Genomic DNA, 144,179 nt, shown 5'->3' on the forward strand with positions numbered 1-144,179 from the left:
CCCTAGGCAAATTTCTCACTTAGTATATCTCCTAATGCTATACCGAGACCATTTATAAATAGCCATTACAATCTCACTTTTACTAATGCTGGATTTCATGATTGGTTTGCCAAGCACCTCTCCAAGGCCTGATTCCATATGTATCATTATCGACAACCGACCTTTTCTTCAATTACACACTATTCATACTACCAAGAAGTGTACCGGTATTCCTCTTGATCATATTGTGGTCTACATATCATACCACATAGAATTAATTCCAATAGTGACGTTCAATTCCTAGCGCATTTTTGGGAAATCCCTTGCAATCTTCTCTTGTCACCAAACTGATCCAAAGTTCAGCTTATCACACTGGAACCGACGGCCAAACTGAAAAGTGGACCAAATCTTAAAAGACATGCTAAGATCTTACATCATTCATTATGACAACCATGAAGACAAATGCCCGTTTTTAGCAGAGTTCTCACCCGGCTATCAAGCAAGCTTGAAAATGACACTATGTAAAGTATCGTATGATCAAAGGTGTCAAACTCCACTGAGTTTGTCACAAACCGAAGACCACTAAACATATTGGACCAGACTTGGTAATCAAGGCAGAGTAAACAATATGGATAATACAAGCAAATCTTTGAGCCACACACTTTAACCAAAAGAGTTATATTGATAAAAAGAGAAAACCCTTGGAACTCGAAGTTGGTGATCATGTGTACCTTCTGGTTTCACCACCCCAAAGATACACACACTTGCCACACTTAGATTATTCACCTGAATCTTGGGACGAGATTCTTTTTAAGGGGGGTAGGCTGTGACACCTCTGGTGTCAGTTTAACCAAAGCCAGGAAATTAGCATAACTTCACACACAAATGAGCTAAGAAAACTTAAATAAGAACCCTATATCTAGTTTTTGCAAACTTGTGTGTAAATGTATGTGTGCATGTGTTTGAGTGCAATGTGTTTAAAAAACAATAATTGGTACCCTTTTAAACTTGATTGGTCATGTGTGGTGAATAAGGCAATAAAATACACCTTTCATAATGAGCTATAAACTTTCTATGCAAATCAAATTTAAACTGGAAAACCATCAGTTGAAATGATTAATGTAACCATTCTTTGATTTGTGAAGATCTGCTAGTTCAAACAAAATAATAAAATGAGGCCACAAATATTCAACGCATAAGTAGTTTGAAATCTTGAAATTTCTTTAAGGAAAAGAAGACATAAAACATACTTACTTCGGAGGTCTAGTAAGAAAATATTTAGTCCTTCCTTAAATAACAAATTGAAGTTGTGAACAAACTAAAATTTTGAACAAGGGACCATAAACATTCCTTTAGCACATAATAATAATAAATATTTATAGGAAACAAGAATGCATCCTTGTATATGAGTATGTGTGGATATAAAACTTGTTCCTTTAATATTCTTGAACTTTCATGCTCAACTGGTCACAAAAATGTAGAATAAATACACACTCGTATTTTTGTGACACATAGATTAATTTAAAAGGCTTTTTGGCAAATTCAATATTTAACCATTCAAATAATCAGGAGTTCAATTTCTAGTAATAAGGAAGTTAAAAATAACTTTCAAACCATTGCACTGATGCATAGGAAAATGAATATACATATTCACCATGTTATGTTAAACAAAAACCTAGTTGAAGCCTAGGAGTAAAAGTGCCAAAATTCACATGAAATGATAAGTTCTTTAAATGGTAGTTTTTGAAATAATTAAATAACTATCAAACCATTTCTTGAATGAAAAAGTGCATAACACGAAAGTTGTAGATCTCGAAAAACTGAGAAAAAGTGGTATTCAACACTTTTTCATTTGAGGCCAAGATGAGGGAGAAAATTTGAAATTACAGAACTGATTTTTGAACTTTGATTTATTTACGAAATTGCCCTGCCTTCATCTCCTACCTCTAGCTTCCCTGCACCGTGCCCACGGCGACGCCGTACGCTGCCGGCGCCACCTGTCCCGGCCACTTGGCTGCACCCCAGCTCCAAACTGCTCCCGCGCCCCTGTTTTGCATGGCACCACTCCCTGCTGGCGACACCCGAGCTCGCCAAGTGCCCTGCCTGCGCCATCGCTCGCCACGGTGACTGCCATGGCCGGCCGAGCTGCCACGGCCATGCGCGCCTCCCCCAGCACCGTCCTCCCCAGCAAAACTCACCCCCAGCTCGACCTCCCCCTCCTCCCTTGCCTATAAAAGGCACAGCTCACCCCTTCGCACGTGAGCCCGCCCGGTGGCCTGCCATTAGCGCTGCTACCCAAGCTCCACTGTGGAGCCATCGCCTCGCGACCCCATTGTCCAATCCGAGCAAACCCCGACCTTCCTCACCTCACACTGGACCTCTCCAGCGCATACTCAAGTGCCCAGAGCCACCAGACTCGCCTAGGAGCGCTGCCGCCGCCCATTATCGCCGGCGAGATCCGCCCAACGATGAACCCCCATCTTCGGCCTTCCTCCACACGAACCAACCCCCAGAACGGAAGCTCCTCGGCCTCCTGAAGCTCTCCGACCCGTCCGCTCCCTCCTTCCCCCACTGGAACATCGCCGCCGGCGACCAGAGTCACCGCCGGCCGCCCCTCTCTGCGGACCCGCCTCCTCTGACCCTCTCCCGACGAGCCACGGCCACCCAAAGGTAGCTCTCGAGCTCCTCTCCCTTTTCCCCCACTTGCCTCTCGCCGCCGGCGACTCTCCTCGCCGGAATCCGGCCGCCTTTACCCTCCCCTGTTCAGTACTTCTACCAGGGACCTCGAGTTAAAAGAAATAGAAATTCAGGGTCCTAAGTGAAAAATATACATGAACTATAGAATTCAAAACAGCAAACTTCAAAAATGCCTAGAAAATCGTATACAAATCAGAAAAATGCAAACTAAAATGTTTTGGAATCCTTGAGACAAGATCTGCAAGTTTTGTTACATGCACATGTTCAGATTCTGTTCACATTTTAATCTAGGAAAAAGATTAAATAAATGGCACATAAATGTTCTAAGAGTTTGGTTCAGTAACTATGCTTGATTTTTGGATATGTTAATCTTAGTACTGTTAGAAGAGCCTAGTAAAAATGAGCTCTGTTAGAAATTGTTTGCTTGCTCAAATGATCAAGATTCCTAAATCTACTAATATTGCTCATGTATTAATGATGGTATAAATAATGAGGTTCTGTGTATGAAACTTTTTCCTTGTATGCATGTCACTGAATCCTTGCTGTTGTACAAGTTTGGGAAATTTTAGATCTAGTTTGCTATATATTATATTTATTGCTTCTTTTATGAACTTAATCCATGATATATAGTAACTTTGCTTAGAAAAATCTAGATTTATTTATGAAGCTTTGTTTTAGTCTTTTAACCATTTCTGCAAAGTTGGAGCACCATTTACTGAATATTCTTACAGTTATAATCCATGCTTGAGATATCATGTTTAGTTTTGCTATTTTTGTTCTGGAAGAAATCTGTCATATATGGTCTTCATCTTTGGATTAGTTACTATTTAGAATGATAAATATCTATGGTAAAAGTTTTACATGCAGTACTAGTCATATTAAAGTCCAAATGAATATGCATGTTCATATGTAGTTTAATGAATGAGTTATCCATCTTCTAGAAATAATGCCTGAAATTTTTACTGAAGCATGTGTAGTCCATGTTTAGGCTCTGGTCAAATGTTGAGACACATATCCTGTGTAGAACTCCCTGTGGAATTTATTCTTAATGCTAGCATGTTACTTTTGTTAATTTTATAACTCCATTTATATGAGTAGATAACATCTGGAAAAATTTTACTACTGAGTAGATGCTATGTAGATGCTCCCGTAAAATTTGTAGCACCAGAACCCATGTCAAACGTTCTGTGCAAAAAGGTGAAGCATGCTCTACTTACATGATTTGTTATGGTTAATTGCTTTATGTTTAGTTGCTGAAAACTATACCTTAGATGCTAGAGTATCTGATCTGTGTTATCTTAATTTTTCATCACTAGCTCTTGAGTAATTTTTGTGTTTATGAATTAGTGAAAGCATGCTATGTTTTAATATTGAAAATGAAAACCAAACCCCACACCCATTCATGAAGAAACATAGTTGTGATTACTACTCTATAAACGATTACCCAAGAATATGTGAATAAGAAACTTTTTAACAAAAAATTGTGTTTTATTGGATTACAACCTTACAGTGAAATATCTAAAGTTAATGGACTCTAAACACAACTCATGAACATACATTTGCATATAGATGTGGGTATTCTCATCAATGGAACGAATGAATTGCTGCCGGAGTCCGAGAAGGATTGCTCTGAAACTCAAGCCAATCTAATTGTTTTGCTAACTGAACTTGCTGAAGACTCGAACCAATATTCAGAAGAGCCCAAGGCTACTTTTGAACAGTGCCCAAGAAGGCAAGCCCGGAGCATAATCCCATTATTTTACGTATTATATTCATCTTACTATTTTGTATATGTTGTAATATTTTTATTGTCCATTTATGTTTTCTAGGAGTTGATCGAAAACCTTAGGTGCATGATCCCTAGGTACCTATGTTTGATACCCGGATCTTTTTATCGACTAGCTGCCATGCTAATTAAGTACGGTAGAAGTCGAGGGGTTTCCTACATCTCGCGAGCAAATATGAATTTTACTAACTTTAATTCCTGCTGAAATATAAGGACAACGGGCGGGGTTGTGTAGTTGTGATACCCCAGTGGTGTAGTCAAAAATAGCTAAGGCCGCGGTGTGTGGCTCATTTCGTTAAGCGTTTGAAAGTACTAGCCACATACCGAGAAATATGGTAATCGGTAAGCTTAAGTACCTGATTGGACCAGCGAGTGGAACGATCTCGCACCCTCTTGGTAGATGTAGGTTTTATTTTTGTCCGGATGTACGGGTGCAGAGACGTCGGGCTCTGTAGTCGGGGAGGGTGACCCGGATCCATGGACTGAAAAGAAAGGGGAAATGTTGTGTGGGTGACTTGGTTCCCATACGTGTGGTCTAGGTTCCCCTAGTCCGGTTGAAATTCGATTCAGAATCGTCTGCCACTCACGGCATGAGATTGCTTAATGTTTTCGGTCACACAGAGTAACAAGTGGAACATGATGATGATAATACTGCTGGTTGATTAAATGGTTGCTCTACCATGTTTGTGTAGAGTTAGTTGCAAATTTAGAATGGTTAATCCAACTAGAATATGGCTAAGTAAAACCTGAAAGTAAGGATCAACACTTTGCGGCATTTTTTTTGGCAAAACAAACCCCACCAACTAAAAAGCCTTGCATGTCTAGTTATCGGACTATGATATATCCGGAGACGGGTCAGTCTTGCGGAGTATTAGTATACTCAGCCTTGCTTGTGGCACTGTTTTTCAGGTACTAACTTCGAAGATCTGTTTGCAAGTCTTACTTGGCCGTGTACCTTGCCTCCGGGCTGGTCTGTTGAGTGGGATGGTCCTTCAGCCGGTGCTGACCACCCTCCTGCTGAGTGACGCTTTCGTACGGGCTTTATTGATGCATCACATTGTTTCGATAGTTATCTTTTAATGCTTCCGCTGGACAATGAGACTTGAATAATTTGAGTAGATAGATCTCTATAGTACTTTACTATTCTGAACCTGGTTTGTAATAAATTTTTTTTCCGCTGCAATCACTCTGAGATGTATGAAATGTTCTATGTTGTAATCTCTGGGCTCACCTTCGTGTGAGTGTTGTCTGCTGATCCTGGAATAGCATGGCTTTAATCGAGGCTTCACTCGAGGAACTACCGGTGCGTGCCGATTTGGGTCAGAGTTGCCTAGCAACGAAGATCAGTGCACCCGGGCCTAGTTAGTTTGGGTGGTTCCACCACAGAGCTCTACTCCGCCGTGGACCCGCCGCTCCAGGCCATCACCGGCCACCCTGATCCCTTTGCCAGCTTTGCCCTGCTCCACTGAAGCTTCCACGCCACTCAATCCCACCGTACCTCCGCCACCACACCTTGTTCCACCGCCGACGTGCCTCCTCCGGCCACCTCCAACCAAGCCGCCGGTACCCAGAGGTTCGCCTCGATCCACTCTTTCTCCCCAGCCCTTTTCCCCTTACCGAAGGCGACCAGTCTCACCGGAATCCACCAGACAGCCTCCTCCTCCCCTTCAACCCCGGCCAATGACCCGATTGCAAAGCTTTCAAAACTTTCCAGGGCCTTCTTTGCAAAAGTTCAAATCCCTTTCTTTTTCTTTTGCAGTGAACTTCAAAAAATATTAGAAAAATGTTGAAAAATCAGAAAAATGTCGAATTAATTTTGTTATTTTTCTTGTAATTAGCTCTACAAGTTTGATGTTGTGAAGTTTTGCTGAAACTCTATGTATTTAATTCTAAAAATAGAATTAATTTATGGCCTTTTTAATTTGTATCTTTGTTCTAGACCAATGCTAATGGTGAGCCTTGAGCCATGTGTTCTTTGAAGCATGTCAAGCTTTCCAAAAAATTTTCTAAAACCATGAGTGAACTATGACATATACTTTAAAAATTTTCTTCCTATATTATAATTTGTGTCTATAAGAAATTATTTTCATAATTTCTTGTGGATTATTTATTGAAATAAAACCCCTTTCTCATGTTATGAAGTTTTACCATATTTACTTTTACTCTATAAACATTTGCCCAGTAAAGTAAAACTTTTAAGATTAATCTTAAATGTTTACTTTATTGGTTTCCAACTCTTTAGTGAAGGAAAGCTATACTCAAGCACTTCACTAATTTTCAAATATTGCATTTCATATAGAAGTCACCCCGATAGCAGACGGAACATACGAGATCACCCAGGAACTAGACGGGGTTTTCTCTGAAGCTCAGGCCAATGTTGTTGAACAAATGGAAGCTCCGAACTCTGATTCTGAAGACCCAAAGTCCACTGACTCCATAGACATCTCTGAAGGCAAGCCCCGGTGCATAATCCCAGTATTTTAAATTATGCAACTTATTACTATATACTTGTGCATTTAAATTATTAGAGTTGAATGAAAACCTTAGATGCATAATTCTAGGTTCCTATTGATTGAACACTAGATCTGAATTCGATTAGATGCTATGCTAATAGGACCGGTAAAAGTCGAGTGATTGCCTGTCACTCGCGAGCTTTATAGGAGTTGATTGTTTACTTTATGCAATAACTATAAGGACCATGGACAGATTTGGTTACAAGCTTCATATTGAAATCCATCTGTGTTGATAAACCTGATAAGGTCGCAGTGTGTGGTAGCGGTGGTTAAGCGTTTGAAAGTACTAGCCACATGTCGTAAATATGGTATGTGGCAAGCCTAGTAACTGATCGGCCCGGCAAGTGGACTTTACCCCACTCTCTCGTAGAGATAGGAAGTTAAAAATAATTGAAAGTCATGTTGCAACAACCATGGGTGCAGAGAAGGTCAGGTTCTCTATAGTCAGGGAGAGTGGCCCTGATCCATGAACCGAAATGAAAGGCAAAAAGTTTCTTGGGAGTGATTCATTAGTGCTCCAAGCATGTGTGTTAGGTTTACCCTTGCAAGGTTGGAAATTCGATTCAGAATCGTCCATTCTCACGGATATTGAGACTGCATGATCCCTTTGCGACATATAGTAAGAAGTGAAATTTTATGATATTTAATCTTGTTGGATGCAAATATTTCTTCTACCATGTTTGTATAGATAGGTGCTTATCTAGCATGATTAATCCAACTAGAATCTGAAAGCTAAAAATTGAAAGTAAGGATCTACTCTTTGTCGCTTTTCAGCTAAAGAAACCCCAGAGCCTTCAAAAGCTTTGCATGTCTAGCTAAAGGGCTATGATATACCCTTAGACGGGTTAGTCTTGCTGAGTATTAGTATACTCAGACTTGCTTGTAACCTTGTTTTCAGGAATGAACTCGGAAGACCCCAACACTAGTATGACTTGGCCTAGTGCTTTACCTACTCGCTGGTCGATGGAATGGGAACCATCCACCGGCTATGGTTCGGATGAATGATGTCATGTTCCGGCTTAACATGACATCTACCCTATGACGGCTGTACATAGTCGTGTTTTACTTTCCGCTGCAGGATTTCTTTTTTTTAGTTTATTTCTGTGAAACCTCTTTAGTTTCCTTTGGAATAAAACTGTAAAAGCTAGAGCTTCGGCTTGCTAGCTTCAAGGCTTGATGTAAATTATACTCCTTATCCAAGTAATGTAAAATATTGTGGAATGGTTGTATCTCTGACTCGCCTTCGTGCGGGATGTATACTTGTGTTACAATTCGATATCAAGTGGTTTCATCGGGATTTTACCCGACAGACCAATGATTATACCGGTTGAATGTTTAGTGCATCCGAACTGGTATATTTCAAATTGGTTCTGCCACAGCTAGTATCAGAGCAGGCAAGTATACTTTGAATGGTACAATAAACCTTAGAAAGGTTTTGAACGTCAACGACCCTCCGGCTTGGTGTGGAGTGGCGTCGACAACATTGTGCGGGGGACGGAGACCCCTCCTTTGTGGGCAAGCTCTCTTAGTGAAGATCGGGATCAAGGTGACCGTGATTGTGTTCACGGAAGAGACTTGATTGCCAGGAAGCAATACTCTTTGTGAGTGCTTCAACAACATGGATGTAGGGGCGCCTTTGTGGCAATCCGAACCATGGGATAAATTCTAGCGTCGAGCGTTTGCTACCTCTCATCCCTCCTTTAAGCTTCTGCATTTTATATTGCAATCTTTGTGCCTTTACTTTCATAGAGTAGTATCTTGTTAGGATTGGCTATAGGTTGCTAAACTCTTTTGGATGAGGGTTTCACACTAAGGTGAACCGTAGATGCACATCTAGATAGCTTGTTTTAGTTTAAGTTTTGTGCAAACTAGTTGGAGCCATATGTTAAGGTTTTAAGAGTGCCTAATTCACCCCCTCCCCCTCTTAGGCTAGAGCACCCGATCACTTTCAATTGGTATCAGAGCCGGGACTCACTTCTCTCACAAATAAAGCCAATTCCATTGGCAAATTTGTGTTTACTGGCTCATTAGATCTGTAGGCTTCACCGCCTAGTGAGTTAGCTCTTAGGGGGAAAGGATGGATCCTTTTAGACTCGCTCCACGGTTCGATGGCACGGGCTTCCAACGATGGAAGATTTTGATGCAAGCCCATCTCCAAGCAACGGGCCTAAACGTTTGGAGAGTTGTGAGTGAGGGCATAAAAAATAATGACCACCAAGAGAAGCAACATGATGACACCGCAAAATGCATAATCTTGTCTTCTCTTAGTGATAATGTGTTCAATCGTGTTTATTCTTGTGAAAATACTAAGGAGCTATGGAAGACTATTATTGAGAACCATGAGGGAATGGAGGATATTGCCAACAAAAGATATCATGTTCTCATTGATAAGCTTAATAGCTTTAAGCAACTTGATGATGAGAATGCCGAATCTATGTACTCACGATTGAATACTCTTGTGAATTGAGATTAATTCCCTAGGTGTGAAGCAAATTGAAAATGTGGAACTCACTCGCAAGATCCTTCACTCACTCCGAAGACCGGACTATGATTTGGTGACCACAATTCTATATGAGAAAGATCTCCCACCATGACACCAAATCAAGTCCTCAACAAGGTGATCGCCCATGAGCTACGCAATGATATCAAGGCAAAGGCGCCATCTTCTTCACCAATGCATAGCGCACTTGCATGCAAACAACTCAAGAAGTTGAAGAAGATGGTAATCAAAGGTAGCTCAAGCGATGAGGAAGAAGAGGATATAAGAAGCTCCTCAAATGATGAAAAAGAGCCAATGAACCCCAACCTCTACAAGCAAGTGAAGAAGATGAACAAATGCTTGAAGGAAATCAACTCAATGGGGTATATGGTCTTCCTCAAAGATGGGCCTCACCATTAACTCATGAAGGTTGAGAAGAAGTTCAAGAAGAACAAGAAAAAGGAGAAGAAGCCCAAGCATGAATCATTTGCCACATTTGGTGAATGGGTAAGCGGTGGTGAAGAATCAAGCACAAGTTCAAGTGATGAATCAAACAAGCAATTCACCACCCACATGGGATCATCATCCAACACTTGTTTTATGGCCAAAGGTATGGATAGCGATGTAAATGATGATGACTCTGACTCTCCTTCAATTGATGAACTTCTTGACCTTGTTCATGAGCACCAAAAATTCATTAAGAAGCAATCAAAAGAAATTAAAAATCTTAATGCTCTCAATGATCTAAATGCTTCTCTTGCTACAAATTTTGAAGATTTGATGTGCAAATTCAAATTGCTTAACAAGGAACATGAAGAGCTCAAATTAAAATTTGAGAGCATTAATGATACTAATAACTCTTTGGAAATGAAGCAAGCTATCCCTTGTACAATTCCTATCTCTAGGGTAGATGCTTCAACTTCATGCATTGATTTAATTGATGAATCTTGCTCTAACCCTTGCAATGAGAAATGCTTTGAGAATGTTGTTGTAGAATCATGTGATGACCTCATTGCCAAGGAAAATAATGAGCTCAAGCAAGAAGTGGAAAGGCTCATGAAGGACTTGTATAGATTGAAGGGCAAAGGCATAGAAAGCAATGTCCAACCTTCTCACGATAACCGTGAAGACATGGTGAAGAAGCTTGAGAAGGGGTCCACCGTGACTTGCTCCAAGTGGCACAAAGAAGGCCATAAGTCCAACAAGTGTCCTCAACCAAGGAAGAACCTTCCGGATGAGCAGAATAAGAAGAAACTCACAATCAAGAGTTCTCTCATCTACACCAAGCCCAACCGGAGGAACAAAAGTAATAGCACCTCCTATGTGATCAAAAAGAAGACAAATAGCAAGGTGGTCGCTCATAAGGTTGGAAAGAAGGAAATGAGCTGGAACCACTCCATTTGGGTGCCCAAGGACATCATCACCAACATGAAGGGGCCTCAAATGTTGTGGGTTCCAAAGGAGACTTGAAGCCCAACAACGGATTCGGGGGATTTGGAGTCTTAGCTTACAAGTTGAAGTGAAGGTTCAAGCCAAAGAAGCTAAGCTCACAACTTGGACATTTGTTGCCCAAAGTCTCCCATAAGGTAATGGTAGCTAGATTTCAATTCAAGCATCATGTAGCTCCATTGCTCTTGCTAGGATGTTTGCATGCTTTGCATCTCCTAATGTTATATATGGTAGGTTGCTTGTGTCATAATTCTAACCCATGAGCTACCTACATGGTTTGATAAGTGTGTAGAAAGCTACAAAAGATTACCCTTCATGGTACATGGACTTCATGAGGTATGTATTTCATATGTGTACCATGAACACAAACTATAGGGTAAACTTCCCATTGTTGTCAAAAATGATGTGCATACATTTGCTTGGTGATTCAAACACTAAATGCACACATTTAGGGGAGTTCATCCTATGGTTTATGATTTTGAGACTAACATGTTTGCAAGTCTATTTTTTGTAGTCTCACGGTGGATTTAACACTCTAAGAGAATGTTATTCACGTTCAATGTGAACGAACAACTCTATAAGAGTGATTAGATAAATTGTGCTTTCATGCGTATTGAGCCATGATCTATTGAACTTAAATGCTTATATCTAAGTTCGTAGGCTATGTGCTTATACATTTGCCTAACTTTGGTGTACCAAGTGCTCATTGTTTAAAAACTTTCAATTGCTTGCAATTCACTTTCAATTGGTACATGCAAGGTAAACAAAAGTCCCCCGGAGGTATGCAAGGTTCTAAACTCAATCAATTGGTATCATTATCAATTCCTTATTATTTTAAGAGCTACCTCCGAGCATGAAATGATCTAAGCTTTCTTGTTGAAACACCTAGTTGTACACTTGATTTTCACATTATCATTTTGTGTACACACTTGTGGAAAGTTTAGCTCATGTCATGCTAGTTTTGTGATTTTGTGATCCACCGTAGTAAATTTTCAATTGGTATCTTCATTGATATCATACAATTAGATCATGAATCACGGAACTAACTCCCTAGGCTACTAACCTTTCCTTGAGCTATATTATTTTGCAAGACCTTTTAGGTGATTTGATTCCAAAGGGGGAGAAATGTGGATCAAAGCAAGGCATGTTCCCAAGAAGGAAAAGTAAATTTCAAAGGCGATGGAAGGTCAAGTGAGTCAAGTCAACTTATGAGGAAGGAGTAGCAAGATAGGGGGAGGAACAAAGGGGGAATCATAGTTTTAGAGGGAGGCCTTGACATTGGATGGTGGTAAGCATCCAAGCAAGTGTGAGTGGTTCAACTGTCAATTTTTGCAAATTTTATGCTTGCTTTGATTGTGTTGTCATCAATCACGAAAAAGGGGGAGATTGTAACGAACATGGCACCATTTATGCCATTTCGAGTGATTTTGGTGATCATATGACAACACAATCAATGGGACTAATGGTTTTATTGAGTGAACATTTCTAGATCCCAGGGCTGAAGTAAAAAGGCCATACAAAGCAAAACACAAAGAAAGAACTCAAAGAAACGCTGAATTGGATGAGTTCTACTGAAATCAGTAGCACCAGTTTAACTGATGCCTAAGCATCGGTGCATCCAATAGTTGTCGGAAGATCCGACGCCCTGGTATTTGGTGCAAGTTTGAGCGCCTCTGGAGATCAAGTGAAGAGCAAGTGAAGCACCGGTTGAACCGACTGGTGTCAAGACAGGCATCGGTGCAATCGATGTACTATGTTCCAGAGACGTTGTCAAACGTGCGGCAGGCGAGCCTTCAGCACCGGAAGAACCGATGGTCACCGGAGCAACGCGTCGGTGCAATGATGTCAGCAAGGTGCAATGGCTATTTGAAGATCAAGTGTCACCGGAAGTCCCGACGCCACAGCATCGGTTCATCTGATGGTCCCGGAAGTTGCTGCAGTGTGTCAGAGAGGCCAACGGCTACTTCAGAGCGCAGAGTGACCGGAAGAACAGATGCAATGTGCACCGGAAGTTCCGATGCCTACGCAGAAACTGGCTAACGGCTAGTAATGGCTCTCTTGTGTTGTGGCCTATATATACGCCTTACCCCGTCCATTTTGAGTTTGCTGGAGTTGCTGGACATCCCACACACACACCCAAGAACACCTCCAAGCCATCCAAGAGCATAGTGATCATATCCTTAGGTTTTAGCACTAGCTTTGTGAGTGTAAAGTGCTAGATTAGCTCTTGAGTGAGTGAACAAGCAAGGTAGAGATCCTTGTGGCTGGTTCTAGAGTGAACCAAACTTGTATTTCGGTGCGCCGGACTCCTTGGAGCATCGGTGGCTCACCGGCACGTCAACGACCCTCCGGCTTGGTGTGGAGTTGCGTCGACAACATTGTGCGGGGGACGGAGACCCCTCCTTTGTGGAAAAACTCACTTAGTGAAGATCGGGATCAAGGTGACCATGATTGTGTTCACAGAAGAGACTTGATTGCCGGGAAGCAATACTCTTTGTGAGTGCTTCAACAACGTGGATGTAGGGGCGCCTTTGTGGCAATCCGAACCACGAGATAAATCCTCGCGTCGAGAGTTTGCTTCCTCTCATCCCTCCTTTAAGCTTCTGCATTTCATATTGCAATCTTTATGCCTTTACTTTCATAGAGTAGTATCTTGTTAGGATTGGCTATAGGTTGCTAAACTCTTTTGGGATGAGGGTTGCACACTAAGATGAACCATAGTTGCACATCTAGATAGCTTGTTTTAGTTTAAGTTTTGTGCAAACTAGTTGGAGCCATAGGTTAAGGTTTTAAGAGTGCCTAATTCACCCCCTCCCCCTCTTTGGCTAGAGCACCCGATTGCTTTCACATTGTTTGAAACTTAAATGTTTTGCTTCTTAAGTATCTTGTTAAGGACTTTTAGAATGTTTGTTTTGATGAAATGGTTAGTAGGAATGGCGAGAGCCTTATTCAAAAACCTAGTTAACCCTAGGAGAGGTAAACTACTTGAGTTTAGATCGAGTTTGGACCCTTGATCTTTTGCTCAAGGAATATTCTAAGTGATCAACTAGCCTTGTTTATAGTTGGATCATTCTTGATCCTTTTGAAACTTTACGTTTCAATGAATCATTTCCTACAGTTTTTGTGTCCCTTTTTGGCGACATCTTACCATTTGAATTTCTGTTTCATATGGCTGGTGTTCCGGGCACTATTTTGGATCGTGCGGGTCATGCCCACACCAATGGACTCCACTGGGAGGGTTTTCCTCGTCTTCTGTGGGAATCTCTCCAGCTCTTATGCTACACAGAGCCGCCATAGTACGACTGCTTCACATACACGGCAGAAGGAGTTACCCGTTGCACCGTGAAGATGATTATACCATAGCATCCTTTCTGAGCTCATTGGCAGCCTATAGATATTGAGGCTTTTGAGTACCGCTTCGCCGATACTATCAAAGCAGCCGCTTTAGAAGCCATCACTACCTTATGCGAGTAGCATCCCAATCAAGTGGCAGAGTACCCTATCGGCCTTTTCCCTGCTGCAGACTACCATGACCCCGAGTGGACTTTTAGAGTGGAGCACTGTGCACACTTACTTGGAGATTCAGCAAGAGATACGGTGCGTATGATGGTCAGGTTTATGAATGCCCAACTTCGTCACCAAGAGCTACAGCACCGCGGCATTATCCACTTGGCTAGTGAGGCACAAGTCACTCATAGCAAGCTGGATAGGCACATTGCTCAAGTAGAAGAGCTTTAGTCAACAGTTACTGCCCGAGACAAGGTGATAGCTCAGCACGAGGAAACAATAAGCCACCGAGAGGACCAAATCACTGAGAATGATGCCCTTCTCAGCTAGCAGAACATAGTGATAGAGTATCTTCAGGAACAGGTTCAGGACCTTACTTTGAAGCTAGATGATGCTAATGCCTACATCGAGTTTCTCCAAGAGCCGCTAGTACCACCTGAAATCCCGAAACCACCCGCGAGAAATGAAGAAGAGGATCCCGAGGAAGTTGAAGGAGTTTCTGACCTTGACTCTGAGCATGAAGGTCTAGAGCCCGAAGCTCATAACAGTGACCCTTCTCTCGGCAGCGAGTCTTCAGTCGGCAATCTTGATGATTTCTAGATCGTCAACGCTTTTAGACTTGACTTCTCTTAGAAATAGAAGCATGTACATAGAGAGTGATGTAAGATAGCCTGGAGGGCAGCCAACTTGTTGTAGCATACCCATCGCCATGACTGTAACATGAAGTTTAGAATAAATGGCTATGTTTTTTGTGAAAACTTTGCCATTCCTTGCATTTTGAGCTAAACTAGTTAGATAGAATGTGAGACGTGCATGTTGTTACAATCAACATCATTCTATTTACAACTATCCTTGTATTCCTTTGATATGCTTTGCATTGTGCCATTTGATAATGGAAGTAAAGGTAAATTATAATCTAATGGATATCTTCCATGATTCAGATGGTGGGCTCAACACATGGTACCCCGGAGGGATTTAGCCATGGCCAGGCTAGTGGATCTCAGCAACCGCCACCACCACCTCCAAGTTTCCCAGAAGTCATGGCTTTGCAAACTGAGCTGATACGACAACTAGTACAGGGGCAACAAAATCAGCCACGCTCTCAGTAGCGAGGGCGTGAAGATCATATTCCCCAAGCAGCTGGATACCATGAATTCTTTGGTACCTAGCCCCCACTGTTTTACAAGACAGATGAGCCCCTGGACGCAGATGCATGGCTTCAGACCGTTGAATCAAAGTTGGCCTTATTACCAGTACCATGCTCCGAAGCAAACAAGACCCTCTTCGCTGCCCAGTAGTTACGTGGCACCGCCCGTATCTGGTGGGACAATTATCGCGCCACGCTACCTGCTGACCATGTAGTACTCTGGGACGAATTCATGACCGCTTTCAGGGCGCATCATATTCCTGAAGGACTCATGGACCGGAAGATTAATGAGTTCTTGGCACTGACTCAAGGAACCCGCACGGTGCTGCAATACGCACAGGTCTTCAATCACCTGTGCCAATACGCGGGCTATCATGCTGATAGTGATGCTAAGAAGTGGGATCATTTCCACCGCGGTCTCAACACCAAGCTCTGGGAGCGTCACAATCTTGTCCGCCCCGACAGCTTCAATGAGTTGGTGAATCTAGCTATCACTAAGGACGATTGCATAGCAGCACATCGTGCTGAGAAGAAGAGGAAGGCACTGACTGGACCCTCAGGTGCGCAGCCACCGAGGTATCGTTTGGTGCAGAATACTATTCCTAGGGCCCCACAAATGAATTCGCCATTAGGTAGATGGGTTTTCAGGCCACCCCAGCAGCAAGGAGCAGTCAGACCTTCGGCGCCTCAACAGCAATAACCTGGGCCAAGGCTAAATACTCAACAGCCCAATTGTCCAGATGGTAACAACCGTTGCTATACTTGCGGAAGTCCTGCACACTTCGCCAGGGCTTGTTCCCGAAACCAGAAGCCTGCCCAAGGCCAGAATACTAATCAGAACAACCAAGGCAAGGGCAAGAAGCAAGTCATGCAAGTTAGGCAAGGGAAGATCAACTTTACTACTCTTGCTGAACTTCCAGAGGGCGCACCAATCATGACGGGTACATTCTCTATTCATCATAAGCCTACAGTTATACTGTTTGATTCTGGTACAACCCATAGCTTTATTAGTGATAAATTTGGGGGCAAGATTAGGATTGGATTCTAATTCTACTAAGGCATCATATCTAATCACCACACCTGGTGGTAAAATAGCTTCCAATCAAATCCTTAGATGTGTGCCAATCCAGTTGGGTAGCAAGTTGATTAAAACCGACTTGATCTCTTTAAGTCTAGAAGGTATGGATGTTATCTTGGGTATGGACTGGATGACCCAATATAACGTACTGTTAGATATCTCTTCTCGATCCGTTGAGATCAATTCACCATACCAAGGAACCACTACTCTTTAGCTTCCACCACAAGAGTACACCACTCCTTGTACTTTTGCCATGAAAGATATCAAAATTGAAGACATTCCGGTAGTATGCGAGTATGCAGATGTATTTTTGGATGACTTGCCCGGACTACCTCCTGATAGAGATATTGAGTTTGTGATTAAGCTACAACCAGGCACAGCTCCTATCTCTAAACGACCCTACCGAATGCCACCAAAGGAGTTAGCAGAATTGAAGATTCAGCTTCAAGATCTTCTGGATAAGGGATTTATCCGACCAAGTGCTTTGCCATGGGGTTGCCCAGCCCTATTCGTGAAGAAAAAGGATGACAGCTTAAGGCTATGTGTGAACTGTAGACCTCTCAATGCGGTGACAATCAAGAACAAGTATCCCCTTCCACGTATTGATATCCTGTTGGATCAGTTAGCCGGAGCCAAAGTCTTCCCTAAGATTGATCTTCGTTTCGGTTACCATCAAATCAAAATCAGGCCCTGTGATATTCCGAAGATGGCATTCTCTACCAGATATGGACTGTATGAATATCTGGTTATGTCTTTTGGCCTTACTAATGCACCGGCTTATTTCATGTATCTCATGAATTCATTGTTTATGCCAGAATTAGACAAGTTTGTCGTTGTTTTCATTGACGACATTCTGATCTACTCCAAGACTAAAGAGGATCATGCTGATCACTTACGAGTTGTTCTTCAAGGGCTACGGGATCATTGCCTATATGCTAAATTCTCGAAGTTTGAATTCTGGTTGGATAGTGTGAAATTTCTGGGACATACTATCTTCAGTGAAGGCATATCCGTTGGTCCGAGCAAAGTTCAAGAAGTAATGGATTGGAAACCCCCTACTTTAGTCCATCAGATCAGAAGTTTCCTTGGTCTGGCCAGATACTATCGCCTTTTCATCTCGGGCTTCTCCAGAATAGCCAAACCAACGACGGAGTTATTAAAGAAAGGAGTCAAGTTTGTTTGGGATAAAAAGTGTGAAGAAGCATTCCACACTCTTCTAGCACAATTAACCACTGCCCCAGTATTGGCTCAACCTGATAACACCAAGCCATTTGATGTCTATTGTGATGCTTCTGGTGCTGGACTCAGATGCGCACTTATGCAAGATAACCGGGTAATTGCTTATGCATCACGAGCACTTTGAACTCATGAGAAGAACTATCCTACCCATGATCTTGAGTTAGCAGCAGTTATTCATGCTCTCAAGATATGGAGGCATCATCTTATGAGAGCTCATTGCAATATCTACAATGACCACAAGATTCTAAAGTACATCTTCATAAAAGCTGATCTAAACATGAGGCAAAGATGATGGCTAGAGCTCATTAAAGACTGTGATATTGAAGTACATTATCATCCTGGCAAAGCAAATGTGGTTGTGGATGCACTCAGCCGTAAGTCACATTGTCATTGTTTAGAAGCAGAATCATATAACGAGACTTTATGCAATGAAATGAGAAAATTGAACCTAGAAATGGTTCCACAAGGAAGCTTGAATCACATAGCCATAGAGCCCACACTTCAAGATAATGTCATCCTGGCACAACTACATGATGAAGGTATCAAGATTATCAAGCAAAAACTAGCTCAAGGCGAAGAAAAGTACAAGTGCTTTCATATAGATCACAAAGGAGTTTTATGGTTCAACAATCGCATTGTTGTTCATAAAGACCATCAACATCAAAGGCAAATCCTGGATGAAGCGCACCTCTCAAAATTTTCCATTCATCCCGGCAGCACCAAGATGTACCAAGATCTTAGACAGCATTATTGGTGGACTAGAATGAAGAGGGAGATAGCTAAGTATGTCTCTGAGTGTGATATTTGCCAGAGAATTAAAGCTAGTCATCTCAAGGTAGCAGGCACACTTCAACCACTGTCAATTCCATCCTGGAAATGGGAAGACATTAGTATGGACTTCATCATTGGCTTACCTAACACCTCCCAGAAACATGATTCAATATGGGTGATCATTGATAGATTGTCAAAGACTGCCCATTTTCTCCCTGTGCATACTACTTATTCTATTAAAAAGTATGCAGAAATCTATCTTGATCAAATAATTCATCCCCATGGTGTACCCAAGACAATCACATTTGATCGAGGAACACAATTTGTTGCGCGTTTCTGGGAGCAATTGCAGGCTTCTCTTGGAACCAAGTTGATTCGTAGCTCTACTTATCATCCTCAAACAGATGGACAAACCGAACGGGTAAATAAAATACTTGAGGATATGCTCAGAGCATGTGTCATCCAGTATGACAAGAACTTGGACAAATGTCTGGCTCTAGCAGAATTCTCATACAATAACAGCTATCAGTTTAGTTTGAAGATGGCACCATTTGAAGCATTATATGGTTGAAGATGTCGAACCCCATTGAGTTGGTCACAAACCGGAGAGCGCAAAATTTTTGGATCCGACTTAGTAACTGAGGCAGAGAACAAGGTAAAGGTTATCCAAGCAAATCTTAAGGCAGCTCAATCCCGACAGAAAAGCTATGCAGATAAAAGAAGAAAGCCGTTGCAATTTGAAGTTGGGGATCACGTATATTTACGAGTATCTCCAACGAAAGGTGTTCAACGATTCGGCTTAAAAGGAAAGTTAACACCTCGCTACATTGGACCCTTTGAGATCCTTGAAATATGTAGACCAGTGGCTTACCAAATACGACTTCCTTCTCGGTTAGCAGCTATCCATGGTATTTTCCACATCTCTCAGCTCAAGAAATGTGTTAGAGTTCCTAAGGAAATTGTTGAACAACAAGACTTTGGGAAACAAAACTCTATCTTCAACAAAACTTTCCCGACTTCCTTAGAACGAATCCAGGTGCCTAACATCCTAGTCCATTTCTAATCTGGAATCTCGGGACCAGATTCTTTTTAGGGGGGAAGGTTGTGACACTTTAGGTGTCTGGCCATTGAAACATAGGATAATATGTGCATTTTATGGATTTATCCTTGTTTGATGGTCAAAAAATTTCAGTGCAAATTAAGGGCATATTTGTAATTAAGTAAAATTATTAGCCCTTTTTTTGCAAAAAGTCTTAATTTAGGGAGTATTTTCAAATTTGTGAAGGGCTTTCTTGCAAATATGCTAGTAATCATTACTTGGAAGCTTTATTGCAGTTTAGTCCAAAATTGTGATGAAATTGCTACCAAAAAGTATTTTTCCTTATTTAAATCAAGTTCATTTGGAAGTTTGAAAATATTTCAAAATCCCTTGATCTAGTGAAAATTTGCACAACATGAAAGTTATAGATCATAAAAAACTGCACAACTCTCATTTTGGGCACTTTTTCATTAGAGCCCTAGATCAGTGGGAAATTTTAGTTTTCAATACAGCCCCTGAACTTTTCTGATTTTGCAAACTAGTCCTTTACTTCATCTTCAACCTCCAACTTCGCCGGACCTGCACAGGTCCGCCGCCGTTGAGGTTTCCCCGCACGCGGCTTTCCCCTTGCCGCCTCTGGCCTGCCACCTGCCCTCCCCAGCATCTCCCTGACCCCACCCTCCCCTCTGCTGGCCTCGCAAGAGCCTGCCACGCCGCGCCGCCGAGCTGCCGCCACTGGATTCTACTCCGGCAAGCTCGCCGCCACTGCTTTCGCCCCTGGGATGGCCGCACTGCCTCGGGGTATCGCCACGCCACCACCACGCGCCACGCATAGGATCCCGCAGCCACCAATGCCACCCCTGCTGGCCTTCCACATGCGTGCCACGCCACCGCGCCGCCTCTAGACCATCTCCGGCCGCCCTGATCCCTTTGTCAGCTTTGCCCTGCTCCACTGAAGCTTCCACGCCACTCAATCCAATCGTACCTCCACCGGAACACCTGCGCCGCCACTCACCTCTTCCGCCACACCCTGTTTCCACCGCCGACGTGCCTCCTCTGACCACCTCCAACCAAGCCGCCGGTACCCAGAGGTTCGCCTCGATCCACTCTTTCTCCCCAGCCCTTTTCCCCACGCCGACGGCGACTAGTCTCGCTGGAATCGACCGGACAGCCTCCTCCTCCCCTTCAACCCCGGCCAAGGACCCGATTGCAAAGCTTTCAAAACTTTCCAGGGCCTTCTTTGCAAAAGTTCAAATCCCTTTCTTTTTCTTTTTGCAGTGAACTTCAAAAATTCCTAGAAAAATGTAGAAAAATCAAAAAAATGTCAAATTAATTTTGTTATTTTTCTTGTAATTAGCTCTACAAGTTTGATGTTGTGAAGTTTTGCTGAAACTCTGTGTATTTAATTCTAAAACTAGGATTAGTTTATGGCCTTTCTAATTTGTATCTCTTGTTCTAGACCAATGCTAATGGTGAGCCTTGAACCATGTGTTCTTTGAAGCATGTCAAGCTTTCCAACATTTTTCTAAAACCATGAGTGAACTATAACATATACTTTCAAAATTTTCTTCCTATATTATAATTTGTGTCTATAAGAAATTATTTTCATAATTTCTTGTGGATTATTTATTGAAATAAAACCCATTTTCATGTAATGAAGTTTTACCATATTTACTTTTACTCTATAAACATTTGCCCAGTAAAGTAAAACTTCTAAGATTAATCTTAAATGTTACTTTATTGGTTTCCAACTCTTTAGTTAAGGAAAGCTATACTCAAGCACTTCACTAATTTTCAAATATTGCATTTCATATAGAAGTCACCCCGATAGCAGACGGAACAAACGAGATCACCCAGGAACCAGATGGGGTTTTCTCTGAAGCTCAGGCCAACATTGTTGATCTAACGGAAGCTCCGAACTCTGATTCGGAAGACCCAAAGTCCACTGACTCCATAGACATCTCTGAGGGTAAGCCCCGGTGCATAATCCCATTATTTTAAATTATGAAACTTATTACTATTTAATTGTGCATTTAAGTTATTGGAGTTGAATGAAAACCTTAGATGCATAATTCTATGTTCCTATTGATTGAACACTAGATCTGAGTCCGATTAGATGCTAAGCTAATAGGACCGGTAAAAGTCGAGTGATTGCCTGTCTCTCGCGAGCTTTATAGGAGTTGATTGTTTACATTATGCAATCACTATAAGGACCATGGACAGATTTGGTTACAAGCTTCATATTGAAATCCGTCTGTGTTGATAAACCTGATAAGGTCGCAGTGTGTGGTAGCGGTGGTTAAGCGTTTGAAAGTACTAGCCACATGCCGTAAATATGGTATGCGGCAAGCCTAGTAACTGATCGGCCAGGCAAGTGGACTTTACCCCCCACTCTCTCGTAGAGATAGGAAGTTAAAAATAATTGAAAGTCATGTTGCAACAACCACGGGTGCAGAGAAGGTCGGGTTCTCTGTAGTCGGGGAGAGTGGCCTTAATCCACGAACCGGAATGAAAGGCAAAAGGTTGCTTTGGAGTGACTCATTAGTGCTCCAAGCATGTGTGTTAGGTTTACCCTTGCAAGGTTGGAAATTCGATTCAGAATCGTCCGTTTCTCGCGGATATTGAGACTGCTTGATCCCTTTGCCACATAGAGTAAGAAGTGAAATTTTATGATATTTAATCTTGTTGGATGCAAATATTTCTTCTACCATGTTTGTATAGATAGGTGCTTATCTAGCATGATTAATCCAACTAGAATCTGAAAGCTGAAAATTGAAAGTAAGGATCTACTCTTTGTTGCTTTTCAGCAAAAGAAACCCTAGAGCCTTCAAAAGCTTTGCATGTCTAGCTAAAGGGCTATGATATACCCATAGACGGGTCAATCTTGCTGAGTATTAGTATACTCAAACTTGCTTGTAACCTTGTTTTCAGGAATGAACTCGGAATACCCCAACACTAGTATGACTTGGCCTAGTGCTTTACCTGCTGGCTGGTCGATGGAATGGGAACCATCCACCAACTATGGTTCAGATGAATGATGTCATGTTCAGGCCTAACATGACATCTACCCTACGACGGCTATACATAGTCGTGTTTTACTTTTCACTGTAGGATTTCTTTCTTATAGTTTGTTTCTGTGAAACCTCTTTAGTTTCCTTTGGAATAAAATTGTAAAAGCTAGAGCTTCGGCTTGCTAGCTTCAAGGCTTGATGTAAATTATACTCCTTATCCAAGTAATGTAAAATATTGTGGAATGGTCGTATCTCTGACTCGCCTTCGTGCGGGATGTATACTTGTGTTATGATCCGATATCAAGTGGTTTCATCGGGATTTTACCCGACAGACCAATGATTATACCGGTTGAATGTTTAGTGCATCCGAACTGGTATATTTCAAACTGGTTCTGCCACAGCTGGTATCAGAGCAGGCAAGTATACTTCGGATGGTACAACAAACCTTAGAAATGTATTGAATAAAAAATATGCTCAACAAAAAGTTTATAAAACTGCGTTGGACTCATTAAGGATTGTGCTTAGATCATAAAGCCCTAGGGTGATGTTTTATGGGTATTATAAGGTGGTTATATAAGTCAGGTGTTCTGCAGGTACACTAACCACAGTTCGATAGGCTAAGAACAGTTAGGATCTATCGACTATATGTTATAAACATTGAGCATATGAGAGATTCTATGGAGAAGTAATGCTATGGTTGGTCTTTGCAAAAATGTTTTCAAACCCCCAGTCATATAGCAGGAAATACTATTCCACTTTTCAACTTCCCAAACATTATGGTAGACACATTAAAATTCACAGGTAAATGTATGGAAAAGAATAATCTGTATGTAGGTGTCATATCATATAGAAGCCAGGTCCACCTTAGTTCTAGCCTTTACTCGAGGACAAGTAAAGAACTAAATGCGAGGGATCTTGTTGACTGTCTATTTTGACCCATTTTGACCATAAAATATCATGCAAGATGTGAGCATCGAAAGGAATAAATGTTAGCATAAGATGAATTATTGAGAAATTCCACATATGCTGGTCTGAATATGTGTGCAGGTGAATTTGAGCAAAAAATGTCAGAAACTAGTAAATATTATCCAAAGCATAAATTCCCGGCCAAGCACAAGCGAGCCCAAGGGCCAAAAGGGCCCATTTGGCAGCTGCACATGAAAAGGAGACGCGGCCCATGAGCAATGACACATCAGCAATATGAGGCAATCTCTTCTCGACCAATCAGGCGCATGCGCGAGGATCTATGGGCCCACATGCGGTAGTAAACCGACTTAAGACAGGGACTGTCAGCTGGTATGACACGTGGGACTTCAAGACAACCCAACCTGTCGATGTTTAACCGCCAAACCTACCACGGGTACTACTGGGGGTAGTTGATTATAGGAAGGGACTCGCCGAGATTAGAAATGCAATGGTGTAAGGAACATAGAGATTTAGACATGTTTGGGCCACCGGGAGCGTAATACTCTACATACTGTGTGGTTGTTTGTATTGCCTGAGGGTTGATCAATGATCGTGTGTTTCGGAGGAGTCCCTGCCCACCCTTATATAGTTTAGGGGGACAGGGTTACGTGGAAAGTCCTAGTTGAGTAACACAAACCACCCAAAAATACATAGGGTATGCTAATCGCGGCCCGAACATGTCAAAACCTTGTGTCGGTGTTTAACCTCCAAGCCTACCATGGGTACCCTCAGGGTAGTTGATTGTAGGCAGGGACTCGTCGAGATCAGGAATGCGATGGTGCAAGGAACACCAAGATTTAGATAGGTTCGGGCTGCCGAGAGCGTAATAGGATTGATCAATGATTATGTTTTGGAGGGGTCCCTGCCCACCCTTATATAGTCTGGGGGACAGAGTTACATGGAAACTCCTAGTCGAATACTATCAGAGTACTTCCCAATGTGTATAGGGTAGTTTCCTTGTATCGACTAGTCCTACTTCTGTATAAGTAGTTACAATATGGTAAAGCCTATCCAATGCAATACTCTTTACTCTAGAATATTCTATGCCTATATGCCGTCCCGCTACCCCCAGATCTGACAAGCCCCCGAGAGTCCTACAAACGTCGAGTACTTCTAAAGGCGTCTTCAAGTGCTTCGACTACTTATGAACCCCATTACGCCATCCTGAAGTCCACCGAGTGCTTTGAGCGGTCTTGCGAGTACTTCCTTGGTTGCATCAAGGCTAGGTGCTCTAGCCCCGAATCATCTTTCTTTATATGGTGCGCGATGAACTCGCTCTCCATATGGAGTTGCCCGAGCCTTAGTCTGAATCGAAGAATCAGGCTGAGGGTCAAATCTATCTTTTCTTTTTATAATTCCAAAAATATTTAGCCATTAATAAAACATATCCCGCAGCCCCCGAGCCTTGAATAAAAAATCACAAGATTTGGATTTACAGACCAAGAATCCGTGGCATCAAATTCATCTTGATGGTATTAATGAAAAGTTCTTATTTTGTTGAAACCCCCTCTTTTGGGAAAACATCCCTAAAAAAGACTGATGAAACAGAAAAAACAAAAAATTCCTAAACTACCGCTCAGTAAATGTATGAGGTGTCGCTTGAGCATTTGTATATTTACCAGAATGCCACCACCACTAGTTACTTAACCGTGTGGTGACTCTTTAGGTTTTCTCCACTGCTTCCAGTTTGCTGCAACATTTCTAGCTTCAGCTGCCGCTGAGAGTAGATTTATTCTCGAGCCCTCTCCTCCTTTCACCATTCATCCTTGGAATCTCCAGAGCCCAGGACATCCGCTTCCACCACAAACCCGGAGCCCTCGAGTGTATGCGTGCGAAGCGATCTGTAAATTTCCACGTGGCGCCCAAGAAATCCACGGGAAGGGGAAGGAGAAGAGTGCAGCGAGTAGTGGTCCATCGTTGGATGATGGGTGGTTGGCGAGTAAGTTCACTAAATCTGATATTCAGTCTCTTGTTAATGAATGTATTCTGCAATTGCGAGAGACCATCAAGTGGCGCTCTATGTTAGGGCAAACTCATCCATTTGAAGAAACGAATGAGATAGTTCAAGCGACACACCCTGAATAATTTTGCCATGAATTCTTGATCGTTAATTCCAAAATCTTGGGATTGTTGATTCAAGGCGCGGGCTGCGGGATATGTGTCATTGATGGCTAAATTTTTTCGGAATTATAAAAGAAAAGACAGATTTGACCCTCAGTCTGATTCTTCGATTCAAACTAAAGCTCGGGGGGCCACTCCATATTAAGTGCGAGTTCATCGAGCACCATAAAAAGAAAGATGATTCGGGGCTAGAGCACCAAGGAAGTACTCGGAAGACTACTCAAAGCACTCGATGGACTTCAGGATGGCCTAACGGCTCCAGAAGCAGTCAAAGCACTCGAAGTCGCCTTCAGAAGTACTCGACGCTTATAGGACTTGACTACGAAGAGCTCGGGGGCTTGTCAAATCCGGGGTAGCGGGTCTGCATATAGGCATAGAATACTTTAGAGTAAAGAGTATCGCATGGGATAAGCTTTACCATATTGCAACTACTTGTACATAAGTAGGACTAGTCGATATAAGGAAACTACCCTATATGCATTGGGAAGTACTCTGATAGTATTCGACTAGGAGTTTCCATGTAACTCTGTCCCCCAGACTATATAAGGGCGGGCAGGGACCCCTCCAAAACATAATCATTGATCAATCCTATTACGCTCTCGGCAGCCCGAACCTGTCTAAATCTTGGTGTTCCTTGCACCATCGCGTTCCTCAACTCGACGAGTCCCTGCCTACAATCAACTACCCTGAGGGTACCCATGGTAGGCTTGGAGGTTAAACACTGACACAAGGTTTTGACATGTTCGGGCCGCGATTAGCATATCCTACGTCTTTTTGGGTAGTTTGTATTGCCTAAGGGTTGTGTATGGTGGTGTATGTTTCGAAGGGGTCCCTGTCCACCCTTAATAGCCCGGGGATAGGGTTACATAAAACTCTAGATCGATATGAGCTTAGGAGTCCTTTTCGAGTACCGCTCAAGTAGTTTCTTTCTATACAGACTAGTCCTAATTATATATGAGTACTTTACATGACGTATGAGTACGGTACTGTACATGCCCCATCTCATATCTCGTATAGATTTGTACCACGTCAGACATATCCCGTGGCCTCGGGTCTGGCAGTATATTGATTGTCCATGTACTCCAAGCCAGCTTTGCCGATGTTGCTGATGTGTTTGCCAGACTACATGATTGCAAAATCTTTATTACTGAACCAAATCGCTTGATTCTTCCATCTCATACTCCTGCTGTTCATATGGATAGAAAATTTACTCCCTCCATTTCAAATAATAATTCATTTGACATTTTTGACCCTAAATTTGACCACTCGTCTTACTCAAAATTTGTGCAAAATATCACTTATTTTGTTGTGGCTTGCTTTTTTAATACAATTTACATCTTCAAGATTGATCTAAATTTGACTATGGTTACACAATTTTTTTGAATAAGAAGAGTAATCAAGTGTGAGGTTTAAAAAGTCAAACAGTTTATAATTTGGAACGGAGGAAGTATAAAAACGTGATTTCCTTAGCCTTTTATCTGTTAGGGACGTCGAAAGCAGCATGTGGCTTTCTGTATTGTTGGACAAGTATCACTGTTTCATTTGCAATAAGCACTAAGAAGATTTATCGATTATGACAATTGACAACAGATCACTGAAGCAACCGGATCAAGCACATGGTGGATAAAGATAATGGTTGTGCCGTGGTTGCCTTGCGGCTTCTGGAAGAAATATACATGTATGAGTGCATTCGGGCGTGTATGTGCACGTGGGCTCACACTGCCGGTGTCCTTGGGAGTGCGATCCTAACAGGGCACGAATAAAAAGAATGACACTGATGATGGATGTGAACGATGGATATAATGAGATCCCACTACGTACAAGGACTATATGATTGTGCTTTAAATCGTCCTGGCTTCTTTTTGCAGGTTCAGAAGCTTTTCTGAGTGAAAGTCTCGAATTATTTTCTCGACTTTCTGCTATAAGATAGGAGATTTTTGTAATAATTTAGTCCATCTTTTAAAAGTTTATTTTTACATTTGGATCCTAGCGGAAAGATTTGTAGAAATGGACATCAGCACGGCACCAAAGGTATAGCTTTTGGCGCTACTGAGGATTCATTTCTGCAAATCTTTCCGTCGAGGTCCAAATGTAAAAAACTTAAGAAAAAATACTAAATTGAAAAAAAAAATAGTGAGAAAGGTTGATAAGAATCTGTGAGGTGAACTCTGCGTGTCAAAGGTATGCGTGATCTCAGGTAGAATACGAGCAAGACGATCATCGTAAGCATGCATGCTGAAGCGGTGTTCTTTAGTGAAGGGGGAAATTCTATTATTACAGCTTCATCTAGCGGGGAAGTGCAGAGACTCGCCGGCACCAAAGTCCAGACAGAGCAAATGGCAGGACCAGCATATGGCCTGGCACTAGATGGTAGCGGACACTGACGCGTTGACTAAGGTGAAACATCTAGCACGTGGGTCGTGATGCCTGGAATAATCGATCTTCCCGTGGAATGAAATGTCCTTGGTTTGCTTGAGTCTCAAGTGCTGTAACCTAGGGCCAGAGCGTCAATCCAGTTGCGCAAAAAGAGGGGGCGTCGTTTCCGGCGGTGATTCCGCTGGTCTCCTTCAGCTCCAACGGCCGTTATGGCATCGGAGAGGGAGGGCGACCGCAGGATCGCCGTGCGGATGTATATAGGGTAGGTAGTAATCTATATAGATCTAGGTGCTGCTCGCCGGCGCTCGTCGCCGGTGGAGCTAGGGATTGCCAAGGGGTGTTCCTGTGCAGCGTGCTGTTCCTGGTGGCGTCGGCGAGGTGAAGGAGACAGGGACGCTGGGGAATACCTTCTAACGTCTTCTTCCTCACCTCGGTGGTGTTTTCCTCCCGTGCCAACAGCGAGGCTAGGGAGACCTGTACTAGAGTCCGCTGCCGGTTCGTCTTCTCCTCTGTTGGGCAGGGGTGCTAGTGGCCTTCTTCTCCAAGGACGCAGAGTTGGCTATGGGTCATGTGGTTGCTTGGCGGCTGGATCTGGCTCGGCCTTCCTTAGGCGACAGCAGTCGTCGACGGCGAGCTAAGATCTAGGAGCTGGAGGAGTTGGGGCGCGGCCCTGGTCGATGGGCAAACGCCGATGGCTCTTTCTACTGAGACTCCGACCAAAGCCAAGTTGCAATGGAGCTTCTCCAGTTCATAGTGGTGTTTGTCTTCTTCGGCGGCGGTGGTGGCGAGGAGATCGAGCTCTTGTGGATCGCGAAGGATCAAGGGACATGGATGTAATTTTTTCTTTATTAGGATCTTACGTGAAGTTTGGCTGGAACAGTTGTGTTTGTATCCTTTGCGTACGTGTCTGTATTCGTACGCCTTCGTGTGTGTTGTCCTTACCTAGAAATACATATACGTATTATAAAAAAAGTGCTGTAACCTACCCTTCTACAGAAAGTATCTTCAGGACTGGTTTTAAATGGATTTGCAAGGACAGACATCCAAACCGCTTCTGATTTTTACATGTAAGTCGCAATATTTGGAAGGGGTGGGTGAAGCCATGAACAACCCCTGAAATCAAATCTGCAGGAGCAGTTCATCATAGCCGCTCCTCCAAATGCCATTTGGAGGGGCTATCAATGCCATTTAGATTTTGTGGGTATGGGTATACCTTAAAGTTTCGGGTATTTACTCTATCAGCATCTTATATACCCAAACCCGCTGCCATCCCTAATGGCAGGAGCCGCTCTTGGAAATTCTTTTGCAGGGGCGGCTCTAGCCATCGTCCACCCTCATTCCATGGGCAGCTTCTGATATCACCAGCTAGCACCAATAAATTGCCCCACCAAATTATAGAAATAATATCTCCCGCCAAATTTGAATAAGTGTTTTCCTTTGAGTTTTAAAAGTTCTAATCCCAAAAATTTCTCCAATATCAATGTACTCTTCCGTCAAATATATATAAGAGAAATCTTATCAGCATTTAATACTTAGATTAGACATAAATTAAGAATTGATTTATGCAAACTACTAGATAAAAAGAAAAAGAAGAATAAAGTTCATCGCCGATTCTTAAACTTATATGGTTGTGTCACTTAGTTCCCTATACTTTGCCTCAAGTGTTGTATAGGTGCTTGTACTCCTAAAATGAAAATCTTACCCTTAGGTTCGTGTGTCAGGTGTATATACTCTCAAAATATGGTGCCATCCAACCAATAAAGTATGATAAGATCAAATTGTTATGCATTCCAGCAAGCCATTACTTGATTGTCTTCTTTTTTTTTTGACACATTTTGTTACCATGGCGTGTTCCTAAGCCTTTGATTCTGGTTTGCAAAGTGCAGCTACAACTTATTAATTTTTTGCACAATGTTCCAAGAATGGAGCAGGATTATCAAGTATACCTAGCAAGACATGAATTGTGTCAGAAGTGAAAAATCATCAAGCTTTGTTTATTGATACTCATTAAAATTATATATACATGCGAAGCAAAAAAATTAATTTATTTGAGCACACTTAAATTATATTTATAAACAATAAGTTTTGCAATATAGTTAGAATGATGTTGTATTTCTAGATTATATGGACCTAGATGACAACCGAAGCCAAGTTTAAGGGTCCATATATGTTTTTTGAAAGTATAGGGACTTAGATGTCACATGAAATCAAGTTTAAGGGGCCAAATCTGCAATTTGAGAGTATAGGGACCTAAGAGCAACTCCAGTCCAAGCCCCTGCTTGAGCCCCTACTCTAAATTTTGAGAGTTTAGAGAGAAAACAAACTCCAGAAGACACCTTAAATGAACTCCTATTTTAGATGGGCTCTCAAATTAGCAGCCCAAGCCCCTAGTAATAGGAGCCTCCCATCTCTGCCCCCCATGCGCCAGCCCGCCCCCAACGAGCCGCCGTGCCTCCTTGTCGCCTGCACCTCCACCTCCGCCCAGCGCTCCCTCCCCCGTCGGCGAGCTGACTCCTCCGTGGGCGAGCTGCGCCGCGAGCCGCCCCCGCCCCCCAAAACACCGACGAGCCTCCATGGCGCAGGCGAGGCGCCGGGCCGGCCGTCCTTCCCCGTCACCTGCGCGCGCGGCCGGCCTCCTCCCTCAACCCCTGCTCGTGCGGCCTGGCGGCCGCCCGCTGCGGGTCCATGGCACGCCGGCCGCGGCGGAGCTCCAGCAAGGGGGGCGCGATGGAGGCCCGCAAGGGGGCGAGGCGGCCAGCTCCGACGGCCTCCTCGGGCGTCCCTGGCTGTGCCTCCCTGCCGCGCCCGGCCACGCTTCCTCGCGGCGTCCCCGGCCTCCGTGTCACAGCGTCTCTGTCTGTGGCCGCTCGGGGAGCCCCTCCGCGCCGACGGCAGTAGCAGCGCGTCATCGCTCCGCGTCTCGCCCCGTGGCAGGCCGGCCAGCAGGGTGGCCGTCGTTCGGGCGTCATCTGCGCAGAGCCCGTCCACGGAGTGGGCGACCGCGGCGGCGCTAGTGCTGCCGGAGGTCGCGGAGGCCGCGCAGCCAGGGATCTCGCCCTCTCTCAAGAACTTCCTCCTCAGCATCGTCTCCAGCGGGGTCGTGCTCGTCGCCATCCTTAGCGCCGCCGTCGTCGTCTCCAACTTCAACCCCGTGAGGCGGGGCTGAGCTCCACCACAAGTAGGAACGGCAGCGGCACCCGGCCGCCGTGCCGCGCAGCCACAGCGTTGCCGCCATGGCCATGGCCAAGCCATAGCCTTGGTAGCACACTAAAAAAACACTTTTTGATCCAAACAAATCGGCACTAAATGTTCTTGATTTCTCTTGTTCTACCCACAGCTGCAGAGTTCATCAATCAGGTGCTGGGAAGAGGAGACGAAGGCGGTGCCACCACCGTCACCGCCGCAGACCGGCAGCTCCTCCCCTGCTCCAGCATGCCGCCGCCGCCACAGACTGGGCCAGTAGCACCGCTCCTGCTCTGGCGTGCCGCCGCTGCGGGCCGAGGCTGCCGAGGGCAGAGACTAGGCGAGGGAGCACTTGGGCTCACCCACGCTCACGCCATGCTGCGGGCCTCCGTGCTATAGAGAGCACCTCAGCTCGGCCATGGAGCCTCGGCCTCGCCCAAGCAGCGCGTGCGAGCTCGATCATGGAGCCCCGCAGGCCTATCCCAAGGGCCACCTGAGCTCGCCCAAGGAGACTCCGGGGCCTCGCCCAGGCAGCGCGTCGAGCTCGGGCATGGAGCCAAGAGAGAGGAATCGAGGGGAGAGGGAGAGAGATGGAGAGAAAAATTGAGATCCTGCTGTGTAGACCGAGAGAGATGCGAGAAGGAGAGGGATGCATCGGGAGGAAAAGAAATGGAGATGTGCAGTAGCAAGATGGGCGGGCAAGGCGGTCGGGGGCGGGCCGCTTCCGCAGAGGGTGGGCGACAGCGACGAGCGGGCGCGCGACGGCGGCGGTCGAGCGTGGCCGCGCGTGGGATATGGGAGGGGCGAACTGACAGGTGAGTCCCACGTGAATAGGGGCTGGAGTTGCAGGCCCGGCTGGAGTTGGGCCTCAAATTGAGCCCCTATTTGTTGCAGGCTGGCTTGCAAAATGGAATTTGAGGACTCAATTTTGCAGGCCCGGCTGGAGATGCTCTAAGTGATACATACAAATCAGTTTATGGACCAGTCATGCACTTTACTAACTCATGATGAAAGTGTTAGAGACACACAGTGCAATGTTCATGTATACTTGTGGTAAGGGAAGTTGAAAGAGATCGGGTGCTCTAGCCTAAGAGGGGAGGGGGTGAATTAGGCACTAATAAAAACTTTGACCTATGGCTCCACCTAATTTGCACAAAACGTAAACTAAAACCTGCTATCTAGATGTGCGACTAGGTTGTTCTAGTGTGAATACCCTATCCCAAAAGAGTTTAGTAACCTATAGCCTTTCCTATCAAGAAACTATTCTATGAAAGTAAAGCCACACAAATTGCTAGTATGAAATGAGGAAGCTTAAAGAGCGGGATACGAGATAGCAAACTCTTGACGCGGGTGTTTATCCCGTGGTTCGGTTAGCCACAAAGTCACACCTACATCCACGTTGTTGTAGCACTCACTAAGAGTATTGCTACTCGGCCACCAAGTCTCTTCCGTGAACACAATCACGGTCACCTTGGCCCCGGGTTCCACTAAGGAGTTTCTCCACAAAGGATGGGGGTCTCCACGTCCCCCACACAAAGATGTCGTCGCCGCTCCACACTATGCCGGCGAGCTTCACGCTCCAAGGTGCCGGCGCACCAAGCTCTTGTTTTGGTTCACTAGAGAACCACAGCACAAAGGCTTCAAGCCTTGCAATCTCACTCTCTAAGAGCTAATCCTTTACACAACACTCTCAAAGTGTGCTAAGGGTTAAGGATATGATCTTGATGCTTTTGTATGGCTTGGAGATGTTCTTGGGTGTGTGTGGGATGTCCAGCAACTCCAGCTAACTTCAAATGGCCGAGGTGAGGCATGTATATAGGCCACCAAGTCTTGTAGCCGTTGCTCCAACGGTCAGCTGAAAATCTGTGTATCACCGAAAGAACTGATGCCTCTGGCAGGGGTAGCATCGGTTCTTCCGGTCACTCATAAGCCGAAGTAGCCGTTGAAGTCCTGACAGCTGACGCAGTGACCACCGGTTGAACCGATGCTTTGTTCCGATGCATCACCGGTTCATCCAGTGCTTAAGGATCTTTTCCTGGGCGCTGACATCATTGCACCGATGGTATACTCCGATGCTCCGTCGGTTGAACCGGTGCCGAAGAAACTTCTCCTGGGCCTTGACATCGTCTCTGGAACATAGGACGCCCAATGCACCGATGCCCCCTTTTTGACCCGTCGGTTCAACCGGTGCCTATAGGTTGACTTGGCTTCGATTCCCTTTTGCACCAAACTTCATAGCGTCGGTTCTTCCGATAAGTGTCGGATGCACCGATGCTTAGGCATTAGTTCTTCCGGTGCTCCTGATTCGAAGAGCTTTCAGGGCGCTGCCCTGAGACCCGCAAGGGGCGGCTCCCCCTCGACCCCCGTCCGCTAACCGGGTAGTGGAACCCCCGTAGGGGCGGCGTTTGGCGGCCCTTCAGGCCTTGCTACGCCTATCTTCTCTTTCTCTTTGTCATCACTTGAACCTAAAAGCCTGAGAATGATCATCTTAACAATCATGTTAGTCCAAGTGTTGTGTTGTCATTCGATCACCAAAATCACTCAAAATTGCCTAAATGGTGCCATGTTCGTTACAGAAGTGTGCATGTCCAGTCATCTTTTTCTTTTGTGCCGGATCATGTAGCCTATGTTTGTCAACATGGTACCTATAACCACTGTTTCAATGTCACGTGACTGAGAACTTAGTATATATCTAATCATTTTTTCAACGTATATGTACATATATGATAAGGAATTCTCTTCTACAATATATGAGGGTACTGAGCCATCGGCTGCACAGCCGATGCTGGTGCTTGAGGGCCATAGCCTGATGCTGAGACAGTGGCGACTGAGTGTGTATGACCAAGGGTTGTGTTCCTTGAGGCGTGTTGACGGCCATTATATGCCCATTTTGGCCGCCATCCATTGACATTAATGAGAGAACTTGAAGTAGTTTTGATATAAACTTTTATTTAAACTAATGACTTCCACGAGTTTTGTGTCCAAACATGTTTTGCAAGGAATACAGGTAATATGGTGCACAAATACTATTTTTTGGTGAAGTAGCAGTTGAGGCCGTACAAATGAAGGTTCACTCAAATGTATCGGCACAAATGACACTTGGACATGGTGCAAAGGTTACTCAAATCACATATTTGACAGCACCATGTTGAAGAGCTCTTCGAGATGATCAAAATGGACACTTGGATCACCCAATTTGGAGTCCGAACGAAAAAAGTTATGCCTCCAGGAAGATCACCAACGTGGCCATGCCACCTTCCTCAAATCACTGTCCACTCAGTATCATGGCCTTGGGGACTCACCAATGGACCCCTAAACACATAGGAGACAAGCCAAAAGTGAAACTAAGACCGAAAGGCCTCATATGTCCCTACAATGGGCTCCCGAAGTGGCCACTTGAAGTTTGGGCTGATCATCCAAGGTTGGACCTGCACCTACATGCAAAGAAATACAAAGAGAATCAATGCCAACCATTGGATGAAAGTTAACACAAGTGGAGGGATGGATGAGCTTGTCACATGGTTAAAAGGACCCACCTTGATGAGGACATCACTCCTTTGGATACACACATTGATCCTCCACTGGACATTCAAGGCCCAATCACAAGAGCTCGCGCGCGACAACTAAATCTAGAGGTGAGCTCGTTCCTAAGCACTCCTTTATATGATTTCGAGAATATGATGCTACCTAATGATTATATTGTGATTAGGAACCATCGAGAGGAGGAGATGCTTAGAGAGGGACTTGGAGGCGTGGAGGACCAGAAAGGGCGACTGGAACAAGGTGGCGGCCCAAACCAATTCGACTTCAAGTCCGTTTCGGAGTCCAAGAGTAGCCAGCACTAAAATGGATGCCCAGGTCGCATACGGGCTCAGATTTGGACGTTCAAGATATGTACGGAAATCTAACAAGAAGAACTTTCTAATGAATCTGGTTTGAGGCCCAAATTCACCCTGAGTCAACGGCAATCGTCCGAACAATTTGACGTATAGAATCTGTCCCGGCGTTGCGACGCTGTCTTTTGGTCTTTGGGCCTTGTATCATGTTGGGGTCCATTAAGGACGTGTCCAGTGGTCCTTGGCTGACCCTCGATCTTTATAAACTTTAGTTTTCATGCACACCAGGGTTTGGGTTTTGCCTAGATTAATCTGTCAAGAACAGTTTCACCGTCATCGGTTTGTGAGACCCCAACTCCGTGAGTTTAATCATACGTCTGCAATTTGGTTAAGTTCTTTCTCGTTCTTGCTTTGTGTTCTTCGATCCACAGGCAAGGATTAGCCTTCGTGGTGAGATCAACTAGGCAGCGCATGGTTGATAACCAAGAGATGATGTGGTGCTTCGATTGCGGGCTCAGGTCTTGTTGATCGGAAGCCGAATCGCTTGTGTCGTGTTGTCGACCAATCAATAGTTATCCTCCTAATGGAAGATTGAGCACCCCCTTGTTCACATCAAGTGGTAATCAAAGACTCAGGTATACCGTCAGGTTTGCACTTCAACCATCCTTGTTTTCACCTTGGTCCCACAGTCTACCATCAGCCCTAGTTTCGCCTTCGACTTCGCCACTATTTTTAATTTCTCTGTCCTAGAACCCTCGCCTTTAGCCGTTGCACCTTTTAATTTCAGAGTCTGTAGTGTTGAGTTTGTGTCCTAGGTTGAGTTTGGTTGTTGGCTTAGTGTGTTTCATGCACCAGTTCATCGATCCATCCATCCGCTGCCGTTCCATCGCGAAAACCCTAGCCACAACCCCTCTTCAAAACCCTGATTCAGAGGGCCTCACTTCAAACGGCCATAACTTTTGCACATGAACTTGAAATAGGGTGTTCTTTTTTTTTGAAATTGGGCAGAATTAAATTTCGCATCCAACCGTGACCCGGTGCAACTAGTTGGGCCAAAATTAGAATCCCGAAATTCCCTTTGGAATATAGAGATCTCGAACCCGAAGTTGAATTTTTCTTCCACATTTTCTTGAGACCAGAGCTTGCATCTGATTGTGGTGAAATTTTGTGAGCTTCCTTTTTGTGTGCTCCTGGACAGCAAAAAAATATTAGAAAAATAAAAAAAGAAAAAAAAGGTGTGAAGAAATGAGCAAAAAAACAGAGAAAAGAGCAGCAGGACCACATAGAAGAGGAACCACTTTGGGCGCTGGTCTTTGCTTGATTTTGTGCTGAGTTACTTCCTTGCAACGATCTGGTTTTATTCTGGGAACACGTTTAGGCCAGCAACTAGACTAGTGCTTTGGATACTTATTCAGCATTACCATCTGCTCTAAATTGTGTTCCAGATATACTTATATTGTTGCCCTCCCAAGCTCCACGTACCTATCTGGTTTCTGTAAGAAATTGAGCTTTGCAATCATTGTACCACTCTCTCAAGGTAAGAACCATCCACCGGTTGTCCATCTTGTGCTTTGCGATGGTAAGAACCTTGTAAGAGCTTGGTAAGACGTTTCCTTTTGCTGACTTGAGAGGCACCACTACACCTGCGTAGTTGTTGATAGGGATAACATTCATTGTTTGTTCCTATTCTCTTTTGTCCACAATGGCAGGTGCTGCTGGAGATGGCGATGGAACCCCCAAGGATTTCAACGAATGTGTCAGCCAAGAGCAACTGCAAGCTGCTGTTGAGAAAGCACAGCAAGGGATGAATGAGGCAATCACGAAAGCAGTCACTGATGCGCTCAATGGACTCAACATTGGCGCCACCATGGTGAGGTTCGATAGGCGGATATCAATGCTAGCAGATGAGGCTACCGAGTGGGACAACCACATGGCAACCAATGATGATGCACCTGAAGAATCGGTGTATGATGCCAATGGTAACATAGATCAAGCAGCTATACGTCAAGCACAACTACGCCGACGTCTTCGTAATAACACTCAAGGTATGGGTGCCCATCAGCAAGGTAATAATAATCGTGTGCATGATGATCCTGATGCTAAGATTAAGTTTTCCATAGCATCTTTTTTGGGTCATTATGATGCTGAGGGATACCTTGATTGGGAGATGACGGTAGAGCAAAAGTTTAGTTCCCACCTTGTTCCTGAGCAACATAGAGTTCGACAAACTACTAGTGAGTTTAAGGACTTTGCTATTATTTGGTGGAATGGGTTAGCTTCACAGGATGGTTTATCTGGTACATGGGAACAACTTAAGGTAACTATGCGTGATCATTTTGTTCCTCCTTCATATCATAGAGATTTACATAAGAAACTGCAGCGCCTAGAACAAGGAGATAAATCTATACAAGATTACTATGGTGAACTTCAAAAGGGTTTGATGCGTTGTGGTATTGTAGAGGACACTGAGGATTCCATTTGTCGCTTTTATTCGGGTTTGAATCATCAAATTCAGGACATTGTTGATTATAAAGAGTTTCACACTGTCAACCAGTTGTTCCAGTTTGCTATACTTGCAGAAAAAGAATTGCAGGGACGCACGCTTTGGAAGAACATGAGCAATTTCAGCATCTCTTTCACACCATGATCGACGACAATGACAGGGTCGACCAAGACGTCATCGAGCAGGACTACACCACCAACAGCAACCACACATTCTCAACCATCCACTACTGCACTAGCTACACTAGCGACGCCTTAATTAATAGCTGCAAAGGAAGGTAAAAATGTGGTACAGGCACCTTCAAATAGTTCATCTTCAGGAGCTTCCATGGGTCGCGGCACACTTCAGTGTCACAAGTTCCAAGAGTGGGGACATGTGCAGCACAACTGTCCCAACCAGTGAGCATACATTGCGATGGCAGATGGCGGCTATATGAGCACATTTGATGTAGAAGATGATGATGAGCACGATGGCGATGCAGACGACGCCGAGGTCGGCGAGGCTTGTGGCTTGGCGGACACAGCCACCTACAGGAGCATCATCGTCAAGCGAGTTCTTAGCACACAAGTGGAGAAGCTAGACAAGCAGCAGTGCCACAAAAATTGTTTCACACCTACTTTGTCATCAACAACCGGCGTGCACGTGTCATCATCGACAGCGGGAGTTCCAACAATTTGGTGAGTTCCGATTTGGTCAAGAAGCTTGGCTTGACCACACGCAAGCTTCCACAGCCATACCATGTTGAGTGACTCAATGATTCCGGAAAAGTGAAGGTAAACACAAGCAGTAAGGACCCACTTTTCCATTGGTTCATATTTTGATTCTACTGATTGTGACGTTGTAACTATGCAAGCATGCTCTCTTTTATTGAGTCGCCCATGGGAATATGATACTGATGCACTTCATCATGGTAGAAGTAATAAGTACACTCTTATGCATAAGGGAAACAAAATTATTTTACTACCAATGACACCTGCTGAAATTCTAAATGATGATAAAGGAAGAGCTAAACTTGATAAAGAAGAACTTAATGTTAAATCTGAAATTTAGCAAGGCATTAAATTGAAGGGTTCGCTTTTACTTGCAACAAAATCTGACCTTGCTGAAATTGAAACTGGTGTGTGCTATGCTTTGATTTGCAAGAATGCTTTAATTTCCATTGATTATATAGCTAGCACTTTGCCTCCTGCTATCACTAACCTTTTGCAGGAGTATAGTGATGTTTTTTTCCCAAAGAGATACCCCCGGGGCTGCCACCATTGAGGGGAATTGAGCATAAAATTGATTTGATTCTAGGAGCAAGTTTGCCACACCGCGCTGCATACTGGACAAACCTGGAAGAGACTAAGGAATTTCGGCGACAAGTCCAAGATCTTTTGGACCGCGGGTATGTACGAGACAGCCTTAGTCCTTGCACTGTTCCTGTTCTATTGGTTCCTAAGAAAGATGGTACATGGCGTATGTGCGTTGATTGTCATGCTATTAATAACATAACCATATGTTATCGTCACCCCATTCCGCGATTAGATGATATGCTTGATGAATTGAGTGGTGCTATTATTTTTACAAAGATTGATTTGCGTAGTTGGCTACCAACAAATAAGAATGAAATTGGGTGATGAATGGAAAACTACTTTTAAGACTAAGTTCGGGTTGAATGATTGGTTAGTCATGCATGCCTTTTGGTTTGACTAATGCACCTGGCACTTTCATGAGAATAATGAACGAGGTCCTACATGCTTTCATTGGCAAATTTGTGGTGGTTTACTTTGATGATATCTTGATTTATAGCAAGTCACACGCTGCACATATGGATCACCTACATGCTGTTTTTGATGCCTAGAGAGCAGCACGCTTGTTTGCTAACCTTGACAAGTGCACCTATTGCACCGATCGAGTTGGTTTTCTTGGATACATTGTTACTCCACAGGGAATTGAGATGGACGAAGCAAAAATTGAAGCCATCAAGAGTTGGCCGACCCCCCAATCTGTTTCGCAGGTGCGCAGTTTTCATGGTCTTGCAGGTTTCTATCGGTGTTTTGTGCGAGATTTTGGCACTATTGCTGCACCACTAAACGAGTTGACCAAGAAGGGAGTCACCTTTCATTGGGGGACAGCACAAGAACAAGCTTTTGAGATGTTAAAAGAGAAGCTTACACATGCACTACTACTCCAGCTTCCTAATTTTGGTAAGACATTTGAGCTGGAGTGCGATGCAAGTGGCATTGGGATTGGAGGAGTGCTTCTACAAGGAGGTAAACATGTTGCATATCTTAGTGAGAAATTGAATGGTCCCTTGCTGAATTATTCTACTTATGACAAAGAGTTATATGCTTTGGTGCGAGTTTTGGAAACATGGCAACATTACCTTTGGCCTAAAGAATTTATTATACATTCTGATCATGAATCTTTGAAACATATTCGTAGCCAAGCTAAACTGAACAAACGTCATGCTAAGTGGGATGAATTTATTGAATCTTTTCCTTACATCATCAAACATAAGAAAACGAAAGATAATATAATTGCAGATGCTTTGTCTAGACGCTATACCATGCTGTCTCAACTTGATTGTCACATTTTTGGGCTTGAATCGATTAAGGGACAATATGAACTTGATGCTGAATTTAAAGATGTGTTTGCGAATTGTAAAGAGGGCCGTTCATGGAATAAATTTGTGCCGAATGATGGGTACATGTTTAGAGCTAACCACCTATGCATTCCAGTTGGTACCATTCATCTTTTGTTGTTACAGGAGGCGCATGGAGGCGGTTTGATGGGACACTTTGATGTCAAGAAGATGGAGGAAGTTTTGGCCACACACTTCTTTTGGCCCAAGATGAGGCGAGATGTAGAGCGGTTCGTGACTCACTACATAACATGTCAAAAAGCTAAGTCTCGTTTGAATCCATATAGTTTATACATGCCTCTTCTTGTTCCTTCCATTCCTTGGGCAGATATTTCTATGGATTTTGTGTTGGGATTGCCTAGGACTAAGAGGGGGAGGGATAGCATCTTTGTTGTGGTGGATTGTTAAGGTTTTATTGAACACATGCAGACATACATAGAGGTGTACCATAAAGAAGAAAACATACAAATAAGACATAATAATTGGTAACTAAACTATATTGTAACCGGGTAAAGACAAATATAGTAATTGGTAATTACTATTGTGTTAAATTGTGGGTACCGGTGAGAGCAAAGAGTTGTGCCCGTCGTGCATCGCACGGGCAGTGGTGGAGGGTGATATGAAATAAAGTGGGGCCCAATAGAAGAACCTACAGAGTTTAATCTAAAAAATAGTGCTAAACAAATCAGATTTGCTCCTTGTCAACCAGTTGATATTTCTCTTATCTCTCAGTCGACATTGTGGCTCGTTGGATCGCCGATCAACGGACTGGGACAACTATGTGTTAAATAGATCAATCGGGTCTCTGTTGTTTCTTCATTCCAATCTCGACCTGTCGCCAGGGTATCCAAATCCGACCGGTCCGGTCAAACCGCCACCCTCCGGTAGCGGTTTACCGGACCGGTTTGACCGGAAACCGGTTGAATTCAAATTCAAATTCAAAATCGCATGTGCAACCAGTTCCGATCGGTTCACCGGTCGGTTTGACCGGTTTACCGGCCGGTATGACCGGTTTGAAATTTTTTTATTTTTTTGAATTTAAATTTGAATTTTGAATTGGGGCCGGTAGACCGATTTGGAAATTTTTATTTTTTTAAATTTAAATTTGAATTTTGAATGGAAGCCGGTTTGATACGGACCCAAACCGTGCCACCGGTTTCGTTAACCCTTCCTGTCGCCCACCGCTTCCCAATGTTCCCATCCCTACCAGGCTGCTACTACCTTCCCCATCCATTGCCCTTTCTCTTCTCTTCTCATTTCCCGTGAACGAGGTTCCGGTGTGCTTCACCAGCGAGTGAGCGCGGAAGCCCGGCGCGCGCGTGGCTCCTCGCTCGGGGCGTGCGGCTCCTGCACCCTTCCACTGTGGCCGTCCCGGCGCTGATTCCTCTGCTCCAACGGATCCACCCCGTCTCCACTCCACCTCCCTGACGGTGATCACGGATCTGCGTGATGGCTTGGATGTAAGTCGTATGTCTTCTACGGTTAGATTAGGTGTTCATGATGGTCCAATATTTTCCCAATCACAGTGATGTCTGCTCGAGCGCCGGTGCGACGTATGCGGGGGATGTAGATTAGGTCTAGGCACATGTGTGTACAGGCGCTCCCCCAACTGATTTGTGTCATATTTGCTCAATTTTCGTGTGATTTTGGTTCATTTGTGGGTTGGTCGGATTCAATCTGTGAGTCCCATTTGTGCAACTATATAGTGAGCTATCGAAGGCCTGCTGTTCTCAAGTTAGTATTGGGTACCGATGTGCTAATTTGTTTGTGGTGATGTTGCAGGCAACGAGGAGATTGAGAACGGTATGCTTTGGGAGGTCGATGGCAAGCTTTGTTTGTTCGATTGATTCATTCTGCAGTTTGTGGGAAGAGCAAATTCAACAACAACAACAACATAGCATTTTTTCCCAAGTAAGTTGGGTAGGCTAGAGATGAAATCTGAAAGAAATAAGTTCAAGGTTCAGGCACCGTGGGTTTCAAATCCATTAGAGTGGCTATTTTTTAATGCTGGTTTGCCAAAACCTAACGCAACCCTCCTTCTTTACCCGGGGTTGGGACCGGTTATGCTAAGACGACTCAGGAGAGAGAGTCTTTCAGTCAGCAAATTCGACATGCATAATTCATTTGTTGAGCTATATGATCTGTTAGTCTGAAACTCTAAATTATTCGATGCTGAAGTGGGTTAGTGTGCGTGGACATCAAAATGGTCTTGTAGATTTATTGTTGTGCTGTGTGCTGTGCTCCTTTTAGGGTCTTGTGGGGAGAGATAATCCATCAAACAGAATGAATGTTCTATTCAATATGTCTGCAACTCTTCAGACTTAGTTTACTTTAGCTTGTTTGAATTAGCCTATATCCTTTGGTTGTGTATTCAAATCTGGACAGCTTTGCAGCACGGTAGTTGCTTGCTGTGGTACACAATGCCGGCAGACAATGGCCTTCTTGACTAGGGACGTGTAGTGTGTGTGAGTGAGATTATGTTTCTGCTTGCTTTAGCATAGTGGCCAACAAAAACATGCATTTGTTCTGTCTCATAATGTCATGGGCAGTCGGAGGTCTTATGGGCCAGCTGGGCAGGCCCATTAGGGTTAGGTTTAGAGATTAGGTCTTACTTAGGGGTCCAGGAACCCTCTCTATATAAAGAGAGGGGATGTGTCATTCAAGGCAGGCAAGAATTATGAGAAATCACTCTAGTCCCAATCCTCAATTCATCTCCCCAATCTAGATCCAATCCCAACCTAACCAGCCGTCGCCATCCGGCTATCTTCCCGGCGGATGTTTACCCCGTTATGAACTAGATTCGTAACAACTGGTATCAGATTGCTCGGGTTCCGCTTCCATGGCCACCATGGAATCCATGCAGAAGGCGATTGAAGACATGAACACCATGATGACCAAGATGAACTCCACCCTGGAGACCCTGGCGCCGCCAGCCCCAAGCGCTGGTGACCTAGCGGCCCTGTCGGGCAATGTCGTAGATCTGCTGAAGACGATGAATGACGCCGGCAACCATATTCAATCTGTTGGCGTCGCTGTTCGGCGTCTAGAAGCAGGAGAAAGCTCCTCTGGGTCCAGTGTGCAGCCGCCGCCGCTGCAGACGTCCTTTCGCGTCCGCGTGGGGCGACTACACCTCTGCTTCGTCAGACAGAAGGCACTGTCATCTAGGCGCCTGTGGCCACAAACCGGCCGCCCATGCCGCCCACGCTGCCGGCCGCAGCAAGGTCATCTCCACGGTCCGTTGCCTGCAAGCGCACGAGGCTGGTCGATGCGTGGCCGCCGTCGCCGATGGCCGCTGCGGGGTCGCCTCTGCTGGCAGCCATGGAGGTCTTCTTCGAGTCACTGCGTGCCGCCGCCCTTCTGCTCAGACTTGCAGGTTTCCACTACATCTCCTCGGCCGCAGATTGCGGCAATGAACGGGGTGACGGAGCGTGCCTTCCCCGTGGGGAGAGACACGGAGCTGGGATTGTGGTGGGCCACAAAAGCTGCTGTTTGGCTGGTGGGCTGCTGCATAATTCATGACACAGCAGTTCACGGGCAGCCCACAAGTCTGCAGTTTCCATAGGAGCAAGGAGTTGCTGTGTTTGCTGCATGTGAGTGCTTCCTGGGGGGATCTGTTGCTGCATGCACACCTAATTATGGGGGAAGCTACTTTGGATTTCTCTCTCTTCGTACATCAAGATGGGGTTCTCCAAAATTAGTTTGTGTCGTAGTCAAAAATAAGAAAATAAGCCGAGATGTAAAGGCTTATTTTTTAGCTGTTTAGTTGCTAAGGAGTTGTGTCGTCTTTATAAACAGGGTGCGTAGCAGCTCGAGGACGAGCTGCTAAAAAAGAGGGGAGTATTGTCATGGGAAGTCGGAGGTCTCATGGGCCGGCTGGGCAAGCCCATTAGGGTTAGGTTTAGGGATCAGATTAGGTCTTACTTAGGGGTCAAGGAACCCTCTCTATATAAAGAGAGGGGATGTGTCATTCAAGGCAGGCAAGAATTATGAGAAATCACTCTAGTTCCGATCCTCAATTCATCTCACCAATCTAGATCCAATCCCAACCTAATCAGCTGTCGCCGTCCGGCTATCTTCCCGGCGGATGTTTACTCCGTTATGAACTAGATTCGTAACACACAAGTCTAATCATCTTTAGCTCCATTTTTCTAGTAGTGATCACCAATTATTTCTTTGTTGCTTACCATTTTTATCGTGCATGTGGAGTACCATTTTGGAACAATGCAAGCTTCCTAATATATGCATGTTTGTACTTCAAACTGGAATATCAAAGTAGTTTCCCCAAAAGTGCACAATTGTGTATGGACCTTGATTAGTTAAAAAATTCCATTAAATATACATAGTGAAGATCAGTTACATGAAAACCCACTACATTTTCTGCATGCATTGCAGTATAATTTTTTTAGAATAAACTGTAACATTCAGAATTTTTTGTGAGGACTTCATACCTGTAGAAATGAATTCCCTTTTCTAGTCTACAATTCTACATGTACTTATTTTTCTCACATAATTAAAATAATATTGTATCTTTCTTGCTGTTAAGTGTAGTTTTCCAAATCTTCACTTATGTAACTACGACAATTTATAAATTTTTGGAGGAATTTTTATGCATTTCAGTGACAAGATTTCCATCATCAGCCGCAATGCATTTCTTTTCACCTTGATAATTTGATCAAGTAGGACAAATGTACAACACGCTTTTCTTGTTATTTCTGCAGAGCATGTGCTTTTCTTTTTCTATATTCTCAATTTTTCTGCAAAAGCAATATATGATATGTACTACTATTTTCATGGTGTCTTGGGGCTCCACCTCCAAGGCTCGATAAGTTCTGAATGTTGTAGTCTGCGAGGTTTGTGCCACCCTCCAGCTGCTTAATGTGTTTTTCTTTGTTTTTTGTCAATATGAGTGCAAAATCTTTTATGCCGCATTTTTAGTAGGTAGTAGTGTAGATATTTGTTATCTCATAGTATTTTTTGTAAATTGGTACACAACTTGACCAATCATTTTTTCTTATTCCAATCAGCTCTATTCTTTAATATCATCGCTGTGATTTTGTGGGTGCATTCACTGATTCATCCATAATAAAATATGTAACCTTTAAGTATATGAGCTTCAAATATAAAATCAGACATCCAACATCAAATATGCGACTTCTTTTATTTGGCTTAGCCTTTAAATTTGGATTAGCATTCTGTATATTTTCTTAACTAACCTGCAAACTTTTAAACTTTGATTATGATTGAAGTTATACATAATTATGGGAACTTTTTTCAATGTTACATTGTTATATAACTTTTTCTAACACCCTTTCTATACTTCATTAATAGTTTAAATTAAAAGTTTTCTTTTTTGATAGTTTAATATTTTGTTCCTCGTCGTAATTTTTAATTTTTTTTTTGAGATGAGATCATATCACCATGTTTTTTACTTTATGAAGTAGTAAATATTAATGTTGTATGGGCAATTACTATGCATTTTCTGAGATGAGATCATAGAGCCATGTTATTTTTTTATAACATAGTATGGATGTGAATATATGGGCAATAAGGCCATTAGCTAGTTTGTAAAATTTTGGCACCGTCAATCAGTGTATGTGCCATTCTGGATGTTTTGTGGCTTATTTTTGGAATCTTTTTACTTATTAATCACGTGGTGGGAGGTGCTAGTTCAGAAGGATAAAGAATGGTGGCTTTGGACATGGTTACAGTTTTTTTTATTTTTGAAATGGGAACAGGGGAATGTAAGAAAATCTTACATGTAACTTTTTAATTGTTACATGTAACGTTTTGTTTCCAAATTGTAACTTGAGTTTCAGCAAAAAAAATCTTGCATATAATTTTGTTTTTAGAATTTCAAGTTCAAGTGCAAATTGTTACTATTTGTAGGTATGTGGAACAACTAGTTGCAAGTGAAGAAAGGCTGCAGTTGCAGAAGTTATTAAAAGAGGAGTAAGCGTTTTCTATCACTTTGTACATATAAATGATAGGGGTTATTGCGTTCTTACCCCTGCTTTGGTCGCGAATTGTGATTTTACTCCCACTTTACGCAACTTTGTGATTTTACCCCTGGTTTTTTAAAACGAAGATAGACTTTACCCCTACTATGTTAACAGGACGTAACGGTGTTAAATGGACAGGTAAAATACAACTATACCCTTGCATTTTTGCCCCTATTGTTATGAACAGTTTGTGATTTTACCCCCATTTTGACATAAACCATATAGCTGTAAAATTTGACTCCATGGACAACATTATATCCAGACACCACAATAATTTTCCCATAATTTTATCAACATAAATCAACAAGATTAAAACTGAGCAATAATTTTGACAGCATCATAACATAACTTGCATTTATAAAGTCTGGATCACATGCATAGATAAATAAGATCCATCATAGGTGCAGCAAAAGCAACATCATAGCTTCAGTAAAAGCAACATCATAGGTGCAGAAGTACAACACCAGATGGCATCCACGTGCATATGCACCAAAAGCATCAAGGGACCCAAGCATCAACTACTAGAGAGGTATTACATGCCCATGGAGAATAAATTTATGCATCTATCCCTAACAATGCAGCCAAGCTTCTGGATCTCCCTCTTCCTATTGTTCCACCTCTTCCAGCATCTCTTGTTCCTGTTTCACTTGTATTGGCCCTTCCCCTGCCTTTTCCTCTTCCTCTTCCCCCTCCCCTTCCGGATCTAACATCTTCTGTTTCTGTTTCACCAGCACTTGCACTTGCACTTCCCCTTCCCCTTCCTGATTCAACAACTTCTGTCCCTGCTGCACTTGCACTTACACTTGTACTTCCCCTTCCCCTTTCACTCACACTTTACAAGAAAAAAAGGAAAAAATGGTTCAGTCAACAAGTACAGTAACTATGTATGCCCAAATAAGTAAGTAATTGCATGACTCACGTTGATACTTGTGAAGATAATTCAGTTTGTGAAGATAAGAGCTTTCTCTTTTGACTAGCTATGAGGCCTCCTTGGCAATGCTTAGCTGTGTGGCCTAGTTCATTACATTCAGAACAAGGCCTCTTTTTCTTACTTGTGCTTGCTTCATCATAGGACTTGATTCTAGAGTTTCTTGGCCTCCCTGGTTTCCTTCTCAGTATAGCCTTATGGATTTTGTAGTCTAAGTTGACACGTGTCCATCTATCCTTGGATGTCATTGGGTTGAATGTGCATTCATATGTCTTTTTTGAGCCTATCCACAGAGAAGTACTCATGGACAAAGTCATCCATTTGTACCTGCCTACTTAGCTTAGCAATGAAAGCTAAAGCATGGGTGCAAGGCTTTACAGTCACTTGCCAAGCCCTACAAGTACATGTATGATGCTCCAAGTTAACTGCATGTCTAAATCTGTTCACAGTCACTTCAGCACATCCAGCACAACATATTAGTACCTCATGGTCCTTTATACTCTTAACTTTAGCATTTAGGGCTGCTATGATAGATGGGATGATTGTTCCTGTCATGTTACTAGCAATCTTGGCTCTCAAAACAAATTTTCCAATGATCATCTGTCTTATCTTATCATGCATATCCACAATTTAAAAATCCTTTGTTTTTGACACCCAGCTATTGAAGGACTCAGAGATGTTGTTGTTGATGTAATCTACCTTGCAATTTTCAAAGAATTTGCTTCTACTCCACACATATGGATGATTGTCATCCAATCAAAATGTTGAATTTACCTTGCAGCCAAGGTACTTCTTGCTCGTAGATGCAAAAAACTTCCAATTACAACCTTCTTTGGCCCTCTTGCATATGGCTCTAAACCTTCGTCTATCCTTTTTCACAATCTGATTTTGGTGGTGGATGTCACTCTCTCATTTTGGGATCTCTCATTGGTCTGTGACTCACTAGTGTCTCTCTTATTTGCATGTACTTTATTTCTAAGAGAAGGGTGACACCTACGTTTGGTTGGTGAAAATTGCAGTGGTCCTACAATCTCATTTACCTGGGCATTGATTTGGGCTACTCCCTTGTTAAGATTGCACTCAAACCACTCAAGCATATCCTCATCTGATTTTATCTCAATAGAATCGGTCTCCAACTCACGCAAAAAAGTTATGTACTGCTTTGATCCCCACATGTAATGCCCGGCAATGAAATCATCTAATTGTTGCAGACCATAGGCATGTATGTCAACAATTTGAGTTGGCAATGTTTTGCCCTGCATCCATGACTTTGGACCACCATCAGGCAAACTAAAAAACGACCGTACTCTAACAACAAGATTTATCTCTGTATGATTTGACCTACAAATCACAGTGGTGAATACACAGTTAGCTAAATCATCCTAGATGTCGAGGTTAATTCGTCCTACAAATCTACAAATCGATTTGCCCCAAAATCTAACATCAGTACCACAGCCACAGGAACAAGAGAAATTACCTAGGTTTTTCTCCAAGATTGGACAAATCCATCGCTCCGGCCACCGTGAGCCCCAGGCCGGGTCGTGAGCTTGGCGGGTGCGCTAGCCCCACGCCCGCGCCGGTGCTCGCTAGGCCAGCGCGCAACCCCGAGGCCACCGCGTGCCCTAGGCTGGGTCGCGAGCTCCGCGGGGGCGCTAGCCGTGCTGCGCGCCCGCGCCCACGCTCACCAGGCCTGCGCGCCCCTGGATCCGCTGAGCCGCCGCCTTCTCCGCCTGATCCGCTGAGCCGCCACCTTCTCCGCCTCAATCCGTTGGACCTGCGTCCGCTGGAGCTGCCCGAGCCCCCTCCGCCTGGATCCGCAACCACCTGGACCCGCCTGAGCTGCCAACGCCGCCGCCTGGACCCACCGTCGCCGCTGCCTGGACCGACCTTCAGCCGCTGCCGCCACCACGAGACTGGGAGAGAGGGCTCGAGATATTTGTGACTCGGGAGAGGCTCTAGTGGAGCACGTAAACAACATAAAGGGTACCAATGTCTTTCCACCTTATTTCCAAGGGTTTTTCTTTTTCTTTTAATTTGTTTATTCGAGATCCCACTAACGGAGTTGAAAGAAGGGGCAGACGGACGCTTCATTTTGGTAAAACAAGGGCAAAATCACAAAGTTGTGAAAAGGGAGGGTAAAATCACAATTAGCTTGTAGAGTTGGGGTAGAAACACCAATTCCCCTAAATGATATTCTTGCATTTTACATAATGAGTTTGTAGCGGTTACAACATCTAGTTGTTTGTGAATTTTGTGGTTCACTTTGTAAAGTTTATTTGTACGTGGAGTATTTCTATTATGCAAATGCACTTAAAATGTTCCATCCTGCCCAATGTCTTCACAACTCTATTTTATTTTAAAGTAAAGAGCTGAAGTTTTAGTGTTTATGTGGGTGCCCCTGTGTGTCCCTCGTGTGGGTGGTGGGGAGAGGGGGTGGGGGGTGTGCTTATGTTTTACTTCTTAGAAGCATTATTGTTAATTTTCTTTAGCTCATGATTCAATTGGGTGGAACTTACCGTTAGTGTACATGATTATTACAATGCTTCATGTTCTGCAATTTTAGTATACATGCACTATAATTTATTATTTTTTGCATAATTGACCTACATTATCATTTCAATTGATACATTTTATTTGTTTCGCTAACTCAGTATATTCTAGAATTGATATCTTTTATTTTGATTCTATTTTTTGTTGATGTTTGTTTGTGTTTTTTAAGTTTAGTAGGTACTAGATAACTCAACATGTGATCTACTGTACTGTACTTGGACTATTGTCCTCTCCTATTTTCTCAAAAGAAAACCTGTCTGTTGACGCAAAAATCAACACATTAGAATCTGAGGGCAAGTGTTTGCCAAGCTCCGAAAAGTCAATCAAGTGTGCCAGTCAATTTGACCTGAAATTGACAAGGGAGAAAACAAAGTCAAATTCGAGAGCGTATCGGCTGGGATTCCGAATATCTCTCGCACAGGCGTATCGGCAAGCTCTGCCGATACAATAGACGATAAAAAGATATTAAATGCGACCGTGTAATAAACGAGCGTGTTGGCAGGATCAGCCGATGCACTAAACGACAAAACTAGCTTTGAGTAGCCGATCGCGCGTGTATAACAAAATCTAAGCTATTAATGTGTAATTTAGATGATGTAAACTAAAAACAAATCTCAACCGGCTCTTGAGATAACAAGAGTGTTACTGCAAAACCTAAAGCCGATCAAATATGTTTTTAGTGGATAGATCTGATAATGGCCAAAAAGCATAGGAAAATCTACAAATCTAGCCGATACAAATGATTTGTGAATAAATCTAGACGAGACGACAGCGATGCGCCCAGAAGTCAAAGCCTAGATGAACTCGATAACTTTTGAATAGATTTAAACAAAGCCACAGCGATGCGCCTGGTAGATAAAGTTCAAATATACTCGGTAAAACGAAAACTCACCAGCAAACCAAATTGCTCGAATGTGAGGCGTCTTTGATCAACTTGAAAGAACTCGTCGAAAAAAAAGAAAAGGCGAAGTCGCCGAAAAAAGTGCAAAGGAATTGTAAATTGTGTTGTATTGGATGTGTATCAAGTTTTTCCTTACAACTCATATTTATAGCCTAGTGCTACGGAGTCCTAGCCGATTACGGCAAACATTACTTGACTCTAAAGTAAAGACCTACTGAAGATAAACTACTTTAAATATTACAACCGAATTGTCAAGATTCTCGTAGAGTCCGGGTCCTCTTCTCCTTCCTCGACTTCATCGGCAACTCTCCATTGGCCGAGCACCAGAGCTAGCGGATCAGCATCTTCGAAGCATATTCCCTTGGTCCATCGGATGGACTCCATCGACCGATTCCAACCCTGTGCATCTTTTGTTTTCTTCCAAATCGGCCACCTTCCCTTCACAAATATCACATTCCTTGACATGTGTCAAAAAATGGTTTCAACACATGCCCCCCCCAGTTTCGGAGTAATTTATTTTGCTCCGAAATTAACTCCAATCATAATTTCCAACATTTAAACAGATCTCTGTCTTCTAAACAAACAATGCACTAAATTCCCACTCTGCCCTTGGGCGAAGGTTATAAATATCTCCGTTTCCTCCTCTGCTGGCACCTTTCCTATAGCATCTCTGCTCTCTCTTGCTCAAGAACACATCTGCTCTGCCGCCGCCATCGCAGCCAAAATACTCCCCTAGGGTTTTAGGGTTTCAAGGATTTCGACCATCAAGAACCATCCTCCCGACAATGGCATCCATCTCCGAGATCCCAGAGGTACTTTTTCTTTCCCATCTACATCTCCGCTCTCTACCCTCCTCCCGATTTCTTTAGTCGCATCTTACTTCCACCTTTATTTTTAGAATCTTAGGGGCAACATAATCATTCTGCTAGAAAACCAATCCAGCATGGTCTGCTTAGGTCCGATGGGTAATCCAGATCCCTCTAGCATCATCAATCTAGAAACTAGCAGAATACCCCTCAAATCATCCAACGTGAACCTAGATTGGTCTCAAGCTTTCAAATCTTGGCCAAGTGTCACTCCTGGATGGAGGAACTTGTTCCGTAGAATAGCTAATGTTCAGAGAACCAACTGGAAAGAATACGACATCAGTCAATGCTTGAATCTGTCTTTATCGGATATGATTAGAAATGAGCCGATGCTTATATCAGCTTCTTACTTCTGGTCTGATGCCATTAATGCATTCATGTTTAACCATGGGCCAATGACACCGACTCTGATGGATGTCGTGATGCTTACTGGTCTAAACATCCATGCTCCTGATAGATCTTTCCATCTGCTAGAAAAAGCCTCTTTTAAGATTGAATCGAAGTGCATCGGCGGATGGAAAGGGTACATCGGCAAGAACATGAAAACCGGATCTGTATCTGTCAGAGAGCACACCGCTTTCCTCAATATGTGGCTCGAGAAATTTATTTTCTGTGGCAAAGCAGTCGGTCCAACAAGCAACAATCTCAAGCTGGCAGAAACCCTGGCCACTGGCAATTCTGTCCCCCTCAGCAAACATCTCTTGAGATCAGTTTATCATTTGCTCCATCAAGTATTATCCAGACTTAGAAAGAACCAGCCGATCACCAATTTGGGAGGCACTTGGTGGTTCATTCAGTTGTGGCTGCATATGTATATGCACAAAACCATGGTGATTGAGCTATCGGATATGGAATTCCCATCAGAGAATTTTTCTGAAGAAGAAGAAGAAACATTCACTCGCCGATGTACATCATTCGGCGAAGCAGCCATTATGATTGCCAATGACCCCAAGACCCTTGGCATTACTGACTTCTTCAAGTGCTTCTACAATGGCTTTCTAGAAGCCTCCACCATATGGATTGCATATCAAGATGAGAAGGTTATTTATGAAAATCTCTTCAAATTGTAGCTTGACTCTTGGAAAACTAATGAAGAAGCCACCAAGATCATGAAAGAGATAATCTTCCCAAGAATTCTGCCCATCAACTTCACAGCTGGCAAAGATGTTCCCAGTTATGAATTTTATATTCCATCAGTGGAAGCCAGACAGTTGGGATTTGGCCAAGTGCCGCCCTTCCCTTTTATTGTCGGCAAAGTTCAATTCAGAGGAGTTCTCAACGGTGCCCTCTCTTATGGTCAGCTGAAAAACTTGGAGCCTGATGTAGACATGACTCTTCTGGCCGATTGGCAGATTACCCTGTTTATCACCACCCCTTCATCCAATGGTGGTCTGAATGGCAAGAGCATATATTCTGCAGAGCTGCCAATCTCTACTGCCTCACACTGAATGAAAATTATCAGGCTACCAATGACGAGGTACAAAATCAAACCTATTTCTTTTACTGCATTATAATGTCTTTCATTCATCTCTGACAATTATCTGATCAAGGTGATGGCACCGACCCTCCAACAATCAGCAGAAGTGGCCAACCAATCAATTATGCTCTATCGGCCGATAAGCCAAATATCGGCCATGATGCCCCATCTCTTACAGACGTGGCTACCGGGAGAAAGCGTAAGTTACCTATCACCAAGGTAACAAGTCGTAAAAAGAGGAAATCTCCAAACCAGTCTGCAGCAGCAGTGTTGACGCTCCTTAGCGCCCCCGATTTGTATACCGCAAGCGCACAGTTCGTGTAGCTTTTCCCTTAGAGTATTCCCCTAAGGATTATCAATCCGTGGATCGACAAAGAACTACCTAAGGTTTTCCATCTAATCTAACGGATCTATCCTAACATGAAGCATTGATTGCATATAAAGGGTAAACCTTTGACAGATATGAGTGATGTGTAAAGGTTGATCTCATCCATGAACATAGGCTTAATCATAGCAAAACCAAAGACATGACTAGGCCTATCGTCATCTAGTTGTAGTTCAAGCTAACGAGCAAATAAATCATGCATCTCAATCAAAAGCATCTTTAAACTCAAAATCTCCAATCCGATCCCTCGATACTCCGCCTACTTAGTGGGAACGGCCTATCACGACGCCCCCCCCTTTGAACGAAATACCCTGAAGCAAGTCAAACCCCCTTTGGTAGTTCCGCCGTGAACCTCTAGCCACCATGACTACAAGATCATGCTAAGTGATCTATCTCGATAATAGATCTAAGATGAAGCAAACCCAAAGAAAAGAACGAAATCGAAAGTGAGAACATGGTCGCTAAAAGATTCGGAAGACATGATTATCATTACTCACATAATAGATTCGTTTGGATCGTCACCACCGAGTACATACCATCGACGACTCCAACTAGCTCATGAACTCCATGACACAACCACGCAGGGAGGCCATGGCGGCTAGGGGCGGCATAAGCCATCTCCTAGACAACTTCGAAGACTTGCGGCGGCCGTTGTCTCCCTCCGGTCTTGGCCCTAGGTTTTCGTCGAGTTCTGGGTGGATGGATGCTCCGAGTTGAATAAGGTGCGAGCTATTTATAAGCCGAGGAAACCACCAGTCGAAGGGGAGGCCGAACCGCCTCAGAAATGGGCTAGGCCGGCCGGCCTACCCCCTTTCGGGCTCGCCTCGGTCTCATCTTTCGCGTGTAGACTCCTCGCATCTTCTAGAGTTTCTGTCCTTCACGATTGCACCCTTTTGGACGTCGTTATCTTGGAGATATCTTCGAGGAAAGGATAGGATAGGGAATCCTTCCTTAAATCTTCATTTGCTTTGCTTAATCCCGAAGTATCTTGATCTCATCTTTGTGGGCTTGGTCCTTTGGGCTCTCTTGGAGGATGGATGTGCATGAATGGGCTTCGAATCAACATGGGCTTTGGTCCTTCCTTTGGGCTTTGGCCTTCGTCTTTCTCCGTGTTAGCGCTCGATCACGGGCCTCGTCATTTCATGCTCCAAAATAGGCCAAAAACCTACAAAAACAAAGTTCCTCCAAAATATATGTGCAAGTGTGAAAATGACCAATAATTAGGCTGGGGTTAGGATGGTTAGTGATTTTGATATTAAATTCATGCCAATATCAAGGATAAACAAGGGATAAAAGGGGTACTTAAGGAGCGCCAACAAGCAGCAACACTCCAAATGGGTGACCTAGTCAATCTCCCTTCCTCTTCTTCAGAAGGTAATTTCCTGAACTTTTCCACATGCCTGCGTTTATCTTGATACTAACCATGCCACACATCTCGATCAACAAGACATACCCAAAGACCAATCTGAAGGGGGAGAAGAAAATCCTCCAAGCACACCCCCTCCTTCATCATCCACCATTCAGGTATTATTCTGCTTACTCAGCAAGCATTCGAATCCTCCCATGATTCTGAATTTGGCATCACTTTCTGTTGATTTCATCAAACACAGCATTCACCTTCGGCTCCCAGAAAACCCAGAGCAGACTCTCTGTTGATACAGATATGATTTCAGATCTTGTTCACAAATATACCCTGCATACTTCTGACAATCACCCTTCAGCTTGCCGACCATGCGTTGTCGGAATTATCTGGCCAGCCAAACATAGCAATCCCAAGCTCTTCATCACAACCCTTCGTTCCCGCTGGCTCCAACCTTGATGAAATATGCCAGAAGCAAGTAAGCACTTCTTTTTTGGCCGATCCCATCATTCTTTTGTTTTCATCGGCCATCTTAATTTTATCTTCCTTTCAGGCACAGGAATCCCTAGACAATAGTCTGTTTTCTTTTCAAATCAGAGCCACCTCCCAGGAAGAAGGAGAAGAAGCAACGTCGGCCGATTCCATTGCACTGTCGGATGAAATCAAGGCCAAACTTCAAGAATTTCTCCAATTCCTGAATCAAGACATCGGCCAATTAATCAAGAATGCTCAGCAGATCCGTACCATTCTGAAAGAACTGGTGTAACACCCCAGTGTTAATCGTGGTGATAATCACGTGCTTAGTCACTAACCATGGCTAAGCAATTTCATTAGCTTTTTAATGATAGTTGTTAGAACTAAACCCTAGCCAAACTTTGATCATGTTTGTCTCCCTGATCCAAGTCTCAAATCAACTTTCGCCCAAAACAAAAGTTGTAGATCTTCTCTTCCTCTACAACTTCTATTTTGGCCAAATTTCAAGTTGCCATATGAAATTTTGAGTTCCAACCGGTCAAAGTCGAGTCAAAAATCGGTCAAATGGGTTTACTGTGCTCCCCTGCTCTCCACTATGCTCGGTGCCCATACCGCGACCGACCGCCAGCGACCTCCACGCGTCGCGCGTGCCGGTGAACCTCGCCCTCCGCGCTCCTTCTTATCCGCTCGCGAGGCCTTATCAACTTTCCCCGTCCCCTTCTTCTTCCTCGCGTTCACGCCGAGCCGAGCTCGAGCAGAGCTCATCGCCGGCACCTCTCCAGCCGAACCCCGCCGTCCCGCCTCGATTCCGCACACCCAGAGCCGTGCAACCTTGCCCTCCACCTCCACCGCCCCTCCCTGAGCCCGTTCGTGCCATTCCTCGGCCGAATCGGCCCAGTGCCGGCCGGCCGCCATTGAAACTCATGCCGGAGCTCCGCCCCCTCCGTCGATCTCACCCTTCCGGCCCTCCTCCATCCAAATCGATTGCACGGTGAGCATCCCCGCGGCCTACCCATGCTCCCCTTCCTTTTTCACCTTCGATTACGCTGCCGCCGCCGCCGCCGGAACAACGCCGTGCCGCCGCTGTCGCTGTGTCGCCGCCGCACGTACGCCGCGGGCCGACCTTGTGCGGCCTCGCGCAACACTGCCGCGCGCCCCGGTCTCGTCGGGCTGCCCTGGCCGCATGAGCGCCCCGCCCCTCCACCGGCCGGCCACGCCGCCGGCGGGTGCGTAGCACCACCGCGCGTGTCCCTGCGCCGCCCGCGTGCGCCCCTGCGCTGCCTGCGTGCGCCCCTGCTCAGCCCTGCGCGTGCGCCCCTGCTTCGCCGACCGCCCTGGCCGCGGTCTGGCCAAGCCGCGCCGCCGCCGCCGAGCCTGGCCGTGGCCACGGCCATGGCGCGCGTGCGGGCGCAAAACAGAGGAGGGGTTGGGCTGGGCTCCCTGACATGTGGGGCCCAACTGTCAGCCCCTGGTTTAGGGTTTAGGGTTTTATTTATTTTGTTTAAATGGCTAAATTTTTTGATAATTTGTAGAAAAATGTAGAAAAAAGCAAACTAAATTTTGTTGGGTTGCTTAAACCAAGATCTTCGGAGGAAAAATACTCATGTATGTAAAATGTCAATTTTTCCCCTGCTAAAATCTTTATTTTTTCTTAAGCTAATTTATTTTGTATCGGTTGTTCTGTGTGTCTAAAAATCCTGAAAATTTTGTGGTAGCCTACTCTTTGCATGTGCATTTCACTGAAAAATTTTCAGGTGCATAGCCTATGTGCATATTTGTGGATCTATTATTGTTTGATTTCCATCTTAGGGCCAAAATAAATTTTTTCGGTCACCGATAAATGTTGATAAATTTTTGTTACACTCCTTACCAATATCTTATCATGCCAGTTAATTTTTGTTACTAAAACATGGCTGCAAGTTATGTTTTTGTATTTGTTTAGTTCTCAGCTATAGCTTTCACTTTCCAAAAGCATTGCTAAGCAATTCCTTTCTACATGTTTCAATCCATCAAGTTATGTCATTTCTGGGTGAATCATATTAACTCTTGTTGACTAGACAGGTTTGGCTAATTCTTAATTGGTGAGTGCTTGCAATGATTTGATTTAAGTTAACTTGTATGTCATGTTGGGGTTAATTTAATTACTTCCTGTTATCAATAAATGCTCGAAAGTCATGGTTGCTTGTTAAATTCTACAATTTGTGTTAGTCATGTATAAATTATGTTAACCTCTTGAGAACTAGTTCATGGATTGCTTTTATTTATTTTACTTTTGTGACTTGCTGGTTAAATAAATTGTCCTAATTATTCTTTCTTGCTTTATATCTTTGCTTAGCCTTTTCTAAGCAAGCTAGTAATGCTTTTTAGTAGGAAACACTTCAGGCTAAAATACTTGAATGAACTTTCGTGTTGTAGCACCAACCCGTTTTTGCTTTTTGAGCTTCTTTGTGGTGCTTACTCGATAAATGATTGCCCAGTCATGTTTTTCTTGTTAATCGTATGGCCTTGCATTACATCATAAGCACTCATGCATCAGGATTGTTTTCCTGAAGTTCAGGTACTTGCATTGTTGCCTATCATTTAGATATGGTAGACGTACAACGTGTGGACGTGGAGCATGTGCTGACGGAACCGAACCACAAGATGGTATTGGGTGGACGCGTCCTGAAGAGTGAAGGACCCGGAGCAACCGAAGACCTGGCTCAAAGTCGGAAGGGCCCAAGGCCTTGTTAGTACTAACACTAGCTTAGTGTTACTCCCAGGCGAGCCCCGGAGCATAACCCCTAATTTTAGTATTCAATTTTTATTTATGTATTTGTGCATTTACGTTTTTAGGAGTTGTATGGAACCCTAGTATGCATGCTTCTCCCTAGGTAGTTATGAGTTTATACTAGTATACAGGTGTCGATAGATATGCTTTGCTAAGTAGGAACTCGGTAGAAGTCGAGTGATTCCTGTCAGTCGCGAGATATAAGATCTTGATACTTATGGCAAAGTGGTTTGAGAATGAATCTGTGAGAAAAGTAAAATGGAGACCGGGCGGAGAGGAATTGGATTATGGATATGGAATGTATGGAAAGTGGACCTCCGCCTGTGTCGATTGAGGACCGTACCGTTGTTGGTTGTGCTGATCAAGTTTGAACAGTACTAACCACATGCCGGAAGTAGGAGGTAGTCGAAACCGGTAAGCTGTAGACCTGATTTTACAACGATGGCTTGAACTACGACCTGCTACTCTGGGAGTGGGATGATGCGGGTGTTGGAGTGTATGTCACCTCCTGGTCCTCTAGGAGTTCACCGAGAGGGGCCCTTCACCCGGATTTTGGCAATCGTGGTTTAGGTGTCGTGGTAATGACGAGAACAGTTGATGCGTGTGGCCCGGCGTGGTTTGCATGTGTCGTGTGAGTTAGGTCCACCTTGCAAGGTTAAATCGGATAGATTCGCCGTCTCTCTCAGTCAAGAGAACCTTGGTCACTTCGTCACATCGTAGTAAGGAAATGGTAATGAGAATGGAATGAAAATGTTTTGATTGTGATATTACCAGAGGATTTCTCTGTTCTACCATGTGTGCTCTAGAAATTCAGGCAAACCTAGTTGGTACGGTTTATACTAAACCTAAGCTTTGAAAGTAAGGATCTATTGTTAGTATCCTTTTCAGCAAAATAAACTCCAGAACCAAAAAGCTGTGCATGTCTAGATAATGGGCTAAGTATACCCATAGTCTGGTAAGTCTTGTGAGTATTAGTATACTCAGGGCTTGTTGTTACCCTATTTTCAGGTATTTGCTGCAGGTTGAAGCTAACCAGGATTCACACCGGTGGGCTCGATGTGACATCCTCACGCCTTCGTACGTAGTTATTGTTGTTTTCAAACTAAACTTCTATTTGACTTCTGTTGCATGTTGAACTCTGATAATTTGTTTAAAACTCATTTTGTAAAGCTCTGCTATAAATTAAATTTGAGAATTTTTGTCTGCTTGTAATCATCTGTGCTCGTCTTCGTGCGAGACTTCCAGTGTTTTTCGATCCTTAACCCGACAGATGACCGGATTATACCGTTTTAAGTACGGAATAACTTGATTAACCATTAAGATGATAGTTAGCGCACTTAAGCTGGTTTAATTTGGTCGGTTCTGCCACAACTGGAGGGTAAACTCCCTGGAGCAGTTGAAGATGCACTGACTCCTGCAGCCTTCATCGAGAGTCATTGTGCACAATTCCACAAGGCTCAAAAGCAACTCACCGATCGCCTTCAACAGGAGGAAGTCATCAAGCAAAGGGATAACTTCAAAACTTTAGCAGAATCGGCCGTTGGGGAGATCAAATATTTGAACGACACCCAGGCCAGCATTCTAAGAAACAAGGCTGCATTGGAGGCTAAATGTGATCGTCTTCCGCAGGAGTTCAGTCAAGTAAATCAAGCAATAGACACTACAGATCACAATCTCTCCAAGATCCCACCGGCCATCGTCAAACTCGAAGAGGATAAGCAGAAATATGCTCGTCAAGCATATCAACTTCATAAGAGCCTGCGGCCGATCTCTGATTCATCGGCAGACAATAATCAAGTAATTGAAAACATTGATCAGATTCGCCTGTGTGCGATAAAAGTAATCTGGGAAGCTTTAGGATTACTGTAAAAACACTCAATGTATTGCAATCTCCAGGAATTGCATACAGTTAACTCTAGAAACTCAGCTTCTTTGTGTCTTATTGCTATAAGGGCGACTCGTATCGTGTCGGCCATGTTACAACCGAAGCATCCGATTCGCAAATCAGATTTTACATATTTTTTGCACTAAAGGCAATACTTCCTAGTATTGGCTATGACTTAAAAACCCGGCCGATGTCACAATCAACCATATCTTCCCCGATCAAGATTCATCTGAAGAATCTCCAGCTTTTGTTGACATGACTTCATAATCCACCATCCAAAAGAAATCTTTTTCCCATGCTTGACCAGAAAGACAGTTCATCTGATCATAACTCACTATATGAGCTTCGGCCGATGCCACGCTAAATGATGAACCGGCCGATACTATTTCAACACTATCGTCAACCCACTGAATCAAACATTGATGCATAGTAGATGGAATGCAATAATTGGCATGTATCCAATCCTGACCTTGCAGCAAATTGTATGAACCTTTGCCATTAATAACGAAAAGGTAGTAGGAAGGGTCTTACTGCCAATTGTGAGATCGATGCATAATGCCCCCAAAGCAGGAGACATGACTCCTTCGAAATTCTTGAGCATCATATCAGTCTTCGTCAAATCGTCCTGACTATTCCCAAGCTTGCGTAGCATAACATAGGGCATTATGTTCACAGCTGCACCTCAATCAACCAACATCTTTGTAACAGGCTTGCCATCAACAAATCCTTTCAGGAACAGTGCCTTAAGATGCTACCTCTTGTCATCTTCTGGCTTTTCAAACGTTGCAGGTAACGGTTCCAAATTCAACTATGCCATAGCTTCCTCTAATTCTGGTTCATGATCTTCACCACATGGCGCCATAAACTCCTTTGGCATTATGAAAACCATGTTAATCGGCACAGCCGATGATACAGAATCTTGATCACCATCGGCTTTGGGCTTAGCACGCCAAACTTGTGATTTGACTCCCTTCTTTCTCAGAGTTTGTTATTATTCTTCTTCTATGATCTCCAGCTGGTGTAGCCTTTGAACACGTCGCTTCTGAGACCTAGTCAAACCTCCTGGACACCATTGGGATTGATCTGTACGATCAGGTTCACGTTCTGGATCTCTCCGCATCGGCTGATCATCTTGCACTCTGTCATCGGCCATCTGTTCTAGCCGATCGTGTGCAAGTACTCTTCTCCCAGCAGGATCACATAGCATGGTCCTGCCTCCAGTTGATCATGCACCGATATCCTTTTTCCTAGCCGATCATGCACAGGAGTGCGCTCACGTCGATAGGGTTCGTGACGTAGCCTTTCATATGATCGACTGCCTTGACCATTGCATTCGGGACAATCATATGCCGATGGCAATGTCAACCTTTCTTCCCAATAGTAGACAAAGAAAGGACACTCCAATGATCTTTCTCACGTCGTTCTTCCTCTTCTCTGCAATGCCGCCTTTCGCGATCACGCTAAAACTTGTTCAACAGCATTTGAGATGTGACACGTCTACGTGGCGCCGATGAACGTCCAGCATCCTCTTGTGAACCCTTCCCTTTGACCTCATCGGCCGCTATCTGCGCTCTAGGGTCAACAGCCCCAGATTTCTTGGCCAATGATGACGTCAACACCTTGGCTTGAGAAGGACCTTTGTCTTTGGCCACATCAACCATGTTCGTGGCGAAAGGATGTCCGTCGATCTTCATCGTCTTCTTGGGAGTCTCAAATTTCAACCTCCCTTGCTCGAAGGCCATCTGAATTTGCTGCCGGAAGACTTTGCACTCATTCGTATCATGCGACGTGGCATTATGCCACTTGCAATACTTCATATGCTTGAGCTCTTCTTCCGACGGGATCTTGTGATATGGCTTTAACTTAATCAACCTTTCCGACAATAACAAGTCAAAGATCTTGTCAGCTTTAGTGACGTCAAACCCATACGACTCAGGCTCTTTCTTCCCAAACGGACATGTCACCGGCTTCTTGCTGTTTTGTATCCACTCAGCCGATGCGACCGTTTCTTGCTCCTCTTCAGAATCATCATTAGCAGAATACTCCACATAATTTATTTTCTTCTGAAAAGGCTTCTTAGACTTGTAGGATCGAGTCTCTCCTGACATCCTGGCTGCAATCTGGCTAATGCTCTCAAATTCTTGAGATGCATACTTGTCTTTGATGTGTGGCAGGAGCCCATTAAATGCCACTTCCGCCAACTGCTGATCGGACAAAACCAGACTGTAGCATCGGTTCTTGACATCTCTAAACCTTTGAATGAAAGCAGCAACTGATTCATCGTTTCTCTGCCTTAAGCCAGTCAAATCAGTCAACTTCAATTCAATAATTCCAGAGTAGAAGAACTGATGAAACTGTCTCTCTAGATCGGCCCAATATAATATGGAATTTGCCGGCAAAGTAGTGAATCAAGCAAAGGCCAATCCAGACAAAGACAAAGAGAACAAACAAACTCTGAGTGCATCATGGTTGCCTACTTCTCCCAACTGTAGAAGGAACCTGTTAACATGTTCTATCGTAGAAACTTCTCCCTGCCCTGAGAACTTTATAAAGTCAGGCATCTTATACTTGTGTGGGAGAGGAATCTGATTGTAAGCTGGAGGATAGGGAGTCTTGTATATAACAGATTGTTGCTTTGTCCTTAAGCTAAACTGCTCCCGCATCACTTCATCTATCTTTGTACCCCAATCAACTTGTGGTTCAACTACTGGCGTCTGCTAAGGAGAAGCCATGCTCGCTGTGTTGGCCATCATCGCAAGGTGTTGTGGCATATGCATCATCGGCTGTCCAGCCGATTGCAACCGTTGTGTTTGCTGGGACATCCGATTAGGTGTCTTCTGAGTCATTGTCAGCTGTGGAACTAATGGACTAGCCGACTGCTGATCAGTAGATTCCATGTACGGTATACTGACACACCATATCTGTAAAGTTGCCTGATTGTGAAAAACCCAATTGACTCCCTTCTGATGAGGAGATTGCGAAATCAACACCTCTGAAGGAAACTGGGACTGAAGGAGGATAGCAAGACGCTGCTGTGGGGTCATCGGCGGTAGCGCCGATGCATTAGTTTGCGCAGCTATCTGTGGACTCCAAGTACCTTGCGCATTCATCTGTGTTGCCGATGCGTCCTGCTGAGCACCCATCTGCTGGGTGGCCGATGGATCCGGTGGAGGGGTCATCGGCTGAGAAGCCGATGCATTAAACTGCATTTTGGATGCATGCCATACCCAGTAGCAGGATTCCATCCCTTTGGAAACACAGATGCAGATCCATCTTGCACAGATGTAGTAACAGTCGAGTAGATAGGATCTGCTGTAGCCGTCGACGCTGTAGTAGTAGTAGTTTGTGGTGGCACCTGACTGTTACTCGTCCCTGCCTGGCTATTTTGAGCTGACAGAGCTGCTGCCATAGACACTTCCAAGGGAACATATTGCATCTGATCTAGTTGTATGTAGCAAGGACCCATGCAACCTTCAAACGTGCCTTCAGCAAAAGTCTTGAACACTGCGTTGTGCACTGTGTTGCCCATGACTGTTGCACTTTTGATGAAAGCTTGCGCTACAGCTTGGCCAACTGCGTCCATCATCTTGCTTTCACGTTGACCCTATGTCAATGGCTGGAAAGATGGAAGATTAAACTTCTTGATCAACTCACCAGATCTATTGACGATGTACGACTTGAGGCATTCACGTTTGAATTTCTCCACCAGCTCCTCATATTTCTTCCTTTGTTCTTCTTTGAGCTTGTCTTTAGGAACAGGAATTTGGTTTTCTTCACTAACCGCAGATTTATCTGTGATGTCCACCATGTTGAAGCTTTCGGTCCCACTGGGCGTGCTAAAAGTTGTGTTGACGCAAAAATCAACACACTGGAATCTGAGGGCAAGTGTTCGCCAAGCTCCGGAAAGTCAACCAAACGTGCCAGTCAATTTGACCTGAAATTGACAATGGAGAAAACAAAGTCAAATTCGAGAGCATATCGGCTGGGATTCCGAATATCTCTCGCATAGGCGTATCGGCAAGCTCTGCCGATACAATAGACGACAAAAAGATATTAGATGCGATCGTGTAATAAACGAGCGCGTCGGCAGGATCAGCCGATGCACTAAACGACAAAACCGGCTTTGAGTAGCCGATCGCGCGTGTATAACAAAATCTAAGCTACGAATGTGTAATTTAGATGATGTAAACTAAAAACAAATCTAAACCGGCTCTTGAGATAACAAGAGTGTTGTTGGAAAACCTAAAGCCGATCTAATATGTTTTTAGTGGATAGATCTGATAATGGCCAAAAAGCATAGGAAAACCTACAAATCTAGCCGATATCAATGATTTGTGAATAAATCTAGACGAGACGACAACGATGCGCCCGGAAGTCAAAGCCTAGATGAACTCGATAACTTTTGAATAGATTTGAACGAAGCCACAGCGATGCGTCCGGTAGCTAAAGCTCAAATATACTCGGTAAAACAAAAACTCACCAGCAGACCAAGTTGCTCGAATGTGAGGCATCCTTGATCAACTTGAAAGAACTCGTCGAAAAAGAGAATAAAAGGCGAAGTCACCGAAAAAGTGCAAAGGAATTGTAAATTGTGTTGTATTGGATGTGTATCAAGTTTTTCCGGTCCCTTACAACTCATATTTATAGCCTAGTGCTACCGAGTCCTAGCCGATTACAGCAAACATTACTTGACTCTAAAGAAAAGACCTACTAAAGATAAACTACTTTATATATTACAACCGAATCGTCAAGATTGTCGTAGAGTCCAGGTCCTCTTCTCCTTCCTCGACTTCATCGGCAACTCTCCATCGGCCGAGCACCAGAGCTAGCGAATCAGCATCTTCGAAGCATATTCCCCTGGTCCATCGGACGGACTCCATCGGCCGATTCCAACCCTGTGCATCCTTTGTTTTCTTCCAAATCGGCCACCTTCCCTTCACAAAAATCACCTTCCTTGACACGTGTCAAAAAATGTTGTATGTCATGTTGGGGTTAATTTAATTACTTCATGTTATCAATAAATGCTGGAAAATCATGGTTGCTTGTTAAATTCTACAATTTGTGTTAGTCCTGTATAAATTATGTTAACCTCTTGAGAACTAGTTCATGGGTTGCTTTTATTTATTTTACTTTTGTGACTTGCTGGTTAAATAAATTATTCTAATTGTTCTTTCTTGCTTTATATCTTTGCTTAGCCTTTTCTAAGCAAGCTAGTAATGCTTTTTAGTAGGAAACACTTCAGGCTAAAATACTTGAATGAACTCTCGTGTTGTAGCACCAACCCGTTTTTGCTTTTTGAGCTTGTTTGCGGTGCTTACTCGATAAATGATTGCCCAGTCATGTTTTTCTTGTTAATCATATTGCCTTGCATTACATCATAAGCACTCACGCATCAGGGTTGTTTTCCTGAAGTTCAGGTACTTGCATTGTTGCCTATCATTTAGGTACGGTAGACATACAACATGTGGACGTGGAGCACGTGCTGACGAAACTGAACCACAAGACGGTATTTGGTGGACGCGTCCTGAAGAGTGCAGGACCCGCTGGAGCAACCGAAGACCCGGCTCAAAGAATGGTGGCTTGGACATGGTTACAGTTTTTTTTTTTTGAAATGGGAACATGGGAATGTAAGAAAATCTTACATGCAACTTTTTAATTGTTACATGTAACATTTTGTTTCCAAATTGTAACTTGAGTTTCAGCAAAAAAAATCTTGCATATAATTTTGTTTATAGAATTTCAAGTTCAAGTGCAAATTGTTACTATTTGTAGGTATGTACAACAACTAGTTGCAAGTGCAGAAAGGCTGCAGTTGCAGAAGTTATTAAAAGAGGAGTAAGCGTTTTCTATCACTTTGTACATATAAATGATATTCTTGTATTTTACATAATGAGTTTGTAGCAGTCACAACATCTAGTTGTTTTTGAATTTGTGGTTCACTTTGTAAAGTTTATTTGTACGTGGAGTATTTCTATTATGCAAATGCACTTAAAATGTTCCATCCTGCCCAATGTCTTCACAACTCTATTTTATTTTAAAGTAAAGAGCTGAAGTTTTAGTGTTTATGTGGGTGCCCCTATGTGTCCCTCGTGTGGCTGGTGGGGAGAGGGGGGAGGGGTGGGGGGTGTGCTTATGTTTTATTTCTTAGAAGCATTATTGTTAATTTTCTTTAGCTCATGATTCAACTGGATGGAACTTACAGTTAGCGTACATGATTATTACAATGCTTCATGTTCTGCAATTTTAGTATAAATGCACTATAATTTATTATTTTTTGCATAATTGACCTACATTATCATTTCAATTGATACATTTTATTTGTTTCCCTAACTTAGTATCTTCTAGAATTGATACCTTTTATTTTGATTCTATTTTTTGTTGATGTTTGTTTGTGTTTTTTAAGTTTAGTAGGTACTAGATAACTCAACAAGTGATCTACTATACTGTACTTGGACTATTGTCCTCTCCTATTTTCTCAAAAGAAAACCTGTCTATTGACGCAAAAATCAACACACTTTTGAATAGATTTGAACGAAGCCACAACGATGCGCCCGGTAGCTAAAGCTTAAATATACTTGGTAAAACGAAAACTCACCAGCAAACCAAGTTGCTCGAATGTGAGGCGTCCTTGATCAACTTGAAAGAACTCATCGAAAAAGAAAAGAAAAGGCGAAGTCGCCGAAAAAAGTGCAAAGGAATTGTAAATTGTGTTGTATTGGATGTGTATCAAGTTTTTCCGGTCCCTTATAACTCATATTTATAGCCTAGCGCTACCGAGTCCTAGCCGATTACGGCAAATATTACTTGATTCTAAAGAAAAGACCTACTAAAGATAAACTACTTTAAATATTACAACCGAATCGTCAAGATTCTCGTAGAGTCCAGGTCCTCTTCTCCTTCCTCGACTTCATGGGCAACTCTCCATCGGCCGAGCACCAGAGCTAGCAGATCAGCATCTTCGAAGCATATTCCCCTGGTCCATCGGACGGACTCCATCGGCTGATTCCAACCCTGTGCATCTTTTGTTTTCTTCCAAATCGGCCACCTTTCCTTCACAAAAATCACCTTCCTTGACACGTGTCAAAAAATGGTATCAACACTGTCAATGAAACTTTTTGTAAAAAAAATTGAGAAAAGGGAAACCTACTCTACTGTACTTACCATAGGTAAGAGTGGATCGAATTTTAATTGGATTTTTTAGCAGATCACCAAGGTACCTATTATGTTCTTTTACCATGTTTACATAGAAAATTAATTCCTTAGTTTTATGCTATCCATTCAGTCTGTAGTATGACTGGGCCTGTATTCAGTATGTATTATTTTAATATGTATAATTTGGACTTCAATCAATGATAAGGATTTTGTGCTCTTGTAGTCTTGTGCCTGTGGGAAGTTGGTCTAGATGATGTAGCATTCAGCATTGCTGGCTTTTTCCAGATGTGCACTGACAGAGATACCAGGCTTTTAGTTACTAGAAGAGGGTATTGTGCAATGCTATTGCAACAGTTATATGAGAGGCTGCCTTTCATTCTAACAAATTGTCCTGGGTCTAGTTGTTGGTTTTTTATTGTTAATGTTTTTCCTTGTAGAGCATGTCTCTGTTGAAATGTTAGACATCGTAACTTGTTCAAAGCATATTTGTTCCACTAAAATTTTTGTAATATGTATGTCAAATGTATAGTAACTCGAAGCTTCACATTTTCCATGTGCTGCCCACACCACCAATCCTGAAATTAAAATGTTAGCATCAAATTTTTTAAATGTTAGTTTAACTATAAAACCACATATAAGTTATGCTACAATTATACCATTACATAGTACTGTAATTTCTTTTGTTTGTTACCGTAAATATGGAAATGTGTATGATTTCACCAGAGTTTTTTAGAGTCATACGAGGAACATGGTGAGCCTAATTCAGTCATAGATCTTTCTATATTTTTCTTCCAGTTTTAAGGCCATGGTGATTCAGTATGCTTTAGCTGGACATAATTTGTTTGTGCAGTAGGGAGGAGAGCAGTGAAGGGGAACAACAGAGAGCAATGGAAGAGCAGAGCAGTAGAGAGGAGAGAGGTGAAAGGGAAGAGAAAAGGTGGGACCCACATGTCAGGGGCATTGAAATGGATTTATTGGGGGACTGTAAAAGCATATCTCATAATGCCTCTTCTAATGTTATTGGGATAGCCCCAATAGCTCCTTATTTTGGGGGAGTGGTATTAGTGACTGCTAGATATGCTCTAAGGAAAACGTACAAAGACACGTACATGTATGGTGATAGCTGTCCCATCCAAATCACATAAATGCCCTGACCAAACAAAAGAACTACAAGAAGGTCCATGAGAGCCTCTATGACCGGCGGTGAAAGGTCTGCTGGTGTAGTACGCTTCTGGTTGCTTGCTGGGAGAGACTATATATATGTTACAAATTCACAAACAAATTGTATGATATAATAATGTAGACGGTAACACCAGGAAAATTCTGATTGCTAACTATCTAGTCTGCACCAGGAGTAGTAAAAAACAGATAAGAAGGCACTTCTTTTAATTAGAACAGACAAAACTTCACAGTTTGACATCAACAAATACACAGACAGAACTTCATAGTTTGACATCAACAAATACAATGAACAGGGAGAAAGGATACAGCCAGAAGTAGCAGAGGATGAACTGTGCAATGGACTATCCACTATAGTTATTACTTCATAATAATTATTTTGCAGCTGTCATTCTCATCAGTCTTAACCATGTAACAATAAAAAGGACATATATTTTGTCATACAGCCTGTCCAACAGATAGAAGTAAGATATTCTCCATCTATCCTTGAATAATAGGGCACCGAAAACCATCCATGTACCTACTACAAAGCAACAACCAAGTCCAAGGTAAAAGAAGTCTGACATATAACCTTCGGTTCTTCTCCAGTGACCTTCCCTTGATACATAGTTCCTTGAACAGTTCTTTTTAAGTGGCGGCCCACAAAGACCGATGTTGCCGGTATACATAGCTGGATCCTGTAGCAGCAGTTTGCCGCAAGGACTGCAGCTTGGGTTGTCAGATACTGTAGCTCCATGGGACACTGTAGCTACATCTTTAGGGGATGTTTGGATTGTAGCCACACCTCGCCGTGCTACAGTGTTAGGCGGGTGTGGCGGTCTGTATCCCCGCCACAGAGTTGTGGCATGGTGGAATGCGGCCACAATCCAAACACCCCCTAGTCCCGTATCGGAAGCTGAAGATGAGTCTGAGCAACTTAAATACCAGGCCTGAATAGCGTATTAACTCCGATTCGAATTTTTTGCGCAAAGCGAGGACGGAAGCGCACGAGAGTTAATACGTTGGTGGGACCCACTCCTCGGTAGAGTGGATCGGAGCCGTTATTCGGGTCGGGTCGTTACAACAAACTAGAGGGATCATCTGTAATTGCATCCTTGGAACAAAAACTTGCTGGATATTTGTGTCTCAATACAGCTAAATTTGATAGGTCCCTAGGTAAAGAACCAGATATATATACTATTGTTAGCTATATCCAATTATCCATGTATTGGAGGCAATGAAGACTTGTAATGTCCACTACCAGAAAATGCCTCATTCGTCCCTGACTGTTTGTACCGGTTGTAATTTGGTCCGGTACTAAACTTGTCACGATGCCATTTTAGTACCGGGTCCAAATTTGAAAGCCCTCAGAGCCAATTTAGTACCGGACCAAACCACCGGCCGGTACTAAATGTCGCATTTTAGTACCGGTCGGTGTTACCGGCCGGTACTAAAAAGGCGCGTCCATTTAGTACCGGTTGGTAACACCGACCGATACTAAAATGCGTCATTTAGTACCGGCCGGTGGCTTGGCCCGGTACTAAATGGTCCTCCACAGGTTGGTTCAAAAGAAAAGCATATCTCACACAGTCACATGTGATGCATAGGTGAGATGGTAAAGAAGTAACGCGCGAGGCTAGAGGTCATGGGTTCGAATCCTCTCGACCGCGCACGCGCATTTACCCGAGGGTTCGTCAATTTTTTTCTTTATTTTTTGGCTCAAAACCATTTAGTACCGGACCATGTTACTGACCGGTACTAAATGGACCATTTAGTACCAGGCATTTTGACCGGTACTAAATGATGTCCCATTTAGTACCGGCCAACCGGTACTGGTCGGGAGCCCGGTACTAAACAGAGATTCCCGACCGGTACTAATAGGCATTTTTCTAGCAGTGGTCTATTGGAATATTCCCAAAGAACATATTGTGACTTTGCTGTAAAAATTGTAATCTCATGAATTTGCCAATCCAATTGGGTAATCTTCCCGAGAACATATTTCTTGATAAATCCAAGACTTGCAGTTCTGCATAGATGATGGGATGCTTCCGGAAAAACTATTGTTACTTACATCTAAATATACAATCGCTCTATTCCCGAAGCATTGTGGTAGTTCACCTTCAAATAGATTGTCGGCTAAATATATGTTTGTCAACCCTTTGGATTTGCAAATAGATTCAGAAACACTGCCAGTGATCCCATTGTTGAACAGGAACAGTTCTAAAAGATTAACTCCAAAATTTGCAGGTAGAGGCCCTGATAACGAGTTCATGGAGATGTCCAAGGAGGCTATATTTTTGGGTAGTGGTGGTACACGACCGGTTAATTGGTTAGAATTGAGGTCGAGATTTACGACTGACATGTTTTCCATATTTGGTTGCAAACCTCCGCTGAGTTCATTCTGTGAAACGTTCAGAAATATCGCATTTGAAAAGGCACTAGAGAACCAGGGTGGAATCCTATCACTTGATGTGAAGCTGTGTAATGTCCACCATCCACGCGAAAGGCCGGACGGTTGAGATGGCTAGCCCGGCACGGTAGCGTCGTGCTCTCAGCAGGTTCTGAGTTCGATTCTTATCAGAAGCGAATTTCAGGCTGCTGAGAGAGAAAAATTCCCCCTCGCTGTGCTCGCCGTAAGGCTTGGCCCTCACGGGCATGGGCCAGGGTTCGGGGGGTTTCTCTATCCGGATAAGCCGGTGTGGCTTCCTCTTAATGAAAAAACGGTGGGGCCGTCCCCCCCCCCCCCCCGCGGTAGAGTTAATGGGCCAGGGTTCGGGGGGTTTCTCTATCCGGATAAGCCGGTGTGGCTTCCTCTTAATGAAAAAACGGTGGGGCCGTCCCCCCCCGGGTAGAGTTATTTTTTTTTTATGTCCACCATCCACTTCAGCCTGGCAGGAAACTTGGGACCCATCCTGCAAGTTGAAAAATCAGCATACCAGAGTCTGAAAGGAGGCATCCATTCCGAACCGATCTCAATCTTCAGGGAATTAGCAGACATATCTATGTACTTCAACTTGGCTAGACCATCAAAGTGCTCCTCCCTGATGACACCATCAAAGCCGTTGTGTCTCAGAACAAGGTTCGTCAGATTACCGAGAGTAGCAATCGCACCCGAGACATGCCCAGTCAAGTGGTTGCCAGAGAGGTCAAGCGTACTCAAACTAACCAAATCCCCTACAGATACCGGGGATGGCCGGTAAGGTTGTTCTGGCTGAGATCAAGAACGACCAAGCTGGTTAATTTCCCCATCCAAATCGGCAGGGAACCATCGATGCTGTTGTCTGTCAGGTACAGCTCCTGCAGTCTGTTGGGTGAGCAACGGGGCAGGTTTTCGAATATCTCAGCTGCAGCCCCGAGCAGGCGACTGGAACCAAGGTTCAGGATCTCTAAGCTGCACAGGTTCTTCAGCTGCGGCATCACGATGCTGCTGCTTGTGTAAGCGTATCCTGAAGAATCTAGGAACCGTAAGGACGCCATGTCCCCTAGGGCATCAGGAAACCGGCCGTGCATAGAGGTCGACCCAAGGTGATGATGGTGCAGCCCAAGAAATAGACACGCTCACAACTCACTGGAACACAGCACAGGTGCTCAAGGAGATAGCAATGGCGACGAAAGCCCGGCCGCAACGACGGCCTGTATGTTGGCGACTTTATTTCCTGGACTTGGCAAACAAAACGAAGCAGTACGGGGGCTACAAATAGGCAAGAGAGCCGATGGAGCCACGACCTCCCTCTCCGGCCTTAACGCAATGATCCGCACGACTTGCTCAGCTAACCCACGTCCGCACGGGAGCCGTTCGCTCACTCGACCTGGACGTAGCGGCTTCCTCGTATGGATCAGCACCACGCACACCACATACTAACCACCTAGCACTCACTAACTAACTACGACTCGATCAGCCACAGCAGCTGTCCTGCATGGCGACTCCGACGCGCACCAGCTGCAGCTCGCTACACCTCCATGCACACACCTAACCTGAACGTACAGACTCACGCGACGCATACGCACGCTAGCACTCCAATGTCCAGATTATTGCTAACAATCACCCCCCTAAGCTGGACAAGGTGCAATCACCGTCTTCACAGGAGTGCCGCGCTCTCGCCGGCGTCGGCTAGCAGAGCCGTCTCCTCCTCCTTCTTCTTCTCGCGGCAGAACCTTGCGATGTGTCTGCGCTCGCCACACTCGAAGCAACGTCCGCGGTTGCGGCTCCACCCGCGCCGACTTGCACCCGACGCCATGATGCTTGCATCGTCGTCGTCCCTGCGCCCGCCGTTGCCCCGGTAGCGGTCGCCGCGCCGCCCAACGCTCCCCCGTTGGCGATGAACGACGCCATCTCGCCGCGCACCAGACGCAGCTTCATCCTCCGGACGACACACGTCCCCAGGCGCACAAACACCTTCTCCTCTTGGCGACACACGCCCTCGGCGCACATATGCCACTTCTCTGGGCGCCACACGCCCGCGGCGCACAAACGCCTCTTCTCCGGCGACACACGCCGGTTGGCGCACAAACGCCTCTTCTTCACGATCCGGGCGACACACGCCCGGCAGCGCACAAACGCCTACGGCGACATACGCCGTTCTTCTCCAACCCCGGCGACACACGCCGTCTTCTCCGGCTCCGGCGACACACGCCACTGCACCCCGGCCACGACGCCCCACCACACCAAGACAAGATCGACACACGATCCACTGTCTGGCCGCAGCACCTTGCATCACCACGGGCTCCCTCGCGCGGACCAACACACGGTCCGGCGATCTTCAGCACCACCGTGATCACTCCAGGCCTCGCATCGCCGCTGTCTGCGCGCTCCTTGCCACTGCGCCGAGCCACCGCTGCTACACCCGCGCCGAGCGTGCGCCGCCGCTCACGCCGTGCGCCGCATTAGTGCTTGCGCCCACGCACCACGACCGGCGACCCCACAACACGTCGCGCCCGCGCCCTGCTGCACGCCGCAGCCCGCTGCGCCGCAGCTCACCTCCCAAGACAGCTGCAGCACCGCGCACCTCGACAAGCCGACACACGGCGCAGAGCTTCATCGCATCGCAGCTGCCGGGGAAGTCCGGCTTGCACCGGCCGCCACCAAGAACGCCTCCTGCGCCAGCCACCACCAGCATGCCGACGACCTAACCTTGCTCTGGTACCAATTGATGGTGCAGCCCAAGAAATAGACACGCTCACAACTCACTGGAACACAGCACAGGTGCTCAAGGAGATAGCAATGGCGACGAACGCCCCGGGCGCAACGACGGCCTGTATGTTGGCGACTTTATTTCCTGGACTTGGCACACAAAACGAAGCAGTACGGGGCTACAAATAGGCAAGAGAGCCGACGGAGCCACGACCTCCCTCTCCGGCCTTAACGCAACGATCCACACGACTTGCTTAGCTCACCCACGTCCGCACGGGAGCCGTTCGCTCACTCGACCTGGATGTAGCGGCTTCCTCGTATGGATCAGCACCACGCACACCACATACTAACCACCTAGCACTCACTAACTAACTACGACTCGATCAGCCACAGCAGCTGTCCTGCATGGCGACTCCGAGGCGCACCAGCTGCAGCTCGCTACACCTCCATGCACACACCTAACCTGAACGTACAGACTCCCGCGACGCATACGCACGCTAGCACTCCAATGTCCAGATTATTGCTAACAGGTGAAGGTACTCGAGGCTTGTGACGTTCCAGAACCAGGCGGAGGCGATCGGGTGGTCGAAGTAGTTCCACGACAGGTCGAGCCTCTGAAGATTCGTGAGGTTATGGTGTGGAACCGACTGGTTCACGCTCACGAGCGAGCACTCGGACAGGTCGAGGACCCTCAGTGAAGGGACCATGGTGATGGAGAGAGGCCAGCCGGCGACCTCGCCGAGGTCGGCCATCCGGAGGTTCAGGTACCGCAAGGACGGCAGGCGCGCCAGCCACGACAGGTCCCTTGCCTTCAGACCGGCCGCGTAGGAGAGGTCGAGGTGGCGCAGCCTCGAGAGGTTGCCGAGCTGCGGGGGCACGCCGCCGACGAACGGCACGCCCGGGAGGTCGAGGCGCTCGAGGCGCGCGAGGCCGCCGTGGAACGCCGGGACGCGGCCACCGGGCCCCTGGTGAAGGTGGTTCCAGCCGAGGTCGAGGCGCCGGAGGCGGCGCAGGGCGAGCAGGGAGCGACTTATCTGGCCTGCCAGCGGCGCGCCGCCGTAGGAGTAGTACCCCGCGCGCGCGTTGCGGAGCCGGAGCTCGAGCATGCGGCCGGTGCGGTTGCCGCACCGGCCGGACGCCCCGCCAGCGGCAGCAGTCCGGCTCCGTCGCCGCCCGCCATGAGTCGAGGACAGGGTTCACAATATCGCTCGAAATTTCGCGGTATACCCGATATTTCGGTTTTATCGGCGGGGTCCGATATTTTTTTTACCAGCCGAAATTGATTTTTTGAATATTTGTTTCACTAAAAAATAAATTTTAAAAGTAAACATAAAAAATAAAAAATAAAAATAAAAATAAAAAATCCCGATATTCCCGATATTTCAACTTTATCGGTGATGGCCGATTTTTTTTCCATACCGGAATTAAAAACCCTGGTCGAGGACGCCCGCCGGGTCGCCGGTGACGCCCCGCTTGAAGCCCAGCAGCGCCTCCCTCTCCCGCGGCAGGCAGCGGCTCGCACGGACGCTGCTGCCGCCGGCCGCCGGCCCATGGCAGACGGCGAGGCAGAGGAGGGTCGCGGCGAGCAGCGGCAAGCGGACGCCGGCGACGGGAGGATGCATTATTGGTGTTTGCTAGTGACCTAGTGTGCAGCTGCCTGCTGACTGCCTCGCGCTCTTAGAGCAGGTACAATAAGCCATATCAGTTTGGCTTAGAGCCAAGACAGCTCAGCAAAATCTTACGTGGATGAAAGAGAAAAGAAGAAAGACAACGAGCTTGGCGTCGCATCCTGCGCCGAGCTCCAGCGCGAGAAACAATACGGCAGAGCCGATTAAGCGCCGAACTTGTCGACTACGGAGGCGGTTTGTGGGCCCCTTTCCTTCTTTCTCGATCCTGTGCGCCTCTCCTGTTTTCTTCCTCTCGCCGCGATTTCCCCCAGCGCGCTCTCTCCCGCGGCGATCTCCCCTTCGCGCCAAATCCTCTCCACAGGCGCCAAATCCTCTCCACCAGGCACCAAATCGTCTTCTTTCAGTGACGATTTAAGTTCTCCCCAAACTTTGTTCTATGATTTTCGTAACCCTAGCCTTGGAATTAGATTTCTCACCGGTCGAAGAGAGAGATGGCGCCGCCGCCTCAGCCCTTTCCAAGTTCCTCTCCATCCGTCCCCATGCCGCCCGCAGCACCACCAGGGTCCTCCGGGCCTGGGTGTTTCCCTGCGCCACCAGCTTCCATGAACACCCCGATGGGGTCTGCAGCTCCCGGCCCTTGGTGGTGCGGGCCGCCGGTGCCCCAGCAAGTTATGCTGTGGTGGCCTGCGCCTAGCTGTGGTGGTGGCGCCGTCAGGTCATCTTCCCAACCAGTCCAGAAAGATGGCATCGACTCTGATCCAAAGGAATGGCAAGTACCTCCTGCGCACATCTTTGCATCTTTATTTTTTTATGTCAGATGGATTAGTGAAAAGTTAGGAGATACTCTCGTTACTAGTACGCCTGTCTGAACTACATATCCTGCTGCACTTGTTCATTCATTCTAGTATGCTGCAGTATTCTTGGTTTGTTATGCTATAATTTTTTATGAAAATGCAATGCTGTTATCCTAATATCGTATATGCTAATGAACTAGTCTTTAGATTCCAGAGCTTGTTAGTATCTAGCAATATTTATCCTAAATTCATGAATACATATGAAAGGAATCATGTTTTTCACTGTACCAGTATTCCAGTTTTAGTTGACTTCATCACTTTTTAAGCTGTTATAGTCATATGGATTTATTTATCTGGCTGCAGGGGTGTGGATAATCGCCCATGCAGTGACTTCTTTCTATCTCAAACAACTCTCCCAACTATGTCTGATTCATCTTCTTCCTATTCTTATGATTCTGAGGAACTAGATCCAGCTAACATTATGGAAGAGTATGTTGCCCGACAAAATGTCCTAGGCTCCATTGCTACACAGCTGATAGACACCTTAACTCAGGACTTTCTCATCGCCAAAGTGGTCCAAGGAAGTGTATCCAAGGGACCATGACGGTGCTCACCAACGTCTTGTAGCAGACTCTACTTTGCTGAAAATTCCCTCTACCCTGAAAGAATGTTCTGTACTAGATTTAGGATGCAAAAGCATCTCTTCCTGCGCATCGTCAATGCCCTGAGCGAATGGTCTCCCTATTTCACTGTAAGAGCAGATTGTGCAAGTCGCCAAGGGCTCTCGCCTCTGCAGAAGTGCACATCGGCAATTCGCATGCTTGCATATGGCACACCTGCTGATGCCCTTGATGAGTACCTGAAGATTGGGAAGAGCACTGCATTGGACTGCTTAGACAAGTTTGCACAAGGTGTGATCGAGGTGTTCTCAGGGGAGTATATGCGTGCTCCCACAGTTGAAGATGTGCAGCATCTACTTCAAGTCAATGAGTCTCGTGGCTTTCCAGGCATGTTGGGAAGCATTGATTGCATGCATTGGAGGTGGGAAAATTGTCCTACGGCTTGGAAGGGGCAATTTACCCGTGGCGACTATGGAGTCCCAACGATCATCCTGGAAGCAGTTGCTTCACAGGATCTTAGAATATGGCATGCTTTCTTTGGTGTGCCTGGTTCTAATAATGACATTAACGTGTTGAATCAGTCCCCATTATTCATTGAAGCATTGAAAGGTCAAGCATCTCAAGTTTAGTTTTCTGTTAATGGGAGGCAATATAACACAGGCTACTACCTTGCGGATGGAATATACCCAGAATGGGCAGTCTTTGTGAAGTCAATAAAAGCACCTCAGGTGGAGAAACACAAGCTGTATGCATTGAACCAAGAAGGGTGCAGGAAAGATATTGAGCATGCTTTTGGAGTTTTGCAGTCATGTTTTAATATCGTGCGTCGTCCATCACGGCTGTGGAAAAGGAAGAGTATTGGGAGAATAATGAAAGGTTGTGTCATACTCCACAATATGATAGTTGAAGATGAGAAAGAGATGGTGAAATTTCCTATTGACTTGAATGAGCAAGGTGGATCATCCATTGCTCTACCTCCAGAAGTACAAAAGGGTGGAGGCCCAATTTTCTCTGAAATTTTACGTAGAAGAGCAGATATCCATCATCAACCAACACATAAACAATTGAAACAAGACTTAATTGAGCATATTTGGCAAAAGTTTCCCAATAGGAGAAATAATTAGTTGTGCGTGCGGTATCCTCTTTCTTTTACATGTAAGATATAACAGTTCATTAGGTTTATTATTGTTTGTTGTACCGTCCATTAATATACTTGTCAATTTCATACAGGATCCTGTTTGGGGGGGGGGGGGGGGTCTTTCTGAAGATCAGAGTATCAAGTATCATCTATGGCTGCTGGTCATCAAGAGACATGGCTAAATAAATTGATAAACTGTGGATGCTAGATTTATTTCCAAGTCATTAGTGTAATAGCTGCTCATGGTAGTAAGCCTTCTTTTGTTGATCAAGTTTCAGTTGCACTGCAGACCATGTTTTATTCCTTAAACTTTTAAGTTTGTGTGTCGTCCTTGGTCTATATGATGCTGTGAACTTGGTTGTAAGAGCCATTATATTTTACCAGTGAACAATATTATTGCTTATTGCTTCAGTTGACAACCTGTTTCATTTACTTGTGAGTGGACCTGTGAATGTCGCCAGCAACACAAGTGGCTACATAGATGTGTTTAGTGTTGATCACTAGATCCAGATGCACTGCAGTGATTTAAATACATGAGTATTAATTGTACAGCCAAGCTGCTGTATCGCTTGTTTCTTGTGTTGTCTCAAGATGACATGGACTTGGCTTATAGCCAAGCTTATTGGCCCTGCTCTTATAGGAAATGAAGGCGTGGTTTTCCTTGTGAGCATACGGAAGCAAGTCATGGCGGAGTAGAATGGCCCCGTTTGGTTTCTTCAATGCCTAGAAGGTACTTTAACCGCCAATTAGAAGAACTAAATAAAATAAAGGTAGTTTGCAAAACTACCTTCAGAACTCTATGCTAATTCGCGAGACGAATCTAATAAGATCTTTGATCGTATAATTAGATGTTAGTTACTGTAGCATCAGTGTAGCCAATCATCGATTAATTACCGTCATTAGATTCGTCGTGACAAGTTACTTCCATCCGTGAAGAGATTTTGCAAATAGACTTCATTTATTACTTCATGTGGAGCCTAGAATTGGGTATTCTAGAATCTCTGTAAGGCATGCAAACGAGGCCAATGTAAGACTGACTCCAACAAGGCTATGCAATTTTGAGAGACGAATAGATGGTTGCTTCGCATGAACAGTATAGAAGAGCTAAGGCATTTGGTGCTGTCTCCAATAGATATTGCATTCCTATTGCCGCCGCCTGGAGCTGTCGCCGCCTTGTGCCGCCGGAGCTGCTGCCGGAGAGGAGCCGGAACTGCCACCACCCCCGTGCCGTGCGCCAGCCCGCGCGTTGCTACAGCTCCGCCCCGGATCCGGCGAGCTCGCGGGGAGAGGGTGAGGCCCGCCCACTCGAGCTCCGGCGCCGCCGGCCACCTCCTCCTCCGGCCTTGGCCTCCTCGTCGTGCCTCCTCCTCTGTCCTCCGCCACCGGCCACCTTCCACCGCGGCGCCCTCCGTCCGCGGCTCCCTCCCTCCGCAGCTTTCTCCATCCGCGGATCCATGTGCCGCCACGGGCGGGCGAGCTCCGTGCGACCGCGGGCTGGCTGAGCTCCGCACCGAGCGGTGTGTGGATCGAGCGAGCACCGGCAGCCTCCTTCTCCCTCCCCTGTGCGCGCGGCCGGCCTCCTTCCCCCTCCCCTGCGTGCGCGGCGGCCGCGGCCTCAGCTTCGTCCGCGTGCGCCGGCAGGAGCGCGTCCAGCTCGCACGGGTCGGCCACGACGGTCCATGGCGCCGGCGGCCCTCCTCCCTCCCCTTCCCCCTCCGTGTCGACCCTCCTCCTTCCAGCTCAGGCGCTCGCTGCCGCCTCCGTGCTCCGCCGCTGGGCTCCGCTTCCGCCCAGTCACACGCCGCTGCAGCTCCTATGCGCTGCCACGAAGGGCCGTTGCACAGATTTGCCTAGCAGTTGAGAGGGAATCCATTTTTACCTCAGTGTAAATGGAGATGTAAAACGCCGTACGGCCTCATCGTCGTGCGCGTCGCCGTTACCGCACTGCATCTGCACTGCTGCCGCCCGTTACGCTGGTCGCGGGGGGGCCGTTGCGTCGCCCCGGGCCCCGGCGCGTGTCTGCGTGACAGCATGAGTCAAGCACACCGCCGCCCACCCGCACGGCATGCAGGACGGTGAGGCCTCTCCATCGGTCGACTCATGCGCTAGCTCATAGATTTTTTATTCAGTGAACAGTAGCGAAATGGAGAGCCAGTCGCGCCGCAGAGCGCTTAGCTCGGAGCGCTCCCGAGGCACCTCCCTCTCTTGGGCACGGAATCTAACCAGCTGTGGAGCACTGTGCCGATTCCCGCATGAGCCAGCAGCTGGCTCTTGCCGCTGGAGGAGGCCTGAGTGAACTGCTGGCGCCGGATTCGGCGACGAATGGAGGTGTGAATGCGCGTGCGTGGTGGCCGGTCAGCGACGGCGCGCAGTCCGCTATTGCTCGCCCATTGGCCCGTACCTCGTGCTCTGTCTGCCATGCCCTGTACTACAATAGGCTGGCCTTTTCTTCTCATGTCAGAAAGATCAAAGATCGTTTGGTTGCAAAAACCAAAGTTCCAAAAAAAATTTCCGGCATCTATATGGAGACTTAAATCTAGATAAAATAAAAAAATGTATTGCGACTGCTGTTTATAAATGGCGATACGAATCTAATGAACCTAATTAGGCTGTAACCAGACGCTAAATTGCTACAGTAATACTACAGTAAATAACCTCTAATGACGGATTAATTAGGCTCATTAGATTCGTCTCGCGATTTACAGACGAGTTCTGTAATTATTTTTGTGATTAATCTATGTTTAGTACTTCAAATGTAGAAAGATGTATTTTCAAAAAATTTACGGGAGGCAACCAAACACGGCCCAAGAATAAAAATTTTATGTACCTGGCAATCCCACCGTGACAGAAATCTGTTCCATCATATCTGCACATTCGTATACATATACTCCCTCCTTCCCTGTTTATAAGGCATACACGTATATCAAGATTCAAACCTTGTCATCTTTGACCAATAATTTGACTATTAAATTTTTATTTTTATAATGCAAATTTCATATGATTGGATTCATAATCAAATATATTTTACAATAATTATAAGTTTATAATCAAAAGTGATATAATATATGATAAATAAATGGTCAAAGTGTTGTTTAGAAGACCGTGTCATGTTCCACCATGCCTTATAAACGGGGAAGGAGGGAGTAGTAGTTTTTTAATCTTTTTCACCGGTTCAAAGGTAGGGATCCGCGGCTCCGGCATTCAAATCTCTCAAATTTCAATCCTCCTCACCTAATCTGCACAGCGTCTCCGCGGCTGGGGAGCGTCGCCATGGCGGTGTCCGGCAGGTGCATGCTCCTCCCCGAGCCGGATCCACAAGCCCGGCGGCTCCCTCCCAGCGGCGCGTGGCTCCACCTGGCCCAGCGGGCATAGATCCAGTCCGGCGGCGCGTGGCTCCACCTAGCCCAGCGGGCACAGATCGAGTCCGGCGGCAGTTCGAGGTCGGCGAGGGGGCAGTGAGGGTATGCGCGGCGGCGCTCCCGTCAAGACCAGCGGCGGCGCGAGCTCTTCCCCTACGGCGACGCATGGTCGGCGTGGCGAGCTCCTCCTGTCGCACCCAGCACGCACTCCCCTCAATGTCGGTGGCGGTGCGACGTTGGCTTGGTGAGCTCCTCCCCGACGCATCCGGCGCGACGGCCGCGGCTCCACCCGGCACTACCACAAAACCGAGATTTCGTGAGGGTGGAAATACTCTCACGAAATACAATTTTACCCTCACGAAAATGATTCGTGACGGCCAACCGTCACACAATAGTTCTCACGGTAACGAGATCACGAAAATACAGTTTTCATGAGGGTTAGCTGTCACGATTTATTTTCGTGTCGAAATTTCGTGAGAGTGACCTCCACGAAAATTACAGTGTCGTCAGGTTTGCAAGCACCTTTTCGTCAGAGTATTTCGTGGAGGTCACCGTCACGAAATTAATTCATGAGAGTTACCAAACTCACACGAAAATAGTATTTCATGAGAGGGAGGTGTCACCACGAAATAAGTTTGAACCCTCACGAAATATAAATTTCATGGGAAGCGGGACACCATCACGAAAACATGTTCAACCTTCACGAAATATAAATTTCATGAGAGCGAGACACCACCAGGAAAACATGGTCAACCCTCACGAAATAGTGGTTCCCTGGAGTTCAGAACTGCCTGCCAGGTATCAATTTCATGAGAGTGCAACCTCCAGGAAAAGTTCCAATCCAAATCCCAAATACAGTCATATTTCAATAGTCAATCCAGCATAAAAACACAATCAGATTTCAATACATGCATACATTCGATTAATTTCAGTCCAACCAATCACAAAGTGTCCAACACTTGCACTCCAAACATATTACAATGTCTCCAGCACCCTAAAGTCATAGCCATCTAACACAAGTTCGAGCAGCCAACACATAGCTCAAGGTCAACGAGTACAACACCAAAAGGTTTTGTTTCAACCTAGGGTCGCTGGTTAGCAAAATAAGCCTAGGTTAGCAAAATAAGCCTAGCATCCATTACTTTGGATCAAAAGAGCTCAAAAGTACGATGGTACCATGTTCAGATTTTACTCCCATCCAGTGCATCAATTATCATCAATATCGTCCTCGTTATCATCACTGTCATCCTCTTCATTGATGCTGTCCTCTCCATAACCACTATTCATATCACTGTCCTCTCCATTACCACTATTCATATCGGCATCTTCGCTGCAACTAATGTCATCCCTACCATCTTCATCATAGCAATGGTTGCCATCGTCATAGCTGTTGCTGTCATTCATCTCATCATAGTAGTCATCATCATCGACATCAGTGTCCACGATATCACCACTAGCAAGTATTTCAAGTGGATTAGTGCTGACATGTGATAGTCCAGAAACCTGAAAAAGATCAATCATGGTCTTACACTTCAAGTAAAAATGATGGTTGCCACATTTATTTAGCTAAAATAACAAGTGGTTGCCACAACCACAAACAACATCTCTCAGTTCCATTCCATAGAGTATATGCATCTAGGTGTAGTACATGGAGAGAACAGCAAAAAGTTACCTGATGACGACGGGCGTCGATATTTGCTAGACAGTTCATCAGATCAGCAGGTGGAGACTTCTTAAGATCCTCAAAAAGTCTCTGAAATTTAATGTGCAAAAACATCATATCAATGCATATGATCAGTAAGCTGTAAACATTAAATCAATGCATATGATCAGTAAGCTGTAACATGGAGAGGGATGACTATTACCAGCATCATCTCACGATTAACACTATTTTCCTCAATGAGAATCTCATTATTCTCATTCAACTTCTTATTTGTTTCGTTCAGTGCATCATTCCTCTCTTTCAATTCCTCATTTTCATGTACTACAGCTTGATAAGCAGCTGTGTTGCCTGAGCGAAAACGATTTGATTTAGCAGTTGCTGCAAGTGTTTGCTTATCCACATAACCATCAGCTATTGGCAAGCGGCCATGGGCCATTCCCCGTTCCATGAAATACAATGCTTGTACATCTAATTCTTTTGAATTTTCATGAAGTTGTGTTCTTGCACTGTATTCATCCTAAAGAAAAACAGAGCGAAATATGTACGAAATCAGCAAGGTTGTAACCATATAAAAAATAAAAACTGAGATAGAAAAATGAGTGAAACACATACAAGACGGGTTTGTGCTCTCCTGCTGGGAATAGGAGCGCTTTTTCCAGCTTTGTCAACTTTTTTGAATCCAGACTTCATGACAGCATATGTGTTAAAAGTGCTGGCCTTCTCAGGACCGAACTTATATTCCTACAGGAAAATGAAATGAAGTTACAAGATGTCTGAAACCTAGGCTAGCTAGATCTATGTGAAATCATGGGTGTGTGACATTCACATTTGGATGTAAGCAGTCTTAGTAGTATAAGCAAAAGACAATAGGATCAGGATTTCATACCAACAATTGTTGTGTCTCTCCCCATGGCCTCGATCCCCCTCTGTTCTGAGCAACATCTACAGACTTTAAGCGTGAAGCTTGAGCAGCCTTCCTCTTTGTCTTGTACTCTTTAGATGTCCAATACTTCGACAGAAAGACCCAAGCATCATTATCGCACCACCATAGCTTGCTGGCTATGTATTGTTCTTCTGTAAGATGTATAGCACGTGCTTGATTGTCATCACAGCCCTTATGAATCTTTACAGCATCCAAACGAGCCTGATATATCAAATCAGAAACTCTTTTTGCTAGATAAGTCTCCAAATTTCTGTCAGCTTTTCTCACATCAGCTCGGGTTACCTTGAACAAAGTCTACATATGTAGCAAAGGAAATGTCAGTTATTTCCAGTAAAATAGAAGAGGCAATCAGTATGTATGATGGCTAGTTTAATTACCCAGAATTCACACTTGAGTAGCCTAGCATATGTTACGTTTGTGATATCCTTTTTGCAATAATAATCATTCCATGACATTGCTGCCCTTTTTTCAAGGATCCTGCCTTCCTCATCATGGATATTAACCATACCAGGGTAGAACCGTTTGATAAGAGCTCCAACCTGTGAACCATACTTGTAGTCTTTAGGGTTGTAGTTCACGTAGGTGAATTGCCTGCAAGAAATAATATAATGTCAACACTAAAGATAGAATAAATAGTAGAAAAAAAGTCTATCAGCAGTAAAAGATCAGAAAAAAATGTACACACTTGCTACCCTGAGGCTTCAGCATAACCTTCCCACTAGGTGGAGGCACTCTCAATTGCGTCTCATTTTTTTTCCCTCTCCCTCTTGCTTTTTTTGTAGGTTGGTCCATAACTTGTAATGTGCCACTTCCACCATCATTCGAGTCATCAAAACCACCATTGCTCATTTCTATGTTACTCTGATCATCACCAACCCTTTGAGAATTGGCAGTGCCACCATCAGCATTGGTCCCTAGGGAATTCCCACTAGCATTGGTCCCTTGGGAGTTCCCACCAACATTGGTCCTTCTGGAGTTCCCACCATCAGCATTGGTCCCTTGGGAGTTCCCACCAGCAGCATTGGTCCCTTGGGAGTTCCCACCATCAGCTTCACATGCCCTTTTCCTCGCAAGCCCTCTATGTCGAAGCCCGAACATGACCTGCATAATAATTACAAACTGAAGATTAAAGGGAACATATTTAAACAACACCAATACTAATGGAAACCTGAATGATAGATGAAAAGGCATGAAATAGTTTCTTTGGTTCAGAACTTCAGATAAATAACAAGTAAGCATTCAGAAAGCAACACATTAGTTCTGACAAAGGTAATAAACATTGAATAGTCTTGGTGCATATTCAGCAGTACATTCAACAACACATCAGTGCATTCAGCAGTACAACTAGTTTTTTTAATAGAAAACAAGAATCTAAAAATCATTTGGGTCATTAGGTGCATATTCAGGCAGATCATCTTGGTCATCATCTCTATCTTCTTCCGCCTCTAGATCATCATCTATATCTTCATCTTGAGCTTCAATATTCAGTTCGGATAGAAATTTGAGATCATTTGGATCGGTTATCTCATCGGAGACAGTTGGAACTATATTGTCTAAGTCAGCCCCTAAATCAATGACAAATGAGCCTAGCAACCCATCCTCTTGATAGAAAAGCTCTTCTGTTGGCCCATTAGGAGGATTTGAACCATCATTTGTGTCATTTGAAGGAATGTAGTTCCGTGGATAGACGTTATACACAACCCACCAATCCACTAGATCTGATTTATCTTTGCATGCATAAGGCAGATAATATACTAGTTTAACTTGACTCCCCATAACAAATGGTTCAAATGCTGCAAGCCTAGAAGAATGCTTAATCTCCACCAATCCTAAATTTTCAGTGCGTTTTGTTCCAGCTGGTGTAGGATCAAACCAGCAACAATCAAACAACACCATCTCTAGCTGTAGGCTTCCTTCCCATTTTATTTTTATAATGTCTTTGATAATACCATAATACTCTAACTCATTGTCGTTCTCATCAACACAGGAAACACAAACTCCACTATTAACTGTTGTTAATCTGGATTTTGTTTTCTCATACTCTTCTGAACGGAACCTATATCCATTCACATCATAACCCCCATAACTGGTCACCATTATGCGAAAACCAAAGGATATTTGACGCAATGCATTATCAATAGTAGGATTCCTCAAGCACTGCAGGTCCACAATAGTAATGGTGTGTCAGTTTTAAGAGTGTACAAATTGGTATACAAAGATAATGTGAATTAGGAGCATTCAACAATATTACTTCTTCTTTAAACCAATCAAAGAAGCTAGGACCATGCTGCCCACGGCTGTTTTTCCACCCTTTCAACCTTAACTCGCGGAGCTGGTCAGGTCTTGCTCTAGTGCGACTCTTCCAATGTTCCTTATCAAATTTCCTAAGGGGCCAAATTAAGTTAGCTAGGGTGAACAGACTAGATATAAAATATACTAGGAATAGGTTGAACATCCACATACTTGAAGAATTCATCCATCTCTGGCATGTTTGTCAAAATGTATAAAAAAGCAGCTTCATACTTCTCCGTTGGTAGCTCATGAACACCCCGAGGACTCATACAACGCCCCGGGTATTGAAAAATTTCAATGTTGCATGAACTTTTGAAGGAAGAAGCACCATCATCATAACGAGGCATCTTGTTTCTAATCGACAGAGCTTGTGACCTAAAAAAGAGGGTGAGGAAATTTGTTGCCTCCTCAACTAACTGAGCCTCGACAATGCAGCCCTCAACACGTGCCTTATTTTGTACTTTGCCTTTCAGTTTTTGGATTTTCCTATAGGAACCAAAGAAAGCACAAAGAGAAGGTTATTTTTACAAAAGACGGTAGAATATTAGTTATGAATTTACCTCTCATATGGATAATTCCAACGAGATTGGACAGGGCCTCCTAGTCGAGCCTCTCGGGGAAGATGGATTATAAGATGTTGCATATGATTGAAGAAACCAGGAGGAAATATCTTCTCCAATTTGCAAACAAGGACAACAACTTGCTGTTCTAATGAATTTATGACATCCTTTCTCAACTCTTTGGCACACAACTGCCGATATAAAAAGCTAAGCTCAGCCAAACACAACCATATGTCATGTGGAAGGAATCCACGGAAGGCTACAGGGAGTAAGCGCTCCATGAATATGTGGTAATCATGGCTCTTTAGGCCAAAAATCTTCCTTTGTAACAAGTTAACCACTCTTCTAATGTTGGCTGCATATCCATCAGGGAACTTAAGTTCTTGAAACCATTTAAGAATTTTTTGTTTGTACATCCTTATTAATGCAAAATGGGGCACGTGGCTTGTCCCACTTGCCATTTGCTTTCAACTTCAAATGTTGTGATGGACGATTGCAAATATCGGCTAAATCTTTCCTTGCCTTGACATTATCCTTAGTCTTGTCAGGTACATCAAAGCAAGTGTTCCATATAACTTCAGCTACATTTTTCTCATTGTGCATCATATCAATGTTGTGTGGTAGCAACAACTTAGGAAAATATGGAAGTTGCCAAAGGCCACAAACATGGGTCCAATTGTGCAATTTACCATAGGTTTTTGTGTCACCTACGAATTTGCTCATTTGGGCATAGATTTCCTCCCCCGTCAAAATCCTTGGAGGCTCATCAAGAACCACGGTGTCCTTACGAAATGCATTAGATTGAAATCTGAATTGATGGCCTCTAGGTAAGAAACGCCTATGGCAATCAAACCAGCAAGCCTTGTGACCATAACGAAGTGTAAATGCCTTAGTATCACACAAACACACTGGACATGCAAACCTACCATGTGTGCTCCATCCAGCAAAGTTACCGTAAGCAGGAAAATCATGGACTGACCATAGATAGGCTGCTCGCATCTTAAAAGTTTTCTTGAGTGAAGCATCCCAAGTGTCTACCCCCTCCCATAAACTCATTAATTCATCAACTAAATGTTGCATTAGAATGCCTAGTTTCTTTCCAGGATGTTCCGGGCCAGGGATCACAAGAGCAAGAAATATGTACTCAGATTTCATGATTGTGCATGGTGGAAAATTCAATGGGGTAACAAACACTGGCCAACAGGAGTAAGGAGCTGCCATTAAACCAAAAGGGGTAAAACCATCTGTTGCAAAGGCAAGACACACATTTCTAGGGTCACTTTTGAAGTCTGGAAAATCTTTATCAAACTGTTGCCATGCTTCTCCATCACAAGGGTGCACCATTTTACCAGATTTGGACGGATAGTGAGACCGCAACAGCTGTGCTGTATGCTCATGCAAATATAACCTCTGTAACCTATCAGTGATAGGAAGGTAACGTAGCACTTTACGTGGCACTTTGCTACTACCATCTTCGTAGCGGGAGGTGCCACAAACACCACACTTGTCTTCACTTTCATTATCTTTATAGTAAAGCATACAGTTGTTATAACAAACATCAATTTTGACATATGCCATACCAAGACCCTCAAAAAGCTTCTTTGATTGATAGAAGTCTTTGGGCAACTTAGATTCAGGAGGCAATAGTTCATGGATTAATTCTAAGTTTGCCTCAAAGTGTGCAATTGACATATTGTATTGCGCTTTCAATGCCAACAGGCGTGCCATACCAGATAGGGATGAGTGAGTTGTGCTCTCATGGACTAATTGATCAGCACTTTCTACCATCCTATAAAAAGCTTTAGCATAGGCAGGCGGTTGGTCATCAATTGGTGGTGGATGGCCACCAGCTATGGTAGCCAACATTTCATCCATGTGGTCAGTTTCACAAAAAGCATCATCATGTCCACCCTCAACATAGGTACTATCAACTCCCTCACCATGAGCTGTCCATATTCTATAGTTATCCTTAAAGCCAGCTCTACACAAATGCATCTCTACTGTCAGCCTTGTCTGCCTAAGAAAGTTCCGACACGTAGCACAAGGACACTTGATGGTGCCATCTTCAACTACATTAGGCATAGAGAAAGCACGATCCAAAAACTTGTTGGTGTTTTCTATCCAATCATCAGAGAGGCCTTGTTTACGAGACCAACCAGTGTACATCCACTCACGTTCTGCCATTGTTTTTGTTCTATATTTTATTAAAAAAATAGATTTTAGATACATATAAATTCACATCTATCAACCAAATACTAGCACCATTTTCTATGGATTTACCAAACAATCAAATATTGATTTTCTAATATCAACTAACTTCAATTCCCCAACAATACAACAGACATTAAAGTCAATCATGTACAAATATCAAGTAACTTCAGTTTACCCAACAAGCACACATGTAGCATCAAGATAGTTTGTTAGACAAAGAATAAGTTACCTCTGTTGGCTTGGAGCAGTCAACACAGATGTGAGAATAGCTCCTTTGGAGTTGATGTAGCTACTGCAATGGTGCCTGCTACTTCAACCTTGGCGTTGTACAGTCCTCTTCTGCAAGCTTAGCTGGCGTCAAGTGCTGCCTTCTCCACCTTAATTGAAGCTCGGTTCCATGTCCGTGCTTCTCCAATCCTCAACGATTAAGTTCAGCATATCAGCAATTCAGCATACAGAACACACACAGTTTCATATGCAACAAACATCCTCATATTGCTAGAGCAACACATAACAATTAGGGGAAAATATTGCTAGAGCACACAACACGGAAAAAATCGGGAAAAAGGATGGAGTGCTGTACTGATGAAATGAGAATGACAGAGTTTGCAGAGAACCACGGTACAGGCAACTAAAAATTCAGCAACGCGCAAATCGGACAAGGCTAAAAATTCACTTGCCACAGCAACTTGCTTCCTGTAAAAGCCGCTCAAGAATTGACTGCTAGCTGCTAAAAACAGTGAACTGAACAAGCTAATGATTACTTGCTGTGACCAAAGAAATCGATCGAGCTGCACTTGCTGCTGGATGCACCGACTAGCTAAATAAACATGGAATAAATGAAGCACTGTTGCTTGATAGTGACAAAGCCGAAATTTGAGCAATTAAAAAACAAATACCAGCAACAGCTTTAACTCAAGAACGAGCATGACTTGGTGCTGGACTGCTAGAAAGAGACTAAATTCAGATCTGGATAAACTGCTGCAGCTGGAGCGGAGTACTACGGTGGGACTACTCACCGGTGCTCTGGAAATCGACGAACTGGGGCTTCGGGCATTGGTGTAGAGGGGCTTCAGGCGCTGGTGGCGGAGGGGTGGGCGTCCGGCGCTCGGTTGGGGAGGGGCGGCCGGCGGGGTGGAGTGCTGGGGGCTGGCGATGGGTGGAGATCTAGGGGCGAGCGGCAATGGAGAGTTGGGGCGTCGCGCGGGGTTGCGGAGTGGGCGTCACGCGGGGTTGCGGAGGTGCGGCGGCGGAGGAGAGCTGTGGGGGCGTCGCGCGGGGTTGGGGGAGTGGGGCGCCTGTGGATAGGGTTTGGAATGGGTCGGGCGGTTTTGTTGTGTGATGGGCCAACAGAAAAAAAAGCGCCGGACATTCTCTTGGCGCCAACACCAAGCGCAAGCGCGCGACTTAGCATTTTTAGGCGCCATTGTGAATTCAGCCAAGCAAAAAATCTGCGCTACATGTTTCCTGGCGGCAACAACTATTTTCATGAGAGTTCATGTCAAGAAATAACAATTTTTCATGGCGGTTTGCATAGCACTCTCACGAAAATAGGTTTTCATGACGGGATTTGTAGCACCTCCATGAAAAATACTAATTTCATGAGGGTGTGTTTTAAACTCTCACGAAAAATCCATCCCCTCACGAAATCTCGGTTTTGTGGTAGTGCGGCCGGCCGGCACGGATCTGGCCCCAACCCGGCGAGCGGCGCGAGAGCTCATCCCATCGGCGGCGGTGCGAGGTTGGGGCAGGTCGGCGGGTCCTGGGTGTCTGCTCACTGTGCAGATCTATGGGAAGGATGATCTCTCTGGTGTGCGCGAGGTGGGGAAAACTGCTCTGAAGAAATGTGAGAGCTTTGGTGTGTTCGTCCAAGTTCATGCGGTATTTTTCTCCTTTGCTTCTGAAAGTCAGAAACGAGCATACAGGTACTGTATGCTCGCATTCGGCAACGCAAATTTCCTAGCTAGGCTATGCGCGAATCTCTCATTTTAACTCGAGCTCGCGGCATCATTAGACTGAGCAGTCGCTTGTTGCTGTTGCAGGTGTGGATTTACTGATGCTAGCACTTGGGCTCCCCTAAGTTTTGCACTGAACATGGAATGCCGAAGGGCACAAGTTTTATATCATTTTGTTGACCTGCCATTTGTTTCTTGTTCATACTAGAGCTGCAATTTTTCAATCCATGGAGTTGATGTTTAATTAGTTTGCTGGCCCGGTGTTTCATTTAAATGTACATCAATGGTACATTATGTGTACATCAATGGTACATCGACTGAACTAGTAAATATATTACAACAACTGGTTTTATCATACATAAATATTTTGATTATTTGTCTTTTGGACATCTTTTGTAGTTGTACATGAGAGGTACCATTGATATTCAATAAATTCAGAAAGCATTTTTGTTGAGTTTAGAAAGGTACAGAAATTTGAAGGATTCTGTGTTGTACCATAATTTTAATTTTGATTCATTAGTTTTGTTCATGTGAGGTAAATCTTTTAATATTTTTTTGGGTAATTTTGTTTGGACTGTGTACGTGAAATGGGAAAAAATGATGTGTTCTTTGAAGTGTACATGTGATGTCCAAATGATGTACACCAGATGTATATGTGACTTGCTTAAGCATGTACAGTCAAGTGTGAACCACTTTAATTAGTCAACAATCCATAAGTGCATTCTTTTGGATAGAGGGAGCATCGTACTAGTACATATTGATCTTTGTGCATATATTCTAAGGCAGCAAATTATACATATGTTTTTGAGTGATTTATGTAATTTTTGGATTCAAAACAAATAGTACCTGAGATGAATATGTCACACGAACATGATACTCTCTCTTCGGACGTAAATGGTTCAAATTTCAAATGAAACAATCTCTTGCATGATGTGGTATGTTGGGTTATGAGCCGGATTTTGAAAATTGAATGCGGTGCAAATGGATTAGTCTGCAGATATGATAGATGCATTCATCACAAAAAAATCTTGAAGTACAGTCCACACCTTTTTCTAAACAAAGTTGTACTAGGTACCTGTCAAGTCGAATGGTAAAGTTGTCCACCTTTATGCATTGGAAACATGCAAGAAACAGTAATATACTTGACATATACACCTTTATACAATTGCATGCAAGTACAGGTTGCGAATCTCGAGAAGGTACCAACGGTAGCAATTGCCCGGCGCACGGATTGCCAGGAACAAATCGTGTTTTCCGAAAGATCACCGCTGATTTTTGATACAAAAGTTCAACCATTCATTTTATTCAAAAGATTTATAAAAATTATCATTTATTTTTACACGAGTTGTTTTTATCAGTAAAGACACTCTAAGTACAACTCATATTTATGCAATTTACATATAAAAAATGAATAAGATGAATGATCAAAGTTCATATAAAAAGGTCAACGAAAATGAAGGGAGTATGAATGAATATTAGTGAACTCGCAGCTCACTGGAACCGACCGAGGTGCCATGCAAGCAAATGCCCCGCCGGCTAACTTGGTGCTTGCCCTGTGTGCTCCTGCGCGCACGAACCCGGCTAGCTCTATAGGTGGAAAAAGAGATACTAATTCAACATTTTCAAATATAACAGGTATTGAAAAAATTCTGAATTAATTATAGGTGAAAAAAGAGATACTAATTCAACATTTTCAAATATAACAGCTATTGAAAAACTTATGGATTACTCCCTCCATTCACTTTTATTTGTCGTTGTTGACTTTTGATTACACATTTGACCATTCGTCTTATTCAAAAAATTTTACAAATATAAAAGAACATGGATCATGCTAAAAAATATTTTTAATGCTAAAACTAATGATAGTAATATGAATAATAATTATGTAAATTTTTTGAATAAGACGAATAGTCAAACATGGAGTCAAAAGTCAACGTCGGCAAATAAAAGTGAATGGAGGGAGTAATTGTCTAACTAGGTCCCCGAACTATTAATTTGCAGTTCCATGTCCCTAAACTTGCTAATTGGTTCACCTAGGTCCATACCTTCCTAATATAGTGCTATTTGACTTATTTGGAATCTTTATAGCTTCTATTTTTTCTACCTTATCATTCATATCGTTGTTCAAAGCTATATTACATTAAAGAAGGAATGCAAATATATTCCATTAGAACCCCCTAAGGGCAAGTACATTGGTGTCGTCTTAAAGGCGGTCTCATGCGGTGACACGTAATCTTAAGACGATCTATCAGACAACTTCTACCATGGCTTGTCTTTTAGTTGTCTCAAAGTTATACCATATCCCTTTATTTGTGGATGAATTAAAGTAATATTTTGAGTCGCATGGCAATAACAACTTGTACAGTGGTTGGAACTAGTCTTATACTCCTAAATTTTAGGCTATGAGGCGGTTGTTTCGCGAGGCAACCACCTCTTTCTCTCACCTTGCTCTCTCTCCTCCACATCACCAAAAATCCTATATGGCATTGTATGAGACAACCTATGAGACCGCTGACACGTAGCAATGTACCTGCCCTAAGCTAACATCATCTTCTTTCTTGTCCTATCATCATGTAATATCATTTTAGCGTCCACATCAGCATCACACAGACCATGTTAGAGCCCACGTCAGCATCTGAAGGGTATTACGGGTTTTTGGACATTGAGTGAACAGATTAGCAAGTTTAGGGATCAACATGGAACTGCAGTTAATAGCTTGGAGACTTCGATGACACACCTGAACAAGTTTAGGGACCATTGATATATTTTACTATGTGTATCAATATCAATAATTTTCATTTGTATATTGATTGCATGCTATCTGTGAAAATACACTTAATGTTGAAATTGTGGGAGTTTTGTCACTAACAGTGTTTGTTCATTGGAGTTTTTCAGTTCTCCACAGTTGATGTACTTTCTATATGTAATGTCAGATCAAAGAAATGAACAAAACTGTGATGTTGTTTTGCAACAGGATGTGTAAGGTCTTTGGTGTCTTTATGTGCTAAGTGTTCTCCGGTTACATTGTTGTTCATGTTCAAATTGAACATTCTCTAATTCATATTGATCAGCACTTAACATTTGTTGCCAATTAGTTGCCTCCAAACTATAGTTTCTATGTATATATCAGTTTATTTAGTCTTTCATATATAAGCCAGAGTGCTTCCCAAAACAACTGATTGTGAGTTTTGGAAAATATAGTTCAAGAATTTTGTTGGAGATGGACAGTACTGCCAATTGCATCGCAAGATCTTCTACATACTTTGCCACTGGAATTGGTAATTGGTAGGTTTTGGTCGTGACAATCATTTGTTGATGGAGGAATAGTTACTTTGCAAAACGACACTGTCAATCTGTCATCATACAGACAAGAGGATTTATTGCTTGCTAATTGCCTTACCTTCAGTTAGTTAAGCTGTTGGAATGAACATTTTAAATTTGTTTAAGTGATTGATCGTGGTGGCCCAGTGTTTTTGGCATATATAACAGGCTTGTTTTTTTGCATTGCAATATTTTTAGCAGAATATTTTAGATATTCAAATTTTATTTGATGTTTATCAGGAATTCAGGACGCAAATGTCAATATATAGTTCTTAAAGAATGGCAAAATATGGACACGTAGATGTTAGCTAGGCACAAGGGGTAGTTTGCGGCCCGGGTGAGTTTGATGCGTTTTCCTGTTTAGGACTGCTTGAAATAGTCTTCCTTATAGAAAGTAGACAACGTATTTTCTGCTTGGTATCAATAGATGGAAGTTACTATATATAATAATTATAATAATAAAATAAAATATCACATTAAATTGGGATTATTGTCTTATTGAATCAAATCCAGTTCTAGCCACGGTAAAATGCAGGACAACTGCGAGAGAAAAAAAAAGAAAATAGCCGGTGCAAACTATATAAAGCTCACCAAGGTCATCATCCTCATCGTCGATGTCGGTCCCTGCGGCACCAGATGACCTCTGGTACAACGCCGAGATGACAGGGCTGCACACATCCTCCAGCTCTTTGAGCTTCTCCTCGAAGTCCTCCTCCGCGTCCGGGTTGCCGTCGAGCCACTCGTTCACCTCCCTGCCTGACGGCCTCCTCCACCTTCTCCTTCTCGTCCGCCTCCATCTTCTCGGCCATCTTCCCGTCCTCCACCGAGCTCCTGACGCTGTACGCGTACGCCTCAAGCTTTTTGCGAGCGTCGACCCGCTCCCGCACCTTGCGGTCCTCCTCCGCGAACTCCTCCGCCTCGCGCACCATCCGGTCCATCTCCTCCTGGCTGAGCCGGCGGTCGTCACTGGTGATGGTGATCTTCTCCGACTTGCCGGTGCTCTTGTCCGCCGCCGCGACGTGGAGGATGCCGTTGGCGTCCACCTCGAAGGTGACCTCGATCTGCGGCGTGCCCCTGGGCGGCGGCGGGATCCCGGCGAGGTCGAACTTGCCGAGCAGCCGGTTGTCCCTGGTCATGCTCCGCTCGCCCTCGAACACGCTGATGGTCACCGTGGTCTGCCTGTCCTGGTACGTGCTGAACACCTGCGTCTTCTTGGTCGGCACGACCGTGTTCCGCGGGATCAGCTTGGTCATCACCCCGCCGACGGTCTCCAGGCCGAGCGTGAGCGGCGCGACGTCGAGGAGGATCACACCCCGGGTGTTGTCGTCGACGTGCCCGCCGAGGATGCTCGCCTGGACGGCGGCGCCGTACGCGACGGCCTCGTTGGGGTTGACCCCCTTTCTGGGCTCCTTGCCGTCGAAGTAGTCCTTGAGCAGCTGCTGCGCCTTGGGGATCCTGGTGCTGCCGCCGACGAGCACGATCTCGTCGATCGGTCGATGTCGCCCTTGTGCAGCCTGGCGTCCGCCAGGGCCTTCTTCACCGGCACCATGGTCTTTCGGAACAGGTCGCTGTTGAGCTCCTCGAAGCGCGCCGTGGTCAGCTGCTCGGAGAAGTCGACGCCGTCGAAGAGCGCCTCGACCTCGACGCGCACCTGGTGCTAGTTGCTGAGCGCACGCTTGGCGCGCTCGCACTCGCGGCGCAGCTTCCCCAGCGCGCGCGCGTCGCTGGCGATGTCGCGGCCGTGCTTGCGCTTGACGAGCTTGATGAAGTGGTTCATGACGCGCTGGTCAAAGTCCTCGCCGCCGAGGTGGGTGTCGCCGTTGGTGGCGAGAACCACGAAGACGCCGTTGTCGATGGCCAGGACGCTGACGTCGAAGGTGCCGCCGCCGCCGCCGAGGTCGAAGACGAGGACGTTCCTCTCGGCGCCCTTCTGCTTGTTGATGCCGTAGGCGATGGCGGCCGCGGTGGGCTCGTTGACGATGCGGAGGACCTCGAGGCCGGCGATGGCACCGGCGTCCTTGGTGGCTTGGAGCTGTGCATCGTTGAAGTAGGCCGGCACGGTGACGACGGCACGCGTGATCCGGTGGCCGAGGTAGGCCTCAGCCGTGTCCTTCATCTTGGCGAGCACCATGGCGCTGACCTCCTCTGTCACGACCCAAACGTGTTAAACATGATTAACACTTAAGTGATGTCATTATGAGCTTCATTAGAGCCTAATTAAGCATCTTCGGTTTTACTTTTACCTGGGCAGAACTGGTCCGACCGGTCAGACCGGTTGAGCTCGCCGCGCACGCATCACGGCTTGGCGCGCTTCGGGCATCGCCGCCGGCCATGCTCGTTCCACACGTCGCACATGTCTTTGCCCGCAACCAGCCACCGGCCTTATCCCCTCGGAGCTGCACTGTTTTTTCCCTTCTCTTCTTCTCTTTCCTCTAGCTCGAGCCGAGTAGTGGCGCATGGCCGGCGCCACGACCACCCTAGCCGCTCCAGTTCCGATTCCACATGCCCAGGGCCTCCTCGCCTTGCCCTCCACCTACTCCAAGCCTCCCCGAGCTCGACCCTGCATCTCCTCGGCCGGAATCGACCGTCCTCCGGCCGGCCACCATTGAAGCTCCACCCTCGCCGTCGATTCACCTCCTCCGGCCGTTTTCCTCGCCTTCCAACTGTCAAAATCGTTCCCCTGGTGAGCCCTCGACCTTCCCCATCCTTTTCCCCGCCGTCCCCTCGCTGGAGCGCCGTCACTGTCCCCTGTTTTCTGCAGTTCTGGGCAGTGACCGGTCTGACTGGTTTTGTCGACCGGTCTGACTCGGTGGTGGCGACCGGTTTGACCAGTCTGGCTGGTGGTGTCCACCGCGCGTCTGTGACCAGTCCGACCGGTTCATTGACCGGTCTGACTGGTGTTGACAGCCATTCTAGTGTTGCTAGATGTGCAATTCAGCTATCATATCATTTCATATCTGTATCTATTCATACATATCATTCCATGCATCTCGTTTTGTGCACGTCTAGCATCATGTTAATCCATGCATCTCATACATGCATTACAGTGACTGAACCATCGGAGATCGAACCCGTAGATTCCACCGAGTCCGTTGAGCCCGAGTCCAGAGTTCAGTTCGTGGTTGAGCCCGAAGCTAACCAAGGCAAGCAGCTAAGCATGATTCCTTGCTCCTATTTAATCTAATTTTGTTCGTTATCTTACCGGGTAGTGTTGGGTTATATATAGTATGTATATATTGCATTCTTCTACCTACTTTCTTGCATTATTCCTTCTTGAATTGTTATCCATGTTCTTGTCACCTGTTAGTCAGTTATTTACTTAACTTGACTAGATGCTTAGCCCTGCTTCGAATACTTATATTGCTCGCCAGGCAGGAATGGTTGGAGTCATCACACTTACCGGATATCCTTGATCACACTGGTTTGTCTGGGTGGTGTTGATTTGGTAGTATCAAGATTCGAGCAGAATGGTAGGGACTAGAGAATGAAGTCACATGGGCATAGTCTGCTTGGATCATTTAAAGACCGTCCGTGGATGCCATCGACTTTGACTACCTTTCCGTGCTACCATATATCCAAATAATAGTACGGATGAGCCAATTAGCTACTTTGACTTGATCATTGAGGCCCAGTCCTAGATGCGTGGCCAAAGGACTATGTAGAGAGGCTTAGGGGTGTCCCTGGTGGACCTAAGTGACTCTCCGCGCAAGCTAGGCGTACCCTCAACGGTTGAGCCTTGTTGGAAACGATTGATGCGAGTACCCTCTTATCCGACTTGGCCGGTTGGGAGAGCCGCATAGTCTTTGTGTCGTGTGGGTAAAGTAGTACACTCTTACAAGGTTTGAATCAATTCAGATTACCGCGCTCTCGGTTATGAGCAAGCTCATCGTTCGTCAAATTTCTCGTAGAGAGTTACGAGTAAGTTGAAGAAGTTTCATGTCATCTTTATGACCAAGTATATTACACCCTTAACCAACTAAAATTACTTGGGTTTGGGAAACTTTAATTAATTTTGCTAGGTGATAGTTAATAGAGCTTATGCTTATGTAATAATTACTTAACCCTAAATATTTCGTTTGAGCCTTTGCATAATCCTTGTTTATTTAATTCCATAAGTCTTGCGAGTACCTTTTGTACTCAGGTTGCTTTCTAAACCTGGTTGCAGGTGAGCTAGAAGTGGTGTTCGGCCACTTCTACCCCGCCGATCCAGGTGTGGGGGAGGAGTAGGTCATTGAGGCTGGGATGATGTCCTTGTGTAAGGCACCATTATCTTAGTATGTTTTTTTTATCGTAGTAGAACCCCGTGAGAGTATGTAATAACAACAAACTTTAAGTCTCAATTTAATATGGTTTTTGTGAGCCCAAGGCTTGTACTAGAAGTTTGAACCCTCCTATTTTGAACTGGTAATATTAAGTGTTGAACTCTGGTAATGTAAAACTGCTCTTTGTGGTACATCGGCAATGTATACGTGTTGTATAACGGTACATGTGCTTAATCCTGGGCATGTGGCAAACACGTACCGGGACTACCGGATTTGCTTTCGTTCTAGGTGAATTGTGTTGATTAAGTGCCTCTAAACTGTGGATTAGCATGTGGCGTGTCGAGAGACGGACACGTGCTAGCTCTCATCTTAAAGGATTAATCAATAATTTCACCTAAACCGAATGCAAATTGGGCGGTTCTCATAATGGGTATTAGAGCCGAGGTTCCATGAAGTGAACCTAAAAATTTAGTTAGTGGGTTGAGAGTAAAATAAAATTTGATTACTTCCCCTAAGATTTATTTTTGTTAAAAATTTGAACCTAAGATCAATTGCTATCTTTCTTCCTTTATCTTAGAGCTATTTTTGTTCTATTGCCTCACTTGTTTAATTAAGATATGCTTAACTCCTCTTGTTTTCATGAGTAGCGGGAGCGTAGGAAAACCCTTTCACCTGCTGGAAACCTTTTGAGCCATCTACCGGGGTTGAGAGGGTGGGAATCACACATTGTCCTAAGTGATACTAGGAGGGTTGTAGCGCTGCTGGGCAATGTGGTTGTTTCGGGTCGTGAGTGAGTATTAGAACATTAAGGCGTGCTCACGATGTGAGGAGATGTCATATTACATTCGTACCTCGCATGAATGCATATTCCCTCTCTTGATCTCCAAATCAGCATCTAACCAATCTAATGTGTTGTTGTCCAGATTTTGCCCATCTCATTCTTGTTGATCTTAGTGGACCGAATCTGCCCTTTCTCTTAGGAATGCTATCCTAGTGTTGGTATGTGTTAGATTTTTATCTACGCATTACCTTTCCACCTTTCCTTGTGTATCATTCCTTGGTGTCTTGGGTGTTAACCCTTTGGCAAACATGATCAAGGTCCAAGGGTGAAAGCCGAGCATCTCAAACCGGCTGGTACTCTTCAACTTTTACCTATTCCGTCTTGGAAGTGTGAAGAAATTGGAATGGATTTTATCACCGGATTACCAAGATCTTCTCAAGGATATGATTCTATATGGGAAATTGTAGATCATTTGACAAAGTCGGCTCATTTCCTCCCGGTCAAGACTACTTATCAAATCAAGCAATATGCGAAATTGTATCTCACTCGTGTTGTCTGTCTTCATGGTGTTCCTAAGAAAATTGTCTCCGATCATGGCCCTCAATTTGTTGCTCACTTCTGGAGAAGTCTTCATGAAGCCGTGAGAACCGATCTCATCTTTAGCACTGCCTATCACCCTCAAACCGACAGTCAAGCTGAGAGAGTCAATCAAATCCTAAAAGATATACTAAGAGCTTGTGCTCTCATCTATGAGAAGAAATGAGTTACTTGCTTGCCATTCGTAGAGTTTTCCTATAACAATAGTTATCAAGGATGTATCAAAATGTCCCCCTTTGAAGCCCTCTATGGACGACGGTGTAGGACTCTTATCAATTGGTCTGAATCTAGGGAAAAGCCTTTTTTTGGTCCAGATTTGGTAAAAGATGCCGAGGATCAAGTCAAAATTATTCGTGAGAATCTTCGCATTGCTCAATCTCGCCAAAAGACTTATGCTGATCGTTGTCACCGAGAACTCCACCTCAAAGTTGGCGATTATGTTTATCTCAAGGTCTCTCCATTCAAGGGTGCTTGTCATTTCTATGTAAGGGAAAAGTTAGTGCCTCGCTATGTGGGACCCTTTCGGATCACCAAGAGAGTCGGAGCAGTGGCTTATCAATTGGGACTTCCTCAGTCACTCTCCTCCGTGCACAATGTTTTTCATATATCTCAATTGAAGAAGTGTCTCCGTGTTCCCACCGACGCCATCGACCTCAAATCACTTGATGTTCAACTAGGTCTTACCTATGAGGAGCACCCTATTGCCATTCTGGATCGTGATGAAAGAAGAGTCAAGCATAGCATGGTGAAGTTTGTCAAGGTCCAATGGAGTAATCACTCCGAGGATGAAGCCACTTGGGAACGTGAAGATCGATTACGTCAAGAATATCCGGAATTCTTTTCCGATAAGTAAGTTCTCTTTCTACCGCACCCATGTTCTTGTACACGAGTTCTTGGATGGTTAACTCGTCCAGGTGAATATGGCCTCAGTCCACCCGGAGTTTTATCCTTTCCTTCTTGTCTGTCCAAATCTCCGGACGAGATTTTCTCAAGGGGGTGTCACAACCCAAACTTGTTAAACATGGTTAACACTTAAGCGACATCATTCTGAGCTTCATTAGAGCCTAATCAAGCATCCTCGGTTTTGACTGGGCAGGACCGGTCCGACCGGTCAGGTCGACTGGTCAGACCGGTTGAGCTCGCCATGCGCGCATCATGGCGTGCCACGTGTCGGGCATCGCCGCCGGCCATCCTCGTTCCACGCATCGCGCACGTCTTTGCCCGCAAACAGCCGCCGGCCTTATCCCCTCGAAGCTGCACTGTTTCCCCCTTCTCTTCTTCTCTTTCCTCTAGCTCGAGCCGAGTAGTGGCGCATCGCCGGCGCCACGACCACCCCCGCCACTCCAGTTCTAATTCCGCGCGCCCAGGGCCTCCTCGCCTTGCCCTCCACCTACTCCAAGCCTCCCCGAGCTCGACCCCGTGCCTCCCTGGCCGGAATCGACCGTCCTCCGGCCGGCCACCACTGAAGCTCCGCCCTCACCGTCCATTCGCCTCCTCCGGCCCTTTTCCTTGCCTTCCAACTGTCAAAATCATTCCCCTGGTGAGCCCTCGACCTTACCCATCCTTTTCCCCGCCGTCCCCTCACCGGAGTGTGGCAGAACCAACTGAATTATCCCAGCTCAAGTGCGCTGGCCATCACCATAAAGGCAACATCGACTCAAACGCACTTCAAACGGAACAATTCTTGGTCTGTCGGGTAACGTCCCGATACAACCACCGGTTCTCGGATCAAACAAGCATACCCTGCACGAAGGTGAGTCCAGAGATATTACAACCATACATATTTTACAACACAGGCATAGCAGTTCTTACAATAAGTTTAAAACATTATTACAGATCCAAACTAAGTAAAACATTATACAAGACATATGTTTAATGTTCAGAGTTTAAAGCAGCGGAAAGAAAACACGACGGCTACAACACGTCGCAAGAGGACACCAAGCTAGCCCAAGCAAAATATCACTCATTGGGGTCATTGCCGGTCGAAAACGGATCCCATTCTACGGACCAGCCAGGAGGCAAAGAGCAGGGCCAAGACAGACTAGCGATCTGGTCCTTAAAACTCATACCTAAAAAAGGTTTCAGCAGCAAGGCTGAGTATTCTAATACTCAACAAGACTTAACCGTCAACGGATATACTTAGTCCACCTAGCTAGACTATGCAGGGTTTTGTAGGCTCTGGTTTTTCTTTTGCTGAAAAGCAATAAAGAGTAGGTCCTTATTTTCAAATTTTAGCTTCCAAGATTCTAGTTGATTAACCATTCTATGTAAGCAACTACTCCTATTCAACCATGGTAGAACTTTAAGCAAAAATCAAGATTGATCATAATAATGTTACTCTTATTACTCTGTGTGGCAAAGGGATCAAGTAGTCCCAAACCATGAGAAGCGGACGATTCGAATTGAAATTTGTTGACCTGGCTAGGCAGATCTAACACACACGTTTGGAACACCATTGGGTCGTTCCCAAACAACCGTTGACCTTTCATTCCGGCTTGTGGATAGGGTCACTCTCCCCGACTACAGGGCACCAACTTCCTCCCTACACCCGTGGTGTTGCGCAACATAAACATAAATAAAACCTATCTCTAAGAGAGAGTGAAAGGTATATCCACTCCCCGGTCCGATCGGCTACTAGGCTTACCGCGTACCATATTTACGGCATGTGGCTAGTACGTTCAAAAACTTAACCACCGCTACCACACACCGCGACCTTAGCAAAATTTATCAACACAGACGGGGTCTCACCCATGGTCATGATATCGAACACGACTCCGCCCGTCGTCCTTATATTGATAGCAGAAAGTAAACAAGCAATTCCTATAGAGCTCGCGAGTGACAGGCAATCACTCGACTTTTACCGGTCCTATAAGCTTAGCAATTATTCGAACTTAGGTCTAGTGTTCAGTACATAGGTTCCTAAGATCATGCATCTATTGTTTCAATTCAAATCCTAAGAACTGTAAATGCACAAGTAAGTAATTAATAATGATAAATTGAAATAATTTGAAATACTGGGTTATGTCCGGGGCTTGCCTTCGCGGTAGTCACTAGATAAAACAGCCTTGGGCTCTTCCGAACTTTGGTCCGGGTCTTCAGTCAATACAGTGGCATACACCTGGGCTTCTGGATCACCTTCTTCGGACTTCGGGATCAACTCGTACGCCCCGTCCAATAAAACAGTTGTATCTATATGTGATGCAAGAAACGATATTTCAAACACATACATTTCATGATAAAGGTGTAGTCTAACACTAAGCAACAAAACTTAGCATATGGGCAATCATTTATGGAGTAGTTAATTAACATCACTTACTCCACAAAACAACACGGTCAACTTCACAAAAGAATTACACTATCTTCATAAAGCAAGTGGTAGTTGTTTCCTATAGCAAATAAAATATGGTTTGCTAATAAAACAATAACTCAGTACTCAAACAGCAAGAAATTCAGAAAAAATTACTCTAAACAGAAGGTATACAGAGTAATTAATCCTGAAAATTTCATATCAATTCACGCATCCAATTAATCAGAATAAAACATTTACTCAGGCAGCACCTAGAAAAATATTAAATTCTACAGAACAAAAAAGGACACTTATGAAGCTCAAAATTTTTCAGAACATGGCTAATACTCTTATGAACATCCTATAAATTTTTCAGAATTTATCTAGGCACAAAATAGAAGTAATAATTTTTACAATGTTAAACCACATATGATAATTCTAATTAGTACAGGCAGTTATATAGTTTTTCTGGATCATAAATTCTACAGACATGAATACACGACCAAAGTAGAATGACACAAAAATTCTCAGAATTTTCTAAGCAAGGAAACTATTTATCACAATTAAAGCCTATTTAAAAAACATTAAATCAAAGATATAGCTAGACAGCTCTAAAATTTCCTAAAATTGGGTAACAGAAAGGTTTTAGTGATATGTAAGCAGGAAAAAAGTTTTACACTCAGAACTTAAAAATTTCTACCAGCACAAATAAATTAGCAAAACTAGTAGATTTAGAAATCTTGAAACTTTGACCTAGTTAATGATGTTAAAAAAGTTTCAAATTTTTACCAGGAACTAGTAACACTATAAGACACAATCAAACCAAAAATCACAGACAGTTACTTAGTAGAACTCCTAGAACAAATAAAGCCTATTTATTCTTTCCTTTTTCTTATATTAAAATACGAACGAAAAATGAAGATGTGTATGTAACAAAAGTTGTAGGCCCTGTAGCAAGGATTCCAAAACATTTGGATTTGTATTTTTATGATTTTTCTACGAATTTCTATGCATTTTCAAAGTTCAGCCTAAAAACAAAAGGAAAAGAACTGAAGACTTGCATCTAGGCCCATAGAAGATTTCAAATCCTAGCAACCATGCCCCTGGCCGGAGTCAGAGCGAGGGGAGGGGGTTGACCGGCCGAATCCCTGCGAGGGTCGTCGCCGGCGGCGAGGGAAAAGAGACTGGGGAGCAAGAGGAAGTCAAGGCGCACCTAATGGTGTGCTTGGACGGGCCTGGGATGGTCGGAGTGAGGTGGTCCACTGCGAGCAGGGCGACGGCAGCAGAGAAGAACAGCGGTCGGAGCTCGGGAAACGGCGGCGAGGTTGCTCTGGTGGAGAATAGGTGACGAGGAGGGGTCGGTGAGCTACGCGAGGACAAGGCGGAGCTATTGGTGGGGTCAGCGCGGGCGGAGGTGGTCTGGAGGTGCGGGGCGACGGTGAACTTCAAGCTCACCGGCGTTCGGGCGGGCGGCGGCGATGTTCTGGGGGTTCTGAGCAGTGAGCGGGAGAGGCAAGGAGGGGAAAATGAAACAGGATTGCTCCTGGTACTGAGGCGCGCGCGAGTTGGGGAGCTGAGGCTCTGCAGCGAGCTGTCCACGGCGACGGCGAGGTGGCGGCCGCGGAGTTGGCCGGGGCAGCGTGGCGAGGGGAGCAGGGCTCCAGTGTTAGGGGAAGTGGGTCCAAGAGGTCGCGGGGGCTCTGCGTGGGGCGGTGGGCAAAGCAGGAGGTGGCCTGCGGCCATCCTTGGCGGCGGGCGGCGCTGAACTGTGCCGGCGGCGGTGAAGCAGAGAGGGAGGGAGGTGGAAGATGAAGGGTGGACTGTTTTACAATTTCTAAAAATTCCAGGGACCCTACTGTAAATCAACAATAACTTTTAAACTAGGGCTCAATTGAAAAAGTTCCCAACATGAAAGTTGTTCAACTTTTCAAGATCTACAACTTTGATGTTGTGCAAAAATTGATTTGACCAAAGGTTAAAGAGTTATTTTGAAAACATAGGAAGGATTTTGAATTTAATGGACTTTTGTCTTTTCCATTGCAAATTCAGTTTAATTTCAAACTAAAAAGCAAAATTTTCTGCCATGTAATGATTACACTAAATTTACACATAAACCCTCCACAAAAGCAATATTAGCTCTCCCTATTCAAATTAAACTATAGAAATGACCCTGCAATAAATCATATTTACACAACTACCCTTTTATTTTTGCAATAAGATCCTTTTTCAAGCAAATTAAGCACATGATGCATAAAATAAGTACAATTCTACTGTGCAGACACCTAGGGTGTCACACGGAGCACCGTCGCCGGCTGCGTCGCCGTCACTGTCCCCTATTTTCTGCAGTTCTGGGCAGTGACCGGTCTGACTGGTTCTATCGACCGGTCTGACTGGTGGTGGTGACCAGTCTGATCGGTTCGGTTGACCGGTCTGACTGGTCTGGCTGGTGGTGTCCACCGCGCATCTGTGACCGGTCCGACCAGTTCGGTGACCGGTCTGACCGGTGTTGACAGCCATTCTAGTGTTGCTAGATGTGCAATTCAGCTATCATATCATTTCATATCTGTATCTATTCATGCATCTCATTTTGTGCACTCCTAGCATCATGTTAATCCATGCATCTCATACATGCATTACAGTGACTGAACCAACGGAGATCGAACCCGTGGACCCCACCGAGTCCGGAGTTCAGTTCGTGGTTGAGCCTGAAGCTAACCAAGGCAAGCAGCTAAGCACGATTCCTTGCTCCTATTTAATCTAATTTAGTTTGTTATCTCACTGGGTAATGTTGGGTTATATATAGTATGTATATATTGCATTATTATACCTACTTTCTTGCATTATCCCTCCTTGAGTTATTATCCATGTGCTTGTCACCTGTTAGTCAGTTATTTACTTAACCTGACTAGATGCTTAGCCCTACTTAGAATACTTGTACTGCTCGCTAGACAGGAATGGTTGGAGTCATCACACTTACCAGATATCCTTGATCGCACTGGTTTGTCTGGGTGGTGTTGGTTTGGTAGTATCGAGATTCGAGCGGAATGGTATAGCCTAGAGAATGAAGTCACATGGGCATAGTCCGCTTGGATCGTTTAAGGACCGTCCGTGAATGCCATCGACTTTGAGCACCTTTCCGTGCTACCACATATCCAAATAATGGTACGGATGAGCCAATTACCTTCTTTGACTTGATGGTTGAGGCCCGGTCCAAGATGCATGGCCAAGGGGCTATGTAGAGAGGTTTAGGGGGTGTCCCCGGTGAACCTAAGTGACTCTCCGCGCAAGCTAGGCGTACCCTCAACGGTTAAGCCTTGTTGGGAACGGTTGACACAAGTACCCCCTTTTCCGACTTTGCCGGTTGGGTGAGCCGCATGGTCCTTGTGTCGTGTGGGTAAAGTAGCACACCCTTGCAAGGTTTGAATTAATTCAGATTGTCGCGCTCTCAGTTATGAGCAAGCTCATCGATCGTTGAATTACTTGTAGAGAGTTTCGAGTAAGTTGAAGAAGTTTCATGTCATCTTTATGACCAAGTATATTACACTCTTAACCAACTAAAATTACTTGGGTTTGGGAAACTTTAATTAATTTTGCTTGGTGATAGTTTATAGAGCTTATGCTTATGTAATAATTACTTAACCCTAAAGCTTTCGTTTGAGTCTTTGCATAATTCTTGTTTATTTAATCGCGTAAGTCTTGAGAGTACCTTTTGTACTCAGGTTGCTTTCTAAACCTAATTGCAGGTTAGCCGGAAATGGTGTTCGGCCACTTCTACCCCGCCGATCCAGGTGCGGGGGAGGAGTAGGTCATTGAGGCTGGGATGGTGTCCTTGAGCAAGGCACCATTATTTTAGTATGTTTTTTTATCGTAGTAGAACTCCGTGAGAGTATGTAATAACAGCAAACTTTAAGTCATAGTTTAATATGGCTTTCGTGAGCCCAAGGCTTGTACCGGAAGTTTGAACCCTCCTAATTTGAAATCATAATATTAAGTGTTGTACTCTGGTAATGTAAAACTGCTCTTTGTGGTATATCGGCAATGTATACGTGTTGTATAACAGTACGTGTGCTTAATCCTGGGCATGTGACAAACACGTACCAGGACTACCGGATTTGCTTTTGTTCTAAGTGAATTGTGTTGATTAAGTGCCTCTAAGCTGTGGATTAGCACGTGGCGTGTCGAGAGACGGACGCGTGCTAACTATCGTCTTGAAAGATTAATCAATAATTTCACCTAAACCGAATGCAAATTGAGCTGTTCTCACATCCTCCGGACTGAACTCACGCACATCGCTGCCCCTTACCTGGACGCACGCGTGCGGCTTCCCGCTGCGGTCCACGATCTCGTACGGCAGCAGCTTCATGTCCCGCTGCACCATGGCATCGTCGAACTGGCGCTCGATGAGCCGCTTGGCGTCGTAGATGGTGTTCCTCGGGTTGGCCACCACCTAGTTCTTGGCGGCCTCGCCGATGAGGCGCTCGCCGCCGTCGGTGAAGGCGACCCAGGAGGGGGTGATGCGGTTGGCCTGGTCGTTGGCGATGATCTCCACGTAGCCGTTCCGGTAGACCCCGACGCACGAGTAGATGGTGTCCAGGTCGATGCCGATGACGGTGCCGGTGCCGGTGTTCTGCTTGTCGGCTGTTGCAGCAAACGCCGACAGGGTCACCAGGAGCTGCCCGGCGAGCAGCAGCACGAACAGCAAGCTCCACGCGCGGGCCTGTGCCATCTTGTGGATCTCCGATCCTGCTGATGTTGCTTGTAGACGAGTAGTGTTTTTGATATGAGGAGGTAGGCAGGGGACGCTGATATATAAAGCCGGTAGAGCAGGGCGTGCAGAGGCTGCAAGAATTGGAGGTGGTTCTCGACTCCGAATGACGTGCGTCATCCAACGGCTGACCGATGCATACGCTGCATGATCTGAGCCGTGCGTTTACCTGATCGGTGGACAAAAGATTTTTAGGAACAATTATGCTGGCAATGGAGATGATGGTACTGGTGGATGGAGAGGATGTCATGATTCCAGATGGGAGAATCAGAATTGCTTCACCACCAATTAGAGCAGATCTGAGGATAGAGATTTTAGAGAAAGGGAAGAAATGGAATTGAGGGAGAGACTGACTAGAGAGCAGGATGAGCGCAGAAGAAGGGAGTAGGCACATACAGAACAGAATTTTGATCAGGACAGGGAGCAAAAGGGCAGGGGAAATCTTACAAATGAGAGCTACTGCTTCAATTGTAATCAAATGGGCCACTTCCAGAAGAATTGTACTAATCCAGCTTTCTGTTATAACTATAAGAAGATAGGACATCGTGCTCCTGTATGTCCAGAGAAAAAAGGTTTGAGGGTGTGTGGGTTTGGAATTCCTGGGCAAGGCTTTTACAATATCAAGATTCCTACAGATATGATCAATGAGAAGAGGAAAGGGGCTTTGGGATTAATGACTATTTTAGCAGATCGGGCTACTACAGCTATCATTGAGAGGGAGAGGAAGAATTTGTTTAGAGAAGTGCACAACTGGAATATTCAGCAGATGTCTGGGGACAATGAGTTTCTGATAACATTCCCTAATGAGGATATGAGGTTTCAACTGGCTAGATTTAAGAGCTTTGAGTTTGACACAGCAATTATTAAAGCAAAGGTGGTTGAAACTAATTTATCTGCAAGGGCTGATGGCAATCTGGATGTTGTGTGGGTGAAGGCTTTCAATTTCGCTGACTTTGTTCAAACTGTGAAGGTTGTGATGGAAGTTGCTTATATTGTAGGAGACCCTGAGGAAGTTGATCTTACCACCTTGAAATCACTAGGGCCTATTAGAGTGAAACTGGCTTGTAGGGATTATAGAGAATTGAAAGGTGAAACACATATTTTCTTTAATGGAGAGAGTTTCAGAATTAAATGGGTGGTGGATGATATAGTTAAAGAAAACCCAAGCATATCCACCCCACTATCCAATACTGATATGCAGAGAGATGGAGATGGGGACAATAATGGTGGAGCTGAGGGTGGATCTCAGGGAAACTATTGGTCTGATTATGGAAAGGGTAAGGAAGCAGATAAGACTCTGGAGGATGTTGGACCTAGTAACAGAACTAATTTGATTCATATAAGAAGCAAAAGGTGGAAGTGGGGCAAACTCTTGAAATTGAAGGTGTAAATGACAATCAAGAAGACATAGCAAAAGCAGATCTTAACAAATCTGAAAGCAACAATGGGAAGGCTATAAGTTTCCTACAAAAATACTATAACATGTCCCCAACTGAAACTAGAGATGATGGGATGAGTAAAGGTAATGATAATGAAGAAGTAAGGAAAGCTACTGAGGAGCAATTTAACTCTGACCAGATAGAGGGTGAGGGGATAATTCCCACCCAACAGAGTGCTACTTTAGGGAGGCTGGAAGATACTGGGACTGAGAAGGAGGGAATGTATGGAGAATTGGTGGATTATGAGGAAGATCCCTTGGATGTGGAGAAAAGAGACATGGAAAGGATTGAGGAGGTTTTCTGGGAAAGGATAGAAGGGAGTACTTCAACTCCTAATATTTTGCACGTGTTAAATGATAGCATGGCTGAAGTGGTTGAAAAAAGATAGAGAACAGATAGTGACAAATTTGGAGAGTCTGACAAACAATAGGGAGGATGGTCAAAAAGGGGGTGAAGGGGGGATGAAAATTGCTATTCAGCCTGTGGTGGTGCAGAGAAGAAGTTTGAGAAATCTAGAAGAGAAAGGGAAGATGCTGGAAAGAGCTGAAGCAATTAAAGACAAGCACAACACAATCACAGGTATGTTTTTTTTTCTTCCTGTTTAGTTAATAATACTAGAGATGCTGACTTTAGGAAAATTACTGCTGCTAGTAAGATTAATTTAGAAAAAGATGGTAGTCAATCTAAGAATTATGTAGAGACCTTGAAGGCTTATGAATTGGTTCAATTTGCTCTTAATGAAATGAAACAAATGTTGGAAGAGGACAAGAAGAAGAAAGCTGAGAAGGATATTTTGGAAGAGAGGCATGCTCAAATGGTAGAAGGAGATACTGCTGATTCTTGTGGAGGGGAGAGATTAGAGGTGCTGACCGGGTTCAACCTCTTACTTTAGAGGGAGAACCTACAAAAACAGGTAGGGGTAGGAAGGCAGGTAAGAAGAGGACCAAAAAATTTATCTGATGAAAGTCCTATTTTGGAATATTAGAGGACTGGTTAATGCGGGGAGAAGAAGACAACTTAGAGAGCTGATGTGTCGTCATAAGATAGATGTTATTTGCTTGCAACAGAAGATTAAATAGGATTTTACAAGGTCAGAACTATGCAACCTTAGTGGAGGTGTTTCTGTTTCTTGGAACTAGATTGAAGCGGATGGTCACTCTGGGGGGACTTTGGTGGGTGTGAAACAGGGAGATATTGATGCTTTAGAGATGGAATTTGGAGCGTTCTTTGCAAGTATTAAGATTAGCAATAGAGAAGGTGACTTTATATGGGAAGTAATCAATGTTTATGGGCCTGTCCAGCATGAAAGGAAGGCAGACTTTTTGAAGGAGCTACAAGAAAACTTACGACAACAGATGTTCCTGTTCTGGTGGTGGAGATTTTATTATGATTCGTTTCTCTCATGAGAAATCTTCAGACAATTGTGATTAGAGGATGATGGACAATTTTAATTTGTTTATATCTGAGGTTGGGCTCAAAGAAATACAAAGGAAGGGGGGCAGGTTCACATGGACAAATAAACAAGTCAATCCAACCATGTGTGCCTTGGACAGAGTTTTTGCTTGCCCTAGGTGGGACCAGCAGTTAATTTCGGCAATTTGCTTAACTTTAACAAGAGTGGGGTCAGAGCATTGCCCAATTTTGGTGGATACAAATAGTGAAGTAATAGAACATAAATATAACTTTAGATTTGAGATGGTGTGGGATACTACAGCAGGTTTTAGAGAGGCAATACAACTGAAATGGCCTTTGAGAGGTAACTTAGATGTACATGAACATTGGAAACATATGAAGTATTTTGTGAGGAAATGGTGTAAAGGCTGGAGCTCGAATCTGAAAAGAAGGATGACACATGAGAAACAAATTGTCCTAGTTAAGATTCAGACTTTGGATAGGAAAGCTGAAGTCCAGGGGCTGAGCTGTGGAGAATGGCAGGAAAGATATGATGTGGAGGAAAGCTTAGAGAAGGTTCTTACTTTTGAGGAAATTCAGTGGCAAAAGAGATGTGGGGAGAAATGGATTCTAAAAGGTGATACAAATAATAGATTTTTTCATGGGGTGGCCAATGGTAGAAAGAAAAAATGCACTATCTTCTCTTTGGAGGATAACAGTCAAACTATTACAGGAAAAGAGGGGTTAAGAAAACATATAGAGGAGTACTATAAACAACTTTTTGGGAAGAAGAACAACAATGATCTTAGTCTTAATATGGATATATGGAGGGATCAAGGTTCGCTCACAACAGAAGAGGCTCAATCCTTAATCAAGCCTTTTACTATGGGGGAAATTGAGAGCGATCAGAGGTATGAATGGCAATTCTTCTTCTGGCCCTGATGGACTTCCTGTCGGCTTTTATAAAATTTTCTAAAATAAAGTCAAAGATGATCTGGAGATGTTCAATAAATTTCATAGTGGGGATTTAAATCTATCTAGGCTAAATTATGGTATGATTTCACTGATCCCAAAACTCAAAGAAGCAAACAACATAAAACAGTATAGACCAATTTGCTTGTTGAATGTAGATTACAAGATCTTTACTAAAGCGTTGACAATTAGGCTCACTCCTCTTGCTGCAAAGTTAATAAGTGAAACACAGACAGTGTTTATCCCCGGCGGGTTCATTTTAGAGGAAGTCATCATCCTTCATGAGGTATTGCATGAGCTGCGGGTTAAAAAGCAGAAGGGTGTGATTCTTAAATTGGACTTTGAGAAGGCTTATGTCAAAGTAATTTGGGACTTTCTGGTTCAAGTGCTAGAAAGGAAGAATTTCTCGGATAAGTGGATTAGCTGGATTAAACAAATTATATAGGGGGATAGAGTAGGAATAAATATCAATGGAGAGTATGGGGTTTTTTTCAGAACCTTTAAAGGCCTGAGATAGGGCACTACTAGAAAAAGGGCCAACGGAACCGGTTGAAATCAGCTATAGGTCCCGGTTTTGCAACCGGTACCCCGAAACCGGGACCATTGGGGTCAGTCTTGGACACCAGGTTTTTTAACCGGTGCCTTAGGCTACCTTTGGTACCAGTTGCAAAGTCCAATTGGTACCACAGAGGCTGCCACGCTGACGCAAGCGGGCAACCCCTTTGGTACCGGTTTGTATTTCCAACCGGTACCAAAGAGTTTTACCCATTTCTCCTGAATCCAGCTTTATTTATTTTATTTATTTCTATTTATTGTTTCATAATTGCTATGTGTACCCAAGCTCTACAGTATTATACGTCCATTGGTAGTGTTCGTGTTCAAAGAATATTCGAAATTAACTAAAAGTCAAAGGCAAACATATAATTAAGTTAGTTAGCAATAATAGTATATTTACAAATATACAAACAACACGACATCACATTTAGAAATATTTACAAATATACAAGTCATTTTATAGTGCAAGTACTAGGCCCCTCACGACGTCGAAGCGGGCACTCTGTTGATGTGACCGTCGTGGTAGAACTTACCTCTAGGATCCAGGATCTCCCTCATAATGAATCCCGAGAGCTGCTCGCACACGGCATTAATCCGATTGACATCGAAAGCGGCGTTGTAGATTTGCCACATCTATCATTTTGAGAAAGATTGATATATTAATTCATCATGTTAGTATAATTAGAAAAATGTAGTTGTGAACTACTTGTACATACTCTTAGATCCTCCGTAGTATCCTTCCCGCATTGAACTAGACCATGTATGTAGTCGCATTCGTAGTACCCACACCATTCAGTTTCTTGTTTTTTCTTGCACACTGTAGGAGAAATAAATTAGTTATTCAATATTTGTGTACACCTATGCAAAATAATTGATATTACTTAGAGAAATGGTCGCGACCCAACATACCGGAAAATCCATTCTAACGTCCAATTCCGACTTCCCTTGACCGGCTCCTTTGTTCTTTTTTACAAACTGTTTCCACACCCTGCGCCAAAAATTAAGTTTGATGTTCAATAATTGATCTAAAAATAAAAATGATTTGATTGTGCATATTGTACTTACCTGTTCAATGGGTCTATGAAGTGTTGGATTGCGGCATGTGGGCACCTCATGGAGTCGAACACTTCAAGATTGCCGCTCTCCATGAAAAGTACGAGCAAAATCCAATGATAACTGCAGATATAGATACACAAGCATATATACATCCATATTAGACTTAGCATTTATTTAGAAATATAAGAGAGGTATGAGTCGACCAAGACTTACCCATAGTTGTAGGGTATCATTATATAGGATTTGTAATGTTGCCGCTTCAGGGAATGGTACATGTTTATGCACGTATCCTTGTATTTTTTGTTAAGAACTTTCTGGTTGACTAGCAACGGCATCATGAAGCCCACCTAATGCTGCCATCCTTCTTTTCGGCATCTTTGAATCTCCATACTGAATGATAAAATACAAATTATATAGTGCATGAAGATACTTACGTCGATGGTAATCTAGATATTATTGATACTTACAGAGCCCAAATGGTGATGATAGAGATGTCTAGGGCTTGTCGACGGTATATGTGATGTAGAAGTTCAAAGCCCACCCAGAAGTCATCATCCCCACAGAAGAAATCGTGGTCGCGATACTTAATTCCAAACATATTCGTTTCATCGTTCGACATGCATATGTACCATTTATGTAAATTGTACATCTGTGTGCCTAGATTCATCTCCTCCTCCTCAGTGACAAAAGGTTGTCCAAGCTTGTATGGAACAACAACCACTTTAGTAATTGGAAGATCTTCCATTCTCCCCTATGCCTGCTCAAGCGTGAATCCTGTTTCACGAAGAAATTCCACCTCGTGTTGGTCTGGTTCCCTCGTCAGCACGAGGGGCTCGAATTCCTTTTGTACTATTCCTAGATGCGGAATGGTCTTCCCACATTTCTTATTTCTCTGATGTGCCTTTATCAGCGTCCGGTCGAAGTCTGAGGGTAGTTTGATCGGTCCTGGTGGGTTGTTCAGGCATTTGTAAACATTTGCTGCTATGTGTGGATCTACTGGTACCCTCTTCTCTAGGACTTCAGGTTTGAAATGTTCTTTCACCTGGCGATCCACTTCCTCCCTCGTTTCCTCGGTTGTCATCTCGTAAGCTAATTTCTTCTTAGGGCCTATCTTCTTTTCGACCATTTTCTGCTTCTTGTTTGTGGGTCCAGCCGGTGGGAGGGATGATGTCTTTCTGTTTTCTTTTTCTAGTGCTGGAGGAGTTGGAGTACTCCTGGCCCTTTGCCCAGGTGGAGACGGTTGTGAGGGTGGTTGCGGAGAGGGATCTCGATCATCATTATCATAGTGGGGAGGAGAAGGGGGAACCACGGGAGCCGCTGTGTTCCCAATAAGTTTGATGTCAGTCTTGCGCCATAGAACGATCCCGTGGAGTGCATCTCCCAATGTCTTCTCTCCAACCCCTCCAATGAAATCGAGGATATTCTCATTGTCTCCGCTTGTTCCAACTATCTGCTCGACTGTGACAGAGGTGTAGCTAGGGGGCATCCGCTTTCCATGAATTGTACTACTAGGATTCACTAGTAGGGCTGACCCGTATGCTACATGAATGGATATATTCTTAGCTCGCACATGTAGCTCGCATGTGTTGGAATGGTGATATCATCCACTGGGTACCTCTCCACCGGTGCTGCCTCAATCGGGGGGGTGCTCAGCTGGTACGTCGGGCGCTGCCGTGGAAGCACAGCTGCTGCGTCGCTGAGAGGCCGGGCTTATCACAATATCCAGTGGCTGCGACCCAAGAATGACCTGGCTCAGAGCTTGTTGCACTGCCTCATTGACCCTTGCATCCATCTGAGATTCCAGCGACACAACTCTTTTGTTCATCTCTTCTTGTAAGGCATAGATTTTCTCGTCCTGTTCTGCCTTCCTCTTTCGATGAGTCTTGTATGAGCTATCTCTGGCCCATGCAACTTTCCATGGGACCACGCCGATGCCGCGGGTCGTCCAGGGTGTTCGGGATTCTTTAACGCCCTGGTCAGCTCATCATTCTCCCGTTGAGGCTGGAATATTCCTTGTTTGGCCTCATCTACTACTGTGACATGATCGCGGGCCACTTTTTACATTTGCTCCTGCACGACCAAAGTTCCATCCGTTTGATTCAGTGTCACACCGTTAGCAAATAACCATCACTTCGATCTATCCGGCCAGTCCCAAGTCGCCGGCTAGATGCCTCTATCCATAAGGTCCTGCTCTATGTTCTGCCATTTCTTAATTGCCTTCTTATACCCACTTGCCCCAAGGTGGTGACTGTACTTCTTTTGTGCCGCATTCTTCTTGGTTGCTTCAGATTTTTCTTACACATCCTTGGATAGCTTGTACTGTTTGAACTCCTCCCAGTAAGGTTTAACCAGAGGAAGATCGTCCCATTTCAGTTCCTTATCCTTCTTGATGTGATTGGCAAACAACTTCTTCTTGAATGTTGCAAATGCAAGGGCCATCTTTTTCAAGGCACATTGCTTCACAAGTTCTTCATCTACTCCTTCAGAAAAAGTGAACATATCCTTCAGTTCTTTTCATAGCATTTCCTTCTGGTGTGGAGGCACGGCGTGCTGTTATTCTTCTGGATTGCTCGATTTCTAGAGTCTTGTGGTGATCAGAATTCTCGCCCGAATAACAACCCCACATTGGGTGACAAACTTGGTGCTAGCAGCCTCTGGAGCACATGGACAACCCTCTGCGTCCACTTCTGTGACGACCTGTCTTCCCTCAAGTTTTTTGGTCCGCCGGCGTTTCCCTTTTGACTGGCTCGTCTTCGATCCAGAGGACGACTAGATAAAAGAAAAGATATGTTAATCGCAAAACTAATATAGTTAAGTCACCATGCATAATTAAGATACGTACTGGAACGGGCTGCTAAGCGGGCGTCGAGGCAAAGTCATCATCTCCTTCACTGCCATCTCCGGACATATTCAGGAACGAATCAGCAGTCTGGACCTCTTCTGCACTAAATTGTTCAGCGGCGTTGGCCCTAGTATCTTCGTTTATTGCATCCATCATGTATCTTGCAGCGGCCTCCTCATCATAGGGGTTCATCCTTAACTGAAACCCTAAGTGTGTGTTAGAGAGTGTGTGTGCAGTGTGTGTGTGAGCGATAGTTTACCGAAAGAGAGAGGGAGAGTAAGCGTGTGTGTGCGCGAGAGTTTATAGAAAGAGAGAGGGAGAGTGAGCGTGTGTTAGCGAGAGAGCGTGTGTGTGAGCGAGAGTTTACAGAAAGAGAGAGGGAGACTGAGCGTGTGTGTCAGCGAGAGTGTGAGCGAGAGTTTACAGAAAGAGAGAGGGAAAGTAAGCGTGTGTGTCAGCCAGAGAGCATGTGTATGTGTGAGCGAGACATCTAAATTAAATTCTATTCAGACGTCCAATCTTGCGTCGTCAAACACTGATTTTACATTTAAGCGTTGTCATGAACTAAACGAAATGTAAACTTTTTTTGAAAGGTCGAAATGAAAGTCATGTTGGAATGGCGCAGCTTGTTACCTGGTCGCGCGAAAGGCCGGGCGGTTGAGTTGGCTAGCCCGGCCCGATAGCGTCGCGCTTCTAGCAGGTCCTGAGTTTGAATTTCAGGATGCTGGGAGGAAAAAAAATCACTCGCTGTGCTCGCCGTAAGGCTTGGCCCTCTCAGACATGGATCAGAGTTCGGGGGGTTTCTCTACCCGGTTAGCCGGTTAGATTTCCTCTTAATGAAAAAACGGTGGGGGTCACTTTCACAGCCGCCGGGTAGAGTTTTTTCCCTGGGCTGGTCGCCGTGGCTCGTAGCCTCGTAGTCTCCAACGGTGGGCGCCTGGGCGGGCGATTCGGCAGGTGGAGGGAGGACCAGAGGAGCATGGCCGAGTGCCGGCGACGCTGAGGCAGTGCAAAACGGGGGTGTCTATTTATCGCTATCAGCGATTTCCCCTAATCCTATCGCAGAAGCATCCTCCGCCCCCACCCCGCGTCCTCCGTCCCCGCCCTTTCGTCCTCCGCCCCGGCCGGCGGCTCTCGCCGCCGCGCCGTCCGCCCACCAACCACCGCCGGCGCGTCCCCGCCCTCGTCTAACCTCTCCGGCACCACGCCCCCGCCCGGGACCTGGCCCGGCCGCCGGCGCCCACCACCCCGGCCGGCAGCACGGAGCGCCGCCTCGCCGCCTGCCCACACACCACCGCCCACCGCCGGTCGATTCCTCCCCCCACCACCTTCTCTTCTAGGTCCGGTGGCCATGGAGCCCTTCACCGCCGCCGCCGCCACCCCCAGCAACCCTAGATCCTAAGGCCGCCGCCGCCCTCCACCACCCCGGCCGCCGGCGACCTCGCCGGCGGCCGCGCCGCTCACCAACCACCCCTCCCTCGGACCCCGGCCACCGCCCTCCCCTAACCCCAGCGCCAACCACCATCGCTGGCTCGAGGTTGAAGAAGCACAGTCCGTGCGCGGGCCCACCTACCAGTGAGCTGCGCCTCCCTTCTGCGACAGCTCGAGCTCTAGCAGCACGCGCGATAAATATCCTCCCCGGTGCAAAACGGGGGATGAGATGGCGGCCGCGGGAAGGGATGGTGATGCCGCCGTATTGGAGCAAGTAGTGGGCCGGCGGGGCAGCCCCAACGCCGAGTACCCGCGACGCTGCGACCAGCAGGACGACGAAGCCGCACGAAGATACGAGAAACGCCACGAGCCCGGGTCCTATTCTTCACCCTACATCTATGATCCGATGGCTGAGGTTTGCCGCTGACGTGGCCTAATGAAATACGCGAGCTTGGCTTGAGTTTCGTTAGGGAGAGATATGTGTACACGAAATTCAAAATTAAAATTAAAATATCAATTTATCACTAAAACAACTAACATCTAATAAATAGTATACTAAAGAAATACTAACTTGAAATACACTAAGTACTTGTAACATCTTTTAAACATCTAAATTAAATTCTAGTTAATATCTAACTAAAAAACTAAATACACTAAATACATGATAACATGATAAGTACATGATAAATAAAATGACACATGATAACATGATAAGTACATAAAATAATTACATGCGCAATAATTAATATGTCAAAAAATGACACATGTACATGACACTAATTATATAAAACTAATTCTAAATATAAAAATGACACATGAAACTAAACTATAATTAAAGTAAACCCTAATTGAAAATTGTAAATAAACTAATTTTAAATAGTAAAAGGGGAAAAAGAACTAAACTCTAATCAATTTCATTTGAAATCTATATATTTCATTTACAATCTAAACTCTAATTAAACTGAATAAATAAATAAATTGTAAATCCAAATAAAACCCTAATCAATTTCATTTACAATCTAAACTCTAATGAAATTGATATATAAAATTGTAAACTAAATAATCCATAGCATAATACAAAATAGAAATAAACTAAATAAAAAAAGAAAGGGTGCGGCGGCGGCCTTACGTCGCCGGCGACGCGGAGGGGTGGGACAGCCGAGCAACAGGGCTGCCTAGGGCGGGCGGCGACGCGCCGCGGGTGCCGGAGGAGAGGCCGGGCTGGGCGTACGGAGGACGAGGTGGGCGGCCGGAGGTGCGGCTCGGCCGGCGATGTCGTGCGCGGTGGGCCAGGCCGGGTCGGCGTGGGGTCGGGATGCGCATGGCGGAGCGTAGGAGCGACGACGTGAGGCGGAGGGGGTGGCGCGCGGCGTCGATGCTTGGGGCCGGCCGGCATCGAGGCAGGGCGCCGACGCGGGGCCGCACGCGTAGGGGGGCGGGGCGTCGGCGACGTCGGTCGAGAGGTGCGGAAGGGCATCGAGGCGGGCGGGTCGCGCGACGTCGAGGCAGACGAGACACCGCGGCGGAAGAAGCTCGAACCGGAGAAGGGAGGAGAAGGGGGGAGAAGGGGCTGGGGATTTATACCCCAGCCTTGGGTACAGGTTGAATAATCATCCCGGTACCTATGGAGATTTTAGGTACCGGTTGAATAAATCAACCGGTTCCTAAGCAGGCCTTTAGGTACCGGGTGAGATTCTCACCCGGTGCCTATGGCCGGCCAACGAGCGGAAAATGAAACCCCCACATTGGTATCGGTTCTAAATCACCACCCGGTACCAAAAGGTCTAGAACTGTTTCGTTTCCTGCCTGTTTCTTAGTCGACCTTTATTTTTATTTTAGTGTTGTTTTTTGTTTCCAGAAAGTACTTAATTGTGTAAAAAATCAAATATGGTTTAAGAAAATTCACAAAAAATTTATACATTCTCTATTGTTTATACGTAAGCAGGGAAAATAGAGTGTGGGACTATTGTATGTTATTTATATTAAGTAAGGAAATATATTTTTGTAAATATATTATTATTTTGTTTTTTTCCTTTCTAGAAAATGTTTATTGCATAAAAAATCAAATATGGTTTCAGAATATTACAAATATTGCCAAATAAATCTATTAATTTCCTAATATTGCTTGAAAATATTCGGAAAAATTCTTGTGCCTACTAAATCAATTTATCTTTAATTCGTATGTGCGCGTGAGTGAGTGAGAGTTAGAGAGTGTGTGTTTGTGTGAGTGTTGAGAGTGTGGGACTATTTTATATTATTTATATCTAATTAGAGAAATATTTTTTTGTAAATATATTATTATTTTGTTTTTTCCTTTCCAGAAAATGTTTATTGCATAAAAAAACAAATATGGTTTCAGAATATTACGAATAATAAATGTTGATGCCATAATAATCAGATAATTGCCTTGATGAGTACAAATAGTAAATGATGATGAGAAATATTACAAAAGATAATCATTCAACTAATGGAATATTAAGGATGGTTCGCTTTACAATTGTCTCCTCATTGTTTTGTTTTGTTTTGTTTTGTTTTTCTTTCTTTTTTTTGTTTTGTTTTGTTTTTCCTTTTTAGAAACTCTGTTAATTCATAAAAAAATCGAATATGCCCTCAAAAATCATAAAAAAATTTTATGAATATTCTACTCTTTATATCTATTTAGGAAAAATATTATATATTGTCAAGATTATGTGTGTATGTGAGTGTGTGTATACGTGTGTAGTGCAAGTGTATAAATAAGACTTTAACCAAGTGACAACTGATTGGGTCAAACAAAATAATATTACAAATATTTCAAATGATGAGTACAAATAGTAAATATTGATGAGAATTATTACAAGAGATGATCATTCAATTAATGGAATATTAAAGATAGTTCTCTTTACAATCGTCCCTTCATTGTGATCATGGTGTGCATAGGGAGCCTCCTCTTGGGCTAAAAGGATACTTGTGTCCACCTCCACTGCGAACGGAGTCATATCTTCAACCTTGTTATATTCTTCTTCATCTGTGACATCGTCGACTCCCACAATTTTTCTTTTACCTGCCAGAACTATGTGGGGCTTTGGCTCATCACCTTCTGACTTGTCCTTTGTTGTTTTATTTCTAGACTTGTCCTTCTTGGGTTTGCTAGACATGTCGTGCACATAGAAAACTTGAGTGACATTCTTAGCTAGGACGAATGGTTCATCTCGATAGCCAAAATCTTTGAGGTCTACTGTTGTCATTCCGTACTCATCGATATCGACATGTTTTCCGGTCAGGTTCACCCATTGGCAATGAAATAGAGGAATCTTCAATGGCCCATAGTCGAGTTTCCAGATCTCCTCAATGTAACCAAAATATGAGTTCGTTTGGCCACTAGAGTCTGTGGCATCTATACGGGCACCACTATTTTGATTGGTGCTCTTGTTATCTTGGGCTCTTGTGTAAAATGTGTATCCATTAATTTTATATCCTTGGTGAGTCCAGATTGAATTAGCTGGACTCCTAGCCAGCCAGGCTAGCTGCTCATGAATTTCATCATTGCCCATGAGTTCCTTTTGCAACCAGGTGGCGAACGTATCGTTAAGATGATTTGTAATCCATGTTTCAAATTTCGAAGGGTACCTGCTTCACACCATTTGCTTGTGCTCCTCCATGTAAAGAGCCACCAAGGCTGATTGTTGCAGCACTGTGAGATATGCTTTGCTCAACGTAGCATGATCATTGCAATTTACTAATTTCCTTCCAAGTGTGCCCTTTCCAATCAGCCGCCCCTCATGTCGTGATATTAGAACCCCAATTGGGCAAAGGTAATCCACATAGTCAACACAAAACTCAATGACCTACTCTGTCACATAACCCTTCGCAATGCTTGCTTCCGGACGAGCACGATTACGATCGTATTTCTTTAGGACTGCAAATAATCATTCAAAAGGGAACATATTATTAAGGAAGACGGGACCGAGAATACCAATCTCTTTGACCAAGTGAACCAAGAGATGCGTCATAATATTGAAAAATGATAGAGGAAATATCATCTCGAGGCTAACTATACTTTGGACAACATCCTCTTGTAGCCTGATTAGACTCGTTGGATCGATTGCCTTCTGAGAAATTGCATTGAGAAATGCACATAGCTTTATGATTGTTGCTCGAACATTAGCTGGCAAAATACCTCTAAGCGCAACTGGAAGTAATTGCATCATCAGCACGTGACAGTCATGGGACTTTACGTGTGACAATTTCTTCTCTTTCATGTTTAATAGCCTCTTTATATTTGAAGAGTAGCCTGACAGGACCTTGATACTATTCAAACATTCAAACATACTTTGCTTCTTTTCCTTGATTAGAGTGTAGCAGGCAGGACCTAAGTAATGACGTCCTTTATCCCTTTTTTCTGGATGTAAGGCGGCCTGTTGTTTCATATGTTGAAGGTCTTGCCGCGCTTCCAGTGTATCCTTGGGCTTACCGTAGACACCAAGGAAGCCTAGCAGCTTAACGCAAAGATTCTTTGTGAGGTGCATCACATCAATTGCATGGCAGACCTCTAAGACTTCCCAATAAGGTAAATCCCAAATTGTACTCTTCTTCTTTCACATAGGTGCACCTTCGTCATCACTCTGCACTGATCTGCTGCTAGGTCCCTTTCCGAATACTACTTTTATATCTTTGACCATTTCAAATACTATTTTACCACAACGGTGCCTTGGTTTTGTATGATGATCTACTTTTCCACCGTAGTGAGTATGCTTCCTCCTTAATGGGTGCTTGATAGGAAGAAATCGTCGATGACCCATGTACACGATCTTCCTATAGTTTCATCTAAACAATGCGTGCATGCCCTGTAACCCTTATTGGACTGTCGGGATAGGTTGCTTAATGCAGGCCAATCGTTGGTGGTTACAAAAAACAATGCACGTAGATCAAAATATTCCTCTCCGTGCGCATCCCACACACGAACACCCTCCTCTTTCCATAGCAATAGAAGATCATCAACTAGTGGTTTCAGGTACACATGAGTATCATTACCAAGTTGCTTGGGCCAGGGATAAGCACCGGCATCATAATGAACCTCCGCTTCATACACAGCCAAGGAGGAAGGTTGTATATACAAAGTGTCACAGGCCAGGTACAATGGCCACTGCTCTTCTCACCGAAAGGATTCATGCCATCCGTACTTAAGCCAAACCTTATATTCCTCGCATCATCTGCGAATGTTGGGAATGTTCAATCCACCTTTCTCCATTGGGAGCCATCAACGGGGTGTCTCAACATATTGTCTTGCTTACAATCTTCTTTGTGCCATCGCATCAATTTAGCATTCATTTTATTCATGAATAATCGTTTCAAACATGGTATTACAGGGAAATACCACATCACCTTGGCAGGCACCCTCTTCTTGATACGAATGCCCTCAATGTCGCCTGGATCATCTCGAGGGATCTTATACTGACATGCGCTGCATACCGAACACGCATCCAAATTTTCATATTCCTCACCATGATAGAGGATGCAGTCATTAGGACATGTATGTATCTTCTGTGCTTCCAATCCTAGAGGACAAACAACCTTTCTTGCCTCGTACGTTGTTTCGGGCAAGGTGTTACTCTCACGGAGTAGATTTTTTATAAGTTTCAGCAAATCTTTGAATCCCTTGTTAGACAAACCATTTGATGCATTCCATTGCAATAATTCCAATGTGGTACCCAAATTTTTGTGGCCTTATTTGCAATCTAGGTACAACAATGTTCTGTAGTCTTGCAACATACGCTTCAGATCTCTCGATTCGTTTTTTGTTTCGCAAATTTCCTCTGTTTCGCGCAACATCTGACCAAGATCATCTTCTACAACATGTTCTTTAGCATCTTCTTCAGACTCACCCATTGCAGTATCTTCAAAGAAGGCACTGTAATTGGCCGCAAAGTTAGGAATCCTGTCCTCTTCTTCTTCATTATTATCCAGCGCAATCCCTCTTTCTCCATGCTTGGTCCAAACATAGTAGTTGGGCATGAAACCACTATTGAACAAGTGACTGTGGATGGTTCTTGATGATGAGTAATTCTTTTTATTCTTACAGAATTTGCATGAACAACGAATGAAACCGTCATATTTGTGTTTCTCGGTCGCTTCTATGAATTTATGCACGCCATCAATGAACTCCTTTGAACGCCGGTCGGCCATGTACATCCATTGCTGACTCATCTGGGTTCACAATTCATTTATATATATATCATTGTAGTGTACAAATAATTCATTCATACTACCAAATTATAACTAACATTGAATACGCTATCTCACATGTAATAAAACTTAGCTACAAAATTATAACTAACATCATTAGAGTGTAAAAATAATAAATTAAATAACAATTAGGGTTCACAATTCATTTACATACATCATTAAAGTGTCAAAATAAATTATTTATTACAAAATACAAATTTTAAATACAATCATATTTCCATACAAAATTTGAATTCAAACATATAATTGAGAAGACATATAACTATAATAAATTAGAGTGTCAAAATAATTCATTTTACAATACATAATTACAACCTAATATTCAATACACTAAAACCATCTAAAATAATTAATTATAAACTAAACCACTGCTAAAAAATAATTAACAGATGTATAACAATTGTAAACTTAATTACATGCTAACTATATATAAACATAATAATTATCACAAGGCTAACAATTATAATCAAATCGAGGACACATCATATTTTTAACTTTAATAAATCACTAACTTCTTATAATCACAGATCAAATGGAGAGTATGGGGGTTTTTTTTCAGAACCTTGAAAGGCCTGAGACAGGGGGATCCTTTGTCGCCACTTCTTTTTAATCTTGTGGGTGATGGTTTGGCATCAATGTTGAGTGCAGCTAGAGAGGTGGGGGAGATAAGAGGGTTGGTGCCTCATCTAGTAGAGGGTGGTTTGACTCATCTACAATATGCGGACAACACTATCATTTTTCTAAATTTAGATGAGCAATCAGTTATCACTGTTAAGATTATTTTGTTCTATTTTGAGGCATTATCAGGGCTAAAAATTAATTACCAAAAGAGTGATGTGCTTGTAGTTGGGGGTTCAAAAGAAGAAAACAGCGTGGCCAACATGCTGGGTTGTAAGGTAGGAAAATTACCAATTAAATATCTCGGTATCATGGTTGACCAATATCACCTAAGTGCAAAGGATCTCTGCTTTGTTTACCAAAAAGTGGAGAAGAGATTACCAACTTGGCAGTGTAATACGGTTTCATATGGAGGGAAGATGATCTTGGTAGAATCTTGCTTAAGCTCTATCCTTAATTATACAATGGGCATTTACCTCCTCCAGGAGATTCACCAAAAGGTAGATGCGACTAGATCATGCTTCTTTTGGCATGGACCAGGTCTTAAGGGAAATATCATATGGCGTGTTGGGATATCTTGGCCAAACTGAAAGATGTTGGAGGTCTAGGTTTCACAGACACTAGGGTAATGAATAAATGTTTGCTTGCGAAGTGGATTTTTAGAATTGAGAGATGTGACAAAAAAATGTGTCTGGATCTGCTTAGGAGGAAATATTTGGGGGAACGGGGCTTTTATAGCTGTAAATATAGAGGAGGGTCCCAATTTTGGAAAGGGTTGCAAGAAATTAAGGAGGGATGCTTGTTTGGTCTAGTTATAAAGTGAACAATGGGAAAAATACAAGGTTCTGGAAGGATGTGTGGATTGGTGGATGTCCTTTAAAATCTAGGATCCCACATATTTTTGAAATTTGTAATCAACAGGAGGCCTCAATTTTTGAGGTGCTGGCCAATAATGAACTTTTCTTGACTTTTAGAAGAACTTTTGGACAACTGGAAGTAGAGGAATGGTTGGATCTACTAAGAGAAGTTGAAAATGTTAATTTGAATGAGGAAGTGGATACTGTCAACTGGGCGCTGAAGAAGAACTTTACTGCAACCTCTTTATATAGATTTTTATCCTCTTTCCAAACCATGTGTTGAGAGATGTTTGGAAAGCCAAGTTGCCGCTAAAGATCAGATTCTTCATTTGGCAGGTTTTGAATGATAAACTTCAGTCAGCTAAATAACTGGTAAAGAGAGGGTGGCCAGGTGAAATAGGATGCAAGATGTGTGGAGTTTCTAAGAGCACTGATCATCTCATCTTCCGATGTGTAGTAACGAACTTTGTTTGGAATGTTTGTGCGGAGGAATTTGGGTGGGATGGGTTACCTAGTACTGGGTGTGATTTCTTAACTAATCTCCTAGAAGTTTTCTCAAAAAAGAAGAGGATGCAAAGAATTTTTATTTTAGGCTGCACAGACTGGAGTTTGTGGTTGATTCGTAATGATTTTGTGTTTAGCGCCAAGCTTCGATCCGCCGACGAAATACAGCTCAACCGCTCCATTTGAGCGAAAAAAACGCTTGAGCGGTGATGCTCAAAAGACAAAACGACCCCTCGAACAAACTCTTCCCCCGTGGACAAGCGCGAGGGTCGACATCACGAAAGGAGACCAGCCGGGTAGTCGCAAAACGAAATACTAGGGACATTGGACCACTGCGGCCACACAGTGGCGTCTTGTCGAGAGGACCGACCCATAGAACAACCACCTCAACGCACTCAGAAGAGCCTCCAAAGGAGAATCCTTCTACTCCAAAGGCTCGCGGGCTACTGTCAGGTATCAATACTGGGGATACCCATTTTAAGATATTAATGATAACCAAATCTACGAACTGATTAAGCATAGGCCCATCACACCAGCCTTGGAGGTGTGGATCGGCTTATCCAACCCCAGGGACGCGGGCTCCGCCTCGCCCGACCCCAGGGGGTGTGGGTCCACAACTTCTGACCACGAGGGTGCTAGTTCTACCTCGCCCGACACCTAGGGACCAGGCCCGGATCTTCCGACCCTGGGAAAATGAGTTCTGTCTCGCCCGACCCCTCGGAGCAGGTCCTGCTTGGTCCGACCCCTGTGGTGTGTGCCCAGGTACCTCGATCCGTGGAGGGAAAGCTCCGCCTCTCCAAGGACTGTAATGATATTAATGCCTCCAGATAAGGCATTCCAAGCACGACCGTGTGACCCTCAGAACAAGTCTTCGACCATCAAAGGGGGATGATACGTCATCCCACAATTAGCGATGGTTATAGGCCATGCCTTTTGCCCATAATGAAACAGGGTAGCACTATGTTGCCGCCCTCCTCGGCATGACTGTGTATGGGAGGACTGTTAACACGACATTCGACAGAATAGGATCGACTGTAACGCCCCTGTAATAGTAGCAAAGCGTGGCTGCAGCGGCCAAAGTGTAAAGGAATAGTTCAAATAGTTCCCCCTGACAACAGCAGGGTTGGTGGGACCCACACAAGAAGTCGGCGAGAGCTATTCAGAAGAATTGGGCGGCACGATCTGAGGAACCGATCCTCTCCTTCCTTTTTTTTCTTTCCTTTTTTCCTCATGTAACTGGCTCTCTCCTTGAACTATAAAAGGAGAAGCTGGGACCCCTACGTAGGACAGGTTCTTACACGCTTACTCGCTCTCAGACATTCTCGTATGCACGAGCACTCAATCAAGCCCTCCACTCTCTCTCTTTCCAGAGACTTGGGAGCCCGCTCCCTCTCTCGACTAGCTTGTAACACCTATCGCAAGTAGAGCTCGTAACGTGAGAAGTCTGCAGCACACTGGACGTAGAGCCTGAACCAGTCTAAATCGGTAAATCCTATGTCTTGTGTGCCACCCCATGTCCTCGATCCGAGCTAATCATCCTAGCTAGATGTGCAAAAGTAGTATAAATTTAATTGTCAGCTGACCGAAACGCCGACAAGAATATTACCAAGACTCCAAAGTAAGCTTGAACAAGATGACTATATTACTTCTTCTTCCATTTGAACTAAAAAGAGTATGAATGAGGGAGAGAGAGCTCTTCACAAGAGTGGTGTGTGCTAAATGAGAGGGAGGAGAGCTTTATTTATAGCATATGGAGGTAACTTGGGGGGAGTAGAGATCCTAAAGCATCCAAGAAGCATCTTCTTTCTTGTGTTGACACGTACCTGTGAGGCGGTTGCTTCAGGTAGATGGTTGCCCACCGACTTGAGGAGAATCCAATGCGCGCGCATGTGGAAAATGGGTGGCAACTGCCTCTTCCCTGGTTCGGCCAAACTCAGGGGTTGGCTAACCCTTGGTGGGCCTCAGTTGGGCCGTCTCTTCTTTGGTGCACTCCTAGGTGCGTCCTAGGCCCAATGGCAGGGTGGATGGCCCGTCTTTGGGTGTTTTTGTTGGGTTTATACGCTGTCCTATCCTTGTGTGTGACACGTGTAGGCCTCTGATTTGTCGGATGGTAGTTTTCCACCTATTCTCCTCCATTTATATGATAATTCCCTGCATGCAAATAATTCTCCAAGGACAAGTGGAATTCCATTATGCATATAAGTATTACAAGTTCTCTATGATTTCTTGGAATATTGACGATCGAAATTGAGCTTTAACGACTGTCAACAGTGCTCATAGTGCTCTACCTTGTCTAATAGTGTCATTTACCATCCAGATTCATCTGAATCCTAGATTGTTCATGCTCTCATCCGTTGGTTGCTCCTTAATCCTAAATTGCACTTACCAGCATGATACACCGCACATCGGATTTAGCTCATCTCATACATCTGATATAGCAATGAGTCCTTGTTTGTAACTTTATGCTTATCCAGTAATGCCAGCCATTTCCTCTCAATGTCTTCTATGGAGCAACAATCATAAAGGAAAAAAAATATGAATTCATCCTTCACTTCATCATTGTAAATATTATGGTCAACATTCTGCTCAATATTCCATGTGCATAGCCTATGTGATGAATTCAGCCACACCAGCCTAATTGCTCTCTGCATAGCAAGTTGTCCATCAATGATCACAGAAACTGGATGCTTCTGAATATTAGCTTCAGAAAATGTTCTCAATAGCCACACATATGATTCAATATTCTCATGAGCAATAATTTCACATCCAAAAATAACTGTGCTTCGATGGTAATTCACCCCTACAAAAGGAACAAGGGGCAGGTTGTACCAATTTGTTTTGTAGGTTCTTTCTATGGACACAAGGTTGAAAAGTACCCTTGTGATTTATTTTGTGATGAGAGATTTTCAACATGGATACGGTGTTTAACCATGGTGTGAGTTATGTGTGCAATATGTCTATTGGCTGTGTTGATGCGCATGTTTTAGGCTCGGAGATGGTGGTCGGCGGCAACGGTGAAGGTCAGACAGGTCAGTGTTGATGGACCGGGAGCGGTGAAGGGCTGATGCCGAGCTAGACTGAAGGACCTAGGAGTCGGGTGGTAATCATGGAAGATAACATCTGGGGGTTCAACAAATGGGAGTACATGGGAGTGACCATGTTGTTCGTGCCAAGACGGCGGTCATGCAAGTCGAGCTAGAGGCTCAGGAAGACTTGGTGTCCAGGTGGTCGAGGATGGCAACGGCACGAGTCAGGCGACTCGGAACAGTTCACGTGGAGGGTTTACGGTTTTGGGCCTCAAAACCCGAGTCGTGGTTCCGGTGGGAATCAGATTCGACACGTGGCAGAATCATAGGGTCCGTGGAGGAACTGTAAAGGAAGCGTGGCCGTTCGATCGAGATGAGTGAGAGGACCTATATGTAAATAGGGCAAACTGAAAGGTCTGTCAGGTGAGTCAGTTGGCAATCTTTCAAGTTGCCCCCGGGACTCGGTCTACATATATATATCAAACTCAGCCAGTTGGCTTGGGAGCCAAGATAGCAGGCGGAGAGAACGAGGCTAGGATAGATTCCTTTTTCTTTTCTTGGGTGAGTTGTGTCCTAGCTCGAGGTGTTCGTTCGTGTTTATCTTGTGTGAGATCTGTGTGATCCGAGCTTGTATCTGTGTAAGAACTAGATATTCTTGCGTGGGATTGGAGGCCCTTACCTCCTGTTGTCCTCTGAGATTTAGATCTTGAGTATCCATATTCTTTCACTTTACCGAGCAGTTTTTTTGACTTGCTTTTCTTGGCTGATATTGCTGCTTTGAGTGGTTCTTGGCTTGATCCTTCTGATCTGTGTGTTCTAGGCTGTGAGGCGATACCTTCTGTTGAAGGGATTAATCTGATTCCTCACGAGCTCATAGATCGAGCTATTTCTGGTTCCACAGCCAGCTTTCTTGGGATCTCCGCCAAATCTGATTTCTTATCAATCTGCTTGTTTCTGAGCATTGATCTTTGAATTGTGCTCTTGTGCGGTCATCGGATTCACTGGTTTCGGTCTTGTGGAGTATGGATCTGATCTGACTGCACACCACCGCGTGCTTTCTCTGTTCGAGCTGTTCTTCCATTCGTGAGGTTCATTTGTTCTTGCTAAGTTTTAGTCGGCCTCTACTTCACCCGATTTGTCCGAGTTCACCCTAGTGATTCTCAAAGTCTGTAGATTATTCCCCAGTTCTTCTATGGTGGACTTGTGTGCTCATGTTTGAGCCGGTTGGTGCAAGTGCCATGCTCTCAGTTTTTCGCTGATGCATTGTTCTCTTGTGCTTTTGCTGCCGAGTTACTCTGCTACAACTCTGTCCGAGTAAGTTTAGCTACTGAGTCACTCTGGTTCAGCTTTGGGGTGCCTGATTGATGAATTTTTGTGAAGCGATTTTTGGCTCCCATTCAATCCCCCTTCTGGTGGTTGTTTTTGTTCCTTCAAATGGGATTAGAGTCTGGTTAAGGATCATTCAACCTTAATTAGTGCTTGATCCGTGAAGGCGACATGGATCGTGGATCTGGCTAGACACCATTCTTTGATGGAACAAATTACCCATACTGGAAGATCTGCATGTCGGCGCATCTTCAAATTATCAGTTCACGTGTTTGGGAGATTTATGAGGATCCTGATTACGTTTTTCTTGCTCCCCGAATCGGTCAGGAATAGATTGAATAGCATGAGGCAAATAGCAAGGCATGTAATGCAACTTTCTCTTGTCTATGTATTTGTGAGTTTTATCATGTTTCTCATCTCACTACTGCTCGAGAGATTTGGAATACTCTTCAGAGATTTCATGAGGGAACTTTCCAAGTTAAAACCAAAATCTTTGAGTTGTATCGGTGTGAGTATGAAAATTTTGTTCAGTTGCCTGGTGAGTCAGTTGATTCGATGTTTTCTCGCTTTCAGTCCGTCGTGAACAAGATACGTGCCAATAAGCTGCAGCTTCCCTTTGACGATCATGAGAGAGCTCTCAAGTTGTTACATGCTCTAGATCGGAGGGTTTGTGAAGTGAATGTGTCTGCTATCATTGAATCGCCTAACTATGAGACTCTTACCACTAATGAGTTGTTTAGCAAGCTAAACTCCACTAAAATTTAACATCAGACTAGAGCAAAAGTTGAAAATCCTTCTTCTCCAGCTGTGGCTTTGGTCTCCACTGCTGTTGGTTGAAGTTCTTTGCCTAATCTATCACAGAGTTCTTTTTCTTGGTCTGCTTTGGTGTCTGTTACAGAGGATCAAATGGAATCACTCAGCAATGACGATTTGGCACTTGTCATCAGTCGATTCACTTGGTTTCACAACAATCGAATGAATCGCAGGCGTGGTGGTCAAAAGGAAGGTTGCTTCGGTTGTGGAGACCCTGATCAGTTTGTCGTCAACCGCCCTAAGAAGAACAAGTACTCATCCGGCAAGCACGACACAAGCAAGCACAAGAACAAGGGCGAGAACACCTTAGGCAAGTACAAGTCGAGAGATAAACTCAACTAAGAGGCTCTCAAGAAGAAGTACTTCAAGAAGGCCAAGGCCCAAGAGTGCATTTTCAGGTTGTGGTCAACATAGCTCTTGATTTCAGAAAGGCATTTTCCAGTCTCAGGTTTAGTGGACCGTTTTCCCCCACGTGGTGCTCACTCTTTTCATATGGGACATAGCTTGTATGGTGTAACACTTTTCTAGGGCTAATGACTCAACACTGGTATCCTCAGTTTGCTAATCCCAGTGTTGTGCCATTTACCCACTCTGTATCTTTCTATTGAACAGGAAAGGGACCTGGAAAACATATGGCTCATTGATTTCGGCTGTTCGCGCCACATGACCAGAAATTCAAAATGGTTCTCCAGCCTCAACCCTGTGAAAAGGTAAAGGACATATCACTTTTGGGGATAAAAGTAAAGGTAAAGTTGTTTCATGTGGGACGATCAAAGTCAACAAGAGTTTTGTTCTCAAGGATATTGCTCTGTTGTCCAATTTGCATTTTAATCTATTGTCTATTTCTCAACCACTTGAAGACAATTTTGAAGTGCGCTTTAAGAAAAGCTTTTCCTGAGTTCTTGAATTTCAGGGCGATCTTATTTGTCGGATTTCACCTTTTGGGAGAGTTTTTCAGGCTGATTTTTCTCAGTCTTTTGGCTTTTACCATTGCCTTTTTGATGCTCCAAATTCTGAACTCTGGAAGTGGCATAGGAGACTTGGTCATTTGAGCTTTGGCTTACTAGCTAGGTTGAGCTCACTTGATCTTATCCAAGGATTGCCCAAATTGAAATTTGAGAAAGATTTAGTTTGTCATCCTTGCCATTATGGAAAGATGGTCGCTGCTTCTCATCCACCTCTGAACCAAGTCATGAATAGAGAACCTAGAGAGTTACTCCACATGGACACTGTTAGTCCTCGTGTTCAATCGGCTGGTGGGAAGTGGTATGTTCTTGTGATTGTGGATGACTTTTCTCGCTATTCTTGGATTTTCTTTCTAGAAGATAAAGGTGGAGCTTTTGCTCATGCTCGAGATTTGATTCTTCGGTTGCGAAATGAGTTTCCCAAGAATGCCATGAGAGCGATTCGTAGTGACAATGGCACTAAATTCAAGAACACTCATTTTGAAACCTTTTGTGCTTCTTTGGGTCTTGAGCATCAGTTTTCTTCTCCTTACTCTGCTCAGCAGAATGGAGTTGTTGAATGTTAAAAGTGGACCCTTGTTGAAGTGGCTAGGACGATGCTTGATAAGCATAGGACTCCTAGAAGATATTAGGCCGAGGCAATCAACACTGCTTGTTATGTTTCTAGTAGAATTTTTTTGAGAGCTTCTCTGAAAAAAGACTTCTTATGAGTTGAGATTTAACAGAGCTCCTAAGGTAAATCATTTCAGAGTGTTTGGATGCAGGTGTTTCATTCTGAAGCAAGGTAAATTGGATAAATTTGAATCTAGAACTTCAGATGGTATCTTTTTTAGCTATGCTACACATTCTAGAGCTTAGTGGAGATAATAGAAGTTACTTTTGATGAACAATGCCTTGTACATCTGTTTTTGAGTGTGCTGGTGAACATGAGCTTGGACAAAGTATTTTTGTTGATGAAGATGAAGATGGAGGCTGGGGTGATCTAGAAGTAATTACACCTATTGTACCTGCCGAGTCAGCACCAATATCGTCGGCACAGAGTGACACAACCTCAACTTCACTCACTCGGGGACAAGTTGATCTGCTGCCTCACTCTGCACAAGCTACTCTTGAAGATTTACCTACTACTATTGAGGGAGAGGTGACTTTAGCAAGAGAAACATCAGGGCACATTCATTAGGGACATCAACAAAGTCACTCAGTCAAGGTCATATCAGATCCCATCTTTTTCCTCACCCTACTTTTGTTGCTTCTTTTGATCTAAAAGATGTTGGACATGCTATATCTGACCTAGATTGGGTTAATTCCATGCATGATGAGCTTGATAATTTTGATAGAAATCGAGTTTGGGTTTTAGCGTCACCTTCACTAGATTGCCATCCCATAGGAACCAAGTGGGTTCTCCAGAACAAATAGGGTGATGATGGGGTGGTATTCAGAAACAAAGTTAGGTTGGTAGCCCAAGGTTTTTGTCAGAAGGAGGGTGTAGATTATGAGGAAACTTTTGCACCTATTGCTCGTTTAGAAGCCATTAGAATCCTTTTAGCCTTTGCTGCTTCAAAGGGCTTTAAGATGTACCAGATGGATGTTAAAAGTGCTATTATATATGTGTACATAGAGGAAGAAGTTTATGTCAAGCAACCCCTGATTTTGAGAATCCCAAGTTTCCTAACTATATGTTCAAGCTTTAAAAAGCCTTGTATGGTTTGAAACAAACTCCTAGAGCCTGGCATGCTAGGCTGAAAATTTGCTTGAGAAGTATTTTAAAATGGGTTCTGTAGACAAAACTCTTTTCTTGCTCAAGCAAGGCAGTAACACTCTTAGACTGACCTGGGAGAAAGTACGGTCAGCCATGGATGGGGGATGAGGTGGAGGAAGATGGAAGATGAGAACCCATGAGGGAAAATAAATAGAGTCAATCGGTTGTGGATCACGTGTGAATGGATGAGGACTGCTATGGAGGAAAAGTTAGAAGAAGGGGTTCTGGCAGACAGATGACCATGGAGGACTGGTGGAGGAAGGAGGAAGAAGAAAGCCGAAGCTGGGAAAAAAATGAATCGCGCATGGTGAGGAGAGGGGAAAATGGGCAGTCACAGCCTGAGGAATGAGCGACAAGCCGACAATGCCGCACAAGATTCTGCGTGAGATTTATCTCGCATCTCGTGAGATGAACGCATCGATGCGGTAGGCACAGCGGCAAGACGATGTTGACACACGAATCATAAAGCAGCCGTGGCTGCACGATATCATGTTTATCTGATATAATAAAATTTTCTAGTCTGTTATTCTTTGGAGTGAACACGCACAGGGGCAGAGGACCCGGTACGGCGAGATATGGCGCTCACCATACCATGATTTTTCATCGACTCGTTGCTTAACTATCGGATCCCGACTCTGGCTCGCCATGGACGCATCTGCCCGGAAAAATTTGGATGGGGACGGGCCCCAAAATGCATCACGTGAGGACCCGCCCCCAAATTCTGCCGCGTGTACACAGAAGACATCCGACGGCGATAGCTTGTTCACGGCCGCAGCTCCCTCCAAATGCTCCAGCTCGGCTTGATGCATCGGCTCCAGATGGAGCTGACGGTTCCTTTCTATCCAGAGCCGCGATATTTTAGCTTGTCATCGCCGCCGTCGCTGCATAAATGAATCTACTCGTCGCACGCACTCAAATCTTCGGTGAAAATTCTGATGGCGCAAGACTACTTCTGTGTGCCTCTTTATTTGTCATGGCCCAGCACTCCCATGATCAGGGACCCAAGGTGGTCACACAATCCTGCGGTGGCCTTTGTGCCATAGATGATGGCTGCGAGCACACCCAGGAAGAAGGATCTCATCAGGGGCAGGCCGAGGTTGAGGATATTGTTGATGAGACTATCATCGGTGGCTGTGGAGGCAAAGCAGACACAGCACAGGTAGGTTGATCATCATCGCCTAATTCATTAATCGTGATGCTTGCTCATATGTTTTAACCTATCTGATAATATGTTATTGCGCAGAACTCATCAATTGTCATGGAACTTGATCAGGTCGGCGCTACTACTGGTTCCAACGCTGATGGCAATCACAACACACCTCCGTGCATTACACCTCCGGTGGCTGATGAAGTTGTGAGAACATTGATTGTTCCTGAAGTTGGAATGGCTTTTGAATCAGGAAAGAAAGCTTTTGATATGTACAACACCTATGCCGTTCAGGTTGGGTTTAGTATTAGAAAGAGACACTCAAAGCTACGAGCAGATGGGACTCTACGTAAAAAATATTTAGTTTGCAGTAACCAAGGTCAGCGAGAAACTAAGTCATCAAAGGACACTACAAGAATAGGTTGTGATGCTCGTGTTCAGTTTAATGTCAGCAGAGAGGGTATTTGGACAGTGCAAAAAGTTGTACTCGATCATAATCATTATCTTGCTAGTCCAAATAAAAAAGAGAAGCTGAGGTCCCAACGAAGTGTTCAAGAGACCGACAGGAAGCTAATTGGTCAAATAAGGGAAGCAGGGATGAAGCCAGCTTAGGTGTTTGAGTTCATGAAGGAGTTCTATGGTGGAGCTGACAAAGTGTCATTCTCACGGATGGATTGCAACAATGATGCACAAACTTTACTGGAATACTTGAAGTGTAAAAAAATGGAGGATCCAACATTTTTTTATACCATGCAAATAGATCAGGAGAATGCTCCGATAGCTAATTTCTTTTGGGCAGATGGCCAATCTATCATGGATTACGCATGTTTTGGTGATGCTGTGTCATTTGACACCAATTTTCAAACTAATAAGTTTGAAATGCCATTTGCTCCGATCCTCGGAGGCAATCATCGCAAGCACACAATAATTTTTGGGGCTGCGCTGTTGTTTAATGAGACTATTGAATCATTAGTTTGGCTCTTTGAAATATTTCTAACAGCAATGTCAGTCAAGCACCCTAGCACAATTTTCACAGATCAAGACGCGGCCATGGCAGGAGCAATTGCTTATGTCTTTTGAAACACAAGCCACCGCATTTGTTTGTGGCACATTTACCTTAATGCTGCGAAACATCTCGGGCATGTAATTCAGAAGCATCCTAAGAAGTTTCTACCTGACTTTAAGAGATGTGTTTATGAAGACAGGTTGGAGTTGTACTTCCAGAAGAAGTGAGTACAACCTTGAGGACAATGAATGGATGTCAAACCTGTATGGTTTGAGGACAAAGTGGGCTGCTCTGTACCGTGACTCATTTATAGCTGATATGAACTCCACTCAGAGAAGTGAAGGTATGAATAATGTATTTAAGAAAAGATTTCGTAGGAAATTGGGTCTTTTGGAACTCCTTGTAGAATGTGAGAAGGTTTGCAATAGTCTTCGTCGAAATGAGTTGGTAGAAGATTTTAATTCACGACGAAAGAGCTCTGTTATTTACACAAGTTTACCTCTATTGAAGATTGCAGCTGAGTCATATACAGGGAGGATCTATAGAGAGTTTGAGGATGAATTTAAAACACAATTTTCATTCTCTTGTAAATTATTACAATCCAAGGGATCAATATTGACGTATATGGTTATGCATATGAAATCCGATTATGGAGCAACAGTTGTATTCAACAAAGCAGATCTGACCATTACATGTTCTTGAAGGAAGTTCGAATCCATAGGTATGTTTACACTTAGTAAATTGTAGTTTAGTTTCTAATACAAATTGATGAAATATGACATCCATATCTTGTAGGAATCTTGTGCAAGCATGCTCTCAAAGTCTTCAATATCAATGATGTTTTCATTTTGCCACCGCAATATATATTGAATAGATGGACAAAATATGCAAAGAGGGGATACTGTATCGAGAAACAAGGAACTGAGCAGGAAAGTTTGAAAACACATGCTGCACGTATCTCACGAAAAGCTACATCAGTCGCATTGAAGTGTTCACTGTCAAAGGAACTTCTTGATGATTTGGAGAAAGCCATAGATAAGCTGGATTCGGAAGCAGATAATTCTCTAAACAAGCTGCAAGAACAATCCAATGAGGTTCCTCTAGTTTCAGCTGATTGTGCAACAGGTACATTAAATAATGTAATATCGTTTAGAGTTCCTCTGGAGGTAAAAGGTGCAAAGAATAAACGAGGGACCATATCCTTTGAAAAGAATACAGGGAAGAAGCAGAAAAAAAGTGCTAAAAATAAAGGTATCGACACTACCAATTCTAGCATTTTTTTTCTTCATTATATGCTTGTATAGTAATTTCATTGTTTTCACTATAGGAAAAGATTCAAATAATGCAGCAGAAAATAGTTATGAAAGTGCAGGTCCAGAGCAATTTATCGTAAGACATTTGACTTGGACTACATCCACTTTTTATATGTTATTTGCTTCTATTCAATTTTGTGAATAATTTCATATTATATGACACAGGATCTAAATGCTGGTAGTACTGATGCTAACAGTATGCCAAACTTCACAAATGATGCCTACGGGCACTCTTCGAACATGGTTGCTCCCTTGCTCCGTGATGGACATCCTAATGCAGGAATACCACACTTCAATATGTATGGGAATTATTCTGACATGGGCGCTCCATATATCGGAGGAGGATATACAAGTCTCTTACTTGGAGTTGATCAAGCTGCCACATTACAGCCACCTGTTAGGAAATTACATTTTGATGGAGTACCAAATCACAAAAATATGTAACCTTGCTGGGTGGCTTTGTAATGCCTACACGAACATTACTATTTAATTTCAGTTTGAGCACAGAGAAACATATCATTTTTTCCAACTCTGTTAATCATATAAATATTAATTTTGTTTTCTTCAGATGAACATGTCACTCTTGTGAAACATACAATTTCTGTTACAACAAGCATCCATATGTCTATTTCAAATCATTGCTACACACATCATACACCGACCAGATCCTATGTAATTTGATCACTACAAATTACAGCTCTGAAGAATCCTAAAGCAGGTCTGCAGCTCAGCAACACTGCCTTCTGTTGATCTTCAATCGTTGCATGAGCAGAGTGCTTCTGCCACTGAAGTTCCAGGAAAACACTGAAAGAAACATACAATTAGTTTTGGTCACTGGAAACTCATTAGGGTACAAGATAATGATCAAAACTAGAATTCACATTTGCTTCCTGAGTGGTCATGGTGGAAGCTAGCAATTGATAGCACATCAGTATCAACAATCTGAAACTTGCATCTTATTTGACCAGTGTATTGTAACCTCTTCTGCTCTGAAAATGGAGTAACTTTTAATCATATACTATCTCCCCTCACGCTCCCAGAATGCCACTACGATTCATTGAACTGAAGCACAATCCTCAACAACCTGTGTGGTCACAGTTTGCTCATCGACCTGATTGGTCTACATCAACTACATAGACACCAATTGCTCATCCAGATGTATGTCTTGACGCGGCCGATCTGAGGCGGCGGCAATGGCAGAGGACGACCAGGAGACGGTGGAGGAGGACTGAGGGATGTCGTCGTAGTGCTTTGCCGTATCCAGGGGATGAGAAGGGCCGGGGAGGGGGGCGTAGCAGGTTACGCGATTGCGGCGGACGAAGAAGGCGGCGGCGGCGACGATGACGAGGAGCTACAGCACGCAGCTCTCGGCTCTGGATAGAAAGGAACAGTCAGCTCCGTCTGGAGCCGATGCATCAAGCCGACCTGGAGCGTTTGGAGGGAGCTGCGGCCGTGAACAAGCTATCGCCGTCGGATGTCTTCTGTGTACACGCGGCAGAATTTGGGGCGGGTCCTCACGCGATGCAGTTTGGGGCCCGAATTTTTTTCCCTCTGCCCGACGTGCATGCGAGCGGAAGAGATGGAGGAAGAAAGTCACCAACCGTTATTGTTGTCTAGTTTCATGGGCCGCCATTTGTTGACTGTTGTTAGTGCTCGCCTGCTTGGCCCAATATGTAATTCCGCAGCCTGGGACCAAATTGCATGGTGCCCCTAAATACAGGCCATGTACGGCTTTATCTAGGATGGGGTTCGGTCATAAATTCAGAGTTCAGACTTGCATCGATTTAGCATCTGAATGAGGCATGGCCACAGGCGACTGGTGAAGGGTTCAACGCGACGTAGCAAGGCCTGCAGCTACGCAAGCAGCAGACTGCCAAGGTTCGCGGCGAGCAGCAGCATAAGCGAGGCAGCATGTACTAGTGACACAGGCATTAAGAGGTATAAATTGCAAATTGCACTGTTTATATCTCTAATTTAATGCAAAATTCTGTGATATTTGTCTCTTATTTGTCTGTGAATCAATGGTAATGGGCTGTAATTTTGAGGAGCTTTTGACCAAGCAGTAAAATGTCTATACCATTTCTCGCCATACCTTGATTTTTTTCCGTCCCCCGCCACTAAACACGCATGGATGACAAGCATTAAGCCAAACTAATTTCATATTTATAAGGTTTGTTCCAAATATATCGTTTCCTTTTATATAAACACTTCTAAACATGTACTCCCTCCGTTCACTTTTATTTGTCTCCGTTGACTTTTGACTCTACGTTTGACCATTCGTCTTATTCAAAACAATTTCATAATTATTATTTATTTTACTATCATTAGTTTTACAATTAACAATATTTTAAGCATAATCCATGTTCTTTTATATTTGCAAAAAAAATTTAATGAGACGAGTGATCAAATGTCGAGTCAAAAGTCAAAAAGTGAACGGAGGGAGTGCATAATTATGACACATATAGTAATTATGAGTGACCTAGCTACAGTTCACTTTTTTAGATGCTGTCCACTAAATGGACGGCTCATACTCATTTAGGAGGACCTTAAAAATATCCCTATTGACAATGTTGGTGCACAACTTTCTTCTGCCTTTAGCATGATCCAGTCCACCTACCTTTCAGTACTTCACACACCTACTCTGAAAGTGAAATCTAGTGCCACAAACCCTTGCAGCATTGCCAGCATGCATAGAACAAGCTCTGTCATGTCGTCTGTATTGCCGTGCCTGGGTAATCATCGTCCATAGCCTGTATTAACACGACACATAACGAAAGGCAAACACCATGCATAACACAACACTAGCACTTACGTTTTTTTTAAGGAAGGTAACCCCTGCTTTTTAGAAAGCATATAGTACTACTAGAATGTTTACAGAGACTGCTGGGGAGACCAGCTTGCAAACAGGCATAGAAACAGTTAAGCTGAAAGGGGCGAGATGCTGATTAAGCAGCCATGCACTGTTGCGCGAGACGTACGATATCGGTGGCCGTGTCCGCTGTCGATGCGCCCGGCGGCGTGGCTGGGGCCGCATCCCGCCTCCGCCGCAGCTCGTCCACGAGCTTCTTTAGCGCAGCCGCGGCGCCCGTGCCGTCCCAGCCCATGAACACTTCGGCGACGTCAGCGGGCGTGATTCGCACCTCGGCGGCGGCGAGCAGGTCCTCTGCCTCGGCCATGAGGCTGTTCACAGTGTTGGGGTCATCGCCGGCGTCTTGGCAGCCCTCGTCGCCCAGACCGAGGTAGTTCCTGGCGAGCACGCGGAACGCGGGGGGTGTGCAGTAGCCGAGCTCGATCTTGCGGTCCATGCGGCCTGCGCGGAGCAGCGCCGGGTCGAGCCGCTCCGGGTGGTTGGTCGTGAACACCATCAGGCGCTCGCCGACGCAGGACGACCACAGCCCGTCCACGAAGTTGAGCACCCCGGAGAGGCTTATGGATTCCCGCCCCATCACCGCCACATCTTCATCGGTGGCGATGCCGGTGCCGCCGCCCTTGCTGTTGTTGTCGCGGTCGGAGAGGTCCAGGGAGCAGTCGATGTCCTCGACGACGACGACCGACTTGGGCGTGGTGGACACGAGCAGGCGGCGGAGGTGGGAGTTCGTGGGCACCGTTGTGAGCTCCAGGTCGTAGACGTCGAACTCGAGGAGGTTGGCGATCGCGGCGACGAGGCTGGTCTTGCCGGTGCCCGGCGGGCCGTGGAGCAGGTAGCCGCGCTTCCACGTGCGGCCGGCGCGGGCGTAGCGCTCCCAGCTCGCGGTGAAGCCCAGCAGGTCGGCGCGAATCTCCTCGCGGAGCGCCGGGTCGATGGCGAACGTGTCGAACGTGGAGGGGTGGGAGAAGGCGTGCGAGGTCCAGAGGCGGTGGTAGTCGTCGCAGGGGCCCGCGGCGCGGTTGGTGTAGAGCCTGCGCTCCCGCGACCTGAGCCGCATCTTGGTGGCCTCGTCGACGAGGTGCGGGATGTAGTGGCTGTGGATGAGGTCGCGGTGCTGCCGCGGGAACTGGAGCTCGAGGCTGCGCTGGTCCAACGGGCTGAACCCGCCGCCGCGCTCGACGGTGCGCGCGGTGGAGGTCCACCTGACGCGGACGCCGCGGAAGGTGTCGTGCGTGTCGTGGGAGTCCGGGAGCGAGGCGACGGGGCGTTGCGCCTGGAGCGGCTTATAGAGGCGCACGGTGGGGGCCGTGGCGAGGCAGCGCGTGCCGAGGTAGAGCTGCGCGGCGTCGTAAAGGTCGTTGGGGCCGCCGCTGGTGCCATCGGCCTCGTCGATGAGGATGGTGCCCTTGGGCTCCCGGAACGCGGCGGCGACCCACGCGAGGAAGCGGCGCAGGTACATCTCGGCCTGCGGCGGCAGGAAGTCCCGCACGGCCGTGCGAAACACCACGACCGTCGCGATCAGGGAGCCCAGCGAGCGCCAGTCCAGGACCACATCCATGGCTGCGCACCTCGATGCTTCTTATTTGATCTAGCTATCCTGCGTGCTCACACGAGAGCTGTGCTTGCCACTGATCAGCGTGCTTTGGCGAAGTAGTAGTAGACTGAGGTGGGGTGGCGGGGCGGGCTTTATCTGCGTGCAGCGTCGTGCTAGGTGGGGTAGGAGTGGAGTGGTTTCTGCCTTTCTGGTTTGGCTGTCGTCTGAGACTGCAACACGTGTCGGCGAGAGGGAGAGAATACGATCCATATGGGATTTTTTTTATCTAGCCTAACTAAAAAAAATCCAACCCCTAGCGTGGCTCGACCAACACAGCTCGCACCCTCTCCCCTCGCCACATGGACAGCTGAAGTTAAGGCTATTCACACTTTCATCCTCTATTTTTATCCTTTAAAAAATATTCTTATCTGGTCATCAAGATTCTCTTCTCTATCTCCAGTTTCTCCGCACTCATTCATCCTCTATACATCTACTCTATATCAACTACCAAGAAATAGGACCCACAGGTCAGATTTTTTTCTTTTTTACCCCCCTCGGCGCCCTCTCCCCTCCTCGTCCTCCCTCTCTCCCTCTCTCTCTCCCGGTCTCCCTTCTCCGCCGGCTCCCCCCTTGTCCCCTTCCTGCTCCGCCCACCGACCGGATCCGCGCGCGGCGGGGTGGCCGAGCGGCGGCGGCGGCGAGCAGGTGACCCCTGCTCCCTGGCCCTGCTCGCACGAGGGCCGGCGCCCCTCTCCTCCCTCGATTCGGAGCGGCGGAGTGGCCGAGCGGCGGCGAGCAGGCGGCCCCTGCTCACAGGCCCTGCTCGAGAAGCTGCGCATCGCGGGGCTCGGAGGCGGAGGCGGAGGGGCTCGCGCGCAGGGGCTGCGGCGCGTAGGGCCCCCGGCGCGCCAGCGGGCAAGGGCGGCGGCGGAGCTGCCCCGCACGGCGCGCAGGGCCTCCGGCAGGTGCTGCTCGAGCTGCGGGCGGTCGACCCTCCTCGCGGCGGTGGTGGCGAGCTGCTACGGGCGGCCGGTGCTAGGCGCCCTCCCTCCCATTCACGCTCTCTCTCTCGCCTGCGGGACCGGCTGTTGGTTGCGAAGGTCCACGCCGGTGGTGGAGGCCTGCCCGCGCGGCGGAGGCCATGGCGCGGCGGCCAAATCCGGCGCGAGGAGCTGCTGCCTCCGGCCATGGCGCCTTTCCTCCCTCCTCCCTCGCAGATCCAGCGCCGCCGGCCCTCCTCCTCCCTCCCTCCCTCCTCCAATCCCTGCTCCCCATCCTCCTCCAGCCATGGCGGCTGCGGTGAGGGGCGGCGGCCAGATCCGGCGCGATGAGCTCCAGCGGCGCCGCCGTGGAAGGAGGCGGAGCTCCAGCGTGGCAGGTGAGACGGGCCGGGGGAAGGAGCTTGCCGGTGGAGGACAGCCGCTGTTACATCCCGAAAATTCACCCAAATAAATTACTCGCTAAAAATGATTTTCAAAATATTTTCATCGCCGAGCTCGAATCTATTCCGGCGATTCGTCGCCCTGACACCAAACCCAATCTCCTTCCCGACACCGAAATCAATCATCGTTTAAACTTTCCCTGTTCTCCTCGTTTCTCGTGCGCGTCACTTCTCGTCAACGCCACGCCCGGCTCGCAACCGACGCCGCCTTTTTCTCTTTCTCCTTTTTCCCCTTTCTCCCTTTTCTCCTTTTCTTTTTCTCCTTTTCTTTTTCCCTTCTCCTTTCTTCCTCCTTCTCTTCTTTTCTCCTGCTCCCTGCTCTTGCCGCTCCCTGTGCTCGCTGCCCACGCGCGCGCCCCCTATGCTCCCATGCGCTTCACGCGCCCGGGATGCTCGCCGCGCCGCTCGCCCCTGCCCGACCCGTCCCATCGCCCTGTGCCCGCCTCGACACGAGCGCACGAGTAGAGTTTGCACAGCACGCCGTTGCGCCCCCCTCTCTTGGCTACAGCCACTCCACGCTCGTCCTCCCCTGCACGTCGACACCCTCGGTGCTCGCGCCGCTAGCGGACGCCGGCGAGTGGCCGAGCCGGCCCCATCTCCATTAAAGCCGCCCTACCGAGCTCGCCGGCCGGCCACCACCGCGGCCTCCCCCTCCTTCCCTCCCTCGCCGGCCTGTAAATAGCCCAACCCACATCGCGCTCCACCACCACCACAACCTCCACCACTGCCCCTAGCCCCCTCCCCAGCTCTGCATCGCCGCCGCCGCAAGCGCCTCCGCCTGCCACCACTGGCCGCTGTGGCCAGGCTGCCTCGCTCCACCCCAGCTCATGGTCAGTGGGGGAATCAAATCCCCTCGACCCCCTCTCCATTTCCCCCCTACTCCCGCCTGCCGCCGTGCCCCAAGGCCGCCGGCCCAGGCGCCGCCGCCCCTATCTCCCCCTCCAATGTTTCCCGTGACGGGAGGAAGAAGAAGGCACATTTGTGTTGAGCCCCTGCCCTTTTCCCTTTTTATTTAAGAACCCCCTCTCTCTAAATCCTTTTCCAAAAAAGCCCCTCTCTTATTTCTTTTCAAGAATTAGTCCCTCCACTATATGAAAATAATTGTGAATAGATCCCTTCCCTTTTCCAGAGTGACCCCAAAGTTTCCAACAATTATAATCAAGTCCTTGCCATCTCAAAACTATTTACAAATAAGCCCTTAGATCCTTATTTAGCCCATAAACCTCTCGTTAGCCTATCATTTCGTGCGCCAAAAATCCTCCAATTCTTCCGAAACTCGACCACGCTATTTCTAAAATACTTTCAGCCGTGCCATTAGAAATCTCCCAAAAATATTATTCCTGTCTCCATATCTTAATTTTCTCTGATTCGGGCTCGACGATAAAATCTTTATTTTTTTCCTTTCTTTTCTTTTCCTTATTGTGTGTTAATTGTGTGTGCCGTAGATACTGGTGTGAACGAGAGAGAACCCGTCGAGGAGTTTGCCGAGCAGTACCACGAGCCGGAGTCTGAAGAACCGTACCTTGAGCAGGAACTCCTGGAAGGCTTTGAAGATGGCAAGTTCAATGTCAT

At 44.9% G+C, this 144,179-nt stretch overlaps 1 protein-coding gene, 3 long non-coding RNA genes and 3 pseudogenes across 5 annotated transcripts; 2 read left to right on the forward strand and 5 right to left on the reverse strand.

Moving 5' to 3' along the window:
• The first annotated feature begins 41,498 nt into the window (after positions 1 to 41,498).
• Positions 41,499 to 65,750, forward strand: LOC120665872. 2 transcript variants are annotated; one of them, XR_005671409.1, is made up of 4 exons: positions 41,499 to 41,766; positions 42,089 to 42,217; positions 46,193 to 46,255; positions 65,346 to 65,750. It is a non-coding gene; the product is annotated as an uncharacterized LOC120665872 (long non-coding RNA). The 2 variants fall into 2 exon arrangements; XR_005671408.1 differs by lacking the exon at positions 65,346 to 65,750 and having other exon boundaries at positions 46,193 to 50,022.
• Positions 65,751 to 71,094: 5,344 nt separating this feature from the next.
• Positions 71,095 to 74,964, reverse strand: LOC120667788 (annotated as a pseudogene).
• Positions 74,965 to 76,363: 1,399 nt separating this feature from the next.
• LOC120667789 lies at positions 76,364 to 77,508 on the forward strand (annotated as a pseudogene).
• A 4,270-nt stretch (positions 77,509 to 81,778) lies between these two features.
• On the reverse strand, positions 81,779 to 82,585 carry LOC120668142. The gene is made up of 2 exons (XR_005672253.1): positions 82,554 to 82,585; positions 81,779 to 82,384 (listed from the first exon to the last, which is right to left on the reverse strand). It is a non-coding gene; the product is annotated as an uncharacterized LOC120668142 (long non-coding RNA).
• Positions 82,586 to 94,313: 11,728 nt separating this feature from the next.
• Positions 94,314 to 107,478, reverse strand: LOC120667790 (annotated as a pseudogene).
• Positions 107,479 to 137,361: 29,883 nt separating this feature from the next.
• LOC120668143 lies at positions 137,362 to 138,146 on the reverse strand. The gene is made up of 2 exons (XR_005672254.1): positions 137,645 to 138,146; positions 137,362 to 137,567 (listed from the first exon to the last, which is right to left on the reverse strand). It is a non-coding gene; the product is annotated as an uncharacterized LOC120668143 (long non-coding RNA).
• Positions 138,147 to 139,554: 1,408 nt separating this feature from the next.
• Positions 139,555 to 141,273, reverse strand: LOC120665873 (AAA-ATPase At3g50940-like). Its single transcript, XM_039945557.1, has one exon. It carries the CDS (start codon positions 141,188 to 141,190, stop codon positions 139,709 to 139,711), a length of 1,482 nt encoding a protein of 493 aa, XP_039801491.1. The 5' UTR covers positions 141,191 to 141,273; the 3' UTR covers positions 139,555 to 139,708.
• Between the last annotated feature and the right edge of the window lie 2,906 nt (positions 141,274 to 144,179).

Source organism: Panicum virgatum, chromosome 3N, assembly GCF_016808335.1.
Source record: "Panicum virgatum strain AP13 chromosome 3N, P.virgatum_v5, whole genome shotgun sequence".
In the NCBI taxonomy this organism is placed as follows: Eukaryota; Viridiplantae; Streptophyta; class Magnoliopsida; order Poales; family Poaceae; genus Panicum; species Panicum virgatum.

Excerpts from the sequence above, each read along its gene's own strand:
- LOC120665873 (XM_039945557.1), bottom strand. The coding sequence starts at position 141,190 with ATGGATGTGGTCCTGGACTGGCGCTCGCTGGGCTCCCTGATCGCGACG.